The sequence below is a fragment of the Molossus molossus genome, unplaced genomic scaffold (assembly GCF_014108415.1).
Source record: "Molossus molossus isolate mMolMol1 unplaced genomic scaffold, mMolMol1.p scaffold_m16_p_6, whole genome shotgun sequence".
NCBI classification, from domain to species: Eukaryota; Metazoa; Chordata; class Mammalia; order Chiroptera; family Molossidae; genus Molossus; species Molossus molossus.
The window spans coordinates 13,168,928-13,302,766 of record NW_023425399.1 but is presented as its reverse complement, the minus strand read 5'-3'; the positions used below and the strand labels follow the sequence as shown (position 1 = coordinate 13,302,766).

Here is a 133,839-nt window from a genome sequence, read left to right as displayed (position 1 = left end):
TCTTCCACTTACAAATCTTGGTGAGCTCCAAGGCTCCCACCTTTTTCTTTATTCAGTCCTAAAGTTTTCAAGGCCATCTACTCATGATGGTTTTCAAATTTATATCCCCAGCCTCAACTTTATCCCTTATTTCTAGAATGTAAGCTTCATGAGAGCAGTTGGTCTTATTTGAGATTGTATTCCCAGAGCACAGAATAATGCTGACACCCAGTTGGCCCTGCAGTGTGTGCTGAAGAAGAGGCAGTAAGCCTGAACAGAAGGGTAGTCCTCTCAGTTACTCTTCATTGACAGACCTGAAACACGTGATAGGTTTGAAACAGGATGGAATTCTTTCAAGAGTAACCACAGTCACTCTTAATGGCTGGCAATGTTTTGAATAAACAGATTGACTCCATTGAATATAACTTCAGTACAAATAGTATGTCAGCTGTGCAAAGCAAAATAATTGGAGGTGAAATTCAGGGAATTCTATAAGTATAAAAGGGGAAACAAATCTTGGTTTGAATATTGTCTTAATTAAACGGGTTATATATCTCACCTTTGCCAACCTGATTATCTACTCTATAATATGGAGGATTGACTTTGTATTTTAAAGAGAAAAGGCTGGAAAAAGAACAGCAGGAGGGAGGGTGGGAGAGAAAGGAACTACTGCAAGCTGATTTTGCAAGCAAGCAGCTTATATGTTATTGGCCAGAAGCTACCAAGTTCCTTGGAATTCTTGTTAAAAGGGAGTGGTGTGGTATTTATTGAAGGCCTTCTGCTATCAAGATTTCACAAATTTAAAAAAAATTTTTTAGAGAGAGAGGAAGGGAGAGGGAGAGAGAGAGAGAGAAACATCAATAAGCCCTGGCCGGTTTGGCTTAGCGGTTAGAGCGTCAGCCCGCGGACTGGAGAATCCCAGGTTCGGTTCCCGCTAAGGGCACATACCTCAGTTGCAGTTTATCCCCACCCTGGTTGGGGTGTGTGGGTGGGTGACAACTACTCGATGTGTCTCTCTCATGTCGATGTTTCTCTGTCTCTTCCTCCTTTTCTCCCTCCCGCTTTATCTGAAGATAAATGCAAAAATGTACTCTGGTGAGGATAAAAAAAAAAAAAAAAGAAACATCGATGAGAGAGAACATTGATTGGACATCTCCTGCATGCTCCCCACTGGGGATCAGGCCCACAACCTGGGTATGTGCCCTGACTGGGAACCATACCAGCGACCTCTTGGTGCATAGGTTGATGTTCAACCACTGAGCCACACTGGCCAGGCATGATTTCACAAATTAAAAAAAAATTTTTTTTCTTTATTGATTTTTAGAGAGAGAGGAAGGGAGAGAGGGATAGAAACATCGATGAGAAAGAACATCAATGGGCTGCCTCTTGCATGCCCCTCACCAGGGACTGGGCCCACAACCTGGGCATGTGCCCTGACCAGGAATCTAACCGGTGACCTCTTGGCGCATGGGTTGATGCTCAACTGCTGAGCCACACTGGCCGGGCTACACTACCTCTTTGTTCAACAACCGATGTTTGAGTGCCCAGTGTGCTTGGGGAGGAAGTGGTAGACAAGGGGCATAAAAGAACATGATCAGGAAAGATCACCTCCTGGGGAAATGGACCTGTACAAGTGAGGGAGAGCCTGGTGCTTGAGGGCTCTGAGACCCCAGAGGGAGAAGGGAGTGATTCTAGTGGGGGTGGAGGTAGAGGTTGAAAAAGAGTGGAGTTTGGACTTGGCCTGGGCTATGCCATGGAAACAGCTGGCCAGACAGAACCTTGGCCTGAGACATAGTCCCCAGAGTCAGTTCTGTATGTCACAGTTTACAAAGCACCCTCACACATGCCCATCTTACGACACTAGGGGAAGTGCAGGGCCTGGCCAGATAGGTCACCTGGGTGACCTGGTTACAGCCAGTAGTTAGACGTGATTTTGAGTTCCTAAGACACCCTACCCCCCTCGGGGCTCACACTTTTCTCTGAGAGTGGGCAGCTCCTCCTCAAAGAAGCCCCTCTCCTCCCTGATCACCCCGGGGGCTGTGTTCCGCATGTAGGCCTACCAGGATGGAGGGGCATGCTGAAATGGAAATGCTGAGGACACTGAAGGGGCCCTCCACAGGGGAGGTCAGCGTGCACCTGGTGGCCAGAGACAGCCCAGGTTCCGGCCCTCACCTGCCCACTACTGCCTTCATCATTCCAGGTGGGCCAAGCCAGGGGTCTGGGGAGGAGGCGCATCCCCATACCTACCCAAGCAGGTGTGGATCCTGGGGAGAAGATGATACTTTTCACCTGCCGAGCCACCAGGCTCACCTGTGTCGTGTCTGTTCGTGTATCTGTTCACAGCCAACTCTGCCACTCTTGGCCTGCCCAGCAGTTCCCTGGATGTGTCCTGCTTTCCACGGGAGCCGATGCATGTGGGCGCCCCGCAGCGAGTGACCGGCAGCGTACCTGTCACCGCCACCGTTCTGCCGCAGTTAAGCGCAGGGCCCGCGGCCAGCTCCAGCGCCAGCACAGTGCGGCTGCTGGAGTGGACCGAGGCCGAGGCCCCGCCTCCTGGGAGCGGCCTGCGGGTCAGTGTCCCTGGGGATTGGCGGGGCCCAGCCAGCCGCAGCTGCAGGGTGGGACTTGCGGGCCCGGAGGCGGGGCCTGAGGTGGCAAGTGGACGAAGCAGACGGAGCTGTAGGACTCAGTGGGTGGGGCTCCGAGCGAGGGACTCGGGGGACGAGGCTTGGAGTGAGGCACTCAGAGCTCGAGACACGTGGGGTTGTGGAGATGTGGTTCTTGGGGAGTGGGCTCTGGGGGAGTGGCTTAGAAAAGGGCTCTGGGACCGGGCCTTAGGGGCGTGGCTTGGGGTGAGGCGCTGGGGGCCGAGGCCTGCAGGTGTCTGGGGCGTGGCTTGGGGCGAGGCACCCAGGAGCGGAGCCCCGCGGGATGCTGGGGGCGCGGCTTGAGTAAGAGGCGGGAGAGGGACCGCGCCGCCCCGAAGGCAGGTCGAGGGCCGGTGCCGGAGTCGCCGGCCTGAGACCCTACCGCGCTCCAGTTTCGGATAAGCGAGTACGCGCCACTGAACATGGTGGGAGCGGAGCAGCCCCCGAGCCCCGAACTGCGGCGGGAAGGCGTGGCCGAGTACGAAGCTGGCCAGGCCCCGGCGGGAGGTGGCGATGCGGGCACCCAACAGTCGGGTAGGAGCCCCAGGCCCCGAGCTGGGCCCCTGTGTGGGTGGGGCGAGGTCTGAGTTCCCTGAGGAGCCACGGTCGGGGGTGAGGCTCGGGTTCCTGCAGGTGCACCCAGGGGTTGGTCCTAAGGTGGAGAAAGCTCCGGGGGACGGGGGGAGGGGGGCGATGGCCAGTAGGGGAGCCCGAGAAGGTGGGACCAAGGTAGAGGCAGGGCCTGGGGGACGTGGGCTCCGAAATGGGAGGAGCCTAGGTGTGTCTGGGCTGGGATGAGCGGCCTGAGGCCCCCTTGGCCCCCACAGCGGACCTCCCCCAGGACCCTCCAGAAGATACCCCTCAGGATCCCCCAGAGGATGATGGCACCTGCCAGTGCCAGGCGTGTGAGCCTCAGCAAGGCCCCTGTCCAGATCCTGGCTCCTCCGGTGATGGCTGCCCCCCGCTGTTCCAGGAGCGGTAAGGGGCAGGGCTTACCCCTCTACTTGCTCTGCTTTGGGGCCCCAAAGCCCCATTCCTGTTTATGGCTTAGGAGAGGGGCCGGGGGTACCTGGTTCTTTCCTTCAGGCTGCCCCTCCCTCAGGTCAGTCATAGTGGAGAACTCTGGCCAGCACTCCTCATGCACCAGCACTTCTGAGCTCCTCAAACCCATGAAGAAGAGGAAGCACAGGGAATACCAGAGCCCATCAGAGGAGGAGTCGGAGCCAGATGCTATGGTAGGGAGGGGACAGTGGGAGGGAGGGGGAAGCTAGAGGCTATCTCTCAGTGCCCACTATCTTCTCCATCAGTCCAGGTCATGGGGCTGGGCCAGGGAAGACACTTAATGACTCACTCCTCATATTTTAGGGTCTCATCCTGGGGTCAGGTCCTGTACCTGGCTGGAAGGGAATGAATAAATCACTCTCCTGCTTTTATGGAGCTCCCATCTCAGTCTAATGTCAGGGCTAAAACACTCACATGAACCGGCACCCAAGATAGCTGTGTGGACACATGGAAAGCTCCATCGCTGGAGCGGTCACTGTGCCAGGGGCCAGGGAGCACAGGGCTCTGGTTGCAGAGAAGCTGGAAGAGACAGAGCATGAAAGTTCCAGCAGGCAGGCAGATCAGCACAGGGCAGGTGTTTGTGTCCTGTTTCCCCACCTGGGAATGAGGTAAATCGTAGTCAGGTTGTGGAGCTGTGTGTGGAGGTGGTGCTCATGTCAGTCTGTGCCCACTAAGGGACTGTTTCCTGGAGCTGTGTTTCTGCTAGTGGCCTAGAAGAAATTCCAAAACGCCATATGGTCAGAGAGCCAGGCAAGGGCCAGGAATAGCAACTGGGGCTTCTCTCAGACCCATGAGGACAGGAAGCTGGAATCAGGTTTGCCTTCCATAGGAGAAGCAAGAAGAAGGAAAGGATCCAGAGGGACAAGCCACTGCTAGCACCCCAGAAAGTGAGGAGTGGAGCAGCAGCCAGCCTGGTATGGTGGCCTGTGTGTATATATTCATGTGATGTGTGTATACACATTTGGAGGTGTGAGGCTGGGAGTATAGGTTACCATTGTGATGGTGTGTTGTATATATATAGATGAATATGAGTTAGTGTGTGTGAGAGAGTATGAGAGAAAAACAATCTTCATGGTTTGTGTATTAGTATGTGTGTGTTCTTTGTTGGGGTTTATATCATCTGTTTGTTTATCCCCTATCCCGTTGTAAGTAGGCCTCACTGCCAGGCCCAGTGTCCAAACACTTGAGTATCACATGGCATTGCTTCCCTTTGGTGGTAAGAGCAAGTGTGTACTCGTCACTGGTCTGACCTTGCTGTTTTGGTCCCATTCTGATCCTTTGGTTCAAGAAAAAAGGAACAAAGTTCATTCATGGTCAGCCTTGGCCCTTGGGCCTTCTCCATTACCATGTCCACTCTTCCATGTCAGCCTGTCTGTCTCCTGTCCACAGCGTCAGGGGAGAAGAAGGAAGGCTGGTCATGGGAATCCTACCTGGAGGAGCAGAAGGCCATCACTGCCCCGGTCAGCCTCTTCCAGGACGTGAGTGGGACAATTTCCACCTAGGAAGTGCTTGTATTCCCGGTCAAGGGAATTGCCACCCAACTCAGGCCTTCTGGTGTTTTCTGTGTCTGACCTCTCTAAAGGACTGTCAGAATGGAAAGAGAAGAGACTGCTCAGGGCCCCAGAGTAGAAAAGAGACCACTATAAGGGACATCCAGGGTGGGAAGAAATAGGGAGGTAGAACTCAGGCTCAGCCATCACTGGGACTGCAGACTTTTGAATTCTGGTAGCTTCTACTCAATTTTATATGTTGATCTTTCATTGACGTGGGTAGGAGGAAACCCATCAGTTCAGCCCATGTTTTTCAAGAGAACCAGAAGCTATTCTGTCCCTCTCTGAATCCCTGCACTAAAGATCCCCAAATAAGTTATCCCTTTGGCGGGTGGGGCCTAAAGGCAGCTCCTTCACCCCAAGCCCACTAGGCAAAGATAAGGCTGGATGGAAGCTGGGTCCTCTCCAATCTGTGCGTTGACAGTACCAGGTGGTCACTCATAACAAGAATGGCTTCAGACTGGGCATGAAGTTGGAAGGCATCGACCCTCAGCACCCATCCATGTACTTCATCCTCACCGTGGCCGAGGTGAGCTGAAGCTCGCACCACCGTTCTGATGATGTCTCTCATTAGACTGATGGAGGCTGCTTGAGGCACGGAGCACCCGAAGTCAGATGAGGGAGACACAGTCCTGCCCTCGGAACACACACAGTCTAGCGGGGGATTAAGGTGGAACACACAGAAAGCCAAAAACTGAACAAAAACCAGATGAAGTGTGAAGGGTGGTGATGGTACTAAATGGGTGTATACTTCAGTGCTGGGGGAACTGGAGGAGACCCCAAGGGCAGGGGTATTGGCATGGGTCCAACAAGGTCCTTGTCATCTAGGAGCTCACAGTTGTGTGGGAATCAGCCAGGTAAACATTTCGGCGACATAGCACAGGTGTGGGACAGACAAGAGCAGAGAGGCACCGAGGGGGCAGGAGATGCTTCACAGAGGAAGGCCTCCTTTGCTGAATCTTGAGAGATGAGCTGTGAATGACTAGGGTGTCCCAGGCAGACGCAGCAAAGTGAGCAAGGGCTCGGGGGCGTGGAACAGGCCACATGTTGCAGGAGCTGCCATTAACTCAGTGAGGCCAGAGCAGAGTGTGCGCGTGGAGAGCAGAGAGAGAAGGTAGCAGAAGGAGAGGTCATTGCCCTGAGCAGGCCTGAGCCCTGGTAGGTGACCTTGGGGTTCTGTCTAGGTCTTAAAGGGCAGGATGATGCCATAGGATTGCCTGTCTTGTACGTGGAACTCAGGGCTCACAAGTACTTGAACTTCCCCCATTGCAGAATGGGAGAGTGTGGGACAAGGTTCAGGATGGGGGGAAACCTGGGAGTGAAGGGAGGTGGGGAGCCTGCTAGCATTGGAGCCCCTGAGATGACCGGGCTGGGCAGGAGAGGTAGGGAAAGGGCTGGCATCAGAGTCCCTGTGATTCCCCCTCATGGGGCCAGGTATGTGGCTATCGTTTACGTCTGCACTTTGATGGATATTCCGAGTGCCATGACTTCTGGATCAATGCCAATTCCCCTGACATCCACCCGGCTGGCTGGTTTGAGAAGACTGGACACAAGCTGCAGCCCCCCAAAGGTAAGGCCTAGCTGAGTTGGTTACAGTGAAGCAGTGGCCCTCAGACCCATCCCTTCTTTCCCTTGGTTTCCCTTCCCTTTCCCCATTGCAGAGCCAGCTTCTCTTCATCACCTCCTGCTATGAATTGGCCCAGGGCTTCTGCTTTGTCCTCGCCCTTTGACTGTCTACCCACATTGTGTCCTGCTTCGGCAGGAGGTCCCTGGGCAGGTTCTTGAGGGTTGTGGGGTCCTCAAGCCTGCCTGACTCTGCTGCTTCAGTGTGGGGTACCCTCACCACGGCCCAGCCTCTGTCTGCACGGTGCTGTTTGTCCCCCCCACCCCCCCGAGGGGCCTAGGTTACAAGGAGGAGGAGTTCAGCTGGAGTCAGTACCTACGCAGCACAAGAGCTCAGGCTGCCCCCAAGCACCTGTTTGTGAGCCAGAGCCACGTGAGTGCCCGTGAGCCAGAGTGGACACCTGCCCTGGGGATAGAGTCATTGCAGCTGGCCCAGGGTATCTGACTTACCAGAGGAGAGATCGTCTACCGGTGCTCTCCACTATGTTCTGTTCTCTCCTACCAGATGGGAGGTGCACGCTGGGTGGGCCAAGGCCAGAGGGGGAAGCCAGGCATAGATTCTCTCCCAGTTCCCTCTGCGGAAGTCCTCTTCTCCACACATCCCCCCAGAAGCCCTGGTGCCCTGTCTCTACCTGGGCTCTGAGATGTCACCATTCTTGTTTCTTGCTTTGGTTTGCTCTGTAGCCCGTGATGTGAGGTCCAAGCCTCTATCCTGGGAGCTGCTCTTCCTTCCTTTTGCCCGACATGGAGGCTCCCATTTAGTCTCACCCCTGTCTTTTTCTCTGATCAAGGCAGTCGGCAGCTTTACACAGCAGTTCAAGTATCTCCTAATCCCAAGCAAAAGGTCTGAGAGATATAGGGAATCCCCATTAAAAATACCACCATATCAAAAATCCAGGGTTCCCCTGGGCCAGGGACCCTACCGTGCCATTCAGGCAGTGACGCTCCACCCCCAGTCCAGCCCCAGAGACCATACTTACAGGTTCCCAAGGGACTGGGGGGTTCTCCCTGCTATTGTGGCAGGGGATGCAGACTTTTACGTCAAACTGTTTCAGTCCTGGGCCCACCATTGACTAGCATTGGGGTCCTGGGCAAGGTATCGAATTTATAAAATGGGGACGATGACAGCTGTCTCGTGGGGTAGGGGAGGCTGTGCTCAGCCAGGCACACTTTGGGTGAATGTGTAGCCTCCTGCCAGTCACTCATCTGCCATAGTGAGGCTTCCTCTGAGTGCACCTCGGAGGTCAGAAGTGACTCTGGGCGGGGGTATGATTTTGCTCATTTATCCCACCCTCAAACCCCCGGCATCATCGTAGGGAACCTACTCCTTCCCTTGCCAGTGGGCTCCAGGCTAGTACCAGTCTGCCTGGCCTGGCCGTGGCAGCCCCTCTTCTTGCCCCCAGAACCCCCCACCCCTGGGCTTCCAGGTGGGCATGAAGCTGGAGGCTGTCGACCGAATGAACCCATCCCTCATCTGTGTGGCCAGTGTGACCGACGTGGTGGACAGCCGCTTCCTCGTGCACTTTGACAACTGGGACGATACTTACGACTACTGGTAGTGAGAGGTCCCAGACTTGGCCGGGGGATGAGGGGATGGCAGGGGGTGGGAGGCAAGACTTTGACAACTTAGCCACCATGGAGCCCTCGCCCAGCTCTGGCATTCATATTTGTTCGGGGGAAGGGGGTAATTGACTGTCCTGTGGATTTGATCTATATCATAAGAAACACAATGATATATATATATATATATATATTTTTTTTTAATCCTCATCTAAGAATATATTTTTTACATTGATGAGAGAGAGAGAGAGAGAGAGAGAGAGAGAGAGAGAGAGAGATAGGTGCAAGAAAGAAACATCAACCAGTTGCCTCCCATACATGCCCTGACCAGGGATCCTCCCCAGCTCCCACTTTGTTAGGCCCACAACCTGGATATGTGCCTCGACCGGTCATCAAACCCATGACCCTTTAGTGCACAGAATCACTGACCCACACGGGCCAGGGCCACAATGCAGTATTCGATGAATCATGTAAAAATACCAAGGTTACATGGCTGCTGTGGCTCAGTAGACTGAGCATTGTCCCATGGAGGTCCCACTCGATTCCCACTCAGGGCACATGCCCAGGTTGCAGGCTCGATCCCCGGTAGGGGGCATGCAGGAGGCAGCCAGTCAATGTTTCTCTCTCACATCAATGTTTCTATCTCTCTTTCCCTTCCTCTATCTCTAAAAAGAGCAATAAAAATAAATAAATAAATTAATTAATTAATTAATTAAATAAAATAAAAAATACCAAGGTTGCCCTGACCTGTTTGGCTCAGCAGTTAGAGCGTCAGCCCACAGACTGAAGGGTCGTGGGATTGATTCTGGTCAAGGGCACATACCTGGGTTGCAAGTTTGATCCCCGGCCCTGGTTGGGGTCATGCAGGAGGCACCAATTGATGTGTCTCTCTCACATCAGTGTTTGTCTCCCCCTCCTCTCCTTCCTTCCACTCTCTCTAAAGGTCAGTGGGAAAATATCCTTGGGTGAGGATTGACAAAAGAAAGAAATAAAAATACCAAGGTTAAGATTGTGGTACCAGAGCTCTTAGTTGATGCTGCTGTTTCCTGACTGTCTCATCAGCCGTCTGTCTAACTCTCACTAAGCAGTACGAGGAGGGTGGGTTTTGACACCATGCTGTTGTAGGACAGCAGGCTCAGGGCCTCGTTTCACTTGGGACAGTGAAGTGTTCTTGGGTTTCAGGTGTGACCCCAGCAGCCCCTACATCCACCCGGTGGGCTGGTGCCAGAAGCAAGGAAAGCCCCTCACCCCTCCACAAGGTGACCGTGCAGCCTGACCCTGTACCAGTGCCTCATTAGCTGGGTCGTTAGGGCCAGAGTGAGGGGACAGATGTGTCCTGGAGCCTCAGCTTCTGTGCCTGGGAGTTGAGAACCCTTTAATTTTAGGAGAGTCCCGTCTGCCCCAACTGCGTGGAGGTTCAAGGGAAGAAAGTTAGATCCCCACCCCCCAAGCCAGGGCGTAGTAGTCCAGAGTGCAGAAAGGGTACCCTTCCCTTGCAGAGGATTGCCTGGGCCTGTGTACGATAGAGGTTCAGATGGGGCTGGGCTGGAGCTGGAGCAACAGGGCAGAGGAGAGGGATGGGAGCCAGGGTTCCCAGACAGCCCTGTAAACTGGGAGGTGGTGATGTGCTTGCTAGCACCCCTCTGCCCCGGGAGCCCCCTGCGGGGAGCTGGCTGTGGTGGTGTTGGAGCAGATTGTCCTCCACGGGCCTCTAGCTCTTCTGTGCTCCTGGTCCTCCTTGAGGGACAAGCTCTCCCGGTATAAGCTCTCTCCTGGGTGCCTGGACATTGCTCCCATCCTCTCCTCCAGACTACCCAGACCCTGATAGCTTCTGCTGGGAGAAATATCTGGAAGAAACGGGGGCCTCTGCTGTGCCCACCTGGGCCTTCAAGGTGGTGAGTTGGCTCTCCCCGTCCCCAGAGCTGAGTTCAGGGAGGCGTGGAGTCCTGGGCCAGCTAGGATGTGGCCCTGCACCCCGCTCCCACTTTGTTAGGCCCCGACTGTCCAGACACAGCCCTTGGACTCCCTTCTTGGGGGCCCAGCACTGCCGAACTTGGCCTTGGCCTGAAGGCTGCTGTCCCCCTGCAGCGACCCCCGCACAGCTTTCTGGTCAACATGAAGCTGGAGGCCGTGGACCGCAGGAACCCCGCCCTGATCCGCGTGGCCAGTGTGGAAGATGTGGAGGACCATCGGATAAAGGTGGCTCTGAGACCCTCGGGCTGGGGAAGTGGACAGGCCGGCTGGGCCGGAATTCTGTAGCTTAATTAGAGGTGAAGGGCACGGCATGAGCCAGACAAGGGAGGCTGCACGTTGTGGTGAAAGCTCTAAACTTGAGGCCGAAGGTCTCGGGTCTCCTTCTAGCCTCATCTGTGACTTACCTTTGTGGGCTTGAGCAAGTCATTTCCCCTCTCTGAGCCTTAACAGTCTCTTCTACGAAATGGGCCTAGGAATCCTAGTCCTACGCCAGGATTAATGGGAGATGCCCATCAATTAATGAGTGAAGCGCTTGGAAAACATGGCAGCCAAGATGGATTATTGGGGGTTGGCCCCTTGGTTCTTCCAATCCAGGGTCTTGCTTCTGACAGGCCCGGGGATGGGCAGAGCCTCCTGGAGCCTGCAGGACCTCCTGGCTGAGCTGGTCCTCGGGGAACGCCTGACCTCCAGGGGCCTTTCCTCCCCAGCTCCACTTTGACGGCTGGAGTCATGCCTACGACTTCTGGATCGATGCCGATCACCCGGACATCCACCCCGCTGGCTGGTGCTCCAAGACAGGGCATCCCCTGCAGCCTCCTCTCCGTGAGTACCCCTCGGGCACCGTGATCCCTTCCTACTCACGTCCAGCCCCACCCCATCCCGAGCTCTTACACCCCCCGCTCCGACAGCACGCCCAGGTCTGACACAGAGGGCTCTGGTGGCCATAGTGAGCTCTGAGATCCCGCCTCCTCCCTGCCCAGGGGTTTCTGGCTTCCCCGGTTGTTGGGTTTGGGGTATGGAGGAGTGGAGGGGAAACTCCCTTGGGAGCATGTGCTTAGGAGGTAGCTACACAGCAGGGAGTTCCCACGGCATCTGGCAGGGCCACACAGGGCATGCGTGGCGTTTGCTAAGAAAATCCCGGCTCTGTTAGAAAAGGCTTGGCCCCCACTGGCAGGGGTTAGAGGTCAGATCACTGGACTGCCCAGCCCCAGTTCTCACCCTCAAGATCCCCCCGGCCCCCTAGTTCCCGTCTGCTGCCACATCTGTCTCACATGGGGTGTTGATCCTTCTCGATTGCTCCCCAAGCATGGGCAGAGCCTTATAAAAGTTACCAAAATGTGGGGGGTGAAACAGGAAGACAGACAGTAACGCACATCTGCCTGGCGTGGCCCCTAGGGGACAGCTGTGCCCACGCCAGCTCCGCGTTGATCTTTCCCCGAGGAGACAGGGTACACGCCTGCAGGTTTCACGAAGCATGTGAGAGCCAAGCCCTTCATTCCACAGAGGGGTAGCTATCCAGTAGCAGGAAATGGTGTCACAGCCTGGCTTGGGCCCTGGGCCCTGGGGAACTAGTTCCTTGTGCTGACCTGCCCTCCATTCACCCCACCTCCACCCCAGGACCCTGTGCTGACTCTTCTTCCTGCTCCTCCAGATCCCAGAGAGCTGAGCTCAGCCTCCCCGGGGGGCTGTGCCCCTCTCAGCTACCGGGGCCTGCCGCACACCAGGACCTCCAAGTACAGCTTCCACCACCGGTGAGGGAAGGGCTCCTGCTAAGGGACCCTCGGGCCTGGTTCAGAGTCCGTTTTACACCTGCTGTGTGTGGCCAGAGTTCACCAAAGACCAGGGTTGGAAAGGGGCCAGGGTTGGAAAGGGCTAATGGGAAGCAGCGGACTCTCAGCCCAACTTACGCCTTCTTCTTCCCCAGGAAGTGCCCCACTCCTGGTTGTGACGGGTCTGGCCATGTCACAGGCAAGTTCACAGCTCACCATTGCCTCTCGGGCTGCCCGCTGGCTGAGAGGAACCAGAGCCGGCTGAAGGCGGAGCTGTCCGACTCGGAAGCCTCGGCCCGTAAGAGGAACCTCTCGGGCTTCTCCCTAAGGAAGAAGCCTCGCCATCATGGCCGGTGCGGAGGGCAAGGGTGCAGGGCCTCGTGTCCTCTTGGGCCAGGCCAGGCACTGATTCCCTGCCACGGACCTGGTCCCTCTCTCTCCAGGATTGGGCGCCCTCCAAAGTATCGGAAGATTCCACAGGAAGATTTCCCGAGTAAGTCCAGGGCCGATGACTCCCACGCCCGCCACAGTGTTTACAGTTGGTGGAATGGTGGGGTCTAGAGAGGAGAAGCTGGAAGGGAGGTTGCATCTCTTCCCCTGAGATACTTGGGAGCACAGAGCAGTGGCAAGAGTACAGGACGGGGCCTTGACTGACCACAGGTTCCAGTCCCATTTCACCCGTGGCCTTGCTGGGAGTCTCTGGGGAAGGCACTGAGCCTCTCTGGGCCTCTGGTTCTCCACTGTGAGGTCGGATGATGCCCCCAGCTCTGTTCTTAATTCTAGGCTTTGTGGGAGGGAAACCCCGGCTGTCCCTGCCTAGCTGGGTGACCTTGAGCAAGTCACTTAACATCTCTGAGCCTCAGTTTCCTTATTTGAAAACGTGAATAACTGCCTTTCACATGTCAACTACCTGAAACAACAGGGGTCACTGAGCACCTGCTCAAGGGGTCACTGAGCACCTGCTCAAGGCCGAGCACTGTTGCAGGCGCTTTCCATATCCTGTCGCCGATTCTCCCACGTGTCCGGGACTGCAGATGTTATTCTCTCCTTCTGCGAGAAGAGAAGTGAGAAGGTCAGAGAGAGGTCATTCACCTTGTAAGGAGCAGAGCGGGGATTCGAAGTCGAGTCTGACTTCTCCTGCTACGCGCCGCTGATAAAATAGACGTGAAGCACCTAACCCAGTGTCAGTCCCCTGCCCAACCCCCTTTGTCTTAGCTTGGCTGTCATAACCAAGTGCCACCGACTGGGGGCTTAAACAACAGAAATGTACTTTCTCACACTTCTGGAAGCTTAAAGTCCAAGGTCAAAGTATGGAGGGTTTGTTTCTTCGGAGGCCTCTCTCCTTGGCGTGCAGATGTCTGCCTTCTCGCTGCGCCCTCACATGGTCTTTCCTCTATGCCTGTGCCCCCCCATATGTCCCACATTCTTTTTCTTATAAAAGCGACAGTCAGATTGAATTAGAGCCCACCCTAAGGACCTTGTTTTAACTTAATCACCTCTTTAAAGCCCCTTTCTCCAATTACAGTCACATTCTGAGGTCCTGGGGGCTAGGGTTTTAACCTGTGGGTTGGGGGGCGGGGACACAGTTCAGCCAAGAGCCTGCTCCAAGGGGACGTACAAGGTGACTGAGCCTTCTGTAGCGTGATGAATGCGTCTCACATCGTTGACCAGTAGCAAGGGCCTGACGCACAGCAGGGACCCTGGGGACCGCGCCTGAGTCCAGTTGAATGTGCACCGTTTGAAGGCAAGAGGAGACCACGAACAGTCACCTGGTTTATCACAGCGTCTGGCAGGACTGGAGTTGTCCGAGCGTTTCAGGAACAGTCTCCGCCTGGGCAGTACTGAAGTCAGACTGCCTTTACCAGCTGGGAAACCTTGAGCGGGTGATGCTGCCTCTCGGAGCCTCCGTTTCTTCATGTGTAAAGTGCTGATGATGATGGTGCCAGTCTTCACAGGTGGTGGGAAGCTTAGACGAGATGGCCATGCAAAGTGCTAATAACGTCCTGGAATCCTTGTTAGTCCTGATCTCTTGCCTGACCCCCTCGTGGTGTTGCTCTGGACTGTTCCCTGGTGGTGGTGACGGAAGGTGATTCCTGCAGCCTCAGGCCTGGGGAGGGTCTCGGCCTGCCTCCAGGCCCTCAGAATGAGGACTCTGGGGGATGGGACTGCCGCGGGCACCTCTTCTACCTGCCCTTGGATTACCTGGTCGGCTTCCATTGCAGGGCCATGTTCTGACCACCAGGGGGCTCATGCCTACTGTGTTCATTCCAGAAATTTCCTGGGTACTGGGCAGGTGGTCTCCAGAGACCAAGGCTATGGCCCAGAGAGGTCCTCTGGGCCCTGCAGGGACAGAACGGGACAGAGCTCAGGCCTCCGCCTCTGTGCAGGGCTCCCTTGTTCTCGCAGCTGGCTCTTACAGAGGCGACACTGGTCACTCTGGGTTTTGTTCTAGAGACTTCTCACACATCTGTGGGCAGACCTCCTCGGTGTGGGCTCCAGGGTTCGCGTGGCTGTGCCCTCCCTGCTCGGATGGCCAGCCCAGCCCCCTGGGTGTCAGCATGTGAAAGAACAAGAGGGACCCGCAGAGATGTCCTGCTCAGTTACAGGTTGGGGAACGGGGGCCCATGTTATGTGACTTGCTCAAGATTCAACAGCGAGTTAGTAAGGGCCCAGAAGGACTGGGGGACAGGCGGACAAACGGATGGGCATCTGATATCAGGGCTGCGCTTGCTTGGATGCGGGGGGCCGCTGGGATGCCAGGTGTCTCAGGAACGGTGCAGGGCTCTGCAGCTCCCAGGAAGCCGCCTTGCGGGCCCAGGGGGTGTGGCCTCAGAGGGACGAGGACGGGGTCCTTCCAAACAGCTGACCTGAGAGTCTGTGAAGCGAGGAACCCACCTTCCCAGAAGGAGTGAGCCCCAGAGAGGAGTCGGATCTGGACCGCCCTCTCGGCTCTGCGAGGCATCAGGAGTGGGCCATGGTCCTCCTGAGTGGCATGGGCACAGGTGGGCTTCGGGGACCAGCGTAGTCCTGGGCAGCGGCCTGCCAGCTTCTGCCTCTGCTTTCCAGCACTGACGGCCGATGTCATCCACCAGTCCCTCTTCATGTCCGCCCTGTCCGCCCACCCTGACCGTTCGCTCTCAGTGTGCTGGGAGCAGCACTGCAAGCTCCTGCCAGGAGTGGCGGGCATCTCGGCCTCCACAGTCGCCAAGTGGACCATCGACGAGGTGAGGATCGCAGGCCCCTCCCTCCTCCCGCTCCCTCCACTTTGCCCTCTCACCATGACGCCCTGGTTCAAGAGAGGCCCTCCTGGGCAGGGCTGGACGCTGCCCCTGACATGATCTCCTGCTCACACCTCGAGTCCTCTGTCCCTCCTAGCTGCCCAGTGGGGACTGACCGAGACTGCTCCGTAGGCCCATCCTGGTGGATGGGGAGAGGGACAGGCTGCTAGCCTAGCTGGAAATCTAGCAGGAGAGGCAGGCTCACACACCCAGCAGCACAGAGACACAAGGATCCTCTTAGGCTGATAAGAAAAAGCAACATTGCCCTGGCCAGTTTGGCTCAGGGATTAGAGCATCAGCTTGCAGACCAAAGAGTCGTGGGTTTGATTCCCAGTCAAGGGCACAAACCTCGGTTGCAGGTTCAATCCCCGGCCCCTGTTGAGGGAGGCAACCAATTGATGTGTCTCTCTCACATCAGTGTTTCTCTCTCTCTCTCTCTCCCCCTCCCTCCCTTCCACTCTATCTAAAAATCAATGGAAAAGTATCCTTAGATGAGGATTAACAAAAATAAAAGGGGGGGGGGGAGAAAGAAAGAAAAGGCAAAAAGTTGCCCAGAAGGCACCAAGGCCATATAAGCCCACCTCCCTGTCTTCCCCTGCCCCAGTCTCTTTGGCAACATGTCTTCTTTGATTCCCAAGGTCTTTGGCTTCGTTCAGACCCTGACCGGTTGTGAGGACCAAGCACGACTCTTCAAAGATGAGGTAAGGAAGGTGCAAGTGCAGAGTGGGGACAGAACGGGTCCCCGAGACGGCAGGAAGCAGGTGTCCCCACCACTGCTGCCCTCAGTTGTCACACCTGAGGGAGAGTAGCCATAGTGAGCATGTCTCTGGGGAAACTCTGGTGTGGATCGTGGCCCAGCTTGGGGACCCTTTGCATTCAGACCAACCCCAGGAAAGGCAAAGCATCCAGATTTCATTCACCCTTCTTCTCTCTGCCCAATCCTTTGTCCTCCAAACTTACCTTCAGTCCGCAAATCAAAGTGTGTTTTGAATGGCACAGATATCGCCATTTACTGCAAGGGTCCTAACAGACTCTTAAAATCAAAGAAGCTCCCTGAAGATAAGAAACCGTGAGTTGTAGGTAAAAGAATGCTAGCTTGGCAGACAGTTGGGTTTGAATCCCAGTTCTGCCAGTTTGAGCTTTTTACTGTCCCCAAACCTGCATCTTCTTAGGTAAAGTTGAAATAAAGTAGGTATGATGATGTCCCCTTTCAAGGCCATTGTGAGCGCTGGAAATGATGAATGGATTATTGTATCAGAATGTCTAGTATAATTATACCACTAGTCTATATACTATTATACTATTATAAGAGTAATATATATATTGTTCTATATCAATATTGTATATATAATGTTATAGAGTAATATAGAAATCATATCACTATACCAGAATAACTGACACAGTGGGGTTTCTTCAATCAACGGCTGTTCCGACTTTTCATATATAGTTGTCCTTACATGAAGAACTTTACCATGTCTCTCCTAATTCGTAGTTTGAAACTTGAAGGGGCCTTTGAGTTGGTGGTTTAGGTCTTCCTTCCAAAGAATACACGCTTCCGCCTTCACCCAGGAAAGTAGTCTCTGCTCCCCATAGGCGCCCCCTCCAGGTGGATGCCCACAGGAAAGAAGTCTTTCCCCTTTCCCTGGAAGAACCTCTCCATCTAGCCCACCACAGTCAGTTTCTTCACCGGGTCCTTGTCTGGTGGGGCTCCCTCGCTCCTCTGGGTGCTCTCCTGCTGTTGGGTGATCTTCTGGTAAGGTGTGTGTCCAGAGCTGCACCTGCGTTTCAGACACTCTCTGATCAACACAGAACACCTGGGCTGCTCCTCCAGATGGTTTCTGTTTCTGTTTTTAAAAAGACTGATTACTTTAGAGCGGTTTCGGGGTCACCACAAAACTGAGAGGCAGGTACAGAGATTAACCACATGCCCCTGGCCCCATGCCCCGCCTCCCCCTGCATCAACATCACTCAGCAGAGTGGGACATGGGTCACCACGAATGAACTGACACCTAGATGTTTGTACATGGAGGTCCAATGTACATGGAGAGAAATACACCCATCGTAAAAGGACACATCCACAGGTTTTGTGAAACGTATATACTCTGAACCGGGTACTTCAGTCAAGATGAGAAATGTTCCCATCCCCCGCAAGCTCTTTCTCGGCCCCTCTCATCCGTCCCAGGCTCGTCCGCAGCCACTGTTCCCATTGCTGGCAGCGCAGGTTAGTGTTGCCCCAGGGGTCTGCCTCTTTTCACGCAGTGTGATGTTTCTGAGGTTCATTCATGTTACTGTGTCTACCTTCTTATTGCTGAATAGTGCTCCATTTTATGAATATCCCACAGTTAACAGACATTTTTCTCTTCCCCTTGATTTGAACCCTATGTTTTTTTAAAAATAATTTTAAATTGATTTTTTAAAATATTTTTTCTTTATTGATTTTAGAGAGAGGATGCGAAAGGGGGAGAGAGATAGAAACATCAGTGAGAGAGAATATCCACTGGTCGCCTCCTGCATGCCCCCCACTGGGGATCGGGCCCACAACCTGGGCATGTGCCCTGACTGGGAATCGAACTGGTGACCTCTTGGTGCTTGAGTTGATGCTCATCCACTGAGCCACACCAGCCGGGCTTTTTTTTAGAGAGAGAAATAGAAACATTGATGTGAGAGAGAAACATCGATTGGCTGCCTCCTCTGTACCTCCTACTGGGGATCGAGCCCACAACCTGGGCATGTGCCCTAACTGGGAATCAAACCAGGACCTCTCAGTCCATGAGACAGACTCAATCCACTGAGCCACACTGGCCAGGCTGAACCCTATGTTTTTGTGAGCAAAACTCAAAATTGTGCTTGCTTTATTGTAACCACATCACACCAGATTGGGGTTCATGAAAGTCCCCAAGTGCCTTTTATATCACTCAATCATCCATTACAATTTAGCCAAATTTTCCAGTGTGCTACTTTTACCACTGGCTTTTTTTTTTTTTTTTAATTAAGCTAATGTAAGACTTTACATGTCTACCTATTAAATGGTACCTCGTTGGTTCCATAGTCTCATTGTTTTAAATCTCAACTCTGTCACCTCTGGTTAATAAGCCTTGCCAGCCTCATCCAACCTGTACACTTGATAACTAAGCCTTCTGTATTTCAAGCCAAGTCTTCACCAGGGTTGATAGGACAGAGCAGAACCGTGTGGTATCCACTAGAGAGCTTCCGTTAGGTGACAACAGATCATGAACGACCAGTCTTTGAGCACAGTTGTTCAGCCAGCTGCTGAGCCACCCAAGAGATTGATCCTCTATCCCGTGCTGGGCTCTGCATTGTCCCCTTGTAGGGAGGAGTGTTGTCTCTCCTGGGAACATCTGCTGAATGTCTCGGTTTAACATGTTCTGTGATACAAAAAAGCAACGGCCAGAGCGGGGAAGGTGTGCTGGTGGACCAACGGTACCCAGTGGGGTCTCAGTTTAGGCCTTTGTGGGGGCTGAGGATTGCCTTCTCCAAGCCTGGTCCACGTCCTCCGTCTCCCCAGGGAGTGGGGTTGTCTCTGGCTGAATGATGCAGTCAGGGACACCAGTCAAGATAACTGGTGAATTGCTGCTGCCGGTAGCAGGTAGGAAGGGGCCGCAGACCCTGCTGGCCGTGCAGCCGGATAAACCCAGACAACCTCCTGCTCCCTGGGTGTCCCTTCTGCCTGGGCTCCCGTGGGCCATCCTTTCTGTTGCGCTAGCACAGACGTCTCATCAGGTTCGGACAGTGCTTGTTCCATTTCAGCTGGGCCTCTGTGAAACACGCCAGGTGCGGCTCCCTGGGGTCTTTCCAGGGACAACTTGGGACATTCCCTGGGCCTACCCACAGCTCTTGGGCGATTGCTTAGACTGGATTATTGCATTTGACTCATTTAATTCATTTTCCTGATGACTTCCTCTGCCATCAAGGTCAAATACGACCTTTTCCGAGATGATAGCTCAGAACTCCCCATATGCATTGGCCCACATACAACATCTTGTATGTTCTTGAATAATCCCACTGTCCCCTGACATAGTTCCAAACTGCTAGACCGTAAACTCCAGTCTTTGCTTTGAAGAACCCAGAATCAGCCTCAGCAGTGACCATGAGAACTCTCTGAGTGATGTTCCAGGAACCACTGGAAAAAGTCTTACAGAAAGTGCCCTTCTGGGTCTGACTCATTGCTTCCTCGTGGTGGTGTTTACCTTGTTCCCCTGTGTTTCCATAGACTGGAAGTTAGGTCCAAAGGCTTGGTTAGATTTAGATTGCAGATTACATCTCTTTCTCTCTGTCTCATAACTCATAGATGATAATGTGATGCATTGGTTGGAGTGCCCACATGTCTGTTAGCAGCACTAAGATCGACCAGTGGGTTCATGTGGGGACAGCGACAACTGTCCGTGAGGACTCAGAAAACATTATGCAAATACACTCTGAAGTTCAGATCAGTCAGCAGAAATAGAGAGAGAGAGAGAGTGTGTGTCATCATGGGGACACCAGTGGATGTTTTTCTTTCCTTCTCTGTCCCCATTGCTGTCTTCCTTTTTTCCTTTCTCCTCCCTTCTCCTTTCTCCCTTTCCTTCTTCTTTCCCTCTCCCACCTCCTTTCCTTCCCCCATATATCCTGTACTCCAATTTTCCTTCTCCCCTCCCCCACGCACATGCCCACTTCCTTCACTCCTTCCCCATGCCCCTCTCCACCTTCTCCGCTTTCCTCCTCCTCCCCCACCCCTCAGATGATTGACGGCGAGGCCTTCCTTTTGCTGACACAGGCGGACATTGTGAAGATCATGAGCGTCAAGCTGGGCCCAGCCTTGAAGATCTATAACGCCATTCTCATGTTCAAAAACACCGATGACACCTTAAAGTGACGGGCTCAGGGCAGGGCCCTCCTCCAGCCCCAGCCGGGCCTCCCTCTGCACCTGATGCTTCCTTCCTGACTTGACTTCCTCCTATCCCACCTGTGCCCCACCACCCTCTATATCTCACCAGGGGTGGTCCCTCTTCTCTCCAGGGCTGCTTCCTACAAGGTACATGGGAGCAGGGGAGCCCTGGGGAGGACAGAGTCTCAGCCCCGAAGCCCTGGAGCTCACCTGCCACCAGGCAGCCCAGCGAGGGTGTGACCGGGCTGGGGGAACGTTACTGATGGAGTAGGTTGGGGGTGCCCTGCCTGTGGCAGCCCCACCTCTCTAGCCAACTTGTTTCATCACCAAAGGGTCTTTTGGTTAGCGATGAAGAACAGTCTGGTAGCCCTGGCCAGTTTGGCTCAGCGGTTGAGCATCGGCCTGCGGACCAGGGAGTCCCGGGTTCGGTTCCCGCTAGGGACACGTACCACAAAAAACAAACAAACAAAAACGAACAGTCTGGCAGAACGGGAGGCCCTTTCCGGCATCTCTGTGCTTTTTTCCTTGTCTCCTTTCCTCCTGCCAGGAAGTGACCCTGCCGCAAACACATTTACTCAAAAGACACCTCCCCGCTCCGATCTCCTGGTTTTGCTGCCCAGTTCCTGAGCGGTGCCCCCTGCCATGGCACAGCCAGATCCCACGGGCTCTTCCTCTTGGGGGGGGGGTGAGCCCCACAAACATGTTTTCATAGGATCCAATGGGAGTCTCGGGCTACCTTTCTCCCTTTTACCCAGAAGTGAGGGGTTCTGAGCCAAGATGCCTTCTTAAAAATGTCCAGTTCTGGACCACTTGGCATTTTTAGTGTTCCTCGCCAAGTCCCATTTCCAACCGAGTGGGTGGTGAGAGCGTTTGGCCTCTGCAGCAGAGGTTAAGGTTCACGGATGTTCCCCACGCACGCGCTGTGTCAGGTGTGGGGAGGAGGCAGCCTGCTGGCTAGGGAGCCAAGGCCGGCCCAGGAGTACGTCAGACAATCTCAGATCTTTGGCCAGAGGAGCAGCTCCAGCGGGCACGGTGGCTCCCAGAGCTGGGCAGGGCAGCCATGGGTCTCAGCCAAGGTGCCGCGCGTGGCGGGAGTCAGGGGGGCATGCCTGCCAGGCCTCCTGTTGTGGGCATAGCACCTTGTCTAGCACACACACCCTATAATGTCGCATTGACCTGGCCCTTACATGCTCTGCTCTTGAGGAGTTTGACAAATCGACTTGAAGTTGGGCGTTGGAAAGGCGAATTCTATCTTTGAGCTCTCCGTGTCCCGTACGCCTTTCTTGCCACTCTTCATCAGGGTGGCACTGCCAGCCGGGGGCCTGCTGGGACTCTGGGACTCTGACCTTTCTGTCCAATTGGGGCCTAGCCTCCGTGAGCCACTGCCAAACCCGCCTGCAGCCTGGGGGTGGGTCCCACACGGAGGGGGTGCTGAGCTGGGCCTGCAGGGTATGGGGCCAGGGGCCTCCCCCAGACCCCTCTGCCAGCCGTGTGATGTGTGTGTTCATGTGCGTGGGGGAGGGGAGGGATGCTCTCAAAAGTGTTTGACAGGGTACTGAAGTGAGGCTCCGTGTTGGGAAGATGTCAAGGGCTATTACTGTTAAAATATGAAGCTTTATCTTTCCCATAGGAGAGGGAACCCCGAAGTTCAGTTGATTTCCTGTCCCTGCCTAGTAGGGGGCCCTCCCCCACAAGGGACCTCCCCCACCATCGAACTCCCGTGCAGCCCCCGAGGCAGCTCTGAGCACCACCTTCCAGGGAGGAAGCGGACAGGCCATGCGCCAGGCTGCGGGCTGGGTTCACGGAGGTCACGCTGGTGTCCCCAGTGGCAGGAGGAAGGCAGGGAAGCCTGAACCCTCTGTCTCGGTTGCTTGGGTGGTGGCAAAACTCACTAGTTCTCTGCCCTCGTCTGAGACTGCGGAGAGATGCCTGAGCTTGGGGTGTGAGGAGAAGGCAAGTACACACTGCTGAGCAGGGCTGGGATGGCTTTGCCGTGCGGATTTACCAACTACCTGTTAATACGAAGAGGCAGGGTGGGCCACGGGCCTTGGAGAAAAGGGGCCCCAAGCCCCTAAACTCTGGACTCAGCACTTTATGCACCAATGTCCAACTCTCTGGAAAGAAACCAAATCATTAGAAAGGGGAACGAAATCTGCCTTCTGTCCACCCCACTACCCCTTCACACCCATCCTGTCCCCAAATGAGATCATCGCACCTTGACCTGGGAGCACGGTGAGCGGAGGGAGTTGGTGGCAGTGCCACGTGACCTCTGCCCGGCTCTCCCGCAGCAGGCAGACTTACCCTTTGCCCCAGCAGCCTCGCCCAGCCCTGGCCGAGGTCAGTGGGACCTTTCTGTTGGATTTTTGAAGCAGAGAGAATGATCCCAGAGTTTGATAATGAAGCCTGTTTGCACTTTCATTCACATGCACTTTGGTGGAGTTAGGTTTTTGTACTTGCTGTGTGTGTGTGTGTGTACGCGTGTGCGCACACACGTGTGTGTTCTTTAAGAGAATCTTCTGGTTTAAGATAAAGTGACTCAACTCTTGAGGGAGAAAAAGTTACAAACAAAATGTGGTGTGCTTTGTCAGTGTGCTGAAACAACATAAATAAACTTGAACACCTGAATGATATGCAGTCAGAGTTTGTTCTGTTTTCATGGTGCAATATCCAGAAAACACCAAGTGAATATCAATAGTACCATTACTGAAGACAAGAAAGCATTCTCTTTGCTGTCGGGGTCCTAAAGACTGTTTTTATTTTATTTTAACGATAAGAGACAAAGAATAAATATAAATGGGTGTACACGAAGCAGTATAAACAATGGGAGCCCTCCGAGAACAGTGTGAAAAGGCCTGATCCTTGACAGCTTGTGAATGGTGAGGGCAGAAAATCCAACAAAGCCTTCAGTTTTTAAAATGACATGAAAGTTTCAGGTGGGGATATAGCAAGCTGAACCGTTAGAACTCGTTAAGGCTCCCAGAAGCTGCGTGAGCAGATGGGAAAGGAGCAGAAAGGCCAAGTTCAATCACATCAACCCCTTTCTTTCTTTTTTATTTTAATCTTCACCCGAGGACATTTTTCCATTTTTGTTCAGATAGAGTGGGAGGGAGAGAGGAAGAGAGAGAGAGAAAAACATTGATGTGAAAGGGACACATCGAGTGGCTGCCTCCTGCACAACCCCAACCAGGACCAGGGACAAACTGCAACCGAGGTGCATGCCCTTAGTGGGAACCAAACCTGGGATTCTCTCGTTCATAGGCCAACACTCTAACCGCTGAGCCAAACCGGCCAGGGCTCAATCCCTTTCTTGTCAATATCCCTAATTCCTTTGCCCTGCGGCTCTTCCAGACCACTTGGCTAGAAGACCAACCATGGAGCTGTCTAAGAGCGGGTCTTCTCCACACCTGGACCAGGGACCTATCTAAGCGGAGGGATTGCTATGGTTGACTGATAGTCTCTGGCTTCAGTGTGAACCCTCGGGGCTGCCCATGAAGCAGCTGGGGTTTGGAGGGGGTGAGTTTGTTTTTTTTTTATCCTCACCCGAGGACATTTTTCATTCAGATAGAGTGGGAGGGAGAGAGAGAGAGAGAGAAACATTGACGTGAAAGGGACACATTGAGTGGCTGCCACTTGCATGACCAACCAGGGCCAGGGACAAACTGCAACCGAGGTACTTGCCCTTAGCGGGAACCGAACCCGGGTCTCTCTGGACCGCAGGCCGACGCTCTAACCGCTGGCCAGGGCGAGGGGGTTAGTTTTGACTTCTTTTTTTATGCTCCTGAAACTTCCTACCCCATTACCTTCCCTGTTATCTCAATTGATGTCCTTGCCATCTATGTCACAGAGAAAATGGAAGTCATCAGAAGAAATAACCCCACCTTCCTGCCTCCTCATCTGCCAGGCTCCTTCCACCTACATCTATCCTTCCTTCTTTCCTAACCATCACAGTAGAAGACTTTATTTTTCCAATTGTCAGAAGCTAAATCCTCAACCAGCCATGGCTGCTATAAAAAAAAAGAAAGAAAGAAAGAAAGAAAGAAAGAAAGAAAGAAAGAAAGAAAGAAAGAAAGAAAAAAAGAAAACATTGAGAGACAAGAAAGGACTTTTGGAAATGTAAAATGTGATTGCAGAGATAAAATAATTGAATATAAGATTGAAAGATAAAGTTGAGAATATTGCCTAGAAAATAGCCAAATTTCAAACTTTTACCTCCTCTTCACCTTTTCTCAGAAAGCCATTGGAGGATGTGCTCCATCAAAATGAAAGAGGAAGTGAAGAAAGAGGAAGATTCCAGAAATACAAAGATAGTTCAGCATAAGAAAATCAATCTATATACTAGAACGAGAGGGGGAAAAACACATGATCATCTCAATTGATGCAAAAAAAGTAATTTGACAAAATCAACACCATTTCACAATAAAAACAGAAAACTAGGAACAGGGCATTAAAAAAAAAAACCCACAGCTGTCATCATACTCAATGGTAAGACTGAAAGCTTTCTACCCAAGATCAGGAACAAGACAAGGAAGCCCACCTTTACCTCTACTATTCAGCATTGGACTGGAAGTCCTAGCTAGAGCAATTAGATAAGAAAAATAAATAGCCCAGCCGGTGTGACTCAGTGGTTGAGCAATGACACCAAGAGGTCACCAGTTCGATTCCCAGTCAAGGCACATGCATAGGTGTGGGCCAAATCCCCAGTGGGGGGCATGCAGGAGGTGGCCAATCGATGTTCTCCCTCATTGATGTTTCTATCTCTCCCTCTCCCTCTCTCTCTAAAATCAATAAAGAGGAAAAAATTAAGAAATAAAAGATGCCCACATTTGAAAGGAAGAGGTAAAAACTATCTCCATCCATAGATGACATAATTTGAAATATAAAGAATCCACAAGAAAGCTCCTAGAGCTAGTAAATAAAGTAAGCACAGTTGTAGGGTATAAGATCAACACAAAAATCATTTGTGTTTCTATATACCTGCAACAAACAATCCAAAAAAGAAATTAAGCAATTTTACTTACAATAGCATCTATAAAAATAAAATACCTCGAAATAAATTTAAAGAAGGACATGAAAGACATATACTGAAAGATATAAAATATTGCTGAAAGAAATCAGAGAGGACCTACATAAATGGAGAGACACCTGTGTTCATGGGTAGGAAGACTTAATATTGTTAACATGTCAATACTACCCAAAAAGATCTACAGATTCAATGCAAACCCTATCAAAATTCTAATGCATTTTTTGCAGGAATAGAAAAGGCTGATCCTCAAATTCATATGGAATTGCAAAGGGGTCGCCCAAACCAAAACAATCTTGAAAAAGAACGAAGTTGGAGGACTCAGTCTTCCTGATTTCAAAACTTATTACAAAGATAAAGTGATCTTTGTAAAGTGAGCCAGTGTGGCTCAGTGGTTGAGCGTCGACCCATGCACCAAGAGGTTGCTGGTTTGATTCCCAGTCAGGGCACATGCTCAGGTTGTGGGCCCGATCCCCAGTGGGGGGCATGCAGCAGGCGGCCAGTTGATGTTCTCTCTCACTGATGTTTCTATCTCTCTCTCCTTTTCCCTTCCTCTCTCTCTAAAAATTAATTTAAAAAAAATTTTTTAAAGATAAAGTGATCAAAATAGTGTGTTACTGACATATGGACAGACTTAAAGACCAACTGAATATACTTAATAGTCCAGGAAAAAGCCCATATATCTATTGCTTTTAGAGAAGAGTGTCAAGTCTATTCAATGGGGCAAGACAGTTTCTTCAAGAAAAAACAAATTAAAAACAAACAAAAAAAGAGCTGGAAGCATAAAACACTTGGAAGAAAACATAGAGGTAAATCTATATGTCTTTGGAATTGACAGTGGATTCTTTTTTTTATTTCTTTTTTTAATATTGTTTCTATATTGATTTTAGAGAGAGAGAAAGGGAGAGGGAGAGAGAGATAGACACATCGATGAGAGAGAACATCTACTGGCCGCCTCCTGCATGCCCCCCTCTGGGGATTGGGCCCACAACCTGGGCATGTGCCCTGATCAGGAATGGAACCGGCCACCTCTTGATGCATTGGTCGACACTTAACCACTGAGCCACACCGGTTGGGTGACAGTGGATTCTCGATGTAATACCAAAAACACAAGCAACAAAAGAAAAAATAGGTTAGTTGAATTTCATCAAACGTAAACACTTTTGTGCATCAAAGGACATTATCAAGAAGGTCAAAAGACAACCTACAGAGCGGGAAAAAATATTTGCAAATTGTATATCTGACAAGGGTTTTATATCCAGAATATATAAAGAACTCCTAGCCCTGGCTGGTGGGGTTCAGTTGGTTGGAGTGTCGTCCCATACACTGAAAGGTCCTGGGTTCAATTCCTGGTCAGGGCACATACCACAGTTTCAGGTTCAATCCCCGGTTGGGGTGTGTATGGGAGATGAGCCATCCATGTTTCTCTCTCCCATCAAGGTTTCTCCATTTCTTCTCCCTTCCACTCTCTCTAAATTCAGTGAAAATACATGTCCTCGGGTGAGGATTAAAAAAAAGAAAAGAATTCCTAAAACTGAGCAACAAAATAAACAACCCAAATTAAAAAATGGTCAGGAGAGCCATGGCCGGTTTGGCTTAGCGGTTAGAGCGTTGGCCTGCGGTCTGGAGAGACCCGGGTTCGGTTCCCGCTAAGGGCACGTACCTCGGTTGCAGTTTGTCCCTGGCCCTGGTTGGTTGTGCGGGTGGCAGCCACTCGATGTGTTCCTTTCGCATCGATGTTTCTCTCTCTCTCTCGGTTCCTCTCTCTCCCTCCCACTCTACCTGAACAAAAATGGAAAAATGTCCTCGGGTGAGGATAAAAAAAAAAAAAAAAAAAAAATGGTCAGGAGACTTGACTAGACAATTCTATGAAGAAGATATACAAATGGCTAGTAAACACACAAAAAGATGTTCAACATCATTAGTCATTAGAGAAATGAAACGGAAACCTCAGTGAGATATCACATCACATCCACTAAGATGCCTATAATTAAAAAAAAAAAAGGAACAATAACAGTTGTTGGCAAGGGTGTGGAGAAATTGCTGGTTGGAATGTAAAATGGTGCAGCCACTGTGGAAAACAGTTTGAGGAACAGTTTGGGTCCTTAAAAAGCTAAACACAGCCCTGGCTCAGTAGTTAGAGTGTCAGCCCATAGACCAAAGAGTCACGGGTTCGATTTCGGTCAAGGGCACATACCTTGGTTGTGGTTCAGTCCCCAGCACTGGTCGGGGTTGTGCGGGAGGCAACCAATCAATGTTTCTCTCTCTCTCTCCCTCCCTCCCACTCTGTCTTAAGATAAATGGAAAAGTATCCTCAGGTTGAGGATAAAAAAAGAAAAAAAAGCTAAACAGACAATTACCATATTACTCAGAAGTTTCACTCCTAAGTATATACCTGAAAGATTTGAAAACAGATACTTGTATGACAGTGTTCATTGAGGTATTATATACAATAGCCAAAAGGTGGAGACAATGCAAGTGTCCATTGATGGAAGAATGGGCAGACAACGTGTGGTAGATTTGTACAATGGAATATTATTCAATCATAAAAAGGAATAAACAACATGGACTGACCTTGAAAACATTATGCTAAGTGGAATAAGCCAGATATAAAAGGACAAATGTATGATTTCACTTATATGAAAGATTTATGATAGGCTAATTCATAGAGACATAAATTAAATTAGAAGTTACCAGGGTCTAAGTGAAGGGGAACGGGAGTTATTGCTTACTAGCTACAGAGATCCTATTTGGGCTGACGACAAAGTTTTAGAAATAGATAGTAACGATGGTTGCACAACATTGTAAGTGTACTTTATGCCACTGAATTGTTCACTTAACAATAGTCAAAATGACAACTTTTGTGTTACATAGATTTAACCACTTTTTTTTTTTTAAGTTTTTAAAAAGAGGAAGCGCTGGCAGATGTGGCTCAGTGGTTGAGCGTCCTCCCGTGCACCAAGAGGTTGCGGGTTCGATTCCCGATCAGGGCACGTGCCTGGGTTGTGGGCTCCGTGGTGTGCAGGAGGCAGCTGATTGATGTTTCCCTCTCACATCAATGTTTCTCTCTCTTCTCCCTTTATCTAAAATCAATAAAAACATATTTAAAAAGTAATAAAAAAACAAAAAAGATGAAAACAGGATCCGGGAAACAAAATGTGGAACAAAGACAGAGGGAATTTCCTGGGTGATGGGAAGGCCTCACAATAGGAGTGGCCTTGGCGATTTTCTACAGCGTCATTGAGAGGAACAGGCACTGCGAGGGCCATGCCAGTTGGTACAGCTTCCTATAGGAATTCAGTAGAGAGAGAGGTCAGCACTCACTCAGCACCTTTGCTTGCACTTTAGCAGACAGAAACACCAGCACCAGACCGTGGGATGGATGGAGATATCTCTCTCTCTCTCTCTCTAATATGTATATATTAGATATTTCTCTCGATATAGATATAGATATAGATATAGATATAGATATAGATATAGATATAGATAGATATCTTTCTATATCTATCTATCTATCTATCTATCTATCTATCTATCTATCTATCTATCCAGAGATGAATTTGTTCCACTCATCCTTGCATTCACTGGTTGACTCCTGTATGTGCCCTGACCAGGGATTGAACCCACAACCTTGGCACATCGGGGTAATGCTCTAATTAACTGAACCCAGCCAGGGGTATTAGCACAAAGATGTTCCCGACAGCCTTGTTAGACGACTTATTGTGAAATTGGCAGCAGCCTAAATGTCCACCGGCCTAAAGGAACTGTGACTGGGGATCAGGGATAGGGAAATTACTCGCACGTTATAAATGTGAAGCAGTTGTTTTTTTTAAAGTTGAATCTCTATGTGCTGACACGGAAAGATGCATGTGTGTGTGTGGGGGGGGTGAATAGCTGAACAATATGTATAGTATGGCCCATTTTTTCTGGGGGGAAAGTGTATGAGATATGTAGATTAGGGCATACGCCAAAGTCTGGGATCCTCCCTGTTTGGTAAACAGCAGTTACCTCTGGGGATGAGACTGAAGACGTTTGGAGGAGAAGCTCCCTCTTGTATTTCACATTCTGCTGCCTGTTGGAATTCCTCGATACAGTTTACGCAACACCATTACGTGGGGTTTTTAAAGCCGGCTTTGGGAGTGCAGGGGAGGAGGGGCTTGGTGGAGCAGAACCTGGACAGCTCCAGAAAGGGGCAGGACCCCGGGCTCTGCCCTGATTTGCTCGGTGCACTTGGGCCAGCCGGCCCCTCCTTGGGCGGTGGGCAGTCACGTGCTGACCGGTGTGATGGTGGAGGTGGGGACTGGGGCAAGTGGGGCTCCTCGGGGCACTAGAGCAGCCAGAATGACTGGGAAGTTGTTGACATTTTAATGACAGGTAATTGGAGAAAGCAGGGCAGTCAGACCCGGAGTTGCTGCTGAGGAGGGGTCACTGGGTGGAGATTTCTTACCTGAAATCTTACTTCACATCAACCAGGGAAAGGCTCTCTCTGTGGGAGCTGGGGAGAGCTGAGCCCTGGTTCCTGGGCATGGGCCTGGCCAGCCGTGGTTCTCCCAGGGTGGTGCCGGTAGGCGCCAGTGCAGGACAGCTCCTGTGGGCAGGCTTTGGCTCAATACACGAGAGCGCCAGACATGACCTGCGCGAGGCTGACTCAGACGGGCATGAGCTGCCTGCCCCTCCCTGGAGGTGTCCCCGACAGAGCGGACCACAGAGGCTGGGGTCCTGTCAGGGACCAGCAGAGGGGAGAGCTGTGTGCAACCAGCCCTTGGAGTGGTCAGGTCTCCAGGCTTAAGAGAAAGGGAAAATGATTCTGTGGATAGAATCAGGGAAGGCTCCGCGGGAGAGGCAGCATTTCAGCTGAACTTGGGAGGGGGAGGGGGAGATTTAGACAATAGCCATGTGACAGTGTTGAAAGGGACTTCAGAGACCCTCTCTGTGAGTCAGGACACATACCATCATCACCAATTCACGTGAGGCTCAGGGAGCTGAATCACTTGCCCAAGGTCACATAAGTTGTGCAGCAGTTTTTAAAGGTTCAGAGGGTCCCCAGGGCAGAGCCTCCAAGGAGCCAGTGGGAGCAGCCAGCATCATGATTCAGGTCCAGGGGTTAATTAGTAACTGAAAGGCCCTGCGGCCAGCTCTCAGCTGGCAGGGCTGGGAGCTTGAACTTGAGCTGGTTTGAGAGTCTGAGGGTGTGGATGACAGGTCGCTCCTAACTGGGAAGGTTGTTCCGGAGATTCAGGATCGGGGGACCATGCAGAGAGACGGGAGGGCAGAGCTGTGCTCGGGGCTGCTCCCCAGGACCTGAGCTGGGACCCAGAGTTTTCAGGTGAGAGGCTCAGCTGAGTGCAGGACACGGACCTGCTGGCCTGGTGGTCTGCCAAACTGACCAGCTAGGTTACTTAGCTGACTTCCTTCCCAACTACCTATTTACTTCCTTTCCTTCCTAACGCCCTTCTTCCCAATTCCCTTTTTTCTTCCTAACTCTTCTGTCCTCCTCTCTTGCTTCCTTCTTTCCTAATTTTCTTTTTTCCTAACTTCCCTTCCCCTATCCCTCCCTCCTTTGCCCCCTTCCCTCTCAACGAACTCCCTACCTTCTGAGCCACCTAGTGGTCTTCCTTCCTCACTAACCCATTTACATCCTCACTTCCTTCCCACTAATTTCCTGCCTTCCTTCTCTAAATTCCTAACTTCTGCCTGAAATTCCGGGCTTTGGAGTCAGGTTGCCTGGGTTCCAATCTGTTCTATCACTTACCAGCTGTGTAGCTTGAGCAAGTCACTACCCCTTTCCCTAACCCTAACCCTAACCCTAACCCTGCTCCTTCAAACAGGAAGGGATAGTTCCTAACCCATGGCTTTATGGGAACAAGATCAGATCAAGCTGGCACTTGGTATGCACAGTCCCTGGTATGTCATTGGTGTGCCCTGGTCAGGCCGGGGTGTAAATGAATCAGTGACAGTAGAGAACGCAGACACAACAGGAACAGGTGCAGAGAAGGAAGCAAGAGACCTTAGGAGCAGAGAGCTGCTTGGGGGTAGGGGTCACAGTCAAGGTGATGGGGGAGGGTCGTGGTGGGCAGTGGGCATGTCACAGTTCCCACCAGGAATGAGAAACTTTATCTGATGGTACAAAGATAAAAAAGAATGTAACCCACTGTCACCTTGGGGCGCGGCCCTCCAAACTTTTTCTGCGGCTGCCCACAAAGGTACATGGGCATGCGTGTCTTTTTTCCTATACAAAGATAGTGTCCCTGGTACACCTACCATTTTGAAATCTGATTGGTTGGTTGGTTTCGCTCGACACTGTAGCACATATATGTTCCTGCTTCGGTTAACATGGGCTCGTATGTCGGTTTTGTTTGTTGTCGGGTAATTTTCCATTTTATGTCTGTCCTGTAATTTATCTTATCAATTCATTCCTTGATACATTAGTCAAATATGTGTGGCGCACCGACTCTATTCCAGGCCCCGTGCTCATTGGAGGCAGAAAATAAACAAGGCGTTGTGTGAGAAGGTGTCCCCGAGTGACCAGTGCACCGGAGGGAAATACGAAGCAGGGAAAGTCAAGGGGGAATGAGTGGGACTGGTTTTGTAGAGCGACCCACCATCCTGGTTTGCCCAGGACTGCGCCGGTTTGAGCACTGAAGTCCCCACGTCCTGGGAAACCTGGAAGTCCCCGGCAAACCAGGACCATCGGTCTCCAGTGATCAGAAGAGGCCTGTCTGAGAGGTCACATGTGAGCAGAGACCCCTGGACGTTAGTGGAAGGCAGCTGTGCGGATGTCTGGGGAAGACAAGAGGATGTCTAGGCAGAGTAAGTGTGAGGGGCAGGAGGCCAGAGGACAGCCAGAGAGCCAGAGAGGCCGGAGTGCAGTGATAGCAGGCAGCGGACAGGGTGCAGATGGTGGCAGGAGCCAGGGCGAGTGGAATCTCCTAGACCATCGTAAAGACTTGGGGTTTTGATCCTTCGAGTGATGAGAAGTCAGTGGAGTTTTGAGCAACCAAGTCCCATGATCTGATTTACATTTTTAAAGAGCCACTCTGGCTTTTGGTGGAAAAACATCGTACTGGATAAAGATAGACAAGGAATCGGTAGGGCCGTTATTGCAACAATCCATGCACGCCAGCCATGCTCGTGGCCCAGGCAGGGTGTTGGCAACGGTGGGTTTCTGGATGCATTTGGACGTTGGCGCCTTAGTGGGGTTTCTTGGAGGAGTGGAAGTGGGGTGCGGGCGCCAGCTTTCTAGAATGAATTCCAAGTTGTTGGCTTGCACGTCTGAGTCGGCGGCGGTGCCCGGAAGGAGTGGAAGGCATGGGAGTCGAGACTTGCTGTAGACACGTTGAGTCCGAGGTGCCTCCAGCGAGTGAAGTGTGCAGGAAGCAGTTGGATGTTTAAATCCAGAATTCAGGGGAGAATCAGAACCAGAGGTCCGTTCGGGAATTACTGAGTACATTGGGCACTCAAAGCCGTTCAGCTGCTTGAGATCAACTAGCAAACAAGTGTAGACAGAGGTCCAAGGGCTGAGCCCTGGGACAGGCCAGTGTTTAAGGGTAAAAAGAGGAGGAGCGTCCAGCCAAAGAGACGGAGGAAGAGCAGCTAGCGAGGTAGAAGGGAAACCGGAGCTCCCGAAGCCACGTGGGAGGAACGGTATGTCAGTCCTTCTGAGAGCCCATGAGAGGAGGGTGAAGACCCCCTCACTGGCCCTGGCACACGGAGGCTACTGCTTCGGTGCTGTATTGGGGTGAAAGCCCCTTTGTAATGGGCTCAAGAGAAATGAGGAAAAGGCATGGAGCCCGAGTCCAGACAACTGTTTCAAGGAGTTGAACTTGCAAAGGGGAACAGAGCAGTGGACGGTATCTGGATGGGGATGGAAGGTGGAGAGATGGAGCCTGATGGCCGGCGATATTCCGAGGTGCCTCGTGGCGGAACATTGAGGTTATTAGTACCGCTATCGTTTTCCTGTTCCAAACAGTGCTGCTGAATGAAGGGCCAATCAGGGGCTTGTGATTGAAAAGAAATGTCCTTGCTCTGGGTATGTGTTTTGTCAACATGACACCCTGCCCATCTGTGTATTAGTTCAACATTTCTGCTTGGTTGGAAGATGGTAGGCTCTGATACTGTTCACTTGGGTTTCACTGGTTGACATCTCCAGGTGCCCTGTGCCTCAGAGTCTGCAGAGAACCCCCAGCCACTAGGCTCAGGCCCCTCCCTGGCCGACCCCCTTTGCCCCAGCCTCATAGTGATGAATTGCAGAGGTCTTGGTGTGGCATGTGGTAGCCACAGAGAAAGTCCCAGAAGAGCAGGAAATGTGTCAGGCCCTGTCAGCTGCTGCATTTCCCAAAACATCCCTCATGAGCTCCAGGGGAAAACAGGGACCTTGTGAGTACCTACTTATCAGACCAGGCAGCAAGAACTTTATGAGCCACGTGCCAGCTGGGACCAGGCTTCCTGCCTCTTACATAACTGCAGAGCTGGGGGCCAGCCGGCCAGAGCCCTGGAGGGCCAGCCGGGAAAGGCCCAGCACTCAGCAGTCAAAGACCAAGGCCAACCGGACTGAGCCAGACACCTGGGCTCCAGGTTCCTCTCAAACATCTGCAGGTTCTTGGGAAGGACTCTCAGCTGCCATGGTTGGGTCCTGGGACCTCATCTTCAGTCCCAGATGGTTTACATCAGTCCTGGGTATGCCTCAGGCAGCATTTCTTCTTACAGACAGGACCATACACACACACACACACACACACACACACACACACACAGATTTACTGATATGCACCAATATGAATACAGACACACAATACCTACATACACATGTGGTTACACTGTCATGCTCATGTGTGAATAGACACTCATACTCATCTGCAGACTCACACATGTAGACACCCACATGCATACACACAAGCACATTAATACATATGAAGTTACACACTGACACGTCAACACACTGCACAGAGGCTCCCTGAGGAACACACACGTACACACTGAGAACACACAGTCAGAGAAGCAGACACACTGAAAAATCGTACAAACAGGGTCACCATGACACACGCTAACAAGAGAGCACAGGCAGTCACCTACATGGACTCACTGACACAATACCTTGCCATACAGGAACCCACACACACACCAGAAGACACACGAGCTGAAGCACATCTATACACGAAACACCTGCACCCACCCCCACCCCCACTCACACGTCTACAAGCCCGGAGTCTCCAGGGCTCTCCTGCAGCTGTTGCCCACCCCCCGGAGGGAGGTGATGTCCCCGAGGGAACAGAGGTCTCCCATCCCATCCTAAGCTCTGCTGGGTCCTGCATGACATCAACAGCCCCCTCGATGCTGCCGGGAGTTTCGAGCTGGGGCCAGGCCGGCGCCAGGCACAGACACTTCAGCCCTTGTTGGGAGAACAGAGAGAGGCTCTCTTGTCCACTGCCCGTCCTCCGGCTCCAACTGCTGGACCTCTCGGCAGCCTCTCCTCAGGCGGGTGCAGGTACGTGGGACTGGGGAGGACAAAGCTGGCAGAGGGGCCATCCGCATTAGCGCAGGGCAGGGGAGGGTGTGGCAGCATCTGCGCTGCCTGCAGGGGCACAGGCCAAGGGTGCCAGGCTGCAGCTCGCTCTCTCGGGGCTCCATGGAGCCGGGGGACTCCCTCCCTTGCTCCGCGGTCACTTTCTCAGCTCCCAAGAGAAAGGATACCCACTGGACCCACCACCATGGGTGGTGCCAGGTGCCCACTTGTAAAGATGGGTAGTGTTGACCCAGAGAGGCTGGGCTGCAGCCCAGGACCCACAAAGGGCCAAGGCTATGGTTTTGGGATGCACGGTACCCAACAGTTCCCGCAAGCAACTGGGATGTCAGGTGAGATATCAGTTCTTGGTCTTGACCTTCCAAGCTGGGGTGGGGCTGTGAGGCCCTGGGCACCCTGAGTCAGGCCTAGATATGCCAGCCTCCTCCACCCTGCAGGGTGGGGGCAGGAGAGACACTGTGCTCCTGATGCACAGATCAGCTGATCTGGCCGGTCTGGGATCTCTCCAAGCAGCGCCCTTACAGGGGCACTAGGCAGAAGTCCTCGTAGCAGGGGATGATCGCACAGAGCCCATGCTGGGGTTTCCACAGCAATTCAGGGTTACATCATGCCTGCATGGGAGCTGGGGAGCCCAGCCTGCCCCTCACAAGCTGTGTCATCCTGGCAAGTCTCTTTCTAGGCCTCAGGCTCCGCACCTATGAAATGGGGGGAAGGATGCAGATGTTTGTGCTCTGCCAGGGTTCTTCCCGGCCTAGCCATCCTGGACTTCTGGAGCTGCCTGGCTCGCCGGGATCTTGCTATCCTGGTTGTCCCCAACCCTTGAAAAAGACTCAGCCTGGGAGGGGCCACCCTGACCATCCTCCCTCCTCCCCTCCTGAGATGTTTGATTGGAGACGCTGGGTCCAGTGGGTATCATTTCTTGCCCCATGCAGGGGTTGCTGGCCTATGGGGTAGGAGAAGCTCACGCTGTAGCAGGTGCACGGATGGGGTTAAGGAGGAGTGGTGAGGGAAGAGGTGTCCGAAACCCTAGACAGATGAAGCTAACTCTCCAATGAAATTTCTCATGCCTGCTCCCCCTTGTGCCCCCAGCACTCACCCTATCACTGTTACAGAATGGACTCTAGTCCTAGCCCAGCTGGGACCCCCAGTCCACAGGTGAGTGGGTCTTGGTTCCCCTACCCACCAGCAGGGGGCTCACTTCCTCACATGGCTCTGGAAATCTATGGAAGCACCTGCCAGGCAGGTGGGCCATCCCAGACAGGACTGGGGGGTCAACAGGGGTCACTCTGGGCTGGGCTCACAAAAGCGGGGCATTTGCAGGGTAAATACAGAAGGGACTTGGGCAAAGGACTTCAAGAAGTAAATGGGGTGGAAAAATCATGAGATTGGCCCTGAGGACACCTGAGTTTTAAAAATGCCTGTGGAGCAGCCTCTAAGTCCTTGGACAGCTCTTCTCTGGGCCTCAGTTTCCTCACCCTCACAATGGACACAATCCAAGGCTGTTGTGAGAAGCAGATGAGATGGTTTTGGGGGTGGGTAGAGGGGTAGAAAGGGAGGGAAGGAAGGAAGGAAGGAAGGAAGGAAGGAAGGGAGGGAGGGAGGGAGGAAAGGAGGGAGGGAGGGAGGGAGGGAGGGAGGAGGGAGGGGCCTAGTAGAGAGGTTGGAGAATAAATAGATCAGGGCTTGGGCCAGAGGAACAGGGAGGGAGCCAGGAGTGGGGACCTGTTGGTCTTGATCACTTCTTCCTGTAAATGTTTTTAGCCCTCAAGGTCCAGTGGGAACATCAACCTGGGGCCTTCAGCTAATCCAAAGTGAGTTCTGGACCCTCAAGCAACTTTCCACCCTGGCTCCCCTCGTACCTGGCTCCTCTAGGCTTGGGAATAAAATCCACATTCTCTGGACTTTAGACCCTTCAAGACACTCTGTCACCTGGGCCCAGGACTGTCCTCCAGCTTTGCTTCCCACTAATTCCCCAACCTCTGCCCACGCTGAGCCCTGGGCCTGGAATGCCCCCCAAAGTCTGCGGTGTTAGCAGCTCCCCACCTTTCAAGCTCTTCTCAGGCTTTGAAGCCAAATCCCTCACCTTCTGTGCAGCTGTGTCTGGCTTTCTCCCCACCTTACTTGTTTACCTGATGTGAGATCCCCAGGTGCAGGGCCAGTCTTACGAGCCCCCTCTCGGCTGGAGAACATGGCAGTCTTCAGCAGCGGGGAGGCTTGGCTGGAGGAAAGCTCCCCGCATTCCCCACCTTCAAAGTGGAAAAGAAGTCTGGATTTGATCTCAGGACTGGGCTTTGCAAGCTTGCAAATGCGGACGCATGTTCTTACCTCTTCCCCCAGTGCCCGGCCCACTGACTTCGACTTCCTGAAAGTCATCGGCAAAGGCAACTATGGGAAGGTGGGTAACATGGTGAAGGTGGGGGGACCTGGGTCTCCCCTTCTCTAGCCTCCCCTCCCCACCCCTGGTCATTTGCATGTGCGAAGAGGGAGCTCACAACCTGCAGATCCAGGGATGCAGATCCAGAGCTGGGGACCACCCGCGGAATGATCACCTTCGGGGCCTTGCGTCTCTGCTTCCGCTCAGGTCCTCCTGGCCAAACGCAAATCTGATGGGATGTTCTACGCAGTGAAGGTGATACAGAAAAAATCCATCTTAAAGAAGAAAGAGGTACCAGAGCTCAGGCATAAGCATTTCCTCTCCTGCTCCTTGACCCCCAGGCTAGGTGGCTTCCCAAGATGGATCCCAACTGGGAGGGTCCATGGGCTGGGTGCGGAGGGGGTCACAGCAGGGGGCCAGTTTGTGCCCAGGATGCTGACCCTTCTCTAGAAAGGCCGCCCAACCACCTCACCCACAGGCCTGCAGGAGGAGCCCATCCCAGCCCTGTGCCTCCCCTGGGAAATGAGGGCCCCACGGTGACAAGTCCTCTGCCCTGCCTAGGTGTCCACCTCCCCATCTGTGCAGTGTGAGGTCACACTCCATACTCTCCAAAGGCCCTTCAAGCCACAGCCGTCCTGGAGTTCCAGGTGCTCTGGCTGACTTGTCTCTTTAAGAGAGAGCAGGCCCAGAGAGGGCTGGATAGCAGATCAGCAGACGCAGGAGAGGGAATTAACATTAACAAGGGCATTGTGGGGGGGATCTTCCTGAGAGAGGTGGCCTTGTGGCTGGCCTTGAAGGTAGAGTTCAGTGGTCTGAAAAGAGGGTGCCCAGGCAGGGGAAACAGCATGGACACAGGCATGAATGTGGCCTCATGTAGGAAGTGGTCATAGGTGCTTTGCTTACCACCCCAGGGGTGGGGGCAGGGGTTTCTGATCTGGGGGCTGGAGCTGCACCCGTATGGACTGGCGGGGGGTGAGGCTGACCACACCGAACCCTGAACACTAGGCAAGGAGCTGGGCCTGGCAATTGGAGCCACAGTGAGGAGGGGCATGGGAAGGGCCGGCAGCGCAGCCCCCACCAGCGAGGCGCTGCGGGCTGTGACAGGGCCCCTGTCTGTGTGACCCCGCAGCAGAGGCACATCATGGCAGAGCGCAATGTGCTTCTGAAGAACGTGCGGCACCCCTTCCTCGTGGGCCTGCGCTACTCCTTCCAGACGCCGGAGAAGCTCTACTTTGTGCTGGACTATGTCAATGGAGGAGAGGTGGGTGGGCCGCAGGGAGCTGCTCTGGGCCAGCTGTTAGCTGGGAGCTGTCCGTCCCCCACTCCCCTGTGTGCCAGGCTCTGGGATGATCTCACATTACCCCTACCACAGACCCATATTGTAGCTGCAGAAACCCAGGCTCGAGAGCTAACTCGCTTGCTCAAGGCCACCCAGCCCGTACCTGGCAGAGCCAGGATGGAAATGTGGGTCTGCACTGACTTCTCCCTGCAAAGCTGCCCAGACTCAGCCAGGAAAGGTCAATGTCGGAGGAGCTCTGCAGTCAAGATTTGCAATACCCGTTTTACACCAGAGGAGGTCACTGTGGAAACTGGAGACCTGACGCCCCCTAGTGACCTCGAAGCACAGCTGCACCAGCTGAGTTCCCTCCTTGACTTCCCTGTGGCTCCCTGAGCAAAACTTGGTGGGGCTCCCTTCAGTGACCCCAGATATAAGTTCTGTGATCTCATGCCTTTTGGCCTGAAGCCAAGAGGGGAGTGTTGGTCCTGCATTCCTAAGTCCCCTGGTGGAGTTGAAAGACTTTCCATGCCAGCAAAACACACCAAAGCGATTGGCCCGCAGGCAGATCTGACCTGGGCTGAGTTTGACTCAGCCATAATAATCTTATCACCTGGTGGGTGGAACCAACCATCTTGAACCACCCAGTTTCAAATCCCAGCTCTGCCAGTTGCAAGCCATGTGACCTTGACAAGTCACTTGACAACTCTGACCTCTCCCAGGTTCCTCTTAGGTCAGCGGTTCTCAACTTGTGGGTCGTGACCCCTTTGGGGATCGAACGACCCTTTCACAGGGGTCGCCTAAGACATAACAGTAGCAAAATTACAGTTATGAAGTAGCAATGAAAATAATTTTACGGTTGGGGGTCACTACAAAATGAGGAACTGTATTGAAGGGTCGTGGCATTAGGAAGGTTGAGAACCACTGTCTTAGGTGAAGCCAGCATCCTATTTGGGACCTTGAAAATGGTCATGAGGATTAACTGAGATAAGAGATGTGAAAGGTTCTGGCTTGGAGCCTGGACCACAGTAGGTGCTCAGTCCATGCTAATTAATCTCTCCCGCTGACCCTTTGGACACCCACAACTGCTGTACGGGGTGGGGGCCGGCATGCCCTTTGTGGTCTGAGTGCGTTGCAGCTCAGAGGCGGGTGACTTGGCCAGCTGCCCCCTGCCCTGCACTCTGGGAACTGAAGCCCCGAGGAAACCCTCTCACAGGTGTCTCCCCCTCCAGCTCTTCTTCCACCTGCAGCGGGAGCGCAGGTTCCTGGAGCCCCGAGCCCGGTTCTATGCGGCCGAGGTGGCCAGTGCCATTGGCTACCTGCACTCCCTCAACATCATCTACAGGTGAGGCCTGCCTGTGGCTCAGAGCCTGGCTGGGCCCTCTGCCCCAACAGCCAGGGGTCGTGTGGGCCCCTGAACCCTGATGAAATGCCCGTGAACTGCTCCTTTGTCTGAGGAGAATGCCCCCCAGCGGGGTAGGGTGGAAGCCTTCTCCTTTCTAGGATCAAGAGCCCATCCTCCCTGGGCTTCCCTGGGCATCTCTGTGAGCCTCCATGAATGGTCCATCCACCCAGACCCCAGATCCCCAATGTCCTCACTAAGTGGCTGAGCCATCACAGCGTGACTTCTCATCTTCTGCAGGGACCTGAAACCAGAGAACATTCTCTTGGACTGCCAGGTTTGTGTGTGTGTTTGTGTGCATAGTTGCACATGTGTGCTGTGTACACAAGTGCGTGTGCATGGGTGTCTATACATTGTATAGGGATGCATTCATATGTGTGTGTGCACATGCCCATACATGATGTGCACACGAGACCATGTGTATATGCACTGTGTGTGTGCACGTGTGTGCAGGAGATCTGTAGAGGGCAGGGTGGAGGCAGGTGGAGGCTCATGGACTTTGCTGTCCCTCCATGTCTTAGACTGGGTTCCTTGGAAACAGACCCTGAGATGAAGCATTGGGTGCAGAGGCTATGGGGAATGCTCTCAGGGGATCTACCTTTAAGGGGCGAAAAGACGGGATTGGGCAGAGGAGGAAGCTCACCTGCTCTGAGGTTGCGAGTGAGGTCTCGGCTGATCTTCTAGGGTGGGGAGGGCCTGAGCTGGAATGGCTCTTTAGAACTGTTCTAAATTGAGGCAATTTGTGTCCCTGCATCAGTCAATCACTGGGTAGGGATTGCCCCTTGGGAGGGGCATAAGTTTGGGTGAGGGCAGTGTTCCAGCATGGGGGGATGGGCATGCCAGCTCCTCATGGGGAGATTTGGGCAGAGCCCCGCAGTATCCACTCCCTCCATGACCTCCACCAGCCACCCACCTGTGCAGCTGCCACAAAGTGTGGCTGCTTTCTGGGTCCCCAGCCCTCTGTCAAGGGCTGCTGCCACCAGGCCCCTTCAGCAAGGACATTCTGGAGCTGCACTGTGATAGGGCATGGGTCTGAGTCTGTGATGAGCTGGGCAGACAGCGGAATGCCATCTCCCCACCTTGCCCCTGTGCTGCTCCCAGTCCAGAAGCCCTGGGTCTCTAAGTAAAGCCTCAGCCTGTGCAGGGCCATCAGACCCCGGAGCTGCTGCCCTGGGGTGGCATCTGGGCTTTGGGATTAGGCCTGCCAGACCTTTATCTTAGGCTACCCTCCTGCCCCTGGCTTCCCTCCTCTGCAGGGACACGTGGTGCTGACAGATTTTGGCCTCTGCAAGGAAGGTGTAGAGCCGGAGGAGACCACGTCCACATTCTGTGGCACCCCCGAGGTGAGCTAAACCTCCTGAGAAGGCAGGTCATGAGTGGTCGAGGCCAGGCTCCTGATCAGAGGCAATGGGTGACACCTAGCGGGCCTCACTCCTTCCCCTGCGCTGCCTGTGCACTCAGCCTTGGTTTCCTCATCTGTGTAATGGGGGCATCAGCTCTGGGGGTTCTGGGACCCAGCCAGCTGCTGGTGACTCTGCCACAGTGATGTCCAGTAGAAACAAACAGAAATAAAAACCATACAGGCAATTAAAAATTTTCATCTGTCATGTTTAAAAAGTAAAAAAAAACAGGTGAAATGAAGTTAAATAACATATTTTAATTGGCCTGATATATACAAAATATTGTCATTTCAACATACAACCATATAAAATTGTTGCCCTATTTTATTCTTTTTTTCTAAGTCTTTGAAATCAGTGTGTATTTTGCACTGATGGGCCGTCTCAGCTCCGACCAGCCACATTTCAAGTGTTCGGTGGCCACACATGGATAGTGGCTGCTGTACTGGACAGCACTGCCCTACAGGGTGAAGTCCATGTGCAACAGGAGGGCCAGGCCTGACAATTAAGATCAGGGTTCGCGCCCGGCTGGTGTGGCTCAGTGCATTGAGCGTCGTCCCATGGACTGAGAGGTTGAGGTTCAATGCCCAGTCAGGGCACACGCCTGGGTTGCAGACTCAGTCCCTGGTGGGGGGCATGCTGGAGGCAGCCAATCGATGTTTCTATCTCTCTCTCCCTTCCTCTTTCTCTAAAAATCAATAACAATATATTTTGTAAAATATCAGAGCTTGCAAGTGTGAGGGAAGCTTTTCTTCCGCCCTCTTCCTGCCACCAAGAGCGTGGAGGGTTATAGTGTGTGGGTCCCAGCAGGAATTCACAAGGCCTGCTAAGGCCTCTGTGCAGCCTTGGGGTTCAAAGCTTTCCCACCGGCGCTGACCCTTGGACGCCGGACCAGAAGGGGTCTCTAGTTGCTGCAGAGAGGTCTGGGTGGGTCTGTGGGGCTGAGGCTGCAGGACTAGGAAACTCCCCTCACCCTGGCATGGGACAGGATTTTAGCTGCTCTATTTTTCTCTCTATGCTTGAAAATCCGGGTTTCAGATCTCAGCTGGGCCTGCTCAGTTTGGTTTTAGAGTAATGGGCGGACAGATGACCTCTCTGAACAGGAGCCATTGTGTTTGTGGGTAGCAGGGTGTCCGCTGGACATCGCCGGTGCTTCCTTCATGCTTGCAAGCCTGGTTTTTAAAAAAATATATGTTTTTCTATTTTTCCACAGTGACCCTTCCTTGGCCATTGCCAGGGGCAGGGAGCAAGGGGATGCGCACCCTGGCTCATGTAGGAGACAGGTGGCCCCAACATGTCATCTCTCCCACGATCTTTTTCTCTGAGTGCCTTGTTTACAGATGGGGAGACTGAGGCTGAGGGCCTTTCAGATGAGTGTGTTTCCCTCCACAGTACTTGGCTCCAGAAGTGCTCCGTAAAGAGCCTTATGATCGGGCGGTGGACTGGTGGTGTTTGGGGGCCGTCCTGTACGAGATGCTGCACGGCCTGGTGAGTGGGGTGTGGCTGTCTGCAAGGGACAGCGGGCTCTGGGGAGACACAAGGTGGGTCTGTCCCTGCGTCACCTGCTCAGGCTCCTCCAGGAACTGAACGGGCCATCTCTCCACTCCAAGCTAAAAAAGATGATGCCAAAATGAATACAAGGATTATATGTATTTTTTCAATAATGTCAGTTCGGTGCTTTATAATATACCGCCTCCTGTGTTACTCCTTTGGCGCCTCAAAACAGCCTTTGGAGGGCGGCAGCAGGAATAGAGTTGTTCTTAATTTCCTGAAAGGGAAACTGAGGCCCCGAAAGGTCACAGAGCTGGTAGGTTATGGAACCAGCCCTGGACCCAATTCTAGGCTGCCCGCTGAGACGGAGGCCCGTGCGGACTTGCCCCAGGCCAGGCTCCTCTCTGGGGCGGCGTCATCAACAGTTTGGTGGGTTTGAAGGAACAGGCTCCTGGAGGCTGGAGAAGGAAGAGCTGGCAGAGGAGGTGGCAGGAAGAGCATCAGGAAAGATGGGCTCTGGACATTGGGGCCTGGCTCTCTTCCAAGCAATGCCCCAGGCTTTAATCTCTCTGACCTGTGTCTTCTCGTCTGAAAAACTACTACCTGTCTCCAAGGATGGTTGTGGGGCTGGGATGAAATGATGATGGGGAGCATGTGAACTTTGCGAAGTGCTAAGTTGGTGCACAAGGCTGATGAAGAGCGGTGGGGTAGGGGATGCTTCCAGGAGGGCCACAGTCTTACACCGGTGAAGAGCGATTCCTCAGCCTGCTCCACTATGCCAGAAGCCCAGAGGTCTCTGTCCCTCTCGTCTGCCATGTGAGCCACTGTACAGGATGCGGGTCTGGCTGGATCCTTCCAGCGACCCAGCTTTGCTCCAAGTCTCTCTGAGACCTAGGCCCACTTGAACATGGATGATCCTCCAGCTCTCTCCCTCTTTGCCAGCCACCCTTTTACAGCAAAGACGTATCCCAGATGTATGACAACATTCTGAACCAGCCACTACAGATCCCTGTGGGCCGGACGGTGGCCGCCTGTGACCTCCTGCAAGCCCTTCTCCACAAGGACCAGAGGCAGCGGCTGGGCTCCAAAGCAGACTTCGTAGGTGACTTGCCAGTGCAGCACTGGCCCCTTCCTGCAGAGTTAGCTCAGACACACAGTGACAGGCATCCAGCTGTCCTGTAAAACCAAGCATTGCTAATTTGTTCATTTGGAAATTCACAGCTGCTACTGTTTGATTACTTCCTTCAGTCTAGTTCTTTTATTCAACCAATATTTACTGAGCACCTACTATGTGCCAGACATTGAGCTGGGTGCTAGGGATTCAATAGACTGGGTCTCTGTCCTTATTAGGTCTATTGGGGGGAGGGCAGACAACAAGCAAACATTATATACAATTATTACAGAGTGTGACAAGCATCAGGAAAAAATGAACAAAGAACTGAGATAGACAATAATGAGAGCGGATGAATTCACACTGGCATGGCCAGGGAGGTCCTTTCTGAGGAGGTGGCAAGCTGAGACTTGAAGGATGAGAAGGAACCACTCATGCAGAGCTGGGAGGAGGCATCCCAGACACAAGACAGCATGTGCAAAAGTCCTGTGGTGGCACCCTGGCTGATTTGGCTCAGCGGTTAGAGCATCAGCCAGCGGTCCAGAGACAGGTTCGGTTCCCACTAAGGGCACGTACCTTGGTTGCGGTTTGTCCCCGGCCCTGGTTGGGTCGTGTGGGTAGCAGCCACTCGATGTGTCCCTTTCACATTGATGTTTCTCTCTCTCTCTCCCTCCCACTCAATCTGAACTAAAAATGGAAAAATATCCTTGGATGAGGATAAAAAAAAAAAAAAAGTCCTGTGGTGGGAACAAGGAGGAGATTGTTATGCTTTAGGGTATTTTGAACAGGGGTGTGGTAAGACCCAATTTAAGATTTTTTTCTTTTCTTGTTTTAATCCTCATCCAAGTACATTTTTGCACTTATCCTCAGACAGAACGGGAGGTAGAGAGGGAGGAAGAAAGAGAGAGAAACATCGATGTGAGAGAGACACACTGACTGGTTGCCACCCACACGAGCCCAACCGGGGCCGGGGACAAACTGCAACTAAGGCACATGCCCTTAGCAGGAACCAAACCCAGGACTCTCTGGTCCACAGGCTGATGCTCTAACCGCTGAGCAAAACCAGCCAGGGCCCAATTTAAGTTTTTTTTTAATCCTCACCCAAGGACATTTTTGCATGTATCTTCAGATACAGCAAGAGATGGGGGGGGGGGGATATCGATGCGAGAGAGACACATCGAGTGATTGCCACCCACACGACCCCAACCAGGGCTGGGGACAAACTGCAACCAAGGTATGTGCCCTTAGCGGGAACCAAACCCGGGACTATCCGGTCCGCGGGCCGACGCTCTAATCATTGAGCAACCCGGCCAGGGCTCAATTTAAGTTTTTTGGTTTTTTTTTTAAGGGGACAATGGGCAACTTTTATTTTATTTTATTTTATTTTTTATTTATTCTTTTGGTGGTAGGTGCCCCTAGTGGAAACTGAACCCCAGGACTCTGGTCCACAGGCTGACGCTCAACTGCTGAGCCAAACTGGCCAGGGCTCAATTTAAGTTTTAAGGAATTCCTCTGGCTTCTGTGCAGAGTGGACTGGACTGGCTTTTCACAAATATCTGAGCACTTCCTCCTTGCCAGTGCCCAGGCTGGGCACTCAGGATATAGAGATGAATAATTCACAGTGCAGTTCCTTAACAAGTTTATGATATATATATATTTAAATTGCATTAGCATTTTCTATTCAACCTAAGGTCATCTGGATTTATAAAAGGAAGCCCACAGTACTCTGTTCTCTACAAGTTTGTTTTCTCGGCATATTGTTTGAGATGCATGGACTAGGAGACAGGCTACCGGGGTTCAGATCCCTTCTCCACCACTACTTATGCTTAACTTCTCTCTGTGAGCCCCAGTTTCCCCATCTGTAATAACAGTACCTAGCTCGAAGCTGCTAAAAAGAAAAATGGATTAAGATATCAAAGCACCTGGCCAGTGTGGCTCAGTGGATTAAGCATCGTCCTATGGACTGAGCAGTCCTGGTTCAATTCCCAGCCAGGGCACATGCCCAGGTTGCAGGCTCAGTCCCCAGTGGGGTTGTGCAGGAGGCAGCTGATTGATGTTTCTATCTCTAAAAAAAAAAAAAAAAAAATATGCAAAGCATTTAGGCCAATGCCTGGCACATAGTAAGTGCTTTTTTATTTATTTATTTATTTATTTATTTATTTATTTATTTAATCCTCATCCGAGGACATTTTTCCATTTTTTGTACAGACAGAGTGGGAGGGAGAGAGAGGAAGAGAGAGACAGGGAAACATCGATGTGAAAGGGACACATCGAGTGGCTGCCACCCGCACGACCAACCAGGGCCGGGGACAAACTGCAACCGAGGTACATGCCCTTAGCGGGGACCGAACCCGGGTCTCTCCGGACCGCAGGCCGACGCTCTAACCGCTGAGCCAAACCGGCCAGGGCGTAAGTGCTTTTTAAAGTATTTTTACCAACAGCCCTACATGTCAGATACCGTGAAGTGAAACAATATTTAGGGTATTTGCCTCCCCATCCCTGGCCAGCTTAAAGAATGGGGCTTTCATGAAGACCAATCTACTCCTTCCAGGTGAAAATTTGCATCTTAAAAAAATGCATGATTTAAAAAATAAGACATATTCACATAAATCAAAATTCAAAGAATATTAATTTTAAAAGTCCCTCCAGCTACCCAGTTCCTTAATTTAGAGGCAACCAGTGTTACCAGTTTTGGGAGACTAGGATATTTTGGGGTACTAGGATATATATCTATATCTATATCTATATCTATATCTATATCTATATCTATATCTATATCTATATCTATATATAGATATATAGATATTTTTTATCCTCACCCGAGGACATTTTTTCATTTTTTGTTCAGATAGAGTGGGAGGGAGAGAGAGGAAGAGAGAGAAACATCAACATGAAAGGGACACATCGAGTGGTTGCCACCCTCACAACCCAACCAGGGCCGGGGACAAACTGCAACTGAGGTACATGCCCTTAGCGGGAACCGAACCCGGGTCTCTCTGAACCGCAGGCCGATGCTCTAACCGCTGAGCCAAACCGGCCAGGGCTAGGATATTTTCGATCTGGCTTTTTTGTTGTTGTTGTTAATCCTTACCCGAGGATACTTTTCTTTTTTTAATATGTTTTTATTGATTTTAGAGAGGGAGAAGGAGAGCGAGACATCGATTGGCTGCCTCCTACATGCACCCCAACAGGGGATCAAACATGAAACCTGGGTATGTGCCCTGACTTGGAATCAAACCCATGACCTTTAGGTTCAATGACCTTCTGATGCTCAACTAACTGAGCCACAGTGGCCAGGGCCCAAGGATATGTTTCCATTGATATTTAGATAGAGTGGAAGGGAGGGAGGGAGAGAGAAACATCAATGTGAGAGAGACATATTGATCCGTTGTCTCCCATACAACCCTGATTAGGGCCAGGGATCGAACTTGCAACCCAGGTAGGTGCCCTTGACTGGGAATCGAACCCAAGATCCTTCAGTCCGAGGGCCAGTGATCTAACCATTGAGAAAACTGGCCAGGGCTGGATCTGGCTTTTTTTGTAATTCTCACCAAAGGATATTTTTCCATTGATTTTCAGATAGAGTGGGAGGGGGAGGGAGAGTGGGGGGGGAGAGAGAGAGAGAAAAAATCGATGTGAGAGAGGCACATCGATTGGACCTCAACTGGAATCGAACCCTCTATTCTTTGGTCCATGGGCCGATGCTCTAACCGCTGAGCCAAACAAGCCAGGGTAGACCCAGCTTTTTTTTTTTTTCCTTCGTACATGCCCCTAGCAGGAACCGAACCCGGGACTCTTTGGTCCACAGGCCGATGCTCCAACCACTGAACCAAACCGGCCAGGGCTGATCCAGCTTTTTAACGAGCCCGGAAGGTGGTATTCTGACATAAGTGGCCGGAGAATCAGTCTTTGAGAAATGCAGACAGAGAGAGGGTCCTGCCGGGACAGGAGAAAGTTGGTGCTGGTGTTGGTTTGGAGCAGGAAGGAAGTGGTGAAGCACACCCAGGACTCAGCTGAAATCCTGGGACTCTAGGAACCTGCAGCTCTCTTTGGGGCTTTCCTTCCTAAACCTTCCGGAGTGAGTTCATCTGTCTATTTCTCTGGTTTGCATTCTGGAAGAGTCAAAATGCACTAAGGCAAGTGGGGTGGGGTCCCCAAGACCCCCTGGGGACCCTAAGGGCAGAGTCTATTGTCTTGTTCAATGACATACCTCCAAAGTCTACCATGGTGCTGGCACAGAGTAGGTGTTAGGTAAAGAGATGTGGAATAAATTGATGTCATGGAGGAAAGGGCTGGGGTTCCCGATGATGGTGAAGGGCAGAGCCTGGCTGCAGAATGCGCCCTTGTCCCAGGAAACCAGCCAGAGGTGCAAGGTACTTTCTCAGTAAAGGTTTTAGGGCTTGGCAGCCAGTTGCCAATAGAGTTGGAGCTCGGGGCCCTGTGGGGTGGGGTGGGAGCGCCTATGGGGAGGCTGCTCCTGACCGGCACCTTCTTCCTGCAGCTTGAGATAAAGAACCACGTGTTCTTCAGCCCCATAAACTGGGATGACTTGTACCACAAGAGGCTGACTCCACCCTTCAACCCAAACGTGGTAAGAAGTCACTGCATTCCAGATTCTGGGTTACCAGGGCTGGTGGGAGTTTGGAGGGTGCCTGGGCCAACTCTCTACAGATTGAAAACCAAGGGTCCAAGAGGCTCCATGACTTGTGCAAGGCCACATAGTAAGTCAGAGGCAGAACCGGTCTGGAACCCAGAAGTCGTGACCGCCAGCTGAGCTGTGTGGTGAGCCATGTGACGCTAATTGCACAGCCTGTGGCAGTTTTTGAAGTGCTCTGTGTCACACAGCATACCCAGATGGAGCCAAGCCCCGCAAAGACATTTTTTCCTATGGCCAGCTTTTTTCCTGATAATTAAAATGACATGTATTCATTGTAGAAAGTATGCAAAACAGAGAAGTCTAAAGAAGCAGGGAGAAAAAGCTTATCTCACTACTCAAAAGAAACCATAGTTGGTGTGTTTCCTTCCAGTCATTTTTCTGTTTTTCACCTAGTTCATATTTTATATACATAGATACTTCTCCCCACCCCCATTTTTTTCTTTTTTGCTAAAAACTATGTCATTATTTTTCCAATTTATATAAAACTTTATAAGGATCATCTTAAGTGACTTATACTATTTCAACCCTATGCTGGTGACATAAGTTATTCAACCAGGCTTCTAACGGTGAACTTTAGGTTATTACCATTTTATATTTATCATAATGTACTGCCGAACATCTTTAAGTGTCTGTTTTTGCTCAGGGCACTGATTCTTTCCTTGTGATGGATTCCAGATGGGGAATGACCAGGTCATAGAGTGAGACTGTTTCTAGGCTCTTGACCCACACTGCCTCGCTGTGTTAGGGAGTGCAGTCTATTTCTGACCAGGACAGCCTGCTGGAGGATTCTCATCTCTGCAGCACGTGCATTGTGGTTTTTAACTTTGCCAATTTGTTAAGTAAAAAAATGGCTTCTGGCATTGTTTTAATTTATATTTCTTTGATTTACAGTGAAGGTGGTTAGTTTTTATTATTTTTAAAAATATTTTTATTGATTTTCTAGAGAGGGAGAGAGATGTAGAAAATGGATGAGAGAAACATCAATATCAATCAGCTGCCTCCTGCATGCTCCCTATTGGGGATCGAGCCCACAACCTGGGCAAGTGCCCTGACCTGGAATCAAACCAGCAATGTCTTGGTGCATGGGTCAATGCGCAACCACTGAGCCACACTGGCTGGGCAGAAGGTGGTTAGTTTTAAAATATTAATTGGCAGTGCTAGTATGAACAAAAGGAACGCCATTTGAGATGCACACTGGAGGTTTGCTTGGCCACCTCTAAGGGTCATGCAATGTCAAGTCCTCTTCATCCAAGCAGTCTACACACCTCAACACTGCCAGTGTTACCATTTACATCTTTCCTCTGGTGATTCACCTGTTCATGAACGTATCTTTGAGCACCGGATTCTTTTTATTTATTTTTTAAAATATGTTTTTATTGATTTTTTTAGAGAGGAAGGGACATAGAAACATAGATGTGAGGGAGAAACATCAATCGGCTGCCTCTTGCATGCCCCCTACTGGGGATTGAGCCCAGTAATCGCACTGGGACCTCTCAGTCCACAGGATAATACTCAATCCACTGAGCTACTACACCAGCTGTAGGATACGCTCAGTTCAGGCACCTAAAAAGTTTATCTGGGGATTTAAAAAAAGACCTTGAGGATAATATTGAATGTACACATTGGAGAGAGAATAATATACAAAATCTAGACAGGGAGGTCATAAAATGCAATGTGTGGACTTTAGAGTGAGACATAGTGGAGTTGGATTCCTGGTTCTGTCGCCTACCACTTGTGAGACCTTGAATAAGTTTCTTTAGCATCAGTGTCTTCGTTTTAAACACACACACACACACAGAAAATACTGGCCTTGCCTAGGGCCACACAGCAAAAAAGGGCCAGGGCCAGGATTCCCAGCCTGGTCTTGGAACTCTGCGTCCTGGGCTAGTCCCACTGTGTGTCCCGTGGCCTTTTGGAGAGGCTGGAAGCCATGGTCTCTTTGGTTCCACAGGCTAAGGCTCGCGTGCTAGAGCGGATCCGCAGACCTTTCCACTTGCTCACCTGCTTACTTCACAGAACCCCACTGGCTCGGTCTTCCCCACAGACCATGCCTCCTCCACAGAGAGGTTGTATCAGTTAGTTCTTGCTGCATAACAAGCCACCCACAAACTATGTGGCTTTAAAACAATTTTTTATTTCCTCCTGATTCTGTGGGTTGGTTGGGTGGTTTCTTTGGCCTGGGCCCAGCCAGCTGTCTGCTGGGCTCTCGCGTTAGCAGTCAGCTAGCAGGTCAGCTGGCAGTTGATGATGACCTACAACTGCTGCACTCACATGCCTGGCAGTTGGCTGGCAGCTGGGGAAACTGGGTTCTCCTTCACGAGTCCTTTCCGACTCCAGCAGGATGGCCTGGGTTTGTTCATATGCTGGATCTGAGGTTCCAAACACAGCCAGAGAGAACTCAGCAGTGTGTGTTTTTCAAGCTTCTCAAAGAATCACATTTGGTAACATCCCGTTATTCTAAGCAAGTCACATGGCTACCCCAAATTAAAGGGATGGGAAAAGAGACCCTGCCTCTGGATGGGAATGGAAAATGTGTGACCGTTTTTACACTCTCCCTCACAGGTCTTCCTGCAAAATAGCTACAGCTGCGCAGTCACTCTCTATTATGTTACCCTATTCTTATTTTCCATAAGACCTATAAACACCACAAATTATCTATTGGTTGTGTATGTGCTTATTATCAACCCTCCTACTCTCTGCATAATATAAGCTCCATGAAAGTGAGGGCCCACCCTATTTGCTCTCCTGAATGACCAGTGGGCATTCAGTAAGTATATGCTGACTAGACTTGTCTGTATTGTGGAGCAGGCAGGGAGGGTGCCAGGGGCTTAGAGGAATGGATAAGTGGTTGCTGCACCCCGTGGAATAAAAGAACGAATGTAAAAGCACGGGTAAGTGACAGTTAAGTAAGGATGTCCAGAAGGCACTCAGAAGGGAGGCCTAACATCCCTCTCAGGGCTTGTGGGTTCCTTTGGCAGCTCTGACCCGTGTTCCCTTCTCATCTTTGGCTTATATCATAGGCAGGACCAGCTGACTTGAAACACTTTGACCCAGAGTTCACCCAGGAAGCCGTGTCAAAGTCCATTGGCTGCACTCCTGACACGGTGGCCAGCAGCGCTGGGGCCTCCAGTGCATTCCTGGGATTTTCCTACGTGCCAGAGGATGAAGCCGTCTTGGACTGCTAGGAGAGAGGTACCTGTGGAACCACTGAAGACAGCTGGTACCTGTAAGGAATTACCTTCAACGGCTAGGAACAGAGACTCAAAGTAACAATGGCTTAATTAAGACGACTCCCCCCCCTCCAGCACATAAAGAATTGTGTTAGGTGGTCCAGGGCTGGGACAACAGGTCATCAGAAACTCAGAGGCTTGCTGTACTTTGCTCTGCTATTCTTGGCAAATGGCTTCAGTATTAGTTGCTACATATCATAAGGTAGTTACTGGAGCTCTAGCCACTGCTTTTGTGTTCTGGGTAGGACAAAAAAAAAAAAAAAGAGAGAGAGGAAAGGAGAGAAGAGCAAAAGGACACTTTTGTAGTTTCCCAGAAGCCCCACCCAATGACTTCTGCTCATTAGCCACCCATGCCTACCTGTAACTGGGGCTGGGAACATTATTACCCCTAGTAACATGGGCGTTCTGACACTAAGGGAGGAAGAGCAAAAGTTGGGTGGGCAGCCAGCAGGCCTCTTGGTGTTTAGATTTTGATTTCAAAGTGTGAAAGGACAGAGATGTGACAAGCCTAGAGGGTATCTATCACTGACATCTTCTTATTTTCCTATGTTGATGGTATCTCTCTTTGTTGTGTTGTGTAGTGTTAGAACCCCTTCCTATACCTTCCTATATTCAGGGAATCGCCTACTTGATGAGTCTGGATGAAGGGCATACCTACCTCCACTTCTAGTAGCTAAAATTCTAGATAGTGACTTTCCCAGTCTCTCTTGCAACTAGGGCCAGGCATGTGGCCCAGGGATGCAGCTGTGCCAGATTTTGACTCAAAGTTAGGGGACTGGGAGCTCTCTTTCATGTGGTAGCTGTGGTGACAGCACCCACAAAACTGAGTTCCTGGTGTAGAAGTGGCAACAATGTAAACTGCAGCAATTGGGACTCAGTGGCAGTTCCTTTATATCAGTGATGCCATTCCCACCATTCCCGGGGAGCCCTGGGCCTTGTGCTCTAGCTTTCAAATGATTTTGAGAGCTTCTGATCCTTTTTACACCATCATTTTTAATTTAATTGGCCAAAATCAGCTTTAGAACAGCAGCTGATGCTGAACCAGTTTCTGGGCTAGATTCTTTCAAGCCTATTATCACTTTTTATACAAACAACCCTAAGGAAGGAACTGTTACTGTTCCCTTTACCAGTGAAGAAACAGGGTCAGAGAAGTTGTTCCTTGCCTGAAGTCACATAACTGATAAAGAGTCAGAGCTGGGCCATATAAGCTGACTCCAGGGCTCTCACATGGAACCGTTGCGCTCGTCTGCCTCTCACTGTTAGGTCCAACAGAGTGGATGTCAAAATCTCTAATGAAAACCAAGTCAGGAATTGGTCACAATAAGCTAGGTGGTGGGAAATTGGGTGTTGAAGGGGAGACATCCAACTGGACACCCATAGTCTGAGCCTGGCTACCAAGTTCATGCGGTGTTCCTCCTTACATGCCTCTCTATATGTTTGGCAGGTCTAAGGCCATGGGGAGCCCAGGCCTTGGACAGGGCTGGAGGTTGGTGCAGGCTTGGTGACCAGAGCTTCCCAGCCACCTATGCACTGCCATGTATTCAAGATCAGTCATTTCTCAAAGTAATTCTGGACAGAATTTGAGCACATAACCTCATGACTTCAGAACACTCAACTTGGAGGATGGATCACGCTACTTTACGGTTTCTTTTTCACAAACCTGTGGTTCATCACCTACTTCTGGGTGGAATTATTAGCTTTTTGGTTTGCGGAAAAGAGAGGCACTTTCTTAACATCAGTGTATGCTGTGATTTTTATTGCCTCTTCCTCTTAATTCAGTTCCATTCTCTCCCTTCCATTTTTCCCGGCAGCCCCCTGCCCCAGGAATGATAGAGAATGAAGCTGAAGACTATGGAAAATACACCAATGACACTACCACTCGCACTGGAGACCAAAGCTGGGTCAGGAAGAGCTGTTGTCACACTTCGACATGCACTGAGAACTCTGAAACACTCTGATTTGATTTCTATGTTAATAGTGTCTATTAACTGACACATGTGGAACATGAGGAAGGGGCCAAAATTTCCCCAACTTCCCAAAGCAAAATGCAAGACTGCAATTGTCTGGAATGTGCTAGTACTGTCAAAAGTACACAATGTACTGTGGATTATGAAATGCATAATGATTCTATCTGTTCTAAGACCGCAAGATCACAAAATTTTCCCCAGGATAGAAAATAAAAATGAAGAAAACCTATGACATTGAATTGATCATGCTATCTATGCCTATGTTGATTGAGCACATTCTGAGTGTTGTATACATTATCTACAATCCTCACAGTAAACAAGCACTTAGAAATTATTAACCTCCCTTTATAGATAAGAAATATTTGCTCACAGAGATTAAGCAATTTGCCCAGCCTCACCCAGCTGGTATAAGACACAGACAGGAACTGAACTTGGTGGTGGCTGATTCTAAGACCTTTGCTCAATTTCTACAGCCTCCAAACAGTGGGAAGAATTGCTCTGGGTAGGTACTCTCTATTGGTCTTCTAGCAAACACTGACTCCACATCAAGCAGAAGGATCCAAGACCTGTCCCAACACTCAAGTGGCACAGCCTACTCTCTCTCCAACGGAAATACATCACTTCCATTTTTATCCCTCACCGAAGACTGCATTCACCCAATTTTGCACCAAAATACGGCATCCCCCAGGAAAAGAATTCTGAATCACCCTCCTCTTTTTAACTGTGCAATAACAACTGCACAGTTGTGAAAAGGCAACAAGAGTTGTGTTTTTAAGATCTCCAAACTCCTACCGCTCTGTACACGAAGATTCTAACAAACAAATTCAAACCGAAACTGTCCGAAGTCTCTATTCTCACTGGGTTGAGCCAGCGAGGTGGTGCCACTGCAAAGTCCACCTGTTCAGGGCACGGAGCACTCCTCTGGGGAGAAGGGAGGCCCTATTAACGGCGTCTGTTTTCTCAGTCTCGCTCCTTCGCATAAGCAGCTCCGTCTGCCCCGAACGCTCTTCCCAGGCCTTGGCTTAATGAATACAACTCTTCTTTCATATCTCTACTCATTGGGGGCGGCTTTATGCCCAGTTCCGGCCCCTCACAGCTCCCTTAAGACAGTTTATATTTTTACTTTTTTGTAGGATCTGGCCAGGTCTAACTCCCCACCAGCAAACGCATGGAGGGGGGGTTCACCGCCATTCCCTGGGTATGGGGTGATTCGAGTTATGGGACTAACCAACAGAAAGAGCTATTTGGGATTACCCATCTCACCACTAACCCTCCCACCGGAAGTCGCCCCCGACCTCTCAGAGAGCGGAAACCCTTAGGAATCACGCTGCAAGTCTCCAGTCCAGAGTTCCCAGCAGTCGGACCCCACCTCCGGGTCTCAGGGGCAAAGCTCCACCCCCGCCTCTTTGCGCCTGCGCTCTTGGAATCGAGGCTGGGGCGTTCTTCACCCCACCCACCCCGGCCGGAAGTCTTCACTCTTCTCCATTCTCGGGGTCGAGCGAAGTTTAGGTCCTTGGGACCTACCATTTTTATCAGTCTTTAATAAGACTTGATATTAAAGACACAATTAAATCGGTCTACTTTGGCCTAAAGCTAAGCCACGTTCTGTTTAGGTTTACCCCTCAGTCAAAATAATGGTACAGTCCCGTGTTGGCTCCGCCCCCTACTACCACAGTCCCGACGCTCCAGGCTAACTGACGTCCTCTGTTGTGTCGTCATCACGTGGCTCTCGAGGTAAGCATACGCACGGGTTCACGCCTTCCCAGCGCGCCGCTCGGCCTCCGCCGTTGCTAAGCGGCCTTGGATACCCGCGGCGGTGGGCGGTGTCAGGTGAAGATGGTGGTCACCGGGCCTCAGGTGAGAAGAGCTCTAAACTAGAGGGCCGGCCGGGGTGTTGGGGCGGCCTGGCGCTGGCGAGGGCTGCGCTGGACTGCCCTCGGAGCCTCTGGGCCAGCCTTATGGATAATAGAGGTCCTCTGGGGTAAAGTAAACTGAGCACGGATCTAGGCCTGAATCTCGGACCCTAGACTGGTTCAAGTCTCCATCGCTTCCTGCTACGATGATTTTCAGTGGTCCTGCTGAGTATGAAAGAGCATTGGACAAGGGCTCATGACATCTTGATCTCATTCCCTTTTCGTAGGAATCCTGCTCTTAGGAATCTGTTTTACGGCGAAAATAATTGCAAAAGCAGAAATATGTAAATTCCAGTAGTATCTGTGATGGCATAGAATGGAAAAGATGCCCATGCAGGCCGTGGTTCAGTTGATTATGACATAGCCCTGCAATAGATCATGCAACCAACCTAATCTTGAAGACTATTCCTGTAGGAAGCTCGAGAAAGCAGAATACAATGTTGTATATATACACTGAAAACAAGCATGCACAGAGATGGAATGAAACATGAAAAGATAAATGTGGTGGGTTCCTGGGGGCATTTTTTAACCTGGCAAAATGATTTTAAAGTTAAACTGCAAATATAAATATGTGAGACTAGCCAGGAAAATCTAAAAGTTAAGAGTAATAACGGGAGGGAAAGGGAGGACCAACAAAATTTTTTTAAAAAGTAATAAGGGGGATTAGCTCTCCAGTATCACCAGAAATTATAACATATTATAAAGTTACCGTAATTAAAATAGAATGGAACTGAGCAGGAACTTACTGGTAGATAGAATATATAGAATTCAGAATAAGATCCAAATATTTATAGTGATTTATTATATAGTCAAGGTGATGTTTTAATAAGCATTGAGAAGTTGGATTGGTGCCAGGCAATTTTCTAGTAAAAAATAAAATTTATTTTGAGTGAAATAAATTCCAAATGAACCAAAATTTAGCTTTTATTTTATTTTTTATTTATTTATTTGAGAGAGGAAGGGGGAGAGAGAGAGAGAAAGAGAAACATTGATTTGTTGTCCTACTTAATTTATGCATATATTGGTTGCTCCTTGTGTGTGCTCTGACTAGAGCTTGAACTCGCAACCTTGGCATATCCAGAGGACACGCTAACCGACTGAGCTACCTGGCCTGGGCCTCAACATTTAAATTTTTCAAATGACATGAAAGTACTGGAAGAAAGCATTGTTGGGTATATTTATAATCTTAGTTTAGCATGGAAAAAATTCTTCTAAAAATAGGTCATGCAATTTAAAATCACGAAAGGAAAAGATTAATTTTTTTTTTTTTTGTGTGGGACATGCCCCTAACAGGAACCGAAACTAGGACTCTCTGGTCCGCAGGCTTATGCTCAACCGTTGAGCCAAATTGGCCAGGGCAAGATTAATACTTTATAAAATTTAAAACCACTTGTGTAGCCTGTAAAATTCCACCAAACCAAACCAAAGAAGCTTCCATAAACTATGTCTAAAGACAAACAAATTTGTGAAAGTATTTGTTTAATGATCAATTAGAAAAATAAGAAACTCAATAGAAAAATAAGAGTACATGAACAAGAAAATCAGGGGAAACATGAGTGGCCAATATAAACAGTGAAAGATGGCCATCTCACTAATTTTAAAATGCTAATCAAAACAATAATGAGGGAGGGTACCTATCTTAATAGAAAAGGTGAAAAGGATTAGAAATAGAATTGTATTAGTATTAGTGGAAGTAAAAATTACAATTTTTTTGAGGGCAATTTGGGAATAATTAGCTATTTAACAGGTAGGTTTTTACAAATATGGAAAGTGCACAAAAACATGTTCAAGGATAATTGATATTTGTAGCATTGCTTTAGTAGCACAGTTTTTGGAAAGAAAAAGATGACAATCTATATAACTAGTTAAATTGATTATAGTACATCCACAAAATGGAATACTGTGCAGCAGTTAAAAAAAAAAAAGATTCCTATGTACCAACATGGAAAGATGTGAAAGCTACAGGGTTAGGTGAAAAAAATGAGTTGTAAAATAGTGTATATGAGCCTTGACTGCTTTTGCTCAGCGGTTAGAGCATCGGCCCACGGACCAGAGAGTCCCGAGTTCAGTTTCCACTAAGGGCATGTACTTTGGTTGTAGTTTGTCCCCGGCCCCGGTTGGGGTCATGTGGGTGGCAGCCAGTCGATGTGTCTCTCTCACATCGATGTTTCTCTCTCTCTCTTCCTCCTTCTCTCCCTTCCGCTCTATCTGAAGATCAATGCAAAAAATGTCCTCAGGTGATGATAAAAAAAAAAAAATAGGAAAAAAAATAGTGCATATGATAAGATCCTGTTTTGTAAATCAAACTATAAGTTAACTCATGTATAAAAAGAATCTAGAAGACTATATTTCACAGTTAACAGTGAGGAATCATGGTCTCCAATGGAATAGAGTGATAGCAGGCAGGGCCATGGTAGTAGGCTGGTAGTAGGCTGGTAGTAGGCAGGGCAAGAGACAGGAGGTCACCAGGGTTGGTCTTAGGTTTCTGCAGCTGTGATTATGCATTACATTCTCAACCTTTGAGAACTGCAGAGATTTCATAGGTAGGTTGCAGCTTTATACCCCTTTTCCTTAAATTAGAAGTAGACTCTGTTCCTTTTGTGGTCTTTCTTTTGGAATATTGTTTATTGTTTTTCTTTTTCTGATCCCTTCTTTTTTTCATAAGTAACCATGGAGAAAGAGCTTCGGAGCACCATTCTTTTCAATGCGTACAAAAAGGAAATATTTACCACCACCAGTGGCTATAAATCCATGCAGAAGAGACTTCGGAGCAATTGGAAGATTCAGAGGTGACCTTATGGATTGTTTACCCCTGCCGATAATATAGCCTGCTGATAAAACTGAAAATATTTTCTTATGTAAGCCATATTGTTTAGGTGGGAGAAGCTCAATTTAAAGTTCATTCAGAAGTAAATAAATTATTAAAGCATCTCTTTTGGAAATTGGCAGTTAGCATATTATTAAGTTGTCCCCCAAATCACAAATAAAAAATTTATTCTAATTACCCAAATACAGCTTTTTAAAAAAAAATCTTGATTGTTGCATGTATTACAGATGTTCCTCATTTTCCCTCCATTGACCCCCACCTCCTCCCCACTTCCGCCCCCCTCCTGCCTTTTCCCACACTGTTGTCTGTGTCCATGGGTTACGTAATAAGTTTTTTGGTTTATTTCTTCCCACCCCCCCAACCCCCTTCCCTTTGAGATTTGTCAGCCTAGCAACTAATTTGTACTTCTTAATCCCTTCACCTTTTTCACCTGTTCCCCCAAACCCCCTCCCATCTGGCAACCAACAAAATGTTCTCTGTATCTATGAGAATGTTTCTGCTCTGCCTGTTCATTTTGTTTGTAGATTCCACTGTCGATAGATACGTATTCATTGCCATTTTGTTTGTTCATATATTTTATCTTTTTCTTCAAAAAGACTCCTCATCATTTCATATAATGACGGTTTGGTGGTGATGACTTCTTTAACTTTTTCTTGTCTGGGAAAGTCTATGTCCATCAATTCTAACTGACAGCTTTGCAGGATAGAGTAATCTTGGTTGTAGGTTCTTGCTTTTCATCACTCTGAATATTTCTTGCCACTCCCCTCATTTTTTTGGATTCTTTTTTCTTTTTGCTGTTCTGATTGGGTGTTTTTTGCCTCCTTAGATTTCAAATTGATGGTTTGCTTCTTGGCTTTACCTACTTTACTATTGAATCTGTGTAAATTATTCTTTATTTCAGTTAGTGTCTCCTTCATTTCTGACTGTGCATCCTTCATTTCTGACTGGTCCTTTTTTATGCTCTTGAGGCCCTCACTAAGTTCGCTGAGGTTCTCACTAAATTCATTGAGCATCCTTATAAGCAGTATTCTGAACTCAGCATCTGTTAGGTTGCTTGTCTCCATTTTGCTTAGTTCTTTTTCTGGAGTTTTGTTCTGTCCTTTCATTTGGGGCCTGTTTCTTTGTCTCCTCATTTTGGCTGCTTCCCTGTGTTTGTTTCTATGTATTAGTTAACGAGAGGTATGGGGCTAGCTGAGACCAAATGCTGCTTGTTTGAAAGAATTTAGGAAAACCTGAAGCAGGATCCAAGACAGGCCAATCCTATGGTTAAGCACTGGCAACAGCTTGGGTGGGCCTGAAAGTTGGGTGGGGCGGGGCCTCAGGGAATCACCAGGGCGGGGCAAACAGTGTGAGCCAGGTTGCTGGAGTCACAGTATGGCTGCTGTCTGCCGCCCCAGGGAAGGGCTCACCAAAGGAACAAAGGCTTCTGACAGCACGTCTGTCCAGGAGAAAGCCCCCTCTCCAGCCCTCGCTCCAGTGGCAAACAGCTCAGTTCTTCCCTGTATGTCTCTGGTGCCCCTCGAGCTGCCTCCCCTCCAAGCTTAGAGGGAGAGAATCCGATAAGTCCGTGCGCGGGCCCTTTAAGGAGCTGCCTGGGGCTCCAGCTGCCTCAGCCTCCCTGAGCCTCAGTTCCCGCTGGTTTTTCCAGCCAGAAGTGATGGGGATTCTCTTCCTGGCACTGGAACCCTGAGCGGGGCACCTGGTGTGGGACGGGGACCCCTCAGTCCTCAGGGAGGACCTTCCCAGCCGAGGTGTCCTCCTGATTTTTATCCACCACACGTGGGTGTGGGCCCAGCCCGTCCCCTCTGCCCCTCCTACCAGTCTGGATGTGGCTGCTGCTTTAATGCTGTAGTTGTAGGACTTCCATTCAGCGCGATTTCAGGCTGTTTTGAATGATGGTTATTCAGTAGTTTAGTTGTAACTTTGATGTGGTTGTGGGAGGACGTGGTACCGCGTTTACTTACGCTTGACTGGAAGTCCCCAAATACAGGTCTTTAAGAGGTTAGAGGCTTTCTCCATATTTTAACTTGTGTTAATACTTCAAATTAGAGAAAGGAAAAATGAAAATATTTCTGTTTTTGTAGCTGTGTAGTTCTTCTTAATAGGTAAGGATATGTAATCATCCAAACTAATGGTAGAGGCGATTGTAAAGGACTTCTTTATTCTCTGGCATAGTTTAATTTGGCTCATAGGAAGTGTTTGAGCAGAGGCCAATGACTCTGGTGCGAGCTTGTAGTGGGGATTCTCACTTTGGGAGAGAGGCTAGACTGGGTACCTCTACTCCCCTTCATCTCTGGGCCTCTGGCCTCTGGTTCCATACAGTCTAGAGGTTAAAATGACTCATAAATTGGTTTAATTATGGATCTAACGCTTGCTTTTAAAATCATATTTGTAGCTTAAAAGATGAAATCACATCTGAGAAGTTAGTTGGGGTGAAACTGTGGATTACAGCTGGGCCAAGGGAAAAATTTACTGCAGCAGAGGTAAGAAATACCCATTAAAAAAAAAGAGTGTGTGTGTGCGTGTGTGTGTGTATATATATACATTCATGAAGAAAAAATATGAAATGGTTAGGAACATGGGCTCTGAAATCCTGGATTTAAATTCTCATTTATCATTTATTGTGTTGCCTTTGGGTAATGACTCTCTCTTGATCATTGAGTTGTTGTGATGATTAAATGAGATGATGCACGCAAAGTGCCAGACATATACTGCAGGCTAATATCAGCCATATTTCTTTGCCATATGTTTGCTTTGAAAATAGGAAAATGCCATTTTAAATTGAGCTTTTTTTAATTTTTTTTTTTTATCTTCACCCGAGGACATTTTCCCATTTTTTTTGTTCAGGTAGAGTGGGAGGGAGAGAGAGGAATAGAGAGAGAGAGAAAGAAACATCGATGTGAAAGGAACACATCTAGTGGCTGCCACCCGCACGACCGACCAGGGCCGAGGTACGCGCCCTTAGCGGGAACCGAACCTGGGTCTCTCAGGACCGCAGGTCGACGCTCTAACCGCTGAGCCAAACCGGCCAGGGCTAAATTAAGCTTTTTTAAAATTTTATTTCATGAAATAGACAAAGAACAATAAATGTAAAACCCTGAACACAAGTGTTGGCAAAGATGTAGAGAAATTGGAACCCTTGTGCACTGTTGGTGAAAACATAAAATGGTACAAACTCAAACAGTGTGGAAAACAGTATGGTAGTTCCTCAAAATTAAAAATAGAGTCATCCATCATATGATCCAGCAATTGTACTTCTGGATATACATATAGCCAAAAGAATTGAAAGCAAGATCTCAAAGAGTTAGTTGTTTGTACACCCGTGTTTATATTATTCACAACTATTAAAAAGTAGAAGCAACCCAAGTGTCTACCAATAGATGATTGAATAAACAAAATGTGGTATATGCATACAGTGATTTACTGTTCAGCTTTAAAAAGGAAGGCAATTCTGATACTACAACATGAATGAATATTGAGGACATTATGGTAAGTGAAGTAAGCCCGTCACAAAAAGACAAATAGTGTATGGTTCCATTTATATGATGAATCTAGAGTAGTCTAATTCATAGAGAAAATTACAGTGGTAGTTGTCAGGGGCTGGAGGGTGGGGGAGGGAAATGTGGAGTTGATACAGAGCTTTAGTTCTGTGAGATGAAGAGTCCTGTAGATCGAATGCACAGTAATGTGAATATGCCTAATACTACTGAACTGTGCACTGAAAATGGTTAAGATGGTAAGTCTTACGTTAAATGTATTTCACCACAATTAAAAAACCAAAAGGCCCAGAACATAGCAAGGACCTTTCCCACAGAGACTTGAAGAGCCTTGATGAGTTGTGGGGAGTGAAGGCAGGGTGGGCCTTAGACTGAGGCAGTCCAAGGTCTTCGGTTCTAATTTTGGGTGGGGCCACGAGAGGAGGTCCACAGGGGAGCTTTTCTATTGTCCTTTTTTCTCACCTGGATTGCCAGGACACCTCATCTGGGAAGGGGCATGGAAAGAGATGAAACTGATCAGGTGAATTGAGAGAAGCAGTAGAAATTACCATTGGGAATATGGAGGTGACCAGCTACCCTACCCAGTGAGACTCTGAGGGAGATATTTACACAGCTGATAGTGGCCTGCAAAGGAGTACTTCATTACTTGTTGGGCTTTGGCCTAACTCCAATGTAGTTTCTTCCCACCACCTCCCTTCTCCACCTAGGGAAGACAGAGAGAAATGATCGGGTCTTTGCCAAGGAACAAGCAGCCTCAGCAAAGTGAGAGCATCCAGAGAGGGTCAGTGACCAGTGCCTGGGGACATTTGGCAACGTCTGGAGACATTTTTGGTTGTCAGGAGAGGGTAGATGCAATTGGCATCTAGTAAGTAGTGACCAGGGATGCTCTTGAATGAAGGAGACCAGTGAGCTTTCTTTAGCTAATAGTTTTCCATTTTTAGTTTGCTGTCTAGATAGTCAACTTGGAAAATGTCAATTTAGTTCGAGTATTTGGGAGTTTCATTTTTAAAGACAAGCTTGGAAATTCTGCAAGGAGAGTAAATTTTATATTATCTTACATACATTTATATTTAAGTGCCTTATAGATTTGAAGTGTTTATTTTTCAGGTAGTTAAGGTCTTCATCTTTTGGGTATATTTATAGATTTTTTTTTTCCTTTGCGTAGTTTGAGGTCCTGAAGAAATACCTTGACGGCGGTGGAGATATCCTTGTGATGCTGGGAGAGGGGGGAGAATGCAGATTTGACACCAATATTAACTTTCTCCTAGAAGAATATGGAATCATGGTTAATAATGGTAAGTATTACTATTAATTTAATAGAGGCAGGAATTTCCTATTGATTATTCGTATTGTAGCACTCTGGGCCTAATAGTGCAATGGAGAATGCCCTGGGCTGGGAGGGTACCTGGCCCCGCATTCTGGCCACTGGCAGCCTGAACCCCTGGGCCTAGGTCGCTTCTGTTTATAGAGTGAGAGGGACTGGGACAGAGTTCCAGGGTTCCTTTCAGGTCAAAGTTTTAAGCATCTGTATCAAACTTAATTTCTAATCTAAAATGTGCCTTCCTCTCTTTTCCCCTTAAAGATGCTGTGGTTAGAAATGTGTATTATAAGTATTTCCATCCTAAAGAAGCTCTAGTTTCCAATGGAGTCTTGAATAGGTAAGTGTGTTGAAAGCAGAAATGTCTATAAATGACTCTCATCTTTTCTACATGAATCATTTCCTCATCTCTTCTTTTTTTTTTTAATTTTCCACCCTTTTAAAAAATTGATTTTAGCCCTGGCCAGTTTGGCTCAGCGGTTAGAGCGTCGGCCTGCGGTCCGGAGAGACCAGGGTTCAGTTCCCGCTAAGGGCACGTACCTCGGTTGCAGTTTGTCCCCGGCCCTGGTTGGTCGTGCGGGTGGCAGCCACTCGATGTGTCCCTTCACATCGATGTTTCTCTTTCTCCCTTCCTCTCTATCCCTCCCACTCCATCTGTACAAAAAATGGAAAAATATCCTCGGGTGAGGATAAAAAAAAAAATTGATTTTAGCCCTGGCCGGTTTGGCTCAGCGGTTAGAGCGTCGGCCTGCGGTCCGGAGAGACCTGGGTTCGGTTCCCGCTAAGGGCACGTACCTCGGTTGCAGTTTGTCCCCGGCCCTGATTGGGTCGTGTGGGTGGCAACCACTCGATGTGTCGCTTTCACGTCGATGTTTCTCTCTCTCTCTCTCCCTCTCCCTCTATCTGAACAAAATATCGAAAAATGTCCTCGGGTGAGGATAAAAAAAAAAAAAAAAAAAAATTGATTTTAGAGAGAGAGGAAGGGAGAGGGAGAGAGACATAGAAACATTGATGAGGGAGAACATCAGTTGTCCGCCTCCTACATGCCCCTCACTGGGGATTGAGCCCACAACCTGGGCATGTGCTCTGACCAGGAGTCAAACCGGCGACCTCTTGGTGCGTGGGTCGACGCTCAACCGCTGAGCCACACCATCCGGGCTTTCCTCATCTCTTCTCACACATTCATGTCACTGGCTCTTCTTTTCTCTTTTCCTTTTGTTTGATTTGATTTGATTGTATCATAATTTATTTTACTGTATTACTTCTCATCTATCAGTTTATATTCCTCTTATCTTTTGAAACCTTACTTCACATTCACCCTTTTGTCGGTTACAATACATTCAGTTGCAAGTAACAGAAAACCCTGTTCAAATGGGATTGAACAGTAGAGACTTTATTGATTCATGTAATTGAAAAGCCTAGAAATAGGGCAGGTTTTGGAGCTAGAGTAACTGAAAATACATGCTGTTTCCAGAGTTCCAGTTCCCTTTCTCTGCAGTTCTCTTGGATCTGCTCTCCTGAGTGTGTGGGCCGGATGGTCCATCCCAGCATCCTCGTTAAGAATAGTCCTGAGATTTGCCGTTTGAGCTGGGCTAGGCCACATGCATATCCCGACTGTCACTGTGGCAGAGGGCCTAGAATGTCTTGATGGCATAGCTAGGTCATATCCTCTACCCCTGGAGTCTGGAATGAAGTCAGTGTTTTTCTAACCCACTGGATCCTAGAACATAAAGCAGGGGCTTTAGGGAAGTGGGAAATGAGTGCATGAGAGGGACAACATTCGGTGCTCTCTGCCAGCTTTTCCTTATATTCCAAATGATTCGTTCCACACTTGAACTTGCTGCATGCCAGGTACTCTGCTGGTTCTGATGGCACACAGTCTAGGATACTAGACTAGAATGTGGGTTTAGTATACTGACCCTTCCCTCAGGATTCGAGAAACAGGAACTGATCCTTACACTTTAATGTTAACTTTTGCAAGTTCTCCAAGATAGGTGTAGGTGTGTGATGAGTATATATTTTTATTTATTAAAAGTTGTGGGTTTTTGCCCTGGTTGGTTTGGCTCAGCGGTTGGAGCATTGGCCTGCGGTCTGGAGAGACCCGGGTTCGGTTCCCGCTAAGGGCACGTACCTCAGATGCAGTTTGTCCCCTGCCCTGGTTGGGTTGTATGGGTGGCAGCCACTCGATGTGTCCCTTTCACGTCGATGTTTCCCTCCCTCCCTCCCTCCCTCCCTCCCTCTCTATCTGAACAAAATGTCGAAAAATGTCCTCGGGTGAGGATAAAAAAAATTTTTTTTAAGTTGTGGGTTTTTTTTTTTTTTGATATGTGCCCCTAGTGGGAACCAAACCCGGGACTCTGGTCCGCAGGCCAACGCTCCAACCGCTAAGCCAAACTAGCCAGGGCTTTTTTTTTAAACATATTTTTAATTTTTTTTTTTTTATCTTCACCTGAGGACATTTATGCATTTATTTTCAGAGAAGGAGGAAGAGAGAGAGAAATATCGATGTGAGAAAGACACATCAAGTAGCCGCCACCCACATGACCTCAACCGGGGCTGGGATCAAACTGCAACCGAAGTACATGCCCTTAGTGGGAACTGAACCTGGGACCCTCTGGTCTACGGGCCAATACTCCAACCGCTGAGCCAAACTGGCCAAGGCAAACATATTTTTAATTAAAAAAATTTTTTAAATTAAATTTAGAGAGAGAAGAAGGGAGAGGGAGAGAGAGATAGAAACATCGATGAGAGAGAACATTGATTGGCTGCCCCCTGCATGCCCCCCACTGGGGATTTGGCCCATAACTTGGGCATGTGCCCTGACTGGGAATTGAACTGGCGACCTCTTGGTGCCTAAGTTGATGCTCAACCACTGAGCCACACCGGCCAGGCTTACTTATTAAAAATTGTACCTTGAACAAGTCTACAGAGCCCTTGCATCTAGTTGATGCTACTAATGAATGGAGTGTGAGATTCCTAAATTTTTTAATTTACTAGACTTTAATTTTTTTCTTGAAGGGAAATCAGCCGAGCTGCAGGGAAGGCCGTGCCTGGGATCACTGAGGAGAGCAGTGGAAACAATGCCCAGTGAGTGTGCTGCTCGGCACCTGAAGGTGACGGCTCTGTCATTTTGAAGGTCCTTTTCAGAATGAAGAGCTTTTGATTACAAAAGTGATTCTCACCAAAAAAAAATTTGAATGATTCAAAATATATGATTGTCTAACCAGTATGTACACCTGAAACTAACACAAGATAATATTGAATATTTTTTAAAAAAGCAGAAGCAGATATTTAAAAATGTAGCATTTTATCAAGACAGACACTCAAAGAATTTGAAGAAAATGTAAAAAAAAGAAAATGTAAATCTATGCGGGTTTGTTACGTGACAGGCATGTATTACCTCATTTAATCCTCACAACAATCCTATCAGATTACAGACAAGGTAACAGATTAATTACCCAAGCTCACTGGAGTAAGTATCAGAGCTTAGTTTCAGACCTAGGCAGTCTGCTCCAGGGACTGTACTCTTAACTTCTGTTCCTTGTTGTTATAAAGTTTGATATTTGTTGTTATAAATAACAAAGCCCAAAGTGAACATCTTTGTATGTACTGTTTTTGTGCACGTGTGCTAATATTTAGTAATTTAGATTCTTAGCATTGGAATTTCTGAGTTAAAGGCCTTCCAACTGATGCTCTTTGCCAAATGTGCTGCATTGCCAGATGGCCCTCCAGGCAGTTTGTAGCACTTGTCTGTCTGAACACGCCCCTTTTTCCTCTCTTGCCAGCATGCAGTATTCTAGTGGAAATCATCTCCTTTCCCTCCCTCTCTCCCTCCCTCTCTCCCTCCCTCCCTCCCTCCCTCTCCCTCCCTCCCTCCCTCCCTTCCTGGAAAAAACCATCAATTTATGGAGACAGGTTCACTGGATAAGCCCAGGATGAGCTGCCGCTGCTTGTTGCCCCCTCTGGTTGCAAGTCTTGTGGGGACCCTTAAGAGTTTAGGAGACAGAAGTACAGAGCAGGCCTGAGAGGGAAGAAAGGCAGGGTGTGCTGCAGAGAGCCCCTCGCTGGGTCTTTGTCTTGAGGGTTCTTAACTCAAAGGCAGAACTTGAGGGGAGGATCTCAATAGAATATTCATCAACTCTATGCTGATACGCCAAAATGGGATTTATTCTCCTCACTTCATCTGTCCTTGGGTATGGTTGGCACAAATGGCACTAATTGGATTTCTGTTACCTATCTCCCTGACTAGGGTGATTGAAGCTCCTTATGCTCTGCCTAGGGAGGAAAAGTATAAACCATTTACTCTTAAGTGGCCTTGGTTATGGAAGATAGGATTTTTTTTTTTTTATCCTCACCCGAGGACATTTTTCCATTTTTTGTACAGATAGAGTGGGAGGGAGAGAGAGGAAGAGAGAGAGAGAGAGAGAGAGAGAGAGAGAGAGAGAGAGAAACATCGATGTGAAAGGGACACATCGAGTGGCTGCCACCCGCACGACCAACCAGGACCGGGGACAAACTGCAACCGAGGTACGTGCCCTTAGCGGGAACCGAACCCGGGTCTCTCCGGACCGCAGGCCAACGCTCTAACCGCTGAGCCAAACTGGCCAGGGCAAAGATAGGATTTTTCATTTACTAGATGGCTGTAAACTGCTTGGCCATGTAACTGTCTGTCTCATTTTCCCTATTCCACATGTCCTGGCTTACTAGCCTGTCTCAGTGTCTCACTTGAAAGGTGACCCAGAGCATAGTAACCCAAGCTGGTTTCCATATCTGTAATGGGGACAGTAATAAGTTTACAGTTGTTGGGAAACTCCAGTGAGGTAAGACTTGCCCCAGTGCTCTGTGGTATAAGGCACAGTACCTTACCTGCTGTTGCGTTACTGCTTCCTGGGTAATTGTAGTGAAGGGCGCGTAGCTGGGTTTTGTGTCCTGGGTGATATGGAAGCAGCACGGCTTCTGTAGGCTTTGAGATGTGGGTACCAGTCCTGTTTTGGCCTATTGCAGCCCCATACTTTCGTTAATCCTTGTTTCTTATGTCCCCTTTCCTTCTCTCGCCTTGCTGTAGCCACACCAACTTTGTTTCAGTTCCCTAGGGCCTTTTCATATCTGCCCTGTCCAGGAATGCTCTATCCCAGGCATTCACCCAGCTGATGTTATTTATATGTAGTTTGTAAAAGGAGTAGATGAGGCTTTACTGCGAGAACGGGGACAACTGGCACAGGAAAGAAATAATTTTAAATGTAAGCTAAAAAATCGCCCTGGCCGGTTTGGCTCAGTGGTTAGAGCGTCGGCCTATGGACCAGGTTCGGTTCTTGCTAGGGGCACTTACCAAAAAAAAAAAAGTAAGCTAAAAAGAGTTTTCTCATGGCCTACAGTAAAAGACAAATTAAACTCTATTTTTTTATTTTAAATCCTTACTCGAGGATGTTTTCATTGATTTTTAGAGACAGAGGAAGGGAGAGAGAGAGAAAAAATCATTGATGTGAGAAACATTGGTTGTCTCCCATTTACACCCTGACCAGGGATCAAACCTGCAACCTAAGTATGTACCCTGACTTGGAATTGAACCCACAACCTTTTGGTGTACAGGACCATGCTCTAACCATCTGAGCCACCCAACCAGGGCGGAAATTAAACTCTTAATAGGAGACTCCTTGGGTCTCCCTAGCCCCTGAAGTTTCCAACTTGATGCTCTGGTTTTAACATTCCCGTTTTTCCTCATTCTGAGAGTACTTCCTGCAAACAGCTACCTTTGCAGAGCTCCGGCTTTCTTCCAGTAAAACCCTGGCCCGCCTACATGGGTTGGCCTTACCCTAGGATCTGCATCCTGTCCCCTGCCCCCCCCCCCCCCACCTTTTCCATGAGTACATTGTCCAAGTCAGACTGATTCACTTGAGATACTTGAAGTCTCTGTTACGACATTGGAGATGGGGGAGGAACTCCAAGGCAGGTGTGTAGAAGTGTCCAGGGGGGGTAGATACATACTTCTGTTCATGTAAGCACTCAGTTGGTAACAGGCTCTTCTAATGACGGACGTTCATCCTTGGAGATAGCACCGGTCAGATCTGTCAGGAAGAGGGAAATGTGTACCTCTGGATGCTCTTACACAGAGCAGCTCACGTGGAGCTCGGGTTCAGTGCTTGCGTGAGGCTCCCTCTTCCTCCCCTCCATAGGGACCACTTTAGTTCTTCCAGTTACAGTCCTTTGCACATGCGGTTGTAAATTGTTAATTTACATTCCTATTTCTTAAAGTGCTTTTTTAAACTTGCAGCTAGAATTGTACCAATTTTTGTGTTAACCAAAGCTTAGAGGAAATTTTGTGTTTGATGATGAATTGCCGAGGAAACACTGAGATTATCTTCAAAAAGTTTTTATTTGTTATTTTTACAAACTGGAATGTTTCTTTGATGTCTTACAGGGCTCTCACCTTTGTGTATCCTTTTGGTGCCACATTGAGTGTCATGAAGCCAGCAGTGGCTGTTCTGTCCACAGGTTCTGTCTGTTTCCCGCTTAACAGACCCATTCTGGCTTTCTATCACTCCAAGGTACAGTCCTTCTTAGACATGCATGCATGTTCTAAAAGATTTCATATATTTTCTTGTTGATCTTCACAACAGTCTTGCAAAGTAGTATTTCACTGATCTCCACTTTACTTTTGGGGATAATTGATGGAGTCAAGGCCTGAACCTAGCTTTTATCATTCTAAATCCAAAGCTTTCCACTATGGCATAAGGCTACCTATATTATAATTCTTTTTTTAAAATACGTTTTTATTTTTCTTTAGAGAGAGAGAGAGAGAGAAACATCAGTGTGAGAGAGAAACATTGATCGGCTTCCTCCTTCACGCCCCCTACTGGGGATAGAGCCTGGACCTCTCAGTCCATGGGACAACATTCAGTCCACTGAGCCACACTGTCTGGTCTGGGCTTTAGCTCTTTTTTTTTTTTTTTAATTTCTTTTTTATCCTCACTCAAGGATATGGTTATTTGTATATAAGCCAGTGCTTATGTAATTCTGACAATTAGTGTGGAGACGAGGATGCACGTGGTGCGCTTGGGATCTGAGCATCTGTTGCTGCTTTGTCGTCTGCAGAACCAAGGTGGGAAGCTGGCAGTGCTTGGCTCGTGTTACATGTTCAGCGACCAATATTTGGATAAAGAAGAAAACAGCAAAATTATGGTAAGCTTTTAAAAATCCCGCCCAATTCATGGATTCATTTAAAACCAGCTGTTCAGAGCCCATCGTGTGCCATGCACTGAGAATACGAGGTTGGGTCAGGCGTAGTCTCTACTCTGAGACTGTGTACTACAGTGTGAGAGAGTGAGAGAGACCAAGAGTAAATCCAGGAGGACGCGGGGAGCATTTCTAAGCATGCCAACGTGGAGTGGGGCCGACCTGGGGAAGAGGTGAGGGACAAGCCCAGTCAGGGTGTCACGTACAAAGTTCAGGAGCTTGACTTTCTGCCAAAAGTCTTGGGGAGCCCTTGTAAGGTGTTGAGCAGCCTTGGGTCTTAGGATCTGAGTCTGAGACTCCTCCATGAGGTGTATGGAAAGAGGAGGCCTGGAGCCAGTTTGAGGCCGGTGGAGGGAGCCAGGCAGGATGAGGGCCTGAAGGAAGGGAGTGAAGGTGTGAATGAGGGAGGGGCCGGCGGGCTCAAGTGGTGTTTAGGAGGGTTATGATGGCCCTGGTCACTGACGGATGTGGGATGAGGTACAGGCACGGCAGCTGCTGGTCGGAATAGTGTGAAGAACTGCCAGAGCTGTCCTCTGATGGCTGCCGAGGCTCCCTCGCGGGGGACGCAGCTCCCACGGAGCCTTTGCGTTAATGAGATCGAGTCCTTCAGCCTTGGAGACTCGAGTCTTCAGGACTCTTTTGGGAGGTTGAGTAAGTGCTTGTTTCTGTAGAATCCACACGAAGTTCCAGTGTCACTAGACACAGTCTGGGGAGCTCTAGATAGAGTCTGTGTTTGAAGTTCGGGCTGTTTCAGCACATTAAACGGGGACTGCTCCGGGACTGGGGACATGTTTTAATCAGTTCTGGCTTGTGGTAGAGGTCCGCGTGCCCTAAGAGAAATGAGAAATTTCTGATAATAAAAGCGGCATTACAGTGAAGAAAACTTAAGTTTTTATGTGATTTCACAAAGAGAAGGGTGGCTTTTCTCATTTGAATCACTGGTTCAGTCTTTTTCTTGTTACCACTTTTTCTTTATTGATTTAATTCTCTCTTGCTGCCTTTGGCTTTCTCAAGTAACCAAATGTTTAATTCTGGCGTATTTTTTTAAATCCAGGATGTTGTTTTCCAGTGGCTTACAACAGAAGACATTCACCTAAACCAGATTGACGCTGAGGACCCAGAGGTAGGAGGTTGTGAATCATTAAAAAACTTTTAAAAGAAAAAAGGGGCTACCTTCTCAGCATCACTTCTAACACTTTCAAGGGAATCTCTCTCTCTCTCTCTCTTTTTAAATCCTCACCCAAGGATATTCTTCTATTTACCTTCAGTTAGAGTGGGAGGGAGGGAGAGAAAGAAACATCTATTTGAGAGACACATCGATTGGTTGCCTCCTGCAAGACCCCAATCAGGGCCCGGACGAACCGTAGTGAGGTATGTGCCCTGACTTGGAATTGAACGGGCACCTCTCAGTCCATGGGATGACAGTCAATCCACTGAGCGACATCAGCTGGGCTGTTCTGTTTTTTTTTGTTGTTGTTTTTTTATCCTCACCAAGGACATTTTTGCATTTATCTTCAGATAGAGCGGGAGGGAGACAGGAAGGGAGAGAGAGAGAAACGATGAGAGAGACATTGACTGGTTGCCACCCACACGACCCCAACCGGGGCTGGGGACAAACTGCAACCAACGTACGTGCCCTTAGCAGGAACTATACCTGGGACTCTCTGGTCCACAGGCCGACACTCTAACCGCTGAGCCAAACCAGCCAGGGCTTTAAGACCGTGTTTTTCATTGTTTGTATGCAGTATACTTAGCCAGTCCCCTATTGATGGATATTTGAGTTTTCCTGGCCTTTTACTGTTACCAACAGACAGCATGTGTCATTAGGCATTTCCTTGGGTAGATGACAAGGGCTGGGGTCTGGTGTCCACGTGGAGGGGTTGTCTGCTGGGGCCATAGGCGTTCTCACATGTAACAGGAGAGAAACCAGATGCTGGTGGGTGGGTGGATGTCATAGTGGAAGCTTGCGGATTTTCTTTTATGATTGCCTGTTTTCTCACTGAAATAGAAAATAAGGTCCTTGGCTAAAATTAAGAAAGGAAAAATCGCTTTAGATGGTTAAAGTGACAAAGGAAAGTATAGGAGACTGGGAAGGTGAACGGACTGGGGAACAGTATCCAGTGCTGAGCACTGCAGGTCAGCAGCATGAGATTCAAAGCAGACCGGTCAGCAGGGTGGTTCTCCGGCTGTGTTCAGTGGTGTGAATACCGGCGCGAGTAACTGGAGAGTTGGAGTTAGCCAGCATTGGGTGAAGCCAAGTACTTGTTCCTCATTCCCCATAAAGTGCCTTATGTAAGGTTGTTGTCAGTGATTGTGAGCAGTGAACTCTCTTGGCAAGAGAACATAAATACTGCAGATTTAGACCTGCGATGTTGGAGACGTGACACGTAAAGTTCTTGTTTCTACCTACTGAAAGGAACCCTCTGTGGCTTTCAGATTTCCGACTACATGATGCTGCCCGACACAGCCACCCTGTCGGAGCGTCTCCGAGTGTGCCTCCAGGAGGGCGACGAGAACCCCCGGGACTTCACCACCCTCTTCGACCTGTCCATCTACCAGCTGGATGTCACCTCCCTCTCCAAGGTCATCAAGTCAGTACCTGTGGCTCTCTGAGCTGCACTGCACCCCATTCCGAGTGTTTGCTTTGAAAACAGGAGCCTGGGGACAAGAGTTAGGGTCATGGCAAACGTGGTATGAAAACCACATTTTCCAGGTCTAGGATGAGGTTGACAGAGAGAGCTGGGATATTGGGGTGGGGGCGTTGCTGTAGAGGGAACAGCCAGCCATTGTTAGCTCTTCCTGTGTTTCAGGTGCTATCAGGCTTTTAGGGTGACCAGCTGGTTTCAGTTTGCCTTGGGCTTCCCTGGATGGATTGACTTATTCATTCATTTATGTATTGACTTTAGAGAGAAGGGAAGGGAGAGAGAGAGAGAGAGGGAGAAACAGAAACATCGATTTATTGTCTCTCTTATTTGTGCATTCATTCATTGGTTGATTCTTGTATGTGCCCTGACTGGGGATCGAACTTGCAACCTTGGAGTATCAGGCCAGTGCTCTAACCAAGTGAGCTACCTGGTCAGGGCCACAGAGAGTCCCACGTCTCAGCTGTCCTCTCACTAAACCCGGGTGGTATTCACCTCTAAGCACTCCACATTATTACCTCCCTTAATACTGTCGGTAGACCTGCCCTGGCCGGTTTGGCTCAGCGGTTAGTGTCAGCCTGCGGACCAGAGAGTCCCAGGTTCGGTCTCCGCTAAGGGTACGTACCTTGGTTGCAATTTGTCCCTGCCCCAGTTGGGGTCATTGGGTGGCAACCCCTCGATGTGTCTCTCACGTCGATGTTTCTCTCTCTCTTTCTCCTTCTCTCCCTCCCGCTCTGTCTGAAGATACATGCAAAAAAAAAAAATCCTCGGGTGAGGATAAAAAAAAATAAATACTGTCGGTAGTCATCCGAGTTACCTGTCTCACTCCCTCTGAAGAAACAGGTTTAAAGGAGGTAAGGCATCCTCCCAAGGTGGGAGCAGGGATTCAAGCCCGGTCTGAAGGACTGTTCAGCCAGGGCTGCACCCTGTTTCACTGCCCTCTTTGTTGTTGTTTTCCATCCCTAACAGCAGGGACAGGGACTAGCACTTTTGAGTATCTTCGCCCTGGCATGTGTAGGTCCTGGGACCTTTAGCTGAAACTGCTGTTAATGACATTCTGCCTTCTGGGTAGACTGAGTCAGAGGGCTTCTGGTTGGTTGGCAGGGATTGGCCAGGTCTGAGTTCTAATTTTGCCTTTGTCACTTCTTTTTTTTTATCCTCACCCGAGGACATTTTTCCATTTTTTGTTCAGGTAGAGTGGGAGGGAGAGAGAGGAACAGAGAGAGAGAAACATCGATGTGAAAGGAACACACCGAGTGGCTGCCACCTGCACAACCGACCAGGGCCGGGGACAAACTGCAACCGAGGTACATGCCCTTAGCGGGAACCAAACCCGGGTCTCTCAGGACCGCAGGCCGACGCTCTAACCGCTGAGCCAAACCGGCCAGGGCGCCTTTGTCACTTCTTAACCATGTGTTCTTGGGAAGCTACTTCATCTCTACACCTCTGTTTCCTCCTCCGCAAGAGACTATACCCAGTTTCCCGGGTTGTTTTGAGATTTAAATAAAATAAATTTAAATGCCTAGTGGAAAGTTGGGCACAATATATGGCGTTTAGTAGGTGCTCAGTAAAGGTTACTTCTCTTTCCTCCACAGGGATCTTCTGCTCCTTGCTAGGAAACATTCTCCCCAAGCACCTGGGAGAATAACAGCCTAAGATCAGCTGGTCAGCTGTCTGCAGTCACAGACCCTCTCCTTTCTGAAATCACTTATACTTAGAAGCAGGCAGAACTTGGTTCATACCCATTGGCATTTGCTTGTTTAGCTTAATTTTGAAAGGCCACAAATGTGTATACAGTTTACATTGGGTGAGTGTGTTTTAATTTGCCTCATTCCCAGAGGAGTTCAGCCAACTTTCACAATTTTATGCAATACAAAAGCATAAAACGAATGTTTGAGAGAATGGAGGCAAAGGAGAAGCCACAATAAAGAAAATAATATGAGTAAGATCGGAACTTGACTCTACTCATTCCTGCGACTGCCCCTCTGCAGTCACCACTCTGGCTGCCCTGCTGCTCTGAAAATGCCTCGCACCCTTCTTCCTGCTCTTGCTCTTGCCTCTGCCTGGACAGTTTGAGGGCCCTGCAGGACTTGCCCTCCCTTCTTCGGGGCTTCTCTGAGAAGCTGCACTCCCTCCCTAGTCTCTACCCTTCTCCTGATGTTCCTTCATAATACTCATTAATACCTGGCATGTTGCGTTTTCGTGTGTGTCTCTCCACCACTGCAGTGTAAGTTTCAGGAGAGCCTGTCTTGATCTCCCTTGCTACATTCCCGGTGACTAAAACTGCCTGCTGTGTGTACATGTTCAGTAAGTATTAGTTGAGGAAAGTAGACATGGATACTATGCAGATCTGTTCAGTTACCAGAAGCAGACTTCAGATTTGACTCCTATTTCTTGATGGTAAAAACAAATAAGGAAACAGTGAGTTAAAAAAAGTCAGTGTTCATTGGGTAAAATAAAAAGGCTATTTAAGAGAAATCTGATATGAAACTTGGAAGAACTTTCCCTGTTAGTTCTCAGTAAAGTCATACTCTGTGAGACAGTGGAGAAGATTCATGAAAGGGTTATTATATTGCATATAAGAACGCACCGTGTGTTTTTCTGCAGAAGTGCTGAACCGCCTGATTTGAGGGAGAAGAGCACAGTGTGAGCAGTTAGATGTTCTTCACACAGTGCCTCATTCTGTTTCCTGCTTTTCTGTCTTAACACAGGGCTTATGAACAGCTCAACGTGAAACATGAACCTCTGCAGCTCATCCAACCTCAGTTTGAGACGCCGCTGCCAGCCCTTCAGCCAGCGGTGAGTAGGTGTGCTCAGGACCTCACTGCAGAACCCCACTGCTGGCCGGCCCTTCCATATGCCCCTTCTCCTGGAGGCTCACTTCTCTGGCCCTAACCACGCACAGACAGCAAACCTACTAACATTCCCCAGGGACTTCATTTGGTGTGGTTCCCAGCTGAGAAATCAAGGGCGTGGACTGTTTTGTTTTAAACATTTCCCATCTGCTGGGCCGGAGGGCACCTGTGGAAGGCACACGGGGGGGGGGGGGGGGGGGGGGGGGGGGGGAGCGTGGTGCTGCCGCTTCCCAGGCAGCAGGCAGGTTCCTAGCAGAGTTCCAACATTCCAGCCCAGCATTTACTCAGTTTGTCTTCAAAACTGACTCATCCCACTGCAGCCCGGAATATTCTGAGCCATTTCGCTTCATCTCGGTAGCTTGAAATTGGCCATGTGGAAGTATTTACACCACAGAAAACCACAGATGCTATAGATCAGGCCTCTTGGTTTGAGAGCTGATAATTAAACATTATCAGCACACCACTGGTTCATATCTGCAATTAAAAAAAAAATGTTTTTATTGATTTTTTTTTAGAGAGAGAGAAACATAGATACGATGAGAGAGAAACATCCTTTGGCTGCCTCCTGCATGCCCCCTACTGGGGATCAAGCCTGAAACCTGGGCTCGTGCCCTGACCTGGACGATGCTCAGTCCACTGAGCCACACCTGCTGGGCCATAACTGCAAACTTTGCTTCCAAGTTCAGTACTTTCTATCCTAATTTACATCTGCTTCTACAGTTTCTCTTCCTAAAGGGCTCATGATTAAATGAGAAACAAGTTGTACAATCAAATATTCACCACAGATAAGCCTAATGAGCCTTACGCTTTGTGCCCTTGCACGAGCCAGTGGGCGCTGGTATGTCAGCCTGGTCAGTGCAGTGGTGTAGCTAGAGCCAGCTCTGTTTAGTTGCTTACCACCGGCCAGTCTTGCTTGATGTGGTCTGATGGGTGAGGGCAGAAGGAGGCGATGGGCTCGTGTGGTTCATCCCAGGTAGGGCTGAACTGGCCTCTCACTCGCCTACGTCTCATCACTGTCAGGTTGGCTTTGCATGTGCGCTGTCGTGACAGACCTTATTTCCTTCAGGTTTTCCCTCCCAGTTTCAGGGAGCTGCCGCCTCCTCCGCTGGAGCTGTTTGACCTGGACGAGACGTTCTCCTCCGAGAAGACACGGCTTGCTCAGATTACCAATAAGTGTAGGTTTATGCTAAGTTTTTGTCTTCTTTTGTGAGTTTTATTTAATTGTGAACTGAAATTTGCTGTGAGAGAAAGTTTGGCATTTGTTCATGGAGAACAAAATATAAACAGGAGTATAAAGTCACGGTTTTTTTGTTTTTGTTAATCCTCACCCAAGGATATTTTTCCATTGATCTTCTAGATAGAGTGGAAGGGAGGGACGGAGGGAGACAGAGAGAGAGAGAGTGACAGAGAGATCGATTGGTTGCCTCCCACACGACCTCAACTGGGGCCAGGGATCGAACCTACAACCGAGGTACGTGCCCTTGACTGGGAATTGAACTCGAGACCCTTTGGTCTGTGAGCCGACATTCCAACCACTGAGCTGAACTGGCTAGAGCTAAAATCACAGTTTTTGTGTATTTCATGTAAATGATGTTATTTCTCTCCAGGCCAGTTAGCTCAGTGAGTTAGAACATGGTGCTGAGCAGAAGCCAAAGTCTCAGCTGTAATCCCCGTAGTTCTGACTTACTGAGTGACCACAGAGTGAATTCTAAGCCTGGCTGCTACATGGCAAATCTAGGTCACTAGTCATAGGGGCAGTTAAATAGGAAAATGCGGTCAGGGCCAAAAAAATTATAGAGATTTCAAATTGGATCCTTCAGAGGGATCCTAGAGTGAGGCATGCCCACCTTGACACGTGGACGAGGAAATGAGGCCCTAGGCCACACAGCTGCATGGTGAGTGGTACTCCCGACCCTCAGTCCCTGCTCCCCAGACATGCACTGCCTCCGGCACAGCACATGGGCCTGCACACGTGTGCTGAGAGGCATAAAATTAACCATTTTGAGGCAGAGACCCCACTTCTGGGAATCTAAGGAGATAAATAAGGTGTACAGATGACCTACATTATTTATTTAAAAAATACAATACAATTGGCAAGGGCTTTAGTGTTCACTAGCAGGGGAATGGTAGTACATTGTGCCACATTCAATCAATGGGACAACATGCAGTCATTGTGAAAGAGGTATACAAAGGCCAGGGAATGGCACTGATAGGTTTTAAGCAAGAATCCTAAATGAAGAAAGAAAGATAGAAAACTGCACGTCCAGTAGGGTTCCAACTATGTGAACAACACCTATGTCCCTAGAGACCAGAAAGGATAGTATAAAAATGAACGTCGTTCAATGCAAAACACCTTCACTACACCTCTGTTCTGTGCCAGGCACTGTGGTAGGCTCTGGGCAATCAGAAATTAGCAAGACATAGTGGTTAGTCCAGTAGTCATAATGGACCTGTGAAGAATCAGATGCTGTGATCCAGCGTCTCCAATTCTAGCAATTTATCCTACAGAAATCTTTGTAGAAATGCGAAATAAAAAAGATATAGCTATAGAGATATTAATTGTAGTATACAAGAAATTGGCAACAGTCTAATGGTGCAGCAGTAGGGGGATTGGTTAAAAAAAGATGAAGTAAAGTAGAATATTATACGTCTGTTAAAAGAAAGATGTCAGCTTTGACATGTTACATGGTTAAACGATGAAGGCAACTTTCAGAACTATTACCATTTGACCCCCCTTTTTACACATATGTAGATGTGTAGGCATAATGTTACAGTAATTACATTAGGTAGTATTGGTGGGGATGGAGGTAGTATGAGAGATTTTTACAGTTGTATGGTTTGAATATTTTAATAAAAAATTATATTTCCAGCCCTGGCTGGTTTGGCTCAGTGGTTAAAGTGTCGGCCTGTGGACCAATGAGTTGAGGGTTCAATTCCGGTCAAGAGCATGTACCTCAGTTATGGTTGGTCCCTGGCCCTGGTTGGAGTCATGTGGGAGGCAACCAGTCGATGTGTCCCTGTCACGTCGATGTTTCTCTCTCTCCCCCTCTCTCCCTCCCTCTCCCTCCTACTCTATCTGAACAAAAATGGAAAAATATCCTTGGATGAGGATTAAAGAAAAAAATTACATTTCTATCATAACATTTTAAAGGGCAGATCAGAAGGGGAAAAAAGAAATTACAGTATAAGTAGGACATTAATGGCTGTCTATTCTCGAACATCGGGCTACTGGGGATGGCTTCATAGAGATATGCTCTTATTGGAATTATGGGTGATTTTTTTCCTTCTTTAATTTTCTTTTCTATAATACTGCTATAATAAATGCTATTTAAAATACGCATGTGTTCTTCTCATAATGGTCCTTGCCGCATCCAGAGAATGGTAATTCCATTTCCTACTGGTTGCTGTTCTTTGTAATGTAGGAATGCTGGATCTGGGAACAGGAGAGCCAGGCCAGTTCAGTGTTATTCTGATTAGGAGTGTCACACTTGGGTCCTAACTTATAAAAGTAACACATCAGAGACCTTTGCAGTGTGTCCTGTGGTCACATTACCCTAGGAAGAGGTGAGTGATCTTGAGACGTAGGAACCTGACAGGGGGAACCTAAATCGCAATGAGTTTGTACTTGGGGAGGGTCAGAAGGTATGGGTTATCTAATTGCCCCAACTGTGCTTAGGTACTGAAGAAGACCTGGAATTCTATGTCAGGAAGTGTGGTGACATTCTTGGAGTAACCAATAAACTACCAAAGGACCAACAAGATGCTAAACATATCCTTGAGCACATCTTCTTCCAAGTGGTGGAGTTCAAGAAATTGAACCAGGTACAGAGCCTAGAAGGCCCACTGGTGTGAGAGCCCTGTGAGTGGCGATATCGTCCATAAACTGAGTTTTATGCCAGTCATGCATTCTGCAAGTATTTATTAAGTAACTACTAAGTGAACAAAACAATCCCTGCACTTATGGAATTTATATTCTAGCTGGAGGAGACAGTAAACAATAACTATAATATATAAATAAATCACATGATAAGTGCTATGGTATTAAAAAAAGCAGGGCAGGGTTAGGGGATCTGTGTGCTGAACATGGCAGTCTTGAATAGGGTGGTCGGGGTAGGCCTCACCACAAAGTTGATACTGGAACAAAGAATTGAAAGTGGTGAGGATTCAGCCATGCAGATAGCTGGGGGATGATGTCCCAGGCAGAGGGAAGACCTGTACAAAGTCCCTAAGGCTGGGCTTTGCCTGGCAGGTGTGAGGAACAGCAGCGATGCCATGTTTGCTAGGGAGAACTGAGCAAAGGGTAGAGCAGCAGGACGTGAGGTCAGCACTTAACGTTAGAGACCATCTTTCTCAGGACTGAGGACCAAGATCTTTGAAATTATGCCTGGCCTTCATTTTTCTTTTTAATACCTTGACAGGATTTCTAATATTAAATGCCAACCACTGTTAAATGGGCATTCATACACTACTGATAAAAGAATAAATTGGTCCCACTTTTCTGGAGATATTTTTAAAATATCGTTCAGAAGCCCTGAAAATGTATATCCTTTGACCCAGCAATTCTAATCCTCAGAATGTCTAAATATATAATCCTGAATGTATATAGATTTGCCCACCTGGATTCTCAGTGCATCAGCACTGGTTTTTTTGGTTTGTTTTGTTTTATCCTCACCCAAGGACATTTTTTTTTTTTTTTGCATTTATCTTCAGATAGAGCGAGAGGGAGAGAGGGGGGAAGAGAGAGAGAGAAACATAATGTGAGAGAGACACATCGAGTGGCTGCCACCCGACCCCAACCGGGGCCGGGGACAAACTGCAACCTAGCATGCCTTTAGCGGGAACCAAACCCGGGACACTCTGGTCCCTGGGCCAACGCTCTAACCGCTGAGCCAAACCAGCCAGGGCAGCAGCACTGTTTTAATAAAATAAAATCATCAGTAGGGAAGAATAAAATCATCAGTGGGTTAAGTACCTAGGGTGCATCCATAAGATTAAAAATGTTTAGAAGAGTGTTGAAGGGCTTGGGAAGACATTTATGATACAATAAATGGGGTGGGGGGAAGGACTATAAAACAGTATAAAGAGAGAGTCCATTTTTCTTCATATATACTCTTAGGAATGGAGATGCTGAGTGGAAAGACTAGTTAGGGTCTGGGCCTTTAGTGGCAGAGGCTGGCAGTGCCGGGTACTCCTACTTATGCCTCATGTGTCCGGCAGTGCTAGACGAATGCAGTCCTTGTGTCTCTGAGCGACATGCAGTGGGACAGCTGGGGATATGTGGGCGTCTACAGTGCTCTGAGATAAGTGCCACGAGTGGCCTCCAGAGGTGAGGTGTGGATACAGCTGCTCAGCACTGGAATGTGGGATGGGGGCTTAGGTAGATTCCCAGCTACTCACCCTGGTGGCCAGGCAGGGACAGGCTCCCCCGCCCAAGGTAAGAGGTCTGGTGGGTCCCTGCATCAGTGCCTTCAATGGCATTGGCTCCCTGCTCATCATGGTGGGTGATGGGCAGTGGTCAAGGTCCTGTCCTGGTAGTGAAAACTTGACCCCTGGGCTGGATTCCGCCTTAAAGCCAGAAATTACTTATATGTCCCAATTAATGATGTTTTGGAATCTCTAATCAGGTCTAAAACACCAAAGAGTTCACATTTCAGATTTTTCACTGAAATACTGAATTTCTATGTCTTATTCCCTCATCCAGGAACATGACATTGATACAAGCGAAACTGCATTCCAGGACCATTTCTGAGGACCGTGCCTCTTCACGCTTTCTTTGCCTCCTGATTTGTAAACTGTTTTTCAGTTGTTCCCCAACTCCTTTATCAAAAGTTGTCTGTCTATCCTTTCTCCTATGAGCTTTGGAAAGTTTGTGTATCTTCTGTAGTGACCAGATAAGTATAACATTTCTAAATAGAAGATCCTTATGTAAGATATGTTCCATTTTTTAAATTAAACCTGATTGAATCTGTACTTTTTTTTCTGAATCCGTACTTTTATTATTTATGAAAGTCTTTCACTGAAGTCTTTTCTTTCAACTCCAGTCCTGGATTTGAGTCTCTTTTATCAAAGGCATAAATAACTCTCAAGCTTGTGAATACTTGACAGCTTTTGGACTAGCTCAAAAGGACATGGTCCTTTTGCCCCACTGCACCCCATGAAAAAAATAAAATAGTAGATAGATACCTTCCTTACATAGATCACTCACCCCTTCATCTCCCAGCTGCCCGCCAGACACAACCGTTTGGAGGCTGTTGTCTCCACCAGACTTTGTCCCTCCTCTGAGCTCCTGAAGCACTAAATTCTGTCATCACTTGGGGTTACACTGCAGGGCAAAATGTGGTCGTATGTCCCAGGGACCATGGGAGAGACCAGCTTGAATGGGGCAGCTTGCTGTGGAAATGCCTGGCAGTGTACTGGATATGCTGGGAACCAACTTGGAGGAACTGAGAGCCCGAGAGACGATTGCAGAGCCACGGCCAGTGTGTGAGGATGTGGTGCAATGGGAATGGCTTAGCGGGCGGGCTTCCTAAAGATGGAACTGTGGAGGGAAGGCCATTCAGGGGAGAGTATGATATAACCCCAAGAGGAAGTAATGAGAATGTGGACTAAGGTGCCGTTATAGGAAAGGTAGCATTTTGAAATAGATTTGGTCTGGGGGGTTGAAGGTCAGATTGGCAAAATTTTGATTCTGACAGCTTGGTGGTGGAGGTTTAGATGATGGGGATTCCGAAGGGTGAACTGTTTTGAGCATAAGAATCCAGTTGAGATGATGACCATTCATCTGAGTGGAAATAACCAGTAAATAGCTAAAATCCCTGAGGCTTAAAAAATATGTACTGTCTCAAGGTTTGAGTTGTTCACATGGAGTGGATCATTGAAGCTATTAGAATAGTCTGTCAAGGAATTAACATTTTTGGAAATTTAAAACCTTGGGAAGAAAGGCTCAAGTCACATCCTGAGTTTCAAATCATTCTTGTTCAAGCCCTATTCATAGGCTTCCGTTCTGACTCTAGCCCTAGTGCAGGGCTTTCAGAGCAGCCAAGCCAGAGCAGAGTGGGGGGGGAGGGGAGGCACCCTTGCTCAGAGGGCACAACCTGGGGGCAGCTGAAAGAAGGTCCACTGAACAACAGGGGAGGTCGTGGCAATGTATTCCAAAAATGTATGCAATAGTGACCTCTGAACTCATGCTCTTCTCTTATCCTGTGGGTTTGATGCTTTTGCCATTGAGAGGTAAGGTCTTACATTCCCTCCCTCTTAATCTGGTACTATGGTGGAAGTGACACACTGTGACTTCTGAGACTAGGTCTTAAAAGGCTATACGGCTGCTGCTGTTAGAGCCACAAGCCTCCACGCAAGAAGGCTGAGGCTACTTGGACAGACTACGGGAGTAGGCCATGGACAGGTGCTCTGGCCAACAGCCAGAGGTCCGAACCTGTACCAGCATCACCTGCTAATTATGTGAGTGGAGATGCCTCCAAATGATTCCTGTCCCCAGCATCAAGTCTCCCATAGCCTTTGAGTTGTCCTGAGGCCCCAGACATCATGGAGTGGAGACAAGCTGTCCTTGCTGTGACCTTTCTGAATTCCTGACCCACAGAATCCACAGGCATCATAAAATGGCAGCTTTAAGCCACTAATTTGGCATAATTTGTTACGCAGCAATAGATTAGAAAACGTACCATGGAATTGTTTGGATCTAGCTGAATCTAATCCAAAATTTTACTTCCCAAAGTGGACACAGAGTGCCTAGAGAGACCAGGGGCAAAGGAGCAATGACAGCCTGCCCTGCCTACTAACCTGGAGCTTCTCCCCACCTCCTGACTGCAGAAGGGGCCTGGAGGGGCAAGGCCTGGAGGGCCATGGGTCAGCTGGCATTTTCCTTCATTTATGGACTTGTGACAAGGATGTATGTTTTCCCCCCGTTTCTTAGGGAAAATTTGAAACATATGGCTAGCTGGTGTGGCTTAGTGGTTGAGCCCGACCCATGCACCAAGAGGTCACCAGTTCGATTCCCAGTCAGGACACATACCCGGGTTGTGGGCCCGATCCCCAGAATGGGGCATGCAGGAGGTGGCCAATCGATGTTCTCTCTCATCGATGTTTCTATCTCTCCCTGTCTCTGTTGTACTGGCCTGCTCTTATCACCTCATCCTGATTAAATAAACAAAAGGCCAATTATGAAGCTTTCAGAGGCAAACTGAGGAAGTACCAGCTGGCCTGGTACTCTTTGTCCTCTAAGCAAATTTGTCAGTTTTTAGAACTTAGAAAATAGAATGAATAGCAGGAGGAATAGCAGGATAGATGTGTAATGACTCAGTTCACCCAGTTCCCTCCCACCTCCGTTCCCTCCTGCTTATCGCTTATAGCTGCCTCTGCTTCTGCACTTGCTTGCAGGCTCTCCCCCAAGGCCAACAAGAAATGCCAGTTGCAGAAGTTTGTAACAAGCACCCTATAAAATAAAGTAGCTGAAAGTCAGGGCTGATCTCCAAGAACTCGGGATCAGTCGCCGGCTGGCTTTGTTCTCTATTCGGCTTTAATTTGGCTCCGGTGGTCTCAGTTCTCTCATGCCACAACACTCTGAAATCAATAAAGGAAAAAAAAATTTTTTTTTTTTTTTTGTTCAGACAGAGTGGGAAGGAGAGAGAGGAAGAGAGAGAGAGAGAAACATCGACATGAAAGGGACACATCGAGTGGTTGCCACCCACACAACCCAACCAGGGCCAGGGACAAACTGCAACCAAAGTACATGCCCTTAGCGGGAACTGAACCCGGGTCTCTCTGGATCGCAGGCCGACGCTCTAACCACTGAGCCAAACAGGCCAGGGCAAAGGAAAAAAGTTTTTAAGAAAAAAAATTGAAACACACAGAAGAGTGGAAAGAACAGTAAAAAAACACTAGTATGCACCACCTAGTTTTAAAAATTAACACTACCACACATGCTTTATGCATATAAATTTTTGTTACTGAACATCTGAAATTACATTTCAGATATCATGTCACCCCTTAATATACTTTAGTATATAACCACAATATACCATTATCACACTTAAAATTTAATGCTTATTCAAATGTCTCCAAATTGTTCCCAAAATGTGTTTTATAGATTTTTTTTCAAGCCAGGATCCAGTCATGGTTCACACATTAGATTTGGTTGTCTCTTTAATCTCTTTAAATCCAAACACTGTCTCCCTACTTGTTTTTGTTGTTTAAATGACACTGACTTTTGCTTGTTTTAGAGAGAGGAAGACAAGAGTGATAGAAACATCGTTGTTGTTTCTTGTTCCACTTATTTATGCATTCATCAGCTGCTGCTTTTAAGTGCTCTGACCCAGGATTGAACCTGTACCCTTGGCATATCTGGAGGCTGCTCTACCTGGCCAAGGCCAACATCGACTTTTTGATGGGACTAAATTAGGTGTCCCACATCCTGGACTTATCTGATAGTTTTATCGTGGTCTCTACCATGCCTTTATCTCCTTTATTTCCTGCAAACTGGAAGTTAGGTGTAAAGACTTGACCAAAGAAAAAGAGAGAGAGAGAGAAAATACAGGCTTGACCAGCTTTGGCAATTCAACATTTTTGGCAAGAATAGTTCATAGGTGATGCTGTGTATAATGTCAGCTTAGACCTCCATTAGTGAAATTAAGTTTCATGAACTGGTTGAAGTAGTGAGCAGGGATGTGTTTAAATTCACACATGAACTACAAGAATGCCCTTTATCCCAGCTGCTGTTCCCCTAAGTGTACAACTTTTTTGGCACACCAGCCACTTGAGATGAAAACGTTAACTGCCTTGAACAGTGTTTCAACTTCATTCCTTAAACACACACACACACACAAAGTGATAGCACCAGTCCTAGCAGATAACCGCATAAAAATAACTGTTGGAGATTTTATTTGTTGACTTTAAATACTTCTCTGATCAGAGAAACGTGAGTGTCAAAAAGAGGCGATAGCATGACAAAGGGGAGATATGTGTAGGTGACCACATCTTTCCTCCCCCCAGGAGCAAGGAGGAAAATGTGTGTATCTTATGATTCACAGATTGCCTATGGGTTTTGCTAAGTTACTTTTTATTTTTAAAACCAAATATAAGAGGTTTTTAAACTCTACTCCCTAAAAGGCCCTGGGACAGTATGTATGCCTTAATAAAGTTTAATTTAAATTTTTTTAAATAAAAAAAAATGTAGGTAATACCTGAAAACAGAACTAAAGGATGAGGAGAGAATTTCACCCTCTTCAGATATTCGGTTCCCCTTTCTCCCCAACCCACGTTAGCAGCCCCCGCTGCCTTTAAGACAGGAATCAATTGCGCTTCGAATTCTTGCTCACGACATAGTCCAACGTGAAGCCTCTTCACGCTTCACCCTTCAGCCCACAAGCCAATCGAGGAGAAAAACTAACTTCGTACGAGTCGAGCCTGCGCGGTGGGCGCTGCCCCGGGGCCGCCGACACACGGGGAGTCACCAGGGGCAGCTCGAGGCGGGATGGGGTCCCCTGGGCCCGGGGCCACCACGGACCGCGCAGCCCGGTGACCGCCACCGAGGCAGAGGCCGGCGATGGCCCGCCCCGCTCCCTCTCGCCCCTGGGCCTTTTCTTCCTCCGCACGACCCCCAAGGGCAGGCGGCCGCGGAGGCCTCCCGCCACCTCGGCTCCGCGCGTGCGGGGCGGGCAGGATCCGCCGGCGAGGCAGCCGCGCGGGACGACGCAGCCGGAACGGGGCTCCCAACGGAACCGCGCGCAGGCGCCCCTGGTGACGTCAGGCGGCGAGACTCCCGTGATGCCTCGCGCGGTACCGCAGCCCGAGCGTGCGTCTGAAGCGGGCGCGTTGTGAGCCGCGCCGCGGGGCCCGCGGTCACTCCCTGCAGGGTCCGTGCGCGGGCAGCGAGCGACCCGGAGTGTGCTGTGGGCAGAGCAGCCCATCGCACCTCAGAGGACAAGCATGAGAACAGCTGCATTGTCGCAATAAGCTAAAGGGCCACGAGCCTAACAAAAGTAATACAGTGCTTACCATGTACCCGGGGTGTCCACGCACAGACATGCTCAATTCTGCAACACCCTGCAAAGTAGGTGCCAGGGTGGTGACTAGGAGCATAGAACTAGGCAGCCCGCTTTGAATCCTTGCTTTGCCGTCTCCCAGCGGTGGGACGGCCGGCGTTCCCCCAGCTGCCAAAACGGTAATGCTAATGCCACCTCGTAAGGTTGTTATGAGGATTATTAAATGAATCCAACTCGTAAAGAATACAGAACAGTGGCGGGCACATACAAGCTCTCGAAGTTTTCGATAAGTCTTGTTTCTACAGATGAGGAACAGAGGAGTTAAGTAATTTGCCGGAGACCACAGAACTAATAGGTGATGGAGGATCAAACCCCGGGAAGTCTGGCTTCAGAGCCAGCAGTCTTAAATACTAAGCTCCAGCAAGGAAGAGGGAATATCCATATCAATTACTTCGTGAGGGCAGGGGGTGGGGGGAGCCCTGAATTAGTGGTGGTGGACGTTTCTGGCACTTCAGATGTCAGCAAATGACGTTTTCACCCGCTGAATTCTGGGCCTCGGGGAAAGTGCCGTGAATTCAGGGACCACTTGGACCTCAGTGTGCTCATAGTTCCGTCAACTAAGGAATGTTCAAGCCTGTAGAGTTTTTGTGAGTGCGTTGGAACCGCACTGACAATTGCCTGGAAGCAAAATCTCAAAGGATTGAGAAAACGCTCTGGAAAATGGCAGTTTTACCGCTTATTTTAATTTATTTATTTGATTATTACCAGAGGATATATTGTTGTTTTAAAATAGATTTTTAGAGGAAGGGAGAAAGCAAAGGGGGTGGGGGTAGAAATCTGTGGTATTGGATAAAAAGTAAAAGGAAAAGACACTTTTTTTTTTTTTTTACATTTGTGGGTATTGGGTAGTTAACAGTCGACAATTAACGTGATAACAATAACAATGACGGGATTTGTTGTCGTTGTTGCCTTTGCTCAGGTGGGCGTTGTGCCCTGAGGGGTCCCCGCAAAAAGGAAATTATCTTGACATTCCAAAGGTATGTTATTGTAGATGCAAAATGACAACAGACAGGCTCCGTTAAGGTGAAGATTGACCTTTGTTAGGGAAAAATACTGCCCTAGGACAGGACTGCTCACCCTGAACTTTTTTGGTTAGAAAGTTTGGGTGGTTACTTTGGGTCTCCGAGTTTGCAAGGCCTCGGAGCAGGCTTCCGCTGAGTGGGTCAGATTTGGAATATGGCCCCTCCCATCCCCCCACCCCCACCCCAGTTCAAAGGTGGAAACCCACAAGTCAGGGAGTAGATTCAGGGCAATGGACCCCAAGGAGAGTATGTGGAGGGGCGGGAAGTGTTCTGGCCCAAGCGAAGGCAAGGAAACGAGCACGCTCCTTTCGGCTAGGGGTGGGGGCGGTGATCGGGCAGAATGCTATAAATCCGATTACGGAGTATGTACCCTGAGGCAGAGCGCAGAGGTTGTAAGTTCTGGAAGAGCTACATCAGGTTTACACTTTACGGGGCCCCCTTGGGGGGCCAGGCAGGAGGAGAGCGGAGGAACCAGAGCCACTGAATTCGAGGCTGAAGAGGCAGCGGTTTGCAAGGTGCAGCCCTGGTCTAGGTAGGGGTGAGGGGGCCGCTTCGGGGCGGGGGCTGTAGGTCCGAGGGGCGGCTTGGACCAGCCCTGGGGTCTTTGCCTGGCGGTTTCCCGGACCTAACTCCCTTCCCTGTCTGCGGTGTGGGCTACTCCTGGGCCACCCCACCCACACCTGGCCTGAGCTCGGCCCGTCAGGTGGCCACCGGTTCGGAGCGGCGCCCTCCCGACCCTCCCCGCCCCGGGGCTGCAGGCTGGAGGCTGCAGGCGGTGCCGGCCGCGCGCCGGCCGCTCGGGAGCAGCCCCGCCTCCGCGAGGCCCCACCCCGAGCCCGCCTGTCCGCCTGCGCGCCAGGCCCGGGCGGTGCCGACGCGCTTGGCGGGAGATAGGAAAGTGCTTCTGCGCGCGCTAGCGGCGGCTGCAGTTCCTGCGAGCGGCGGCGCGACCTGCGGCTACGCCGACGCTTCCCAGCGCGGCCCGGGGCCCGGAGCGGCCGGAGCAGCCCGCGTTTTGACCCCGGCCCGGCTCCCGCTCCGGGCTCAGCCGGCGGGCAGGCGAGCGCGGCGCGGTCCGGGCCGGGGGGGATGTCTCGGCGGACGCGCGGGTGAGCCGAGCCGAGCCGAGCCGGCGTCTGAGGGCCCATCCCCCCATCCCCTTCCCCTCCCCGGGTCTATCCCCCTCCCCCTCTACCCTCGCCTTAGCCCCACCGAGTTGGGCGGGAGTGAGGGGTTCCCGCGGGAAATGCTGCGTCCTGGGCCGTCCGAGGCTGGGGGCGCGCGAAGCCGGGGCTCTTGGGGCATCTCGCTCCGCGCTCCCGGACGATTATTGGGCCTCGGAGCCGGGGCGGGTGGGTCTCCTGGGATCTGGGCCTAGCCCTGCATGATGTCATTTTGTCTCCCGCTCAATTGCAGAGTGGGGGTGGGATAGCGGTGTCCGCTGGAAGAGCCATTATCGGGGAGGCAGGCGACCCCTGGAGAGGGAGTGATTCTCCAAGTCGCAGCGCGCGGGAGGCCAGCGCCGGGAAGACACTTGTCGCGCGAGCCTGTTTGCATTCAGATTTGCCTGTGGGCTTTCCCCCTGACATTCCGGGGAGCGGAGAGCGCCCTAAGCCCTCTCTCCGGCCTCAGAAGCGCCTCTTGAGTCGCCCACCACCTGGGTTCCGGGTCCCAGCTGGGTTGAGTTTGAGACCTGCCTTCCTGTTCCACTTGAGTTTTAGGGCAGCTGGGGTTGAACGAAGGTGAGGGGAAGAGACGGACGTGTACGAAGACCTTTCTGTTTCGTTAGCCCCTGGGGTCAAGGCAGGAACTGCGGGCTATATTTTACTTACTCCCCTAGAGAATAAGTGGTAGAGTTGAGCCTGAAACCCGGTTTCTGGGCTCCAGGTTGTTTTCGTACCGCTCTGCCTCTGGGGCCTGAGCTCGGAGCTTTCCCACCAGTCCGGGAGTCAGAGGACAGTGGGGTCCTGCCGTTTCCTCCCTGGACTCTTGCAGCCCAGATAACCTTAAACACTTCTCTGGATGGTATTTGCTTTCTCGGCGGAGCATATAGAATTGAAAAGCACCTGTTGCTGGCTCCCCGCAGAGTTTCTCAGCAGAGAAGCATCTGATCCCTGAGCAGTGGTCAGGGTACCTGGCACAGGGGCTCGCTTCAGGCCACTTTCCCAGATCAGCTCCAATTCTCTGGAGTTTTCCGGTCAGGCACTTGTCAGATCCTGTCCTGATTTTAGGTTCAGGAAGTGTTACTCCAGGGAACCACAGAAGCCCCAGCCAACCCCCAGGGCCTCGGCCACTTCTCCCCTGAGACTCAGTGGAGGGACGCCCCCCTCCATGTGAGGGGTGGTTTCTGTACCCTGGCATCCCACAGCCCTCAGCTCCATTATTGGCCACTAACTCCCCTACTTCCTGCTCAGCTTATGACTCACTCCCTGGAGCAGAGCCCAGCATATAGAAGGGCATCGAAAGGGTGTGTTGGGACCTACACGTGGTTGCCACCACTCACTTGGCCTTTGCTTTTTCAGCTGAGGTGAGGACTTGAAGGTATAGGATTTAAACCTGCTTCTGGACTTGGCAAGTGGTATAACCCCTGTGAGCCTTGGTTTCCACATCTGTTAAATGGGGTAATGAGGATGCGAGTGACTGGGATGGTCCGAAGTTGATCGGCTCTCACAGAATTCTCCCAGCTGAGTTGCTGTCTCCACTAAACAGAGTATTGCAGAGTGTTCTCACAGGCACCTTGCCATCCTTGAAGGATCGTTTGCTGAGCTGCTGAAGCTGGGTGCTGGAGAACTAAAAATGGTTATGTAGAAAGGGGTCCAGGGGTGGTTGAGTATAAAGCCAGCTTCATTTTGTCATTAGTATCTTACAGAATTTTTGTCTTCTATTTTGAGGTGGTGGAGGGATTCACGAATTAGGTCAGGAATGACCAGCATGGCTGAATTCCAGCTCCTTCTGTGACTCATGTATTGCTGGGTTTAGACACTGTCTGTCCCTTCCTCCCCAAAAATGTACATCACTTGGCATTTCTTATCTGCTAATAGGCAACATTGTATGTTTACTCATTCATTCCTGAATCTGGCCATTCCCTGAGTAGACATTTAGGGCCTTTTGGTGCCAACCCCCTAAGGCCCTGCAGATGTGGAGGTAGAGCTGACCTCTACCTGACGTCCATGACGTCAAGGAGACAGGAAGCCTAAAAGCCTAAGGGCCTACATTCGTGTTTTTTTTTTCATCCTCACCCGAGGACATTTTTCCATTTTTTTTGTTCAGATAGAGTGGGAGGGAGGGAGAGAAAGAGAGAGAAACATCTACGTGAAAGGGACACATCGAATGGCTGCCTCCCGCACGACCCAACCAGGGCTGGGGACAAACTGCAACCGAGGTACTTGCCCTTAGCGGGAACCGAACCCGGGTCTCTCTGGACCGCAGGCTGACGCTCTAACCGCTGAGCCAAACCAGCCAGGGCTACATTCTTTTAAAAAAAAACAAAAAACGATTTTGAGAGTGAAGAAGCAACAGGAGAGAGCTTCAGCTGTGTTGCTTTGGCTCACTAAGAAGTCAGAGAAAAGGGCCTTGGAGAGACAGGTTCAGGGAGTTAGCCCAGGGTGAGCTGCCGCTGCCCATTGCTCCCCTAGTTGCAAGTCTTCCTGGGGTCCCTTAGAGTCGAGGAATTGCATGCCTGTTGGGGGAAGAATAGGGGGAAGGGAAAGGCAAAGGCTCAGGCATGATTCCAGGATCGGGGTGGAGCTCTTGCTGGGCCTCCATTCTGAAATAGAATTTCCACGGTGCCCTGGGAGCATAGGACGGTGCTGAGTTCTGGAGGAGGGAGCAGGAAGATGGACACGAAAGGAAGCCCTCTTCCTTCCTGTAGCACATGGTCTGTACTTGCCTTGCTTGTTTGGACTTGTGCAGGCTCTTTCCACATAGGAATGGACTTGATGGAGGTGACCTGACATCCCTGGAGGTGGAAAATGTGATCTCCATTTCCATAACCTGATTTAATTAAACCTGATTAAATATGAAGATTTGGAGCAACTTGGAAAGTTGTTAGAACATAAATACATTCAGAACTCAAAGCTGCTTGTACTTGATTTTTCTCTCCATAAACCGCCTGTGAGAGAGGGGATATGCAAAAATGGACATAATTACTAAGAGGATGTGTTTACAGTGCTTTTCCCTAATAACCAATATTTCTTAAAATTCTGGTGCTTCATATTTGTAGACACCGTCAACTTTAATCTTTAGAACATCCATTGCAAGTTTTAAAAGTTATAGAAGAGAAAATACTAAATGGGTGTCTGGTTTTGAATATCATAATCTTAGTGAAATCTCAACTTCTTTTTTCCTACAGCTTTTCCAATCCTTAGGGTATTCCTGAAAATAAAGACTAAAGAAGAAAATGCAAAAAGCTCATAACCTCATATTGCTAAAATTTTTTTTTTATTTTTATTTTTATTTTTTTTATTTATTATTATTATTTTTTAATCCTCACCCGAGGACATTTTTCCACATTTTATTCAGATAGAGTAGGAGAGAAAGAGAGAGCCAGAGAAGCATCGACGTGAAAGAGACACATCGAGTGGTCGCCACCCACACGACCCAACTAGGGCCGGGGACAAACTGCAACCGAGGTACGTGCCCTTAGCGGGAACCGAACCCAGGTCTCTCTGGACTGCAGGCCAACGCTCTAACTGCTGAGCCAAACCGGCCAGGGCTGCTAAAATTTTTAAAAAGAGGCGGGTAGGCCCTGGCCAGTTTGGCTCAGCAGTTAGAGCGTCCGCCTGCGGTCCGGAGAGACCCGGGTTCGGTTCCCGCTAAGGGCATGTATCTCGGTTGCGGTTTGTCCCCAGCCCTGTTGGTCGTGCAGGTGGCAGCCACTCGATGTGTCCCTTTCACATCGATGTTTCCCTCTCTCTCTCTTCCTCTCTCTCCCTCCCACTCTGTCTGTACAAAAAATGGAAAAATGTCCTCGGATGAGGATAAAAAAAAAAAAAAAAGAGGCGGGTAGAAGTATCTACTACGTTTTTGAAAGCAGAAAGAGTAAAAGCCTGCTTCCCGCAAACCTGTCCCTAGAGGTCACTTGCTCCTGCCCACACACTGTCCATCAGTCATTAGCAGGATAAGGAGACATATGTTCTTGACCTTTAGCTTGCTCTCCCTGCAGTGAGGAGCTGGATGAGCTACACTACCAGGACACAGATTCTGACGTGCCGGAGCAGAGAGACAGCAAGTGCAAGGTCAAATGGACCCATGAGGAGGTGAGTGACGCTGAGGGGCAATTACCGCAGAGGTGATGGCAGCTGGGTTGTGTGGCTGATACCCGATGGGTGCGATGAAGAGGAGGAACTGATGAAAGAAGTGGATGAATCCTCTGGTTTTTCCCAGTGCCTCTTCTCCATAGCAATCTCGGGGACTCTCAATATTGAGGACTCCCGAGGGGCTTATGTTTCTCAGACCTCAGGGCTAGCGGTTGCTGTTGTCTGTCTTAGAAACTGGCGTTTTTCTGCGTCATAGGCTGTAATTGTGCTTTTTGTCCTTGAATTGCTAGGAGGTTTACCCAAATCTGCAACCCCCGTCATTATTATTTTAAGAAATTGTATCTTGTGACATCAAGCCCTGAATTGATTTTCTCTTTATTCTTTAGTCAACTTTATGGAAGTATAATTTATATACAACCAAATGTGCCTTTAAAAAGTGAACAGTTCCAACCATTTTAACACATGTGTATACCCACATAAACACCACCCTGATTGTTCCAGAATGTTCCCTTTGTGATCCATCCCCATCTCTAGGCAGTCGCTGGTCTAATCTCTCGCCTTCATTCATTTTGCCTGTTGACTGTCTCGTCGTTGAAACCACACAGCTGTACTCTTATCTATCTGGCTTCTTTTGTTCAGCAAAATGTGATTCGCTTATCTGTTCATTTTTGTTGCTGAATATCGTATGGGTATACCATGTGTCTTTTTTAAAAAATGTATTTTTATATACTTTCTATTTAGGGAGAGAGAGGAAGGGAGAGTGAGAAAAACATGGATGGTTGCCTCCTGTATGCAACCCGGCCAGGGATTGAACCCAAAACCTGGGTATGTGCCCTGACCAGGAATCCAACCTATGACCTTTCGGTGCATGGGACAACACTCAACCAACAGCCACACTGGCCAGGGCACCAGTGTGTTTCCCTTGTCGATGGGCATTTGGGCTGTTTCCGGTTTTTGGCTGTTGTGGATAGAGCCGCTGTGAGGATTCTCGATAAGTCTTTTTGAGGATTGCTTTTTCTGGGCAGGATATTTAGGTACCGTCATGGGATGTATGTATGTTTAGTTTTATAGAAACTGCCAGACCTTTTTCTAAACTAGTTGTGCCATCTTAGACTCTTGCTGGCCTTATCTTTTTATTCTATCTCTATTTGCCTAGATGTGTTTAGTTTTAGGTCTTTTTTTTTTTTACTGTAGGAGTTGTAAATCCCTCTTATATCATAAAAAGATGCTTCTTCAGAGAGTGCTAAGCCAGCCTTTTCTGTTCATCCCACTGTGGACCAGGAACTATTCAGCTTTTGTGGGCTTTGAAGAACAAACAAGATGGGGTCCCTTCCGCAGAGCAGCTCTCCGCTTGGGATGGAGAAATAAGACTGTGCACAGGCCCGTGGACATGCTGGGGTCCTCCATGGCGCAAAGCACACAGGAGGCGCCAGTGGTGGTTGGAATACTTTTAGGGGGAGAGGTTGTCTCGAGAGGTTAGGGGAAGTTTCATGGATAAAGATTTGGAAATCCAGCAGTCAGGACTGCAAAACGGTGGGCAAGTCAGAATAGGAAATGGGCTGAGGGTGGAGGAAAGCCAGGAGCGGAGCCCCGCTGTGGCTGGAGCAGAGTCCTTGAAGGGGACGAGTGGTTGGAAAAGGTCAGCTGGGGCCTTGAATGTCAGGCCCAGAATGTAGGGGGATTCAGCTGGCAGTGCGGAGCTGTGGAAGGTTTTTAAAGCACGGGTGTGACATGAGCACGGCCGTGCTTCAGAGGGGCTCACCTGCTGTGTGGGGAGTGGGTAAGAGGTGGGTCAGCGCTGGGAGCTGGGGAGGGCACTGCAAGGGGCAGGCAAGAGAAGGGGCTGTGGAGTGTCGGGCAGTGCAGGGCGGAGTGAACAGGTGGAAGGAGGTCCATGGGGTCCCGGAGGAATTAGAGATGAAGTGGCAAAGCGTCCATGCCAGTTGTCAGGTGCTGGTGGTGCTGGAGATGGACACGGAGGAAGGCAGGCGTGGGCCTGGCCAGGTTGGACGGCAAAGGAAGGCAGGGTGTCTGGGGCTGGCTGGGTGGGTATGTCAGCTGGCTCAGCTATAGGATTTATGGGGGCTTTGTCCAGCCGGTGCTGGACTGTGGCCAAGCTGCAGCTGAGAGTCTGGATTTCTGGGGTGGTCCCCTTTTTTTTTTGTTGTTCAGGAGTGAGGGGCAGGGGAGAGAACACGTAACATTAAATTTACCGTTGTACCACTTTTAAGTGTACAATTCAGTGGTGTTAAGTAGTCCCATGTGTAAAATAATTCCTCAACCCCCTTCCCCAGCCATTGGCAACCACCTTTCTACTTTCCATGATTTTGATTACTTTAGCTACTTCCTATGAGTGGAGTCATGTAGTATTTGCCCTTTTGTGAACTGGCTTACTTGGCTTAGCATCATGTCCTCAAGGTTCGTCCATATTAGCATGTGTCTGAACTTCCTTCTGTTTTAAGGCCAAATAATATCCCACTGTGTGGACAGACCACATTTTCTTTATAGTATATACAGGGTGTCTGTAGATTCTATTATATTTTGAAAATGAAATGTATTTTAATAAACACTGGCTTTATAATTATTCAAAGTTGTGTATACATTTTTTGGGGACACTTTATATGTATTTTGTCTGTTTTCAAATAAAATCTCTTTCTCTCATTTTGGAAGTAGTTAAATCCTCCCTCCCCCAACCTTTTTGCGCCCTGCACACTTCCTGTTTGTTCATGCTGAAATGAGTCCATGCTCCTCCAAGGAGGGGTCTTCGTTTCCCTGCCCCTGGGTGCCTGGCCTGCACGCTCCATGCAGAAGATACCGACTCTCTAAGTGTGTTCGTGAATACCCCTCCCACTTAAACGTGGAATTACTACTCAGATCTTACAGGAAAGGGGCGAGGGCTCATAGGAGCAGAAAGCATTTGGCTATTTGTGGCCCCAGCACCTGGGCGCTTAGCAGGGTATATTAAACTTAAAAAATCAGTGCGATTGAAGTGTACTTTATGTACAGTTCACTACCGGGACTTACGCTTCAGTGAGTCTCTGCAGATGTAGTGAAACTACCAGCACCTTTGGCTGTAGAACATTTTCGTCTGCCTCCGTCCACCGCTGACCTCAGACAGCCACTGACTGACTGCCTTTTTGTCCCTGTGATTTAGTTTACAGTTTCTAGAGTTTCATGGGCATGGAGCCATTCAGTGCTTACTCATATCTGGCTTCTTTTTCTTTTTTTTACCCTCACCTGAGGATGTGTTTGTTGATTTTTAGAGAGAGGAGTGATGCAGGGAGGGAGAGAAACGTTGATGGGAGAGAAAAACATCAATCAGTTGCCTCCCATATGTGCCCTGACCAGGAATCGAACCCATAACCTTTTGGTGTACAGGATGATGCTCCAATCCACTGACCCATCCAGCCAAGACTGTCTGGTTTCTTTCACTTAGGATATTGATACTGCGATTCCCTGTTGTGTGAATCAGTAATTCCCTTTCCTCTGACTACTCTATTCCTCCCATGTCTCCCATCTCTAGTGCTGTCACTGTCGGGTCTGGCCTGGGCGCCTTTCCTCCGCCCCGCCCTCTTGCAGCTGTCTAGTGAACCTCACAGCAAGCACTTTAGAGCGGGAGCACCCAGTGCTCAAGCGTCAGAGGCTTTGCACAGCGCAGCGTGTGGTCTGGCCCCTTCCGTCCCCTCCAAAACCAGCTTGCACCCCACCCCTCCTGCTTCCTGCATCCCAGCTGCACTAGCCTTCTAGGGCCTGTCCCTTTTCCTCCCTGAATAGGTAGCCGCTGCGTAACTCTCCGTGCCCCCAGCACAGTGACTTTCCTTTTGTTCGTGGGAGACTTGGATTAGCATCTGTCTCCCTCTGGACCACGAGTCCCCCAGGGACGGTTGTTGCCCTGTCTGCGGCACCTGGCGCATAGTAGGTCGTGGTTGAGTGGATGAATGAGGCTGTTCCTGGAGAGGGCTCCGGCACAAACAGCTGCTTCCTGCACCCACGTGAGCTGAGCCCTCTCTCTGGCGTTGGCAGGACGAGCAGCTGAGGACCCTGGTGAGGCAGTTCGGACAGCAAGACTGGAAGTTCCTGGCCAGCCACTTTCCTGTGAGTGTGGCCTCCTCCCCGGGGACAGGGTTCTAAGGGACCAGACAGCGTTCCTGGGACAGACATGCTTCCAAGCAGAGGAAAAGGGAGTTTCTTACCACCCCCCCGCCCCAGGCCCTTCCCAACATGGCATCCCGGGCACCCTGACCACGCGTCTGCACACAGCAGCCACGGATGCCTGTGGTCTTGAGGCTCTGACGCCCGCAGCATGAGAACCGTGCACATTTGCATTTCATCCTGTGTTGGTGCTCAGTTTCCCAGCAGTGAGATGGATACTGAGGGGAAATGGTACTTCCAGCAGGCTTCACACTGAGGCCTCCCTGGCGGGGGGTCTGTCTCGCTCAGATCCCCCCTCCCAGGACTCCAGGTGTCTGCTCTCCCAGGACTCCAGGTGTGTCCTTGGGAGAGGCGTGTGGCTGGAGCTGCTGGCTGGCTTGTTTCTTGGGTCACTCGGGGAGCTCTGGGGCCAAGTCTCCAGACCCCTTCGGCCCCGTTCCTCATCGCCCTCTTCCACATGATCTGAAATAACGTGGTCAGGAAAATAATGCTGTTCAGAAAGGAGCGAGGTGGCTCCCATAGGGTTCTCAGTTTTTCCGGTTCCATCCACACCCTCTGTAGCATACAAAGAGAAGCCACGCGTGTTCTGGCATGTTGCTGTGTGGCATATGGTGGGTGCAGGAACAAGACCCAACCCATCCGAGGGGGGCCTGGCCCAGGCCACAGTCCCCTGAGCAGGATCCCAGGCTGCTCTGCTCCCCCAGTTCTCACGACTCCTGTCCTCCCAGAACCGCACTGACCAGCAATGCCAGTACCGCTGGCTAAGGGTCTTGAATCCAGATCTCGTCAAGGGGCCATGGACCAAAGAAGAAGATGAGAAGGTAACTATTGGGACAGTGTTTTGTACACAGTGAGTCCAGAGACTGAGGCTGCCCTTGCATTTGGCAGCGGCGGGGAGGTCAAGCTGAAGGTTGGGGGTGTGTCCTCCGCTGGTCAGTCAGTCGCACCACCTCTCGGCTGCCACGGGGCTCACGGGAGAAAAGGTGCTGGTGTGAGGCAGGGACAGGCTCGCTGGCTTCACGAGGCTTCTCCCCAAGGTCATCGAGCTGGTGAAGAAGTACGGCACGAAGCAGTGGACGCTGATTGCCAAGCACCTGAAGGGCCGGCTGGGGAAGCAGTGCCGAGAGCGCTGGCACAACCACCTCAACCCGGAGGTGAAGAAGTCCTGCTGGACCGAGGAGGAGGACCGCATCATCTGTGAGGCCCACAAGGTGCTGGGCAACCGCTGGGCCGAGATCGCCAAGATGCTGCCAGGAAGGTGAGCCCCTTCTAGGGGCTTGGGGACAGTGATGACGGGCAGGGTCAGGTTCCCAGCTGGGTGAGAGCCGTGTGGGTGATATTCCTAGCGTGTTCTCTGGAGTTGTTCACTGTGCCCAGAGATGCATGAGTCCTTCAGACTCTTGCCTGCACTCAGCTGCAGGGAGTTCTGGGGCAGGGCACGGCGGGGAGAGGGGAACTGGGGACCTCCCATTCACTGTGCAGATTTTCATTTAGTCCTCTCAGCAATTTGGGCCATCCCTGCCCTCTGCTGTGACCAGGGTTGCCTGGTCTCTTTTTTTAAAGTAAACCTTCCTCCTGCCGGCGAGGTCAGGGCTGGCATCTGGATACCCGAACCACTGCTCTGTTTTCGCATCCTCCTCCCTGGGCCTGGTCCCTCCAAGCCCTGAGCCTCTTGGGTTTTGCAAGGAACATTGGGAAAATTTGGCTCCATTCTTACCCCAGAATCTTTGTCTGAGTCAACTCCCAATCTCCTAAGTCGCTTATTGCTCCCCTAAGTGTTCTCCATCTTCTGGAAACCTAAAAATCTCTTGTATCCCAATGAATTAGACAGTGGGTGGTGCCCATCCTCCCTGCTAGAGGAGACTCTAAATGCAGCTGCCTGTCTTACTTGCCAGTGCGTCCCCAGCCTCGAGTGGTGCTTGCCACATAATAGGCACTCTATAAATATACGTGAGCAAAAGAATGAGGTGCATTATAGCTTGGAGTACCCCAGATCCGATCATGGCAGGGGTGGGCGGGCTTGGATGTGTTTTGGGTCAGCTTCTCTAGAAGCAGAACCTGGGGTGCAGAGGTTAAGGTGCAAGGGGTTTATGGAGGAAGAGCTCCCACCTGTGAGAGGAAGGAGGGGTGGAGAAGAGCAGGGAAGGGGCCCAGCAAGAGGGGTACTCCGCGTCTGGCCTGGACCTGGCATGTGGTCTGCGTTTCCGTGTTTCCGGGTGATCTGCAGTGGGAGTGATCAGAGGTACAGACCCTCCTCTTAGACTGGCTGCTCAGCTGAGCTGTTACTCTCTTCACAACGCAAGGGAAAGCTCTGGGCTGGGAGCCTCAGAAAGACGTGCTGCCGTGGACCGGGATGTAGCAGAGGAGTGGAAAGGCTCTGGGAAGCCTTACGGGCTACAAACATGTGTGACTTCATTTTAGAGCTAAAAGAGGTTCCTCAGGCTGCACCCTCATTTACAGAAGTGGGAGCTCAGCTCAGAGAGGTTAGTGACCTGCTTGGTGGTACATGAGCTACAGGGCCCAGTGGTCCCTCATTTGCCCCTCCCTCCCCGCAGGACGGACAACGCTGTGAAGAACCACTGGAATTCCACCATCAAAAGGAAGGTGGACACGGGCGGCTTCCTCAGCGAGTCCAAAGACAGCAAGCCCCCTGTGTACTTGCTGCTGGAGCTCGAGGACAAGGACAGCCACCAGAGTGTCCACCCCGAGGAAGGCCAGGTGAGAGGGTGCCCAGGGCTGCTCGGCCACTGGGCGTGGCTCGGCTTGGTTGGCTGGATCGCAGGGTTAGCCATCCCTGTCGCATTTAACACCTGTTCTGCCCGTTCACCTTACCCACAGCTGTTCGTTAGTTCCGCTGAGGGTCTCGGTGTGGCCGCCTGTCTCTCACTAGGCCAGGGGTGGGGACGTCAGGCCCGTGGGCTGTGTAAGGCCTGCGAAATCAATACCAGCCTCACCAGATTAGCCCGACCAAATACAGCAGGCTGATTTTTAAGTTGATAATGTTGTGCGGCCCCAGAAGGATGTTATAAATATCCAAATGGCCCTTGGCAGAGAAAGGTTCCCCGCCCTGCACATGCATCTGCACATGCTGAGCACTTGTTTGCCCACAGGTGAAGCTGACATAAAACAGGGTTGTTCTCGGCCTTCCTCGGTTGCTCTCTCCAGCTTTTCATACTAAGAGCATGTTGGCAATATTTAAAATAATCACGTTTATTGAGTTGTGATTTACATACAGCAACATTCCTTGTGCTGAGGGTTAGAGTTTTGAGTCATGACAAAAACATACAGTCATGGGCCCTGGCCAAGTAGCTCAGTTGGTTAGAGCATTGTCCCAACATGCCAAGGATTCAGGTTCCATCCCTAGTCAGAGCACATACAAGAATCAACCAATGAATGCACTAATAAATAGAACAACAAGTCGATGTTTCTCTCTCTCTCCTTCCCTCCCTTTTCCCTCGTCTCTCCCGCTTTCTCTCTTTCTCTCTCTTTCTCTTTCTCTTTCTCGTTCTCGTTCTTGTTCTCTTTCTTGTTCTCTTTCTCCCTCCCTCCCTCCCTTTCCCTTCACCCCTTTCCCCTCTCTCTCCCTCTAAAAATCAATACATTTAAAAACAAGAAAAAATAGTCATGTAATCACCGCCACAGAACCTTTCCACCCCCACCCCCCAAAACTCCCTTGGGCCCCTTTTCATCAGTCCATCTCCCACTCTGAGCTCCTGGCACCCCTCATGTGTTTTGTCTCTAACTCTATGTGGTTGTCTAGAAAGTCATATAAGTGAAATCTTACATTGCAATTATAAAAGAAACCCAATACCCTAGAGCAAAAATTTCCTATTGATGTTTTTAAAATAAATCTCTCACAAGTCTTAAACTGTGAATATTTGAAGCAAATGTGTCAAAAGTGTGAAGGTTTGACAGCACTGGGTATGTGGTGGGTAACAGACTTCGACACTGCTTTCTCGTCTTTTCGGTAAGTGTGCACTTCTGAATACTTTTCCCTGCTCCCCTTCCCTTTCCGACGGGGACTGGGTGCAACCACGTCACGGCTGTCGTTCTGCGTGGCCTCGCTGGACCGCTCGAGCCTCCGTGTCTTGGTTTTCTTCTAACTTCAGATAATACCTCTTGATTCCCTGGTACGAAGACCCTTTTGGGGTAACACATTTAAGTAGTAGAGAAAGGTATAAAATGAAAAGTAAAGCTACCTTGTCCTCCTATCTGGACACCCCCCACAGGTCCCCTAACCAGAAAGGTCTACTTCTCGTGCTTTCATGTGTGTCTAAGTAACATGGTTTTTTTATCCTCACCCAAGGACATTTTTTGATATTTTGTTCAGATAGAGTGGGAGGGAGAGAGAGAGAGAGAGAAACATTGACGTGAAAGGGACACATTGAGTGCTTGCCACCCACACGATCCAACCAGGGCCGGGGACAAACCACAACTGAGGTACGTGCCCTTAGCGGGAATCGAACCTGGGTCTCTCTAGACCGCAGGCCGACGTTCCAACCGCTGAGCCAAACCAGCCAGGGCTAAGTAACATGTTTTAATCCTTTACTTCTGATGGAAGCAGAAGCACATGTGCCATAAAGAGAAGCTGTGGGCATCAGCAGCAGAGAGGTTGTCTTTCAGGATGGGTAGGGCAGAGTGGGCAGACCTTCCTTAGTCTCCGAAGCTCCCCCTGGCTTTTGTCCCCTGGTTCTTTGTGCCTGGAGGGCTGGCTCCTTGGGACCAGGATGAGCCCCAGACCATGACTGAGCACACACAGGTCCTCGGGTCAAAATGCTGGTCTCAGCCTTGTATCATTTTAATGGTTTTATTAGGCTGGTTATCTTATTTATTTAAGGTTATATTCGATTTATTGTTACCAGAAGCACAACTTTCATGGTTTTAATGGCTATAGTATTGTTTATTTAAATAAGGTTAAATACAATTTTTAAAAATTAAAATTTTTTTTTGGCCTTTTGTCTTTTGGGTTAAATCTAGTGTCTTTGTTGTTAGAAACAAAACTTTAAGTATCAGCCTTGTAGCTAAATTGCTGCTCATTTGCTCAATTGTTTCTTGAAGAAATTCTTAGAGCTGGATAGTCATATTCTTAAACTCTTCTTTAGAAAGTACAGGATGCTCCATGAATTTGCGGGTCATCCTTACGCAGGGGCCGCGCTCGTCTTCTCTGTATTGTTCCAGTTGTAGTGCATGTGCCGCCTTAAAAAGCTCTCGATATGTTTGGCTGGATTGCCTGCTGGAGGACTTGCCCATTAATGTGTGGGTGGGACCACCTCCTGCCTCCCAGCCCCCAGTCAATTACAAATTTTCCCCTGTGCTTCACAAGAAATACATGACCACTGTAGAGTTAGCAAGTTCACAGAATTGGTCAGTGTAGGAGGCCACGCCCGCTAACCTCACCGTCCAGAGAGAACCGGTGTATTGTTGACACCAGTGTATTTGCCAACACTTACTACTAAGGGTCATAAGTTGACGTTGTATCTCACTGTCTTACAAGTTCCTTTTTTCACTTCTTTCCATGTCATTATATGTTCCGTAGTGTCCTCCTTGAACAGGTAAGAAACAAACTCAGAGGTCATACAGCTTGCCAAGGTCAGCCAGGAAATGGCAAAGCACTGTCTGAACCTGGAGCTTGTGATTTCTCCTCAACTCCGTTGTGCCCCCATTAACACGGGCCTCGCTCTCTGCGCCCAGCGTGGGCTCTTAGTCACAGGTGCCCTTCCCAGGGCTGCCCTGGGGTCTGTCTGCCAGGTGAATGTGTCAGGCTTTCTGAGGTTCTGCCAGGAGAGCATTGCCATGAAGGATTTTCCTAATTGCTTTTTATTTTTTCCTGTCACACAGTTAGTATACACTCATTTTTCTATTCTTTTTTTTTTAATCCTCAACCGAGGACATTTTTGCATTTATCCTCAGATAGAGCAGGATGGAGAGAGGGGGTAAGAGAGAGAGAGAAACATTGATGTGAGAGAGTCACACGGAGTGGTTGCCACCCACACAACCCTAATCGGGGCCGGGGACAAACTGCAACCGAGGTACGTGCCCTTAGCGGGAACCAAACCCAGGACTCTCAGGTCCGCGGGCCGACGCTCTAACCGCTGAGCCAAATCGGCCAGGGCTCATTTTTCTTTTTTTTTTTATGAGTTTATTTCAGCCAAACGGATGGCATATTCTGGAGAACAAGATCTCAAATGTTCTGTACACGAATTTTTCAGACTTTCAGTTTGCAATCGTGTTAAGCATACTGAAAAGTTGCGTGGATGGCACAAAGAACTCTCACATAACCTTGACTGGGTTTGTTAGTTTCTAACTCGCCAGATCTGCTTGCTCTTTCTTCCATATATTACTTTTTATTTATTTTTTATCTGAACCACTGGAAGATCATTTACATACATTGTGCCTCTTTATCCACTGACATCAGTGTGTGTCTCGTGAGAACATAGTCGTTCATGCACGTGACCACAGTACAGTTACATCTAATTCAGGGGGTTCAGCGCTGATTCCTGGCTTTTCTACTTCTCTCCAGTCTGCAGTCTGTATTCCATTTGTTTCCTGCTGATCCAGTGCAGGACTATACACCGCACTGTTGTCATATCTCTTGTCTGCTTATCAGCCTTTCGTAGACTTTGACGAAACGAGTGTTTTTGAAGCGTATAGTAAGGACTGTCTCTCAATTTGGGTTCATCGGGGTTTCCTTTTGCAAGTCAGGTTGTGTGGCTTTTAGCTGGAATAGGGCGTACTCTTTACCTCATAACAGTAACTCCAGACGGTGTGCCCTTGTGTCAACAGGGGAGTCTTGTGACCAGCTGGCCCCCGGAGCCCCCTGCCGTGAAGGAAGAGGAAAGCAGTGAGGAGGAGGCCACGGCAGCCACCGCTGCTGAGGAGCAGGACGCTGTCCCTGCGGAGCTGGCGGAGTGCGCACACCAGAGCCCCAGGAAGACACCCCGAGTGTGAAGACCAGGAGGGCTCCTCGCCAGAAACCAGCCTGCCCTATGAATGGGTGGTGGAGGCTGCAAACCTCCTGATCCCGGCCGTGGGGTCCAGCTTCTCGGAAGCCCTGGACTTGATCGAGTCGGTAATGTTGGTCACGGCATTTCCCAGTGGGCCCAGAGTCACCCCCAGTGGGAGTCGTCTTGTGGGCGTGCGTCCTTCTGTTCACTCATCCCAGTAACATTTACTGAGCTGATGCTAGGTGCCCAGCCTGTGGCCGTGGCCTGGGGACACGGAGACAGTTGCCATCTGGTCCCTACCCTCAGGGGCCTCCTGACTCACAGTGTCCAGCACGGGGTGGGGTGGGAGGGCTCCCCAGAGGTGGTGGCAGCACACTGAGTCCTCTGGGATGGTGGGCAGGGAGGGAGGGTGTTTGAGGCCAGGAACACAGCACAGTTGGCCATGGTGTTTGCTATGCCACAGCTGGTTGGGTGTCCCCAGAGAGGGACCTGGTGGGGCTGGAGTGGTGACTGGGTTCTGATGGCTCAGGTGTTGCAGCCCTGAGGCCTGGCTGGCCATAGAGTGCCCCTTGGGAGAGGGCTCTGCGGTGGGGCTGCACCTCTTGGTGTGGAACAGGTGTCAGGAGTTGATGGGCAAGAGGCCTGGCAACCAGGGGCAGTGGAGTTAGGGGAGATGCCCACATTCGCTTTCCCACTTGGCCTTCCCCATTCGGGAAAAATAATGACGTTTATTGAATAGCGTGAAATGCCAGCCTCAGTTTAATGTACAGTCCACCCAGTATTTAGTGAGGTGTGTCCTTCTGTTTTATTGATTAGACTGAGGCTCAGAAGTCAAATCGTGTACCTAAGGTCATATAGCGAGTAAGCTGGGTGATCTTGACCGTGTGCTGTGCTCTCACTGTCTTGCTTAATGGTGGTTAGAGGATACGGTCCTTGGGGTCCATCTCCAAGACCCTCTGACTCTGGGTCTCATCTTTCAGCCCCATCGGCTGGGACTGGACCGAGCTACAGGGTCCGTCTGTGGTGTCCCTTCCACTCCACGGAATTTTAAGTAGCTTGAGAAGCAGGCTTGATGTCTGCAGCACACAGCTCCGAGGCTGCCCTGTGAGGTCCGGTCCGACCCTCTGGGCTCTAAGGGGACTGTTGAGATATGAGTTGTGCCCAACACTGTTGGCACTTCATGATGTTGCCACCTTCTTCCTCAGACTGTTCTGCATCTTCCTCCACTTGCTGGGCACAGACAAGGGGTGAAGGAAGCTCCCTTCTGTTGAGCATCCAGTGTCTGCGAGGCCCAGTGCTTAACTAGTAATTACGGTGTCTAACATTGGAGACCTGTTATTGGCTATCTGCATACATGCTCTGTTAGTCCTCTCAGCCCTGTGAAGTGGGTGGTAGGCTCGTCTCCAGTGAGGGAACCCCAGGCTCGGGGAGGTTAGGAGGCTTGTCCAGTATCACACAGCTGGTGAGGGCCAGGAGTCAGGCCCAGCGGCTGATGAAGGAGCTGCAGCCTTTGTAGAGCTACGCTTCCGTCGCTCCCCTGCAGCGCCTGCAGGAAGTCCTTGCAGAGAGTGTGCTTGTTAGATGTCATCAACTCGGGGACCTCCCCCAGCTTGTGGGGTTTGCTGCTGGGAACGTGGGCCTGCGCCTGCACTGCGGAGTTGGCCTCCACCCTTAGGAGTGAACTGCTCCATGTCTCCTGCGAGTCCCATGGACCAGAAATCAGGGACCACAGTGGAAGCGTCTGTCCAAACGTCTGAGTTGTAATGTACTGGACAAGGGCTGGGTGTGCCTCTCAGGACTGGTTGCTGCTGATTACTCAGTGGGCAATTGCACACTCTCTGGCCCGGGTTCCTCGGCACACAGGGAGGACAGGGAAGCTTTCCAAGCAGAGATGTTGTGGGGCGGGAAACAGCTTGTGAAGTGGTGGAGAGACACCGTGAGGAGCACGGTGGTGCCTCGCCTCCAGGAACGCGGCTGCAGCCTTGCGCCCATGACTTCCACCTCTAGCGATCTGTAGTAAGGGTACGGCCAAAGTAAAGATTTCTATCCAAGACGTTCATAAAGTAGTTAAATAACTGATGTAGTCATGATGGAATATTTGGCAGTCATAAAAATCCTTATAAAAATTGAAAATTTTTCATCATTTATTCATAGTAAGCATTTAATTCATAGGTAATAGAATTAGGCATTACTATTCTGGAAAAATTTTTTTTTTTATCCTCACCCGAGGACATTTTTTCATTTTTTGTTCAGATAGAGTGGGAGGGAGGGAGAGGGAGAGAGAGAGAGAGAGAGAGAGAGAAAGAGAGAGAGAGAGAGAGAGAAACATCGATGTGAAAGGGACACATCGAGTGGTTGCCACCCGCACGACCAACCAGGGCCAGGGACAAACTGCAACTGAGGTGCGTGCCCTTAGCGGGAACCGAACCCGGGTCTCTCTGGACCGCAGGCTGACGCTCTAACCGCTGAGCAAAACCGGCCAGGGCTTTTCCGGAAATTTTAAATGAAACAAAACACAGGATATAGAAGTCATTTATACTAGGTTAAAAAATACGCAGCCCTGGCCAGTTTGGCTCAGCAGTTAGAGCTTGGCCCGTAGACCAAAGAGTCCCGGGTTTGGTTCCCGCTAAGGGCACATATCTCGGTTGCAGTTTGTCCCTGGCCCCAGTTGGGGTTGTGCAGGTGGCGTCCAGTCTATGTGTCTCTCTCACGTTGATGTTTCTCTCTTCCTTCCTCTCTCTCTCCTGCTCTATGTGAAGATAGATGCAAAAATGTCCTCGGGTGAGGATTAAAAAAAATATGCAAAATACTAGAAATTAAAAATTCCAGTAGTGGTTTCCTACTTTGAGGCAGAGGAGGTGAATAGGTGGACAGACATGGGCTTCAGTGATAAGGTTTTATTTCTTTGGCTTATTGATGGATATCTGGGTTTTCTTTCTCTTTCTCTTTGTGTGTGTGTGTGTGTGTGTGTGTGCTTTTTGTATATTTTAAATATTGCATGGAACATTTTTTATATTTTTATTATTTTATAAAATATGTTTTTATTGATTTTAGAGAGAGAGAAACATCCATCAGCTGCCTCCTACACACCCATGACTGGGAAGCGAGTCCGAAACCTGGGCATGCGCTCTGACTTGTAATCAACTGATGACCTCTTGGTGCATGAGACAGTGCTCAACCAACTGAGCCACACTGGCCTCGGCGAACATTTTTAAAACAATAGTTGCAGTCACATGCACAATGTTTCTTCAGTCTTATTTGCAAAGAGATATGCAGACATAGAAGAATCCTTGAGGAAATGGGAGAAAATGTTAACGATGATTGTTCCGGGGCTGTGGGATAATTCTTGACATATGTTATTTTCCGTTAATGAGTGAGTCTTCTTGCATCTGCTGGAAGAAAAGCAGAGAAAGTGCACTAACCCTTCTCTCTGGACAGGACCCTGATGGCTGGTGTGACCTGAGTAAATCTGACCTGCCCGAGGAGCCGTCCCCAGAGGGCAGCCTCAACAGCAGCCCCAGCAGCCACCCCGATCACAGCAGCGGCAGGCCCCCCACCCCGCAGCCGGTTGCCCCGGGCCCCAGTGTGACCGAGTACCGCCTGGACGGCCACACCATCTCAGACTTGAGCTGGAGCAGCCGGGGCGAGCTGATCCCCATTTCTCCCAGCACTGAAGTGGGGGGCTTGGGCATTGGCACCCCACCCTCTGTGCTCAAGCGGCAAAAGAAGGGGCGTGTCGCCCTGTCCCCCGTCACAGAGAACAGTGCCAGCCTGTCCTTCCTGGACTCCTGCAACAGCCTCACTCCCAAGAGCACACCTGGCAAGACCTTGCCCTTCTCGCCCTCCCAGGTGCGTGGACCCCACCCCGATTGCTCACTCGGTTCCGTTGACAAGACCCCCGGTACCCAGTACAAGGCCTTGCACACAGGCACACGCCATCTAAGTAACTGTCAGCAGCCTGGCCAAAGTGGGGACTGGGACGATGACAAGCTCAGTGGTGGGTCCCTGCTGATCTGTCTCAGCCCTTGTTCTGTGGTGCCTGGCTGGGGGTTCTCCTATAGCACGAGGGCCCTCTGTCAGCAGCCACATGAGGGGTTAAGGGAGTGGCTTGACCACCCCACAGGTTATCGCTTTGTCTCCTTCCTTTGTCTTCCTGGCAGTTTTTGAACTTCTGGAACAAACAGGACACGTTGGAGCTGGAGAGCCCCTCGCTAACCTCCACCCCGGTGTGCAGCCAGAAGGTGGTGGTCACCAACCCCTGCACCGGGATAAGACGCCCCTGCACCAGAAACACACCGCGTGAGTGCTGGCCCCAGAGGGCAGGGCCTGCCCCTCCCCCAGCAGTGGCCAACCTGGTGGGGGCCAGGATCCCTGGTGGGGAAGGGGCACCCATGGAAAAACACTCTGTTCTAGGAAAGCAGCCTCCTGGCCACCACACCTCTTCACTTTGTCAGTATAGTCTGGAGCTTTACTGTTGGAATTCTTTTTTAGATTTAATCTGATGGTTTTCTAATCTCAGGAATGGAGAGTCCAAGTTGCCATGAAAAACTCAGTCTCTGTCTTTCATAAGTTTCAAGCGCAAACCCACTGTTGAGCAGCCTTCCGTGAAGGGTGAACGTGCCCCTAGTTCTGTCCATCTCTGGCGCTCAGTCAGGAGTGGAGGCTCCATCCACCTTCGAAGCCTGGACAGGCTGTGGGCTTCCTTGTATGTTCACGATTCATTTCTTCAAGTGTTAGAAATTTGATCAGGGTTAACATTCCACAGGGTTATATTCCTGCAAATCGAACTGGAAAGTGTTCCAGGCGTAGACTGTCATCTCTGTTAATGTGCTGTCTCATCTCCAAATGTCAGACATGAGCTTGTTTTAATGATGCAAAATGTCTTTGGGGAGTCACATCCACCGGTGGTACATGATTCCTCTGTTCCCCGTGGTGGGGACTTCTCAGTGGTGGGGTCCACCGGAGACGTCAGGCTGACTGGGTGTAAGTACTTCCACCAACGTTCACTAGGGACTCGGGGTCAGGATGCACATCTTTGCTGTATCAAATACAGGCTTCGCCAAGATTTCCTTTATTCAGAGATAAAGCTCCCTGGTCTCGGTCTTCAAAATGATCAGTCTCAAATAGAAGCTGTATTAGTTTAGAACTAGCAGCAACCCAATTTAATTTTAATCTTGTAAATAACTGGATCTGAGCTCGAGGTCGCCTGGACATGATTCCCACATGGGGTCGGTCAAGCCACTGGGTCCCCAAGGAGCCTCCATGGCCCTTACTGCAGTGGGTAGGGTTAGGGTTAGGTTCAGAATGAACAGATGAGAGGTCAGGGATCACCAAGGCCTCGTGTTAGTGGGGATGGACCCAGGGTTAATAGATACACCTCAGATATTACTGATTAATAAGAGCAAACCTTCTCGTTTTATTTATTTAAAAAAATTTATTGATTTCAGAGAGAGGAAGGGAGAGAGAGAAACATCGATGCGAGAGAACACCTACTGGCCTCCTGCATGTCCCCTACTGGGTATCGGGCCCACAACCTGGGCGTGTGCCCTGACTGGGAATCGAACCAGCGACCTCTTGGTGCATGGGTCAACGCTCAACCACTGAGCCACACTGGCCAGGCAACCTTCTCCAGTTTTAAAATTGTAGTTCTTTTCTGGGATTGTACTCTTTTCAGAGGGGAGGGTATGAGTGAGGAGTGTATGGGGCCTGGGCGCTCTGGAGTCTGGGCTGTCTGTCTCGTGTTTTTCAACAACAGGAACTGGTTTTAGAAATCAGAGGGAGAACAGTCATGACTCTGAGGCCTGGACTCTATTCTGTTTTCTTATAGCATTTATGTTTTGGAGAATTTCGATACCTCTCTGGTTATCATTCCTTTGTAAGAAATCTTGCTTTCTCCCTGGGTCCCTTATAGGGCCTTTTTGCTTTTCTTCTCCCCCCTAGTTATTCCTGAAATTTGCCAGGCTAGTTGGAGGTCTGCTTTTCATGAACTTGCTTCAAACTCAAGACTGGACTGTGAGCTGAGCCAGTGTGCTATTTCTTTCATTCCTCTGCCTCCCCTTGTCCACCTACCTCAGCAACTCCTTCCTACACAGGCTCCTTGGACTGCTCTGTCACCTTTGTGTCCCATTCGTCGTCGTAAGCGGTTTCTTTTGAACTGCGAGGACATCGTGGGGTTGTCTTCTCATCCGCCTGCTTGGCTTCCTGCCGTTTGCCCACCTGTTGAGTCCTCGGGCTCCCAGAACCGCACGTTTTCCGTCCCCCAGCCGTTCTGTGTGCTCCCTTCTCAGCGGGCCTCCCTCCGTCTGTGACACGCATGTACCCTCAGTGCCTGTTGTCGCGGTGACTGCGAGAGGTTCTAGAATTCTCCCGTTTGTTACAAAAGCGCTGTGTCAGCCAGGATGTTGGAGCCATGGCTCAGAACATTCCTCTGAACTGCAGTTCAAACTGGGAGGTGTTTGCATTTGACCAGCACTTGTCTGTGTGTACAGAGGGGTCTCTGTGTGTCCCAGGTGGGAGGTAAGAGTGTGTGGAGCCCTGTCTGATCTCTCAGTCCCAAGGGAGGAAGAAAAGGACGGTTTGCACTTTTCTAGCTTCTTACCTCCCTGTGGAATGACTGGCAGGCCGAGGGAAGTAGCCGGAGAGGCGGGCCCAGGCGGCCGTGTCCAGGACCGGCCACTGCCCCAGGTTCCGGACCACCCGGGGTGTTTCTCATGCCCTCGGACCGCCCCAGTCAGGCTTTGGGAGTTCGTCGTGGTGATGCCTCCAGCTGCCTGAGGTCACCAGGTGGACGCCACGTGCCGGGGGAGCCGCGGTTCGCCCACAGCCAGCGGCTAGGCTGTCCCTGAGGCCGCGTGCTCAGGGTGTGGTGCCTCTTCTGTCCCTTCCCAGCAGGCTTTTCCATCGCAGGCAGAAACCACACATCGGGGGGCTCGTGTGGTAGAAGCTCCCTAGTATTTCTGCCTGTGGAGCGGACCCTGCCTGGGTTTCTCTCTGCTAACGCTTTCCCTCCACCTTTCTGTCCCCACTGATCGTTCTGAGGAGGCTGGGAGACGGTAAGTCAGCATGTGCGTTGTCCTCACCGTGTCACACCTGACATCTGCCCAGCTTTTCTCTGATGCTGCTGCCGCCACTGGATTTCCAGAGAGGTGGGGGAGGGGCTCGGTCTCCCCGGTTCCCCCCGCCCCTCTCTTGCTGGCCCAGCCTTCTGTGTATTATGGAAAGGCCTCGTAGACGTCGGCTGAGCATTCTCAGCCATTGCGCCCAGCTGGGTCTCCAGGACCCTCAGACTCTCCTGTTTCCGAGGATGGTCCCTGCCTCTCGGCCCCTGATGAAGACCCTCTCTGGTGGGAGGAGGGTGGGCTGCTGCCAGGGGACAAGAGAGTGTGGGGGTTTCCTCCCTGCTGCCGAGGCCAGAGACCCAGGTGGAGGGGAGCTGGAGAGCAGCTGGGGTGGCCCCAGCCCTCCCACTAAGCCTCCTCCCGGGCCCTGGCAGGTTCGTGACCCCAGACCAGAAGTACTCTATGGACAACACTCCCCACACGCCAACCCGGTTCAAGAACGCCCTGGAGAAGTACGGACCGCTGAAGCCCCTGGTACGTGAGGCGGACGGGCAGGTCTGCGCAGCGGGGCCTGGGCTTCAGCCGGCAGTTTGCAGGAGACGGAGCCCTCGGTCTCGCTGGGTTCTTCCAGCAGCCCTGAGAGGGTGCAGTATCCTAATCGCATAAAGGGGGAAACAGGCTGAGTTACTCCTCAACCCATCAGGCCGTTCCTGAGCACCCACTGTGTGCCAGGCAGGCACTGGCTGGTGCTGGAGACGCAGCTTCACCGTATCCTGGTGGAGCCCTGAGTGTGGGATGATGGAACCGGACACTGAACACGCGAATGCGTAAATAACCGAATGCGTGCGGCACATCCTACGTGCCGGGGGGACAGCAGGTGCTGGAATGGAGGACTTCTCGGATGTTGGGACTGAATCAGTCCGAAGCCTTTCGCCTGACTGCTGGTTCTTGACAAAGCACAGGACAGCTGCCCCGGGGTGGGTGGGGGTGGCCAGTGAGGACAAGTGCAAGCACCCTGCGCCCCTCCCCGCCCCGTGTGTGACATGGTCATGCTTTTCCAATGACAAAAGACAGGTGGCACCTGGGGCTGAGACGGGCAACTGTTTCAGAAACCAGTTGAAGGTGAGAGCAAGGCTGGTCGCAGAGGAGCAGTGGCCTGTGAACCAGGCCTGCAGTGTGGTCCTGCTTCCTCTCCCCTCACTGCGCGGGGTCCCCGAGGAAGCCTGGCATCGGGGCTGTGCGCAGCGGGCGGGGTAAGCAGGCCGGGTGCTAGTGCACTGCCCGTTCCTGTCCGGGGGCACGTGGCCCACCTCTGCGAGCTCCAGGCAGGCTTGAGGGCCAAGGCCAGTCTGACCTCAGCAACTGGAATGCAAGTACGCAGGGCTTTCCGAGTGACTCCTGAGATGTCGGTGTACCCCATACCTGCCTGTGCGTGGGAGCCCTCTCCTTTCTCTGGTCTCTGCCCCCTGAGACCAGACAGGTGGCCTGGAGCCCCCCCGGGCCTGAGAACGGGAAATGGAACCAAGCGTCGCCTTTAGTGTGGAAGGAAGGGTGATGGGTGTGGGCTGTGAGCGTGTCCGGTTGTGACCCCACAGCCGTGCGACCTGGGCCGGCCCTTGCTCTCCCAGCTTCCCTTTCTCCGCTGTGGAAGGCGGCAGCAGGTGCATGAGGTTGTGTGAGGGTTGCCGTGGTGACTGGGGCATGCTCCTGGCCCCCCGGTGGTGTGTTGTCATTGTCTGCTGTCCAAGGTGGGACAGTTCATGGTGTGTGCAAGGCCAGCGTCCTGGCACCGGACCTCCAGCCTGCACGGCCTGGGCCAGCGGGGGTGTGGCTCTGGCCCGTACCTGGAGCCTGGAAGCCTCACGTGGCCCTCTCTGCCCCAGCCCCAGACCCCGCACCTGGAGGAGGACTTGAAGGAGGTGCTGCACTCCGAGGCCGGCATCGAGCTCATCATTGAGGATGAAGTGAGGCCTGAGAAGCAGAAGAGGAAGGCTGGGGTGAGATGGGGGCACGGGCAGGAGCCGTGGGGCGATGAGGGATGCGGCCGGGGGTGGGTCTTGGGGAAACCGGTGCCAGTGAGACCTTAGGGAAGCAGAGTGGCCCCAGGCCTTGGTGGCTGGAACCCTCCCCTCTGAACCACCCTTACCTCTTCAGCATTGTATCCCTGTGAAGGGGGCTGGGGGCTGGGGTTGGGGGGATAGAGCGGTGAAGACCCAGACGGGGTGGCTCCCTCCTGGAATTCCGTGGCAGACACACTGGTGACTCAGTCCATGCGGCGGGAAGGGACAGTGTTGCGAGGGAAATCCTCTGGACGGAGCCGGCCGGCAAGGGGTGGAGAGCTGGCGGGGACACTGGGCAGGGCCCCTGGGTGCAGAGGGCGGGCAGGCTTTTTCCGGTGTGGTCTCCCGATGGCGGGAGGACCTTGTGTCCCTGTCTTGTGCTCCTTTCCCCCAAGGCGAAGATGGGAATGTGCCAGTGTGGCAGGTGGAGGTAATGGGGGGAGGTGGGCAGTCAGGTTAGGGGTGCCCACTGGCTGCAGCCCCTGGGTGTTGTAGGTGGAGAGAACTTAACCCCAGGCCCTCCTGGGCCTCCCTGTTGGGTAGTGGCTCTGAGTCATGACCACACCCGTTTGGGGCACACGGCTGGGTGTGGCTGTTAGTCCCAGAGCTGCCCCTGGGATTGGAGCCCACCCTGCCTGTGGACGGGAGGAGCGGGGCCGGGGCATTCCCGTCCCATGTGTTGGTGGAGGCCTGTGTTCCCGGGGATTTACAACTCCGTGTTACTGCCCGTGGGTGGGGGTTTTAAGTGGAACATGGGTGATTACTTTATGGGCCTGTTTGGGGGGTGTTAGACATGGGCCTGTGCTGGGTCCCTTCAGGGAGGAGGAGCGGGTCTTTGGGTGGGGTTGGTGTTTGTGTCCTGGCTTGCTCCCTGGCAGGAGAATGTACCCTGGGTGCAGGGTCTTTGATGGGGCCAGTGTTGTCGGGTCCCTGGGGATCCCCAACCCAGCCCTTACTGGCTGCTCTCTCCCCCCTCCAGCTACGGCGGAGCCCCATCAAGAAAGTCCGCAAGTCCCTGGCTCTTGACATTGTGGACGAGGACGGAAAGCTGATGTCCACGCTGCCCAAGGCTCTGTCCTTGGTAAGGAGTCTGAGAGAAACTGTCCCCACCCAGACACTGCAGACTCCTGCCCCGGGGAGGAGGGACTGTCCTGGAGGCCTCTGCCTTTGGGACCCTGTAGCTGTGGGAGGATCTGGAGGTGGAGTGATCTGGGGTTCATGGAAGAGGCTTCTGGGTACCCTCAGCAGGGAGGGGTCTGACGGGAAGGGTAGAGCTGGACTCTGGCCCTGGATTCAGTCGGAGCAGCTCGGTTCCTGTCTTTCTGGAAGGTTTCATTTGGCAAGAGTTTGCTGGAATACTTTGGAAACCGTGGGTCTGGGTCCCCAGCACCTCCACTTGGCTCCTGCTCATGGGGCTGTGACTCCAGAGAGGGTGGACGACCTGCCCAAGTGCAGCCAGGGTTTTGGGCTGTCAGCCCTGGGACGGGTGCTGCCCAGGTCTGAGGCTGACCTAGGGAAGGGTTCCAAAACCATGCCACAGTGTTGATCCCTGGGAACTGACAATGGGACGAGCCTGTTTTACCTGGCGCCCCAGTGGAGGTGTGGCGGGGGTCACGAGGTTTCCTGACTCAGACCTGCAGCTGGCATTGTATGGGCACAGACAGTAATTACCAAAAAGGGGGAAGCGTCATGGCCAGTGGCTAAGAGCACCGGGTGTGGAGAGTGCGGCTGGGTTCAGTGCTGACTCCAGCACTTTCTGTACGAGCTCTTAAGGCCCCGAGCCCAGCACACTGTTAGGGTAAAGGCCAAGCAGAGCAGGGAGGCTGGACAGGCCTGGGGCACTTTGTACATACAGCTTCTCACAGGTGCTGGTGGACACAGGCCCCGTGGGGCGGGGAGAAACCAGAGCACCCTCTGCACCTGGGGCTGTGGGGGAGGAGCCAGCTTCCCGGGAAAGGACCTGGGTGCTGGGCTCTGAAACAGGCACTTTACAAATATTTCTTTAATCTTTAAATGATCTCCCCATCTGGAAGAGGAAACAGGCTTAGGGAAGTTAACGTCCTGCCCGAGGTGGCAAGAGCCAGGAGGCGGTGCTGCTGGGATGAGACTAGGGTTTTTGAATGTGTGGCAAAATAGTCTAACTTGGTTTTGATTTCAGCCAACACATGTGCCATCGGGCTCCTCCAGCCTTAACCTGCCAGGTGTCAAAGGGGACAACAGTTTGCTCAACGAGGGCTTCCTGCAGGCCAAGCCCGAGAAGCTGGTGACCTCCCAGAAGCCCAGAAGCCACTTACCAACACCTGCCCCCGTGAGTGCTGTCTGGAATGTGGCACCGCCCTTGGAGACTTGGCTCTGCTGCCTTGCTCACCTCAGGACCTTTGCACAAGCTGTTGCCTCTGCCTGGATTCCTAATCAACTTAGGTTTCAGATCTCAGTCCTGATGCCGTTCCCTCAGGGAACCCTCCTACTGGAGGCCCCCTCCTCACTAGTCCCTCTTAATGGCAGTGGTCCCACTTGGAATTAAGTTGTCTGTGTATTTAGCTCCTTAGCACATGCCTGTCTTTGAGGGCAGGGGCTGCTCTGCTGCTCGCTAGTGTCATATGTGCTTGTATGAACCCCTCCTCACCAGCCTTCATGGCTGTAGCTTTTCCTCACATGGAGGCTGGTGCCACAGAGAGGTGTGGCCGTGTCTAGTGGTCCAGCCTCTGCCCAGAGACAGGAGTGACTTCCCCAGGGCCACCCAGAAGTTGGAGAGAGCACAAGGAGACTGGCTTCCAGAGGGAGGGTTATAGAAATGATCCCCACCCTCCCACCAGGCTCACTTCCGCCATTGTTCTCTGGGAGCACGCTGCCCCTTCCGGCATGGTAACCCTCTTGCCTCCTCCCAGATGTCCAGCGCCTGGAAGACGGTGGCCTGTGGTGGGACCAGGGACCAGCTTTTCATGCAGGAGAAAGCCCGGCAGCTCCTGGGCCGCTTGAAGCCCAGCCACACGTCTCGGACCCTCATCTTGTCCTAAAGGGCTTGGCTGTGTCCAGCCCATTCTCATGTTTCCAGGGGGCAGGGGGACTGGGCTGGTCTGAACTGGAGAACCACGCTCAGGCGGCCACTTGCAGGGAGCCTTGTGGTGCCACTCCCTCCCCAGATCTCAGGTGGAGACAGCAGGGCCACCACTGTCCTGTCTCCGAGCCAGTTGTGCCGGCAGCAGTTCCTGATGCTACAGAACCACGTCCCACCCTTGGGCCTGCCTGGGCCTCTTCCCAGGGCCACAGGCAGCCCCAAGCTCTGGTCAGGCCTGGCCTCGCCTCAGACCCCTGCTTAGGACCAGGCACAGCCTGGGTGCTTCTTCCTCGCCCTGTTGGTGTGTTTTGAAAAAATAAAAAAATGCCCTTTTCCTTGCAATAATGGTGTGATTCTTTCGCCACCTGGTGGTCATTGGTATGTTTGCAGCAGCAGGTGAAGTGGGCCGCAGCTTTGCTTGGGGTCTTGGGAAGTCCTTGAAGCATTCTTCTGATTTCAAGGCTCCCTCAGCAGCAGTTTGTGTGGACACCTCCGCTGATGGGGAGAAGTGACTTCAGAAGGAAGGCGACTTCCTTGTTGGACTGCAAATGTGAAGAAAATGATTCTTTATCCAGAGGGAAAAGTTCTCCCCCCTTTGTAATATATAAAGCAAAAGCAATGACTGAGGTGCATGGGAAGCCAGTTTTGGGGGAAATCTGGGTCCCAGAACAGGCTGTTGATAGGTCAGGGTTAGCTTGAGAGTCAGGACCAGTCGGAGCTGCTTTCTCCGCAGACCCCAGCAGGGATCCATTCTGTGCTCCAGCTGTTTCCGCCTTCCAGATGTGTTTTAAAGTAATTAAAGCTGAGTTTGGAGATGAGCTGAGAAGCAGACTTCTCACTGGTGCAGACCAGCGGGCTCAGATGGTCAGGGTGAAGATGTGTTACTTGTGTATTAACTAGGGTTGGCCTTCGGTATTTGGGTTAAAGAACGTAACGGGATAGTCTGGCAAGAACAGGTGCAGAGCCTGGGTCCCAAGTGCTCTTCACCAAGGCTTAGGAGCATTTGTCTCCTGAGGCCCTGCACCCTGTCCAGAGAGTAGCTCCGGCCTGAGCTATTGGGGTGCTCAGAAAATCTCTCCTACCGTGAAGTGACGAGGCAGAGGAAATCCTAGGGCAGCTAGGACAAGAGGGGTGGGGAGGGCTTTGTCATATGTTAGTGTTGATTTCTAGCTTAATTCTGTGTTCGGGGAACATAGTCTGTGCTTTAAAATCTGAAAGTTGTTGAGACTTGCTTTATGATCGAGCATATGATCAATTTTGTAAATGTTCCCCTGCATCTGGAAAAAAGTGTAGTCTGCAGGCGTTGCTAATCCTGTTGTCCAAATATCCAGTATCCCATGTTTTTTGTCTGATTTCTGTGGACTTAGATTTACTAACCCCCAAATGAATGACAATGTTTCAAGGAAGGCCCTGCCTGGGGTGGGGGTGGGTGCTGGGAGTCCCGCGGGGGGGGGGGGGGTCACGCCTGTGGCTCTGGGGGGCCAGCGGGGAGGGGAAGGGGCCATGGGGGCAGCTCAGCAAGAAGCATCCCCGGGTGGGGGGTGGGGTATTTCGAGCCACTGAATGTTGGGGTGGTTTGTGACTCCGTGTTATCGGGGCAATAACTGATACAGAAGGTAGGCATGTGTCCACTAAAAAGCCCTGAAGAAAGTGAACAGTGCCCCCTGGGCTTAAGGCGAAGGAAGAATTTGCAAGACTCGGAAGGAGGCTGGAAATAAGTGGGATGAAAAACTGGAATCCAGAGCCATTATGATGAGGCCCGTCCCGACTGTTCCCCAGGCGCCTGGCGAGCTCTCCTGTTGCCCCTGGAGCAGCTGTGGGGTCCGCTCGGCTGCCGCTGGCTGTGCCTCCTGCTGTGAGCCTTGGAGCCCTCAGCTATGACATGGGGAGACCCCTTAGCCTTTCTGAGCTGTTGAAGGGGTTGGAGAACCTACTTGGGGCTCAGAAAGCACGGGCTCAGGTGTTACCACAAAAGCGTTCTCTTTCCTTACACGTGATAGACCCTGCAGAGGAATAGTGTCCCTGCTTCCGCTGAGTGCAAGTTCCTAGGGATCAAGTCAGGGCTTGAGTCCAATCTTGGGCTCTGACAGCCAGGGGAGCAGAGGGCACAGAGACAAAGGCGTAAGCATTAGGTACAAGTTCTGTTTTTAAAGACTTTCCATTGAAGCTCAACACAGATCCCAAGTGAACAGCTGGGTGAATCTCCACAAAGTGGACACAGCCATGTGACCGGCACCCAGACCAAGCAATAGGACATGACCAGCACCCCAGAGATGCCCTCCTCACCTGTCCAGGGAACCCATCATCCTAACTTCAAACACCACGGATTTGTTTTGCCTGTGTTTTTAAAAAATCTTTGTTGATTTTAGAGAGAGAAACATTGCTTTGTTGTTCCACTTATTTATGCACTCATTAATTCTTGTATGTATATGCCCTAACCAGGGCCCGAACCTGCAACCTTGTATCAGGATGACACTCTAACCCACGGCGTACCTGGCCAGGGCCTTACCTGTTTTGTTTTTTTTCAAATGTGTGAACTGAATTTCACATTATGTGAGATTTACCCATGTTGATTTGGATTGTTATGATTTGTTTATTCTGACCCTATAGATTCCACTGGGTGATTTTCCCACAATCGACCCTCTCTGCAGGACACCCGCAGTGTCTCCGGGTTGGTTGTGACAAACGGTGCTGTCGTGAACAGCTTGGCCTCTTTCGGTGAACTCAGGCACACTTCTCGTTTGCACGTATCTACGGCTGGACTTACTGAGGCTGAGTCCAATTTAATTAGGCCACTTGCCACTTACTGGTTTTGTGAACCGAAGCATGTCATTTAGCTTCTCTGAGACTCACTTTTCACGTCTGTATATTGGCAGTAGAAACAGTTGTCCCTTAGTGGTGTGGCCAGGACATCATACAAAACTATCTGCAAGGCGCCCGGCCCCAGTGCAGCCCTCGCTCCTGCTTCCTCTGCCCTGCCAGGGCCCCCTGTGCGAGGACTCGGCTTGTTGGGTGGGCCTCCCTCCGCAAGGAGCCCTCCTGGGGCCGGGACAGCGCTGCTGCCCAGGGCTGGAGGGCGGTCTTCACCTGGCCCCTATCCAGCTCCTTTGTGATCATCCCTGGGGCCCAGCCCAGCACTTGTTTGCTGTGGTCGCCGTGACTGTGAACAAGTGTTTTTATGATGGTCCCTGTGAGAGTGTGGCCACCAGCAGATGTTTTCTGGAGTCAGGCCCAGCAGAGGCAGGTCTGAGGACTGGGGGTGGGAACAGGGAGCAGAGATACAGACATTCCTCTCTCGCCTGGTCTTCACCCCAGATCTCCAGGCAGGAGTTTCTCCTTAGCCCTTGTGTTTTCTCTCTTCGGAAGCACCTCGGAGGAGGGTGCCAGTGGGCCAAGTGGGGAACTGCCTCTAGGGGGCTCTGTCGAGACATTGCTGACTTCTGTTATGGACTGGCAGCCTAGCGTTGTATTGAGGATTCTGCAGGTACTGGCCAGGCTCAGGAAAGAGGGCTGGGATTGATTAGTTATGTCTGTTATGTGCACGGAAAGGGGTAGTGGTGACACCCATTTCAGATGTTCACTACTATCTCTGGCTTAAAGGTATTGGTTAGTATCGATCAGAATGGACATGTGTTTGATGTAGAGAGATAAATGAATTTTTAAAATAGGTGTCACATCCTTTTGCACTTATATGATTATTACTATATATGGATTGATTTCTACTGTTTAATTTTGTGTTTTCTCTATTATTCCCCACCACCACCTTTCTTTGTGGAATTTATCAAGTTTTCTATCATCTGAGCCCTTTTCTCCTCTACTCTGGTTTGGAACATACAGAAAATATTTCTCGTATTTTACAATTTTAAAATTTCTAATATACCTATTATTTAGTGTTTCTATTTTTCTGAACAAAGCTCTTCTCTAACCTTTTAAAAATTGGTTTTTGGGGGAAGGGGGAAACATCGACGTGAGAGAGACACATGGATCAGTTGCCCGACCGGGAATCAAGCCTGAAACCCAGGCATGTGCCCTGACTGAGAATCAAACCTGGGACCTTCAGGTGCACGGGACGATGCTCCAACCGACTGAGCCATACCGTCCACGGAGAGCCTATTTTTACCTAGAAGCTTTAGCATTTTAATTGCAAAATTTATGATTTTTCTCAGTTGATTACATTTGTTTACATGTTTCGTAAATGTATTTACCCATCATTGTTTCTCTTACTCCGTTGCTTTTTCTTTTGCTGAGCACCATCATCACCATGGCTACATTAACTGAGGGCCTCCTATGTATTAGACACCGTCCTAAATCCTAACGATCCTTCATGTGTTAAGTCCTAACCCTCCACACAATCCGATGAGCGCACCCTCCCTCTCTTGTGGGTGAGGACACAGTCACAGAGGCCAGGTCACCAACGCTCGAGGCCACCGGCCAGTAAGCTACGTGGCTTGAGAGCTCCTTCTTTTACTCATCGCGTTGCCCTTTGCTCTGCGTGTGTTTCACGTTTTCATTATGAATCATTTTAGAGTCACAGAATCTTGCAAAAATAATACAAAGAGTTCCCACATACCCTCCGTCTGGCTTTCCCTAACGTTGACATCTCACAAGACCATGGTGCATTTAGCAAAACCAAGAAATTCATATCGGTGTACTGCTATTAACTGAACTAAAGACTTTATTTGGATGTCTTTTCCTGTTCCAGGATCCAATCCAGGATACTGCCTTTCATTTAATATGTATGTACACTAACTGTCCACATCATGTACACAGTAGTATGTATATGGTAAATATGTATATATATTTAAACTTTATTATGAAAGACTTCAAATGTATATAAAGGTAGAGAAAATAGTAAATTTATCCACCACTCAGCTTCAACAATGATTGACTCATGACTGTCTGTTTCGTTCATAGCAAGCCCCCTGACTTTTTCGTTGTCCTGGCCCTGTTGGCCTATCATTTTCAGATATCTGTGTCCCCCCGACCCTGATTAATTTCACTGCTTCGTACATGAGATGACAATGCTAAGGTCCTTACACTTCATCATGAAGTTTCTAAGGCCAACACCCAGAAATTTTTTTTCCAAGAAGAAATTCTTAATCCTTTGTAGAAATAGTTGAAGGGGTCAGGGGTAGCAAAGTTATGATTACTTAAAAAAAAAAAAAACAACCCAAAACTTGGCAGTTAAAATTTCTTCCTGAAAAACCTTCCAAGACTTAGGTCTTTTGCTGTTCTTTGTTTGTTTAAATTGGTATTTTAATTTTTTGACCAGCTAATGCATTCACATGTGTTCATATATATTTTATATTTTATTTTTAAAGAATGGTTCACTGCTCAGTCGGTATGGCTTAGTGGTTGAGCATCGACCCATGCACCAAGGGTTGTCGGTTCAGTTCTGGTCAGGGCACATGCCCAGGTTGTGGGCCCGATTCCCTGTGGGGGGCATGCAGGAGGTGGCCCATCTATGTTCTCTCTCATCCATGTTTCTCCCTTCCTCTCTCTTTAAAATCAATAAAGAAAAAAAAAAGAATGGTTCACTGATTTTTGGAGAGAGGAGGAGAGAAACATCGATGTGAGGGTGCAACGTCGATCAGCTGCCTCCTGCACACCCCCCACTGGGGATCGAGCCTGAAACCTTTCGGTGCAGGGGATGACGCCCAACCAACTGAATGAACCACACCAGCCAGGGCCACATGTATTTTAAATTCTTTTTTACTTTTTAAATTTGTATTGCTTTTAGACAGAGAGGAAGGGACAGAGAAACATTAATTTGTTGTTCTATTTATTTATGCATTCACTGGTTAATTCCTACTTTTCAAAAATTGATTTTAAAGAGAGAGAAAACATCTCTTGTTTCACTTATTTTTGCATTCATTATTTCTTGTATGTGCTCTGACCGGGCATCAAACCCACAACCTTAGTGTGTCAGGATGGCACTCTAACCAACTGAGCTACCCAGCCAGGGCTGGACTTAGCTTTTATCACTTAAACTAGGCTTGGCAAGCTATGACCCACAGACCAAATCCTTCCTGTCACCAGTCTCTGTAAGTACTTCTGTGGGAACCTATGTTCATGTTGATACCCTGTGGCTGCTACCAAGGCAGAGCTGACTAGTCATAACAGACCATGTGGCTCACAAAGCCTGAAATATTTACTCCGGCCCTTTAGAGAAAAACGTTTGCTGGTCTCTGAGTTAAACAATACGTCCTAGCTGTTTCATGTCAGTACAGAAAGAACTTCTCCACTCTTTTTCAGGGCAACATACTATTTCACTGTACAGCTGCTCCATCATGTAATCCAACCCTCCTAACAGATGTTTAGATCATTTCTGATCTTTTGCTGCTACAAATAACGCTGCAGTGAATGACCTTCTACTTACCTCACTTTCCACAAGTGTGACTACAGGATGGAGCAAAAGTAGGTTGATAGTTGTGAGTACCCAAAACACAGAGTTTATTCGTGTATTAGTATTTATCATTGTGTTATTATCCAAACGAACAATGGTAAACCTACGTTTGCCATTTACAGGATGTAGATATTTATATCCTGTCTAACAGGATGAATTCCTACAAGTAGATGTGTTCATCAAAGCAGTGCAGCCCTCACGGGTGTGGCTCAGTGGTTAGAATGTCCACCTGCAGACCGAAGGGTCTTGGGTTCGATTCTGAGTCAAGGGCACATATCTGGGTTGCAGGTTCGATCCCCGGCCCTGGTTGGGTGTATGCAGGAGGCAATCGATCAATGTGTCTCTCTCACGTCAATGTTTTTCTCTACAAATCAGTGGAAAAAGTATCCTCAGGTGAGGATTAACAACAACAACAAAGGCATAGTGCATTGATCATTTTGATAGCCACTGTCAAATTTGCTCTCCAGGAAAGTTTATCAACTACCCTTCAGAATGTTCTTAAGCCTTTTATCTTTACCAATCTGCTTAGGCGAAACACAAAAACCAACCGATCCCGGTGTAGTTTGCCTGGCCCTTTAATTCTGGGGAGGGGCATGTCCTCTCAGGCAGGTAGGCCTGCGGCCCCTTTCTGCTGCTGGTGGCTTACTCTCCTAGTCAGAGATTCTGGGGGTGGTCAGAAATGAGGGGTTCCTTTCTCTCTGACTCTGTGTCGCTTTCACAAACGAGCTTTTGGGGAACAAAAGTCTTAAGGACAAACAGGGGATGACTGTTAGTATCATCGATATTCCAGACATCGGGGATGGGGACCCAGGGGACACTGGAGGGGTGCTTCCGCTCTGCTCCGCACTTGGAAAGCTCATTTTCAGAGGGCTCAAGCTGGCCCCTTCCTCCACGGGGCTCCCGTTGACACAGGCTGCCTCGTGCTCCTCCGGCTTCGTGATGGGGACCACGTGGCAGGCGTGGCATTTGCAGCTGCCCATCACTGTGGCTTTCTTGGGTTCTTTTTCCTGCACAATGCCAGGTGACACTGAAATCTGCCGAGCGGGATGTGGTGGTGAGGGTGGTGAGGGCACATTTACAAGGCTTCAGGCTCCATGACAAATTGTTCTTGAAGCTGGGAGCTCACTGCCCGGAGTCAGAATGAAATGCTCCTCGTGGGAGAGTCCTTTGGTCAGAAGGATGGAGCTGTCCTCTGCCTGGCGTTGGCCTCAGAATGACGCAGCTGAAGGGACCCTGCGGGGCGGGCTAGAAAAGGGACGAGGAGCTGTCGGGGGCAGCTGGACGGGGGCAGAGTTATCAAGTGGCATGTGGGCCTGAAGTGTACAGAGCAGACAGGAGAACCCCCGCAGCCCCGCAGGGGTGTGAAGACGGTGTGAGCCAGCCTCTCTTGATTCTGACAGTTACATTGTGTGATGTCAGGGGACATCACGGGGGGTCACAATGGGCAGCACGAGTCATCACATTCAGAGGGCAGGGTGGCTTTGGAAAAGCTGCCCCTTAAAACTGTGCCATCTGTTGTTATTTATTGGCCTTTAAACTCAAACATCTAATACCCGATATTTTGGGGTTTAAATCTACTCTCTTATTTTGTGTGTCCTAACCTACTCCTGGGCTTATTTTTTCCTCCTTTCTTTCCTTGTTTTACATAGTTAAAAAATAAAACACTTTACATTTTCCCACAATTTTGTAAGTTACACTCTCTCATTGCTTAGTAGTTGTTACTCGACAAATTAAAACACCCATGGGTAACTTATCAAGATTTAAAATTAATGAAAGTTTTACCCTCTTCTTGAATAATACAAAGATTTGTCTTCATTTACTACCCCTCAACTGATATCACTGTTCCCTGTACAGGGATGTGCAAAAGAAGGCTGATAGTTGTTCCTATGGTAAATAATACAATAATTAATAAACAATAATACAAGAACAAATTCTGTGCCACATACTCACAACTGTCAACCTACTTTTGCCCACCCCTGTATTTTAAGCTTAAATTTGAACAACTTGACAAGACTATTGCTCTTGTCATTTCCCACGGTCAGAGTGTGTTTACACTTGTTCTCAGGTCTGCTCCCCTCTGAACCTGGGATCTGCTGCGAGGGGTCATGCCGCTTCTGCTGGAAATTCACCGTTTAGACTTCCCTGTTGACCAACTCTTTTGGTTTTGTTTGTCTAAAAATGTCTTTATTCCACTCTTATCCTCAAAAGATATTTTCACGGTGTATAGTTGTATTCTTTTTTTTTTAAAACTTAATATCAATATTGGTAATTTTATTTTATCTATTATTATTTTTTCTTTATTGATTTTAGAGAGAGAGAAAGAGAGAGGGAGAGAGAGAGAAACATCGATGAGAGAGAACATCGATTGGCCACCTCCTGCATGCTCCCCACTGGGGATCGGGCCCACAACCTGGGCATGTGCCCTGACCGGGAATCGAACCAGCAACCTCTTGGTGCATGGGTCGACGCTCAACCACTGAGCCACACTGGCCAGGCTATAGTTGTGTTCTTTTCTTTCTTCACATTGAAACCAAGTTCAATTTCTTCTAACTCCCACTGTGGCTGAGAATTCAGAATTACGCCGATACCTAACTTCTTTGGAAGGTAAGCTGTTTCTTATCGGATGGCTGTTTTAGAGATGTTTTTCTTTATCTTTGGTTTCCCTACAGTGTCACTCTGATGTGCAACAGTGAATTTCTTTTGTATTTGTTCTTCCATTTTAGGTATTTGTTAGACCTCTTGAATCTGTGGATTTGTGTCTTCCATTCGTTTTGGAAAATACGGAACCATTGTTTCTTCAAATAGTTCATCTTACCTTATTCTCGAATTTCCCCTGAAATAATATATGTCACTTTCACTGAAATTTCAGTGTCCAAAGTGAGTCTCGTGGCCACATCTAACTTCAAGGATCAAAGAATACAGTCCTATTATGTGTGCGGAAGAAGGAGGAGGATAGGAAATTTGTCAAGAGTCCTAAGAACGTCCCCAGTCTGTCCCTTCTGTTGCCAGTATCCATTTCCCTTTTCTCCACAACTACAATGTACTCCTTCCTCCTTGAGAGAGAAGACCTAACGTCTGAGCTCAGAGTGGGGGATAAATGGCTTGGTCAGTGCTCACTGGGGGGCTTGTTGGTTCTGGCAGGACCTTGCTCTGGACTGATGGAAATTCTAGTGTCTCCAACCAAGCTGTTTCCTGTGAGGAGAGAGAGGCCCGTGGAGTCATGCACACTGTATCCCTGCCACCCACCCACCCCAGGGATATCTCGTGCTACACTTTGCTGAGGCGGTGTCCTTGGTAAATTGTAGCTTCCACACCATTTATAGGACAGAGAGCCTTTTTCTCCAAGCCTGTGATCCAGCTTCGAAGGAACCGTGACATTGGCCCTCCTGGGCATTAACAGGTGGTTCAGCAACTGCTCTTACATACCCCTGAGCCCAGCGCGATGTTTGTTGACAATACTGAATGATGATATTGTATGCCAGTCCTCTACCCTTTTTCATGCTCATGACCAGGGCTGGCCCAGGCTCAGCAATCCAGGCATTTGTACGTCTGTGAATGGAGATGCTAATGAAAGCATTTCGTCTGTCATTAGAATCCACATGGTAAGGAGTAGGGCATTAGTTGTCGGTTTCTTTGCAGCCGAGCACCCATTAGTGTGGCAGGCCAACATTCAGTCCATTAGGGAGAGAGGGAAAGCCGGGCTTGTTAATGCTTCTAATGGGCATCTTGAATGGTCCTCAAGCCTACAGCCTTTTTCCAGTGTTTGCTCCGAGCCTGGGATCTGACAGGTCGCTCACCATGGCAACACGAGGGGAGAGAGGGATGCAGACAAACCTGTCTGCACATCCATGACCAGTAATGCAAGCGAGGTCAGGTCTGCTGTCTGCTCACTCCCCTCCCACACTGATCATCTTGAGGGATCCTGCCGAGAGGCTGTAATGCAGGCATGGAGGGGGTGGGCAGAAACAATGATTTCTGCAAATGAAAGACTGCATCCTGGCCAGCCAGGTCAGCAATTAGCATGATGGGTTAGGATGGAGCCATAGGAGGATTAAAGTCACGATGAGTCTGAATCCTTCAGGCTTGGAGAGACTGCTATCAAGGCCAGCTTCTCCCCCGGTGCTGCTGTCCCCTCCAGAGCAGCCCTAGAGGGTGGTCCTGCAGTGTTGGGGAGCTCCCTACCTCCCCGGGAGGTCTACTGTTAGGTTTCTGACATGGAGCTGAGCTGGCCTGCCTCCTCATAGCCTTTAGCAGTCAGAGTCCACTCTGCGCCCTCAGCCCTGGGAACATCTTCCAGGACATAAGGCTACCCCAAGTACTCCAAGCTCGTGGCACTGGGGTGGGGTGTCCACCCCATTTGCAGCTCCTGCGGCTCCTTGCGTGTGCAACAGACAGGTGTGGACTGCCTAGATGGCCCTTGAGCACTTGAGTTCTGGCCCCGGGATTTCCCACGCTGCCCTCTATGGGCTGCTGCTTGCTCAAGGCTGCCCGTCTGAGCCCGTTTGGCCTCCTGCTGGCTCCTTCCATTTGAGGACCTTATTTTGAAAATCTCCATGTCTTGTTGTGCAGCATTTCTCCAGACGTACCATGGGACCCTGTTAAGATGCCAGAGTGGTCTTTGGGTTGTGTTTGTCAGGTATGGGTATCACGGCCATGCTAGAATCGAAACACATTCTATTTTTTCTGTTTTCTGGGCGGTTTAAAGGGCCTAGAAACGTTCTTTGAAAGGTTGAAAAGGTTTTTTTTTTACTAAACTCTCTGACCCCTGCCCTTTTGGGAAATGGTTCTCTGTCCCTTTTCAAGTTGGTTTCGTGGTTTTCTGCTTGGCAATTCAGTTTTTCTAGAAAAACATGCAGTTGTGGAATGAATTGTGACACCTCTCTCAAGTCACATGTCCAAGCCCTCACCTGACTGTATTTGGAGAGACATTTAAGGAAGTAATTAAGGTTAAACGAGGTCATAAGGGTGGGGCCCTCATCCAATAGGACAGGTGTCCTTGTAAGAAGAGGAAGAGACACGGGGATCTCTCTCTCCACGGGAGGGAAGGCCACATGAGGATGGAGGGTGAAGGTGGCCATCTGCAAGCCAGTAGCCAACCCCGCTAGCACCTTGGTCTTGGACTTCCAGCCTTCAGATCTGTGAGAAATGAGCCCCTGTTGTTTAAGACACCTGGTCTGTCGTGTTTTGTTATAGCAGCCAGAGCTGACTAATACACAGGCATTCTCCATTGAACTCTCCAAATTAACTAGCACACCGTGTGTGTTTAGTGTTCTCTTTTCATCTGAAAACTCTCCTCTGCCTCTTTGGGTAAATTTCCTTTACTGTCCTCATGATGGGGTTTTGTGCTCTCTCTTCCTCCCACCCCCTCTCTCTGTCTCTCACTTGCTTCCTGCCCTCTCCCTTTATTGGGCTTTTACAAGTCTAGATAGCTTATAAGTAACCGATTCTTAGATTTGTCATTTGTACTGATTTTTTATTTTAATCCTCACCAGAGGATATTTTTATATTTATCTTCAGATAAAAGGGAGAGAGAGAAAAACATCGATGTGAGAGGGACACATTGACTGGTTGCCTCCTGCACAACCCCCACCAGGCCAGGAATGAACCACAACTAACGTACGTGCCCTTGACCAGAATCGAACCCTTGACTCATTGGTCCACGGTCGATGCTCTACTGCTGAGCCATACTGGCCAGGGCTCTACTGATTTTTATGTTTATTTTTTTCATTAATTTTTACCTTTGCTTTTAAGTCTCTCCCCAGGTTTAGCTCGTTGTTTATTTTCTAGCTTCTGGAGCGGGATGCTCTGTTCACTTCCGGTGACCCTCGTTAATGACAAAAGCATTCAGAGCCACGGGGCGGGTTTGCTTCTGTCCCACGCGTCTGGCAGTGTGGAGTTCCAGTTGTCACTCTGTTCTAAATGCTGATAATCGCAATCCCCCCTTGACTGGAGTTATTTAGGGGTAAATTTTCCAGTGATTTAATTTTTTGGTTTATTGTTTGGTTTTGAATTCCTGCTTTTATTGCATTGTGGTCAGAGAAGGTGGCAAAAGAAGGCTTGTCGGTACCACGGAGGCGTTCTTTGTGGCCAAGCATGTCATCAGTTCCAGGCGTTTCCTTGCAGATGTGTGAATGAAATGTTGCTTCTGTCTGTGTGGAGGTGGTAAATGAAGCTGGTTTCCAAGCTGACATTCCTTGGAGGCTGAGTCCTACAAGGCACCGTGGGGCCTAGACAACAGGGGCGGCTCTCGTCCCGGTGTGGAAGCCGGGGTCCCACCCTGCACTCCTGGGGGGGCGCGGCCCAGCAGCTTGACTGAGGAGTCCTGAGGTGGAACGGCTGTGTTGCTTTGGCTAAGTTGGTTGTTTTCTGAGTGTAGCCTTTTCTCCGTCACGCATTGTACCACCGCAAGCAGCTGGTTTTCCACGGAACATGTTTCAGAAAATTCTGTTAGATTGTCTCTTGCCCTGGCCGGTTTGGCTCAGTGGTTAGAGCATCAGCCTGCGATCCAGAAAGACCTGGGTTCGGTTCCCGATAAGGGTATGTACCTCGGTTGCAGTTTGTCCCCGGCCCTGGTTGGGTCGTGTAGGTGGCAGCCACTCGATGTGTCCCTTTCACGTCGATGTTTCTCTCTCTCTCTCCCTCCCACTCTGTCTGAACAAAAAATGGAAGGAATGTCCTTGGGTGAGGATAAAAAAATAAGCAAATTAATTAATTAATTAATTAAAACTACCTTGAAAATTAAAAAAAAAAAGATTTTCTCTTATTTCTTTTATTTATGTATGTATGTATGTATGTATGTATGTATGTATGTATTTATTTATTTATTATCCTCACCCGAAGACTTTTTTATCCATTTTTTGTTCAGATAGAGTGGGAGGGAGAGAGAGGAAGAGAGAGAGAGAGAAACATCGATGTGAAAGGGACACATCGAGTGGCTGTCACCCGCCCAACCAACCAGGGCCGGGGACAAACTGCAACCGAGGTACGTGCCCTTAGCAGGAACCGAACCCGGGTCTCTCTGGACCACAGGCCGACGCTCTAACGGCTGAGCCAAACCGGCCAGGGCTGCCTCTTATTTCCTGAGGAACAAGCATGTATGCGAGGTCACGGCACTCACTCAGGTGTGACCCTCCCCTGGGCCTCTGGGCACATCCGGGAGCTCTGAGCTCCAGAAGGAGGGACTGGACTGCCTGGGGACGTCTGGGTGGCCTCCCTACGATGCTGCACCCGTCTCCGTTCCGGTGGGATCTGCTGTCCTTTGCTTTGTCATCTTAGGGGCCCTGTTGTTTGAGGGACCCGACTGAGGGGCGGAGCCGTGTGGCAATGACTTCACTTAGTGCTTAAGGGCTTCTCCGTCTGCTCTACCAGCCTGAAGTCAGCTGGACTTCCCGGCCACAGGCCCAACCGGCACCTCGTCCCGACATCAGTGCTGGGGCAGGGAGAGGGCCACCGCCAGCCCCCGCACCACCCCGGGAACATCAGCACCAAGCTCTGGGCCCATCCGGTGCCCCGTGGCATTAGCGTCCCTGCTCCCTGCTGCTTTCAGCGCGCTGGTCTCGTGAAGTCCTGCAGGGACGTGGCTCTGCCCCCACGTGGGTTCTCCCAGATGCAGAGTCTGAGACAGGGCCTGGGGTGCAGGCAGTTTCTTTGGAAGTGAGGTAAGCCTGCCGAGGGCCGGGAAGGGGCGGACACTTGTACACGCACTCACACACAGACAGCAAAAAACGAGCGACACCGTATCTGTGCGTTTTCTGTATTTCCTAAAGCCGTCCGTGTGCACAGTTGTCCATAATAAGAAAAACCAAGCAAAACGTAGATTTAGAAAAGCTTGTAGAGACTAGTAAAGACTTGCAAAGGTTCAAGTGTGTGGTAACACCAGCAGCCTCAGTGAGCACCTGCCAATTCCCTTGGTGCCAACACTCGGACCATGGCCAGTTTCCATCTGCCAATCATTTAACAACTAGCTGACAAAATCCAGTTCTCAGGAGTCGTAACAGCTCCATCCAGCCCCCCACGAGTCAGTCCTTAGCTCAGTTGACCCATCTTCATATTAATTTTACAGGGTTTCCAGCAGGTGGTCTGGGTCCCTCCCTGGTTTACAGGCGAACCTAGATTTCCCTGCAGTTCTCCTTTGCCCATTTGGCTGGCACCTGGGCAGGAGGCAGTTAAATGTATACAGCAGCCAGTTATCTGGAAATCCCTTCGCTTTTGTGGCATTTCACTGGACGTGGGCTTTTCGAATTTAACTGGGCACCCTGTCGTCTCACCAGCTCTTTCCGGCGACCACGGCCTGGTGCCTAATCATAACAATGCGGACACTTATTCTCACTTTCTTCTGTTTTGGGAGAGTCTGTACCTTGGGAACTTCATAGCGAAGGGCAGATGGCAAGGAAGGATTTAATATCTCTGTGTCCTCCAGCAAGCTACCGTTCAATAATCCAACATCAGGAAAATCTCACCTTGGGGTCTAATCATTTGGATTTGGGGTTTGATCCAGTCACAGTGTTGGCCAAGGGAGGTGTTGGAATGGAGTGACCTCAGGACAGCATCGGGGAGACCAGGGACCCCAGCCCAGTGAGGGGGAGCAGACTGGAGCCCTCAATCCCGCAGAGAGGACATGCATGTGGCTGAGGGTGGACACTGTCTTGAGGGGGCAACAGGGTCTTTGGAATGAATGACCGGGGGCCGTGCAGAGCCGTGGCCATCTCTGCAGCAGCAGCAGGCATCGGGGTGACCCAGACCCCAGGGAGGCCCGTGAGAGCTGAGGACACTCACCTGCACAGCCCTCCCCAGATGCTGATGTGGCATGTAACAGCCCCACCCCACCTGGGCACCCCTGGGCGGCGTGCGGGTGTGCACCTGTGAAACCTGAACACGCAACATTCATCCTAAGAAGGAGGGCAGCAGGGGGCTGTTCTAGGTTCCGTTTGCGACTTTGTTTCCTGCCTTCAGTGGACATGGGAGCTTTAACACTAGAATGAGTTCCAAGATGAAGAAATAGGGAAATTAATAGGTTTCTGTTCCCAGGGATGTGGTCTGGGAAATTAATTCTTGCTAGGAGACCCGCCCCGGTATTACTTGAGGTCCCAGCAGGAAACAATCCCACACAGTTGCATCGGCGGAAAGGCTATTACAGGAGAGCGGGTGGGCAAAGGGGCCTGATCCCAGGGTTCGGTCGCCCAGGAACTAGCGACAGTGGGACGTCTGGGGGCGGGGCAGGGGCAGGGGCAGGATTGTGCTATTGGGGTCCACTGAGAGCTGGAGGCAAAAAGCAGAGGTCAGCCCACAGGAGCTGAAGTTGTGGAGGGGCTGAGACAGTGCCTGATATGAGACCCATGGAAGGAAGGCAGTGGAAAAGAAACCCCCCCGTTTCTCTCTCTCCTCCAGCCTCCAGTACCCTGAAACCAGCCAGCAAAGGTGTCTGGGTGGTGCAGTCCCCAGGGGCCAGCCTTCCGGGCACAGAGCAGGGCAGGGTGAGGGTTGGGGATAAAGATGCGTTGGTACACCCTTCTGATGGAATAGATGGGGACGCTGAGGCCCCGGCGGGAGAGGGACTTCCCTACGGTCACTTAGAAATTGAAGGGCAGAGCGGAGACTTGAAACCTCCCTCTCATATTAGAACGTGTTGCCCCAAACTGCTGCTTTATTTCCTTAACACGCGGCTGTATTTTCTCATTTTCAAACCTTATTATAAAAGGAAATCAGAAAATGCAAAAATGTACGCAGAAGGAAATAACGTGCTGGTGTCTCTCTCTCTGCATGGACACACACTTAATAAAAACGGGAGTGGGCTGGATGGGGCGGGAGGAGAGGTTGCCTGCGAGTCCTTGGTGGGGCTTGTACTCCGTGGGGGAGCAGCAGGGTTCCCCGGAAGGAAGGCACACCCCAAAGAGGAGGAAAATGCAAAAAAATAAATAAAAAGTGGTCAGTGCTTGGGCCAGCCTCAGTTTCTCAGTTTCCCCAGTTAGTCCCTGGAACGGTGGTTATGAGGATTAAATCAGAAACACACAGAGCAGAGCACTGAGTTCCCACAGGGCGCCCTTGAACCCTCTTGGCCTCAGCCCTCCTACCTGTACCGGGCCTGTCCCCGCTCCGAATTTTTTAGACCAGGAAGCGCTGGTATTAACCACGGTCCTTTGTAGGGACTCAGTGCAGGTGACAGCCCCGCTGTGATGTTTGGGTTAGAGTTACCCCGGGAGTGGCCAAGTCATGCCTCCCATGTCCTGAAGCTTGCTATGTGCTAGATAGACCAGAGGTATATGAGTGATGTTTGATGGTGTTTCCATAGACAATTCTTATGGGAATAGTTACACGTAAGGCTGATCATAAACATATCGGACAACAGGTACGTGCAGGAGTCAACCAATCAGAATGGGTGGTATCAGCTTATAACATGTGAATGTCTCCGGTTGCCCAAAACAGAACCCCAGCGGCCGATCTTCCCCTCCACCTGCTGCTTGGGTGCTAACGGGCCCCTGAGATAGGTTCACGCTGTTTTCATACACTGGCCCAGGACACTCTGGCCGCGGCCTGACCCCACAGACTCATTCCAGGCTTTGAGCTTCCATCATGGCGGTCTAAGGAAGGGGGGTTGGAAGAAAGGAGGGTTGGGGTGTGGTGGGGGGGCTGCTGCTGGAGCCGGGCCACCTGGCAGGCCCTTCGTTAACAGCAGGTTTCTGAGCATTTATCCAGGTGGGCTCTGGCCCCGACGGGCGGTCGTATCAGGAGCCAAGGGTCCCTCCTTTACATTTAGCTGTGCGTTTGTA

At 50.0% G+C, this 133,839-nt stretch overlaps 5 protein-coding genes and 1 non-coding gene across 11 annotated transcripts; 4 read left to right on the top strand and 2 right to left on the bottom strand.

The window, feature by feature from the left end:
* Positions 1 to 2,043: 2,043 nt before the first annotated feature.
* On the top strand, positions 2,044 to 20,316 carry L3MBTL1 (L3MBTL histone methyl-lysine binding protein 1). 3 transcript variants are annotated; one of them, XM_036245098.1, is made up of 20 exons: positions 2,044 to 2,179; positions 2,323 to 2,549; positions 3,020 to 3,161; positions 3,455 to 3,605; positions 3,730 to 3,862; positions 4,519 to 4,603; positions 5,079 to 5,167; positions 5,664 to 5,768; positions 6,674 to 6,809; positions 7,144 to 7,235; positions 8,266 to 8,417; positions 9,605 to 9,681; positions 10,232 to 10,317; positions 10,511 to 10,621; positions 11,104 to 11,218; positions 12,048 to 12,147; positions 12,321 to 12,518; positions 12,609 to 12,658; positions 15,232 to 15,389; positions 20,182 to 20,316. In XM_036245098.1, exons 1-20 carry the CDS (start codon positions 2,044 to 2,046, stop codon positions 20,314 to 20,316), a joined length of 2,478 nt encoding a protein of 825 aa, XP_036100991.1. The 3 variants fall into 3 exon arrangements, with proteins under 3 accessions (XP_036100991.1, XP_036100992.1, XP_036100993.1); XM_036245099.1 differs by lacking the exons at positions 2,044 to 2,179; positions 2,323 to 2,549 and adding an exon at positions 16,082 to 16,144 and having other exon boundaries at positions 2,862 to 3,161; XM_036245100.1 differs by lacking the exons at positions 2,044 to 2,179; positions 2,323 to 2,549 and adding an exon at positions 16,082 to 16,144 and having other exon boundaries at positions 3,035 to 3,161; positions 12,294 to 12,518.
* A 15,657-nt stretch (positions 20,317 to 35,973) lies between these two features.
* SGK2 (serum/glucocorticoid regulated kinase 2) lies at positions 35,974 to 53,970 on the top strand. Its single transcript, XM_036244957.1, has 13 exons — positions 35,974 to 36,023; positions 36,630 to 36,679; positions 37,206 to 37,263; positions 37,450 to 37,533; positions 38,372 to 38,503; positions 39,751 to 39,863; positions 40,161 to 40,197; positions 41,177 to 41,263; positions 42,710 to 42,805; positions 43,751 to 43,906; positions 48,421 to 48,510; positions 51,597 to 51,802; positions 53,618 to 53,970. Exons 1-12 carry the CDS (start codon positions 35,982 to 35,984, stop codon positions 51,759 to 51,761), a joined length of 1,110 nt encoding a protein of 369 aa, XP_036100850.1. The 5' UTR covers positions 35,974 to 35,981; the 3' UTR covers positions 51,762 to 51,802; positions 53,618 to 53,970.
* Positions 53,971 to 55,377: 1,407 nt separating this feature from the next.
* On the top strand, positions 55,378 to 82,034 carry IFT52 (intraflagellar transport 52). Of its 4 annotated transcripts, none has more exons than XM_036244787.1 (14): positions 55,378 to 55,507; positions 58,352 to 58,475; positions 60,909 to 60,996; positions 63,176 to 63,305; positions 63,593 to 63,668; positions 66,347 to 66,415; positions 69,747 to 69,873; positions 70,421 to 70,507; positions 71,616 to 71,684; positions 72,998 to 73,152; positions 75,915 to 76,002; positions 77,125 to 77,233; positions 79,735 to 79,880; positions 81,760 to 82,034. In XM_036244787.1, exons 2-14 carry the CDS (start codon positions 58,357 to 58,359, stop codon positions 81,805 to 81,807), a joined length of 1,311 nt encoding a protein of 436 aa, XP_036100680.1. In that variant the 5' UTR covers positions 55,378 to 55,507; positions 58,352 to 58,356; the 3' UTR covers positions 81,808 to 82,034. The 4 variants fall into 4 exon arrangements, with proteins under 4 accessions (XP_036100680.1, XP_036100679.1, XP_036100681.1 ...); XM_036244786.1 differs by lacking the exon at positions 55,378 to 55,507 and adding an exon at positions 55,521 to 55,630; XM_036244788.1 differs by lacking the exons at positions 55,378 to 55,507; positions 79,735 to 79,880 and adding an exon at positions 55,521 to 55,630 and having other exon boundaries at positions 81,760 to 81,826.
* Positions 82,035 to 89,170: 7,136 nt separating this feature from the next.
* MYBL2 (MYB proto-oncogene like 2) lies at positions 89,171 to 116,828 on the top strand. The gene is given in 17 exon segments (XM_036245019.1): positions 89,171 to 89,246; positions 93,302 to 93,395; positions 97,419 to 97,490; positions 98,276 to 98,368; positions 98,585 to 98,805; positions 100,103 to 100,265; positions 104,331 to 104,448; positions 104,451 to 104,480; positions 104,483 to 104,616; positions 107,930 to 108,340; positions 108,652 to 108,742; positions 108,745 to 108,790; positions 111,984 to 112,083; positions 113,433 to 113,546; positions 114,589 to 114,690; positions 115,768 to 115,917; positions 116,498 to 116,828. Coding segments are annotated over 17 exon segments (2,088 nt in total). The 5' UTR covers positions 89,171 to 89,226; the 3' UTR covers positions 116,627 to 116,828.
* Positions 102,649 to 102,755, bottom strand: LOC118619425. Its single transcript, XR_004957203.1, has one exon. It is a non-coding gene; the product is annotated as a U6 spliceosomal RNA (small nuclear RNA).
* A 6,899-nt stretch (positions 116,829 to 123,727) lies between the features above and the next one.
* On the bottom strand, positions 123,728 to 124,169 carry GTSF1L (gametocyte specific factor 1 like). Its single transcript, XM_036244682.1, is given in 3 exon segments — positions 123,728 to 123,817; positions 123,892 to 124,055; positions 124,058 to 124,169. Coding segments are annotated over 3 exon segments (366 nt in total).
* Between the last annotated feature and the right edge of the window lie 9,670 nt (positions 124,170 to 133,839).

Coding starts and splice junctions, on each gene's coding strand:
- L3MBTL1 (XM_036245098.1), top strand. CDS start 2,044: ATGGAGGGGCATGCTGAAATGGAAATGCTGAGGACACTGAAGGGGCCC. Junction 3,162..3,454: donor TGCGGGCACCCAACAGTCGG/GTAGGAGCCCCA, acceptor TGGCCCCCACAG/CGGACCTCCCCCAGGACCCT. Junction 5,168..5,663: donor CGGTCAGCCTCTTCCAGGAC/GTGAGTGGGACA, acceptor GTGCGTTGACAG/TACCAGGTGGTCACTCATAA.
- SGK2 (XM_036244957.1), top strand. CDS start 35,982: ATGGACTCTAGTCCTAGCCCAGCTGGGACCCCCAGTCCACAG. Junction 38,504..39,750: donor ACTATGTCAATGGAGGAGAG/GTGGGTGGGCCG, acceptor CTCCCCCTCCAG/CTCTTCTTCCACCTGCAGCG. Junction 40,198..41,176: donor ACATTCTCTTGGACTGCCAG/GTTTGTGTGTGT, acceptor CCTCCTCTGCAG/GGACACGTGGTGCTGACAGA.
- IFT52 (XM_036244787.1), top strand. CDS start 58,357: ATGGAGAAAGAGCTTCGGAGCACCATTCTTTTCAATGCGTACAAAAAG. Junction 63,306..63,592: donor TGGAATCATGGTTAATAATG/GTAAGTATTACT, acceptor TTCCCCTTAAAG/ATGCTGTGGTTAGAAATGTG. Junction 63,669..66,346: donor TCCAATGGAGTCTTGAATAG/GTAAGTGTGTTG, acceptor TTTTTCTTGAAG/GGAAATCAGCCGAGCTGCAG.